The 144,179-nt window shown below is 40.8% G+C and overlaps 1 protein-coding gene across 5 annotated transcripts; it reads right to left on the reverse strand.

The window, feature by feature from the left end:
- Window positions 1-4,323: 4,323 nt before the first annotated feature.
- On the reverse strand, window positions 4,324-106,383 carry LOC126190709 (uncharacterized). 5 transcript variants are annotated; one of them, XM_049931178.1, is made up of 5 exons: window positions 106,242-106,383; window positions 59,581-59,799; window positions 59,006-59,332; window positions 5,528-5,633; window positions 4,344-5,417 (listed from the first exon to the last, which is right to left on the reverse strand). In XM_049931178.1, the coding sequence occupies exons 3-5, from the start codon at window positions 59,248-59,250 to the stop codon at window positions 5,205-5,207; spliced, it is 564 nt and encodes a 187-aa protein (XP_049787135.1). In that variant the 5' UTR covers window positions 59,251-59,332; window positions 59,581-59,799; window positions 106,242-106,383; the 3' UTR covers window positions 4,344-5,204. The 5 variants fall into 5 exon arrangements, 2 of the variants coding, with proteins under 2 accessions (XP_049787136.1, XP_049787135.1); XM_049931179.1 differs by lacking the exons at window positions 59,006-59,332; window positions 59,581-59,799; window positions 106,242-106,383 and adding an exon at window positions 53,325-54,767 and having other exon boundaries at window positions 4,324-5,417; XR_007538279.1 differs by lacking the exons at window positions 59,006-59,332; window positions 59,581-59,799 and having other exon boundaries at window positions 4,343-5,417; window positions 106,242-106,381.
- Between the last annotated feature and the right edge of the window lie 37,796 nt (window positions 106,384-144,179).

Below are 144,179 nucleotides of genomic sequence, written 5' to 3' on the forward strand. Positions count from 1 at the left end.
AACAGATGACGAAATAGAAGCAGGTGGAACTGCTTCAAACAGGAACAAGAAATAGACTATCATAGTGCTTTGTATAATGTTTCCCATTACCCATATCAGCCTGCATTAAGTGTGAAATGTGAAAGTTATATTTTGTCATGTCATACCATGGATTACAACAGTGATGCATGTATGCACAAACAGTCTGGAACAACTTCAAACCTCCTTACTGATTTCAGTGATGAGTCCAATGCTTTCTCACACTGACAAGGCAATATTCTGCAAACTACAGCAGGTTTACACAGTGGCAACAAATGTGAATTTACAGGTCCACCCATATCAGGTGCTAGATCCAGCCAGCTGAGCCACATAAGGAGGTTCTTGGTTTCTCATCCATGCTGTGTGTGGTCCCTGGGATTTCAGCTGCCTCCCCCCATATTACTTAAACTAAAACATCAACAACAAAAATTTTGTAGAGAATATACAAGGTGGTGCAAATAAAAGTGGTCTGTAGAACATAGATCCAGGGTACAAAGAAACACAACAGAGGAAAGGAAATACAGTACTGACCTGACTACAGTGGATGTTGAAAGTGACCACCATTAATCTCTTGGCACCTTTGAGCCCTGGTCAGCAAGTTGCTGAAAGTAGATTGAAGCTCTGCAATCTCATCTGAAATGTTCTGCTGCAGTTATTAAATACTATGAGGGTTTCTGTTATATATCTTACAGCTGAGGGCTCCCCACATAAAGTAATTGCACAGTTACAGATCAGGTGACCTATGTGGCCAGCTAGGGCTACAACCAGACTAACCTCTCCTAACAACTCTGTCAGGTGTGAAGATTCTGTAAATGTGGTCCAAGATTTGTGTGGCTGTATGAGTAGTTGCTACATCCTGTTGGAAGTAACTGTAGGTCTTTTCCTCCTCCATTAATGCTGCCACAAATGGTTTCAAAACGTTGGCAATGTAGCACATCAAAGTCAGCGTCTAATGAAAGAGGATGGGATTAATAATGCAGCATGTGGACACTGCACATCAAACCCCAATCTTCTGATCATGCAATGGTGTTTGTGGAAGTTGTACAGATTCATTGCTAACCAGAACCTGTGATTCGGTTAGTTAACACAACCACTCATGTGAAACCAGGCTTCTTCAGACATAAAGAACAAATCCATGTCCAAGCTATCTCAGTGAACAGCCACTCATAAAACTGGAGGTGCTGAGGAGCATCTGCTTGTCTTAATGGACAAACAAAGGACACTCAGTAGGGATGCACATGCAGGTCCTGGTGGAGTATTCATCTGCATGATCGACATGATATGCTGATCTCTTGCAAAGTGTCAGGTTGATTTGATAGGGCTCTGAAGCATTTTCTGGTGAACTGCAGATACATTCTGTGGTGTTCAGGTGCATTTCGGAATGTTTTTTGACTTGTTCGAAATGGATCCTGTCAAATGCCATTTTTGGACTAAGGGCTGAATGGCACTATTTGGTGGCAGTTTGATATCTTTCAGCTTCTCAGCAAACAACTGACCATACTGTTTGCACTACTCTGTTGTCACCCAACTTTCCACAACAAACACCTGCTGCTCCACTGTGAGCACCATCATCCCCTCTGCCTTTCTCCACTTGGACTGACACAGGCTGCACTATGCTCTGAACAAGTGTGGATCACCATACAAGTGTGGATCACATGGTGGGTGCACACATGTGTGCACATCACAGAGTGTGGTTATATTTGTACATTCATTTCCAACATTTCCAACTGTATCCACTTTTATTTGCCCCACCCTGCATATAATGAACCTTTCATCCCAAAATGCAGAGCCACAGCATCTTTGGTCATATTTCCAACTTTGTCACTTTATAGAGCAACAAATAAGAGCACACCCAATGATGGCAAATTCAACAATGCCAAAGAGGCATTCCACCACCAACTCATGAAGACACCAGAGAAACAGTTGTGACATCTGATTTATGATGATGTAAAGGGCAACAGAACACCATCTCAGCTTTAGAGACATCTCTGTATTTCAATCAATTTATTGCTCATGCCAGACATTACGCTTTGGATGCTATTGCTTATGAAACTACCACCACAAATACAGGTGGGAATGACCTTGCATGAAAACAAAATGACAGATATTTGGAAACCTGCATCAACTACAATTCACACATGTACTAGGCAACAGTGACCACTGCCAGTGCCTTCCTGGTACAATACACTGCCTGCAGCCACTACTAGCCAATGTGATCTGAATAGTTCTGTACACTCACAAGACTGATGTCACTAGCTCCCACCTTGAGACCACTGGTCTTTGGCCAGCTGTACCAACTGAGCCCATGGCAGACCATAACAGTGCTAATGTATCATAATTTTTACCTAACATTCCAAATGATATATTTTTCCACTTTCTTGATGTACAACGTGTGAAATAATACTGAATCACAGTAAAATTAGAATAGAGACTTCTGGATGACAAAAGAATGATACAGGCAGGCTGTTGTCACTGTGATTGTGTTGGTTCCATGATCACTTTGGCGACCAGGCACACAATTACTTCAAGCCATGCAACCACCCAAATACAATAAAGAATACAGATTGCAGCAAACACTGATGGTACCCACTGCTTAGACACATGGGGCAAACTAGTATTTCCCCATCTCTCAGAGACAGTGGTAAGCTCTATTTGTTAGATCACTCAACAAATCAGTACTTTCTGATTTAAATTGGCTTGGATGTGAGCTGCATCCCCAGGGAGAATTCTTCAATGGATTTTACAACACCATCCATCCAACTGTGAGCCACAAACAATACCCTTATCAAACTCCACAGCACCATAACATGAACCATAGACCCTGGCCTCCATAAACTTTTGTGGTAGCTCTTCAGTATGGATTTTCATGAGCCAATCCTGAGTGTGGATTTTCTCCACTGCTCTCATATCTTCCCAGATTTGACCGAGGAATACTTATACAGACCAATAGTGGAGAATCAGTACTTCAGGTCACCAGTAGCTTGCCACTTTATACACATCTGCCTTCAGAGGACACAACTCTATGTGCATCTTCAGGTATGATCCACATGAATGGGACAGGAACCATCATAATGTCAACAGTGAATACATATGTACAGTCGAGACAGAATGCAGTACTTGTTCCACCAAAGACATAAGTCAGTACAATGAATTTTTCTCACAATTTGCATGCATCCTCCATGCCTCTAGGTTTGCATGTGACAATTGAACAGATGGGTATTCAGTGCAAAACTATGTATAAAAGCTATTACAATTATGTTGAACCAGCTACAATTAAATCACAACCTGTGACCGATGGCTTCCTAACCATCATGGCTCCTAGGATACAACAGTCACCTCTAAGCACAATATAGAGCCTGAAATCACCACACACACTATCCTCTCACCTCTCAGGTAAGAATTCCCCCACTGCAACTTGATGGCCTGAGCACATACCTACAATCTCACTATGACCAACCCCACCAATCTCCGAGGATCATAACATCACATTTTTTTCTTTCCCTCTCACTGAGAAATGGTCCAACAGTGCCACACATAGCAGCCAGCTAAAGCACACTTGGTCACACACAGCTGCTTGAAGATGACTTCAGCAGTTGCAACCTCCAATAACCTCCACCCCCAGTGCTCCACACTCTCAGGGAATGGGGGAAGGGGAGAGGGGGTGTGGCTGCGGAACCTCACCATCGATAAAGCAAATATAAGATTATAAGATTCTTTGATCAGTGGTTCAGCTCCTGCAGGGTGCATATCTTTAATGTTACCAGTCTGCTGCATGCTACTGTATCATGTCCATTTATCTTGCTGTCTCTCCATATTAAGCAATAAAGTGTGAGTGAATTCCATTTATCTGTTCTCTGACTTTCAGTAAGAGCATTCCAACAGAGTATTTGCTGCATCTATATTAAATATTCTAAAATCTCTATGTAAGAGATTTGTCAGGCTTTGTATAGTTTTCATGTATTATGTGATAAATACAGTCCACTGTGTATTTTAACTCAGAAAGCTTTGAAAATTGCATGTCAAAAGCCAAGCAAGAAAGTTTGCTCTGTATTACTTACAATGATGGTGCCCTTCATCCATCATTAAAGAAATAACTTAAATTTAACGAATATTATATTCTGTAAGGTTTCAATCAATTATGAATTAACAGTTAATGTTACTAGTATCTGTAGCTTAATAGTAAACCAAATGCAGAAATAGTATCTTTGAAATAATAACATTAGAAAAAAGAAATTGGGAAATAACAAGTTGTGAAATGTAGACAAAAAAGTGTATCATCCTATTTAACATTTGCAATGAACTCAAAGTCAGGCCAATTAAAATTATTTACTAAAGAATTATCCAGCTGAACATTTTGATTACTATCGGTGGGGTATAGTTTGAATAAAATTTTCATACAACAAATTAACTATTGACTAACTTTTACTTCAAGTCTTTGCTACATCTACTTTACAGGCACTGTAATTTCTGAGTATAAATTTTTTGTTGTTGTGGTGAATGACAGTGCAGCTATTAGTGTTCTTACATGGCTATATTATATATCACTGCAGGTAAATTAAATGGAGATTATACAGTATCTTTAAAGATAACAGAATAACAGTTGATATGTAATAACATTTCTGAAAAAAAATGTGTAGTAAATAAATATAAAAAAGCATTTTCAAAGGCAAAATTTGAAGTTTTCAGAACATTAAAATTTACAAAAAAGACCTTTAACTTTATTCTTTAAAGTTTAAATGTAAAATGAAAACTGTAGTGGATGTAAGACTGTGCTGTCTAATCAAACTTTCAAATGAAGAAACTTTATTTGCTGGATATTAACCATCATAAGTACTCTTGGTCACTTGAACACAAAAATAATAGGTTGATAACATTTTTATAGAGACAATGAAGATAAACAGTACGGAATAGAAATGAATACAAATTCTCTCATCATTTAGTTTTGCCACTCTTGCATTGGCTGCGCTTTGCATAATTGGTCAACCTTATAAGCAGTAATGAACTCTCTGACTTGCATTCAGTGTAACTCAAAAGAAACCCTTAATGACAATACATCTACATGCAATATACACTGTAAGAAAAACAATAAATTGTTAGTTGAAAAACTAAGTTTACTTTTCCATGTCAAATAAATTATGGTGAAACAACACATGTAAATGCTGTCATATAAATATATCCTCAAGATATTATTTGTTTATTGTCTCTTTAATATTGCTGTACTCTCCAGTCCCTGGATTGTAGGAAGCATACAGATCATATTTTTCTGTGCGATTCCTATAAAAATCTCCCAGATTATCATCAAAAAACTTGTTGATACCCCTCCGTTTAGGTGAATTCCCATCTGTCAGCTCTGACAAGTAAATGCGATTCTTATGAGGTTGTTCCGGAATGGGAGTGATCTATGTACAAAAGAAAAAACAAAAATATTATAATTTTGTTATATATTTCATTATGTAAATATTTTTGTTGCATGTCTTTAACAATTATCATCTAAAACATTTATACTCACAGGCTTTGTCCATGTCTGCTGATGAGGTCGATAGTCATACATTGTTGTAGTACGATAATCAGTTAAACCATAACCTTCCTTATCAACATGTTCAGACACCTTCTTCCTACAACACACACAAGGAACTAGTGACAAAATAATAAATAAGATATGTAACCTCAAACATCATAAAATAAGTGATCACACGCTATACTTAGTACAAGATGAAACTAGTCAGTTTATGTTGTTACTCACTTTTAAAAAAACTAGGATTAAAAATAGGAATGTGTAAAGATGATAGATAATCTTTCATTTTGTTACTGAAAGAAGGCTTTCTTCTAGATTATTGAGAGAAAAGAGACACGATATTTGCGTGTCCCTTTTGCATTGGCAGCTGATCAGAGGAGGCATGGGAGGGTAAGCTTCCACACATTTCTGTGATAAAAGTAGCAGCAGTAATTGTTTTTACAATAAACTTATACACATATTTGTCAGTGAGAGTGAAAGACATTAGCTTCTGTTATTTCTTGTAAATCACCAGCACCAGAGAGCAAGTCAAAGTGTGAAAGCTGAACCCTAACCTAATGCAGCCAGAGGCGTGAAGCATGCGGCGAGGTGACCAGATATGTGCGTGCCTGCCTGCAAATTCTCAGTTGCTGTGGTAACCTGACATCACTAATAGGGACAGAAGAAGTGGTACAGGCTTCCATAGGCATGATGTGGTGTGCTTCACTGTCACAGGAGGCCAGCAGCTGTGGTATTGCCCTCTATGTTTCTTTTATATTAGTTGTCCTGTGTGTAGTGAATATGGATGAAGACCAACCTTGTACAAGGACTGATGTAATGTTTTCAAGCAAGGACATCATTACTTCCTTGCAGGAACTTTCTTTTTCAAGGAGATGCGAAACTGAATGGGTTCGGTTGATTTGGGGGAGGAGACCAAATTGCGTGATCATCAGTCTCATCTGATTAGGGAAGGATGGGGAAGGAAGTTGGCAATGCCCTTTCAAAGGAACCATCCCAGCATTTGCCTGAAGCGATTTAGGGAAATTGTGGAAAACCTAAATCAGCATGGCTGGATGGGGGATTGAACTGTCGTCCTCCCAAATGCGAGTCCAGTGTGCTAACGATTGCCCCATCTTGCTCGGTGAAACTGAATGACATGAAATTTTGAAGAAAGGACATCAAACACTGGCACTATGCCTTCTTCAGAATGATAAGTTCAAATCACATGCATTTCAAAGTTCATGGTATGAGCAGCACAAGTAGTTGTGTGCTAACCCTACAAAAGGAAAATTATTCAGCTGGCCATGTTTGCTCTTAAGCACAAGAAAACCTGTGTGGTCTGCTGAGGGTTTTGATGATCTGAAGAATGTGTTTAGAGGTTTATCACAGCATACTTCTTCTAAAGATCATCTAAGTAATTTTATTTCATATAAATAATTATGAAAACAAGTGTTTAGTATTTCAGAGCTACTTAATGAGCATCACAAACTGATGAAAATCAGACATAACAATGAAGGAAAACCTAACAGACACATCATGAAAATTCTAACTGATGTCACAAGTCTTTTGCATCAGCAGGAGCTAGCTTTCAGAGGTAGCAGTGAGACAGAAGATTCCCTGAACCCCGAAACTTTCAGAGGCATTTCAGGGATTTTCAAAAACTATACAGAATGAATTAGTTGAATGTAGAAATTAGAAGATTTGTGAATAACTGCTACTCACCATATAGCAGAGATGCTGAGTCAAAGGCAGGCACAACAAGAAGACTGTCAGAAAATCCATGGGTGTGTCCACGCAAAAGCACACTTTCTGGCTGCTGAGGTGTGATCATAACAACCAGAGACTCAATCATATGTGTATGTGAGTTGTGTTTGCAGGAGCATGTGTATGTCATATCTCTGACAAAGGTCTGGTTGGCCAAAAGCTTATTTTCTTCTTGTGCCTACCTGTGACTCAGCATGCCCACTATATAGTGAGTAGCAATTACCCTTATCATAATATTGTTACATTCTATCCTGGGTTTTCCATTGTTGAGATTTGTGAATATAAACATTTCAGTTTGAATAGAATCTCATTTTATGCCTGCATTTTGAATGAAACAACAGACATTTCAGACAAATCACAATGCTATAGTGTTGTGAGACTAGTGGACATCAATGGTAGCTTTGAAGAACATTTCTTGATTTTCATAATGTTAGCCAAGCTAGAACTTCTAATGCTTTATTCACTGTGTTAAGTGGCATGTTTCGAATTATGACATGAGGAACAAACTTATGGGTCAAATCTATCACAGTGCTTGTATTCTGGCAGGAGTATGAAATGGGCTGCAAGCTAAGGTCCATGAAATAACTCTCCAAGCTAATTTTACTCACTGTTTTGCACATCACCTAAAATTAATATTGCAGCAGAGGTGTTCTTATATAGAACCATTAAGAATTTTTTTCCCCACTTTTCAGGATATTCCTACTTCCTTCCACCAGTCTTCCAAATGGACAGCAATTATCGACAGTATTGTTGGTAAGCACAATCATTCAAACAGTGAAACAAGATGAATTTGTAATGGTAGAATATTGTCTGCCGTTAATGAATCTGTTCAGTGCTAATTGAGGCCTTAAATGAACTGATTGACAGTTGAAACTCCAGGGCAATGACTGCATCAGCAGCTTGTGGTTTTAAAAGTAGCCTCCTAGACTTTGACTTTGTTTTTCTTCTGTCTGTTTTTCAAAACATATTTTTAAAGGCTTAGCTGCAGTTTAACATTCTTCAGAAAAAACAATGACACATAATGTTGCAACAATGCTGTCTCAAGAATGTAATAGGTTATAAGAAAAACTTAAGAAATGAAGATAAATTGATCAACTTTTTAAATTCCACAAAACACTTGACAAATTCTCAAGCTGAAGCTTCCATGAATAAAGCTGAAATAATGAATGAATACATTGGCAAACCACTTGTGGGTTTTACATGGCATTGAACTGTAATAACATACTTTTAGGATCGAAAGGACATTTATTACGTCACTTAATAGAGTGAATACAGAAAGATGGCTGTTGAACATAGCAATAGAACAAACAGACAAGAAGACAAAACCAAAGAGCACAGTCAAAGAACTGTCACTTTGTGTCAGAGACACAACAGAGGCCCCACCCCAACCCCCTGGCATTTGTGGAACATGGCAGGGCGGAGCTAGCACATGTCCATAAAACAAATCTTCGTGCCAGTGCAGTGGGTGGAGGTGGTGTCTGGCACACGAAGTGTGTGGCTCGGGCTCGTCATTGTCAGGGTCCCACGTGCAGCTGGTGGTGATTCAAAAGGGGCCACAGTGGCGGTTGCAGTGGGTGAGGCGTCAGCGAAGTTCGGCAGGGAGTGGCGAGAAGTGACTTCAGGAGGGACCACACAGGCTTTAAATGTTGTATCAAATCTGTACTCAGGTGGCCATTGAGTAGAATCATGAATGTATTGACCCTGTGATGTAATACGCTGTGTGGGCTAGAGTACAGAGGTTGAAGAGCTGCACACACAGAGTCATCTCGTAACATGATGAAACTGTATGATTTCAAGTCCTTACGAACAAACACCTGTGGCATGGTGTGAGTGCGAGGTAGGAGCGGGTGAAGGCAGGCCACATGAGCACACACTCATTCAATGTGGGCCGGTAGGTCAGTAAGGTCCGTCAGAGAAGTGTCCTCAATGAATTTGGCAGGCAGGAAGAGCGGTTCACCATACAGGACCTCAACCAACGAAACATTGACGTCGTCCTTGTGCGCGGAGCAGATTCCCAGCAATACCTATGGCAGAGTCTCAGACCAAAGCCTGCCGTGGCACATGAATGCAGCTTTTAGCATTCTGTGCCATCGCTCCACTAGCCCATTGGCCTGTGGACGATATGCAGTAGTGTGAAGTTTCACCACCCCATACAACTCACACAGGCGAGCAAAAAACAACAACTCGAATTGGCAGCCCTGCTCCATGGTAAGTGACAGGGGGCAACCAAATCTAGCCACCCACACCAAAATGAATGCACGAGTGATTGTCTCAGTTGTAATGGCCACCAGGGGTACCGCCTCAACCCAGTGGGTGATGGGTGACGTGGTCGAATATGGAAAGGATGTATTTGTATCTATCGGAGAGGGGAAGAGGACCAACCATGTCAATGTGCACATGGCACAGGCAGCCCCTGGGGACGTCAAACTGTCCTAAAGGTGGTTGCGCATGTCTGCTCACCTTGCTCCATTGACAAGGAATGCATGCGCATAACCATGAGCGGCAATCGTGCGTGCGGCACGAAACGTTCGGTTACGAGTCATGTCATTGCCCACGTTCTGGGGGTAGGCAAGATTATGTAACACGTCGAAAATCCCATGCCGAAAGGGCGAAGGCACCAAGGGGTGGGGTGAAGCAGTAGAAACGTCACAGATGACGGGAGTTGATGACCTGTGCAGGGAAATAGGTTTGATGATGAGCGAAGATCGGTCATCCGAGAGAAGACGTTGTGTGTCTGCATCTTCAGCCTGAAGCCAGGCCAGTTCCTCTAAGTTCAATGAGGTGGAGATCATGAAAATGTGGGACAGGTAGTCAGCAACTACATTTTCCACACTGTGGATGTAAGAAGCATCTGAAGAATGTTGGCAAATAAAGTCCATGTGTCGGAAGCGGCACAGTGGGATATCTTTTGCTGGGTTGTGGATCGTGTCAACAAGAGGTTTATGGTCTGAATAGATGGTGAAAGTGTGTCCTTTGACATCACTCCTGAAATGTTTGACTGCCTCATAAGATGCAAGGAGCTTGCAGTTGAAGACCGACTATTTACATTGACTCCTTGTTAGCATTTTTGAGAAGAAACGGAGCGGCTGCATTGAGTTGGCAGTGTGCTGTTGGAGGACAGCAACTACCACCGACTCACTAGTGTTGGTAGTGACAGGAATCCGTGCCTCGGGGTCATGGTGCATGAAAGTGATAGCCTTGCTATGGCCAATTTCAAATTGCCGCAAGTGTCCAGCATGGGCCTAGTCCAGTCCAGTTTATGCTTTCCTGGAGAGGGCATCGGTTAGAGCCAACTGGATGGAGGCAGCCCAAGGTATATGTCGCCGATAAAAGTTCACCATCCCTAGGAAACAGTGCAGTTGTGCATAATCCTCAGGGAGAGGCAGGGTGAGGATGTTTGCAATTCATGAATCAATAGGGCGGAGGCCATCGGCTGAGACCATAAAGCCAAGGAAAGTTACAGATGTGGAATAGAGCTGCAATTTTTCATGGTTGATTATCATGCTGTTGGTCACAAGAGCTGCACGAACTGGGTCAAAGTGAAATTGATGTTCCTCTGCAGACGAAGGAAAGATAAGTATGTCATCCAAAGAGACAAAAGTGAAAGGAAGTGGTAGCAAAATCGAATCAATGAAACGTTGCCATGTCTGCACAGCATTTTTTAAACCATAGGGCATGAAGCAGTATTAGAAAAGGCTGAAAGGTGTAATGCTTCCGTTTCTGGAATGTTTGGCAGGTGCATTGTAATTTGGTGATTTGCTTTCGAACAGTCCAAGACAGAAAAGAACTTTGAGCCATGCAGTAACTGCATGAAATCCTGGATATGAGGAATCAGATAGTTGTCTATAGTAGTTCTAGCATTAAGGGACCTGTAATTGCCGCACATGCAGAACAAACCATCTTTCTTAGGCACCAGGTGGATGGCAGAGGACCAGCTGCTGTCCAATGGTCAGAGGATACCCAAAGCCAGTAAATCCTGAACTATCTCTTTTGCTCACAACAATTTCAAAGCATTAAGACATCCAGATTTGTGACATACAGGACCGCTGTCTGTGGTGCGGATTCAGTAGCAGGTGCTGTTGCTGATTGCCAAGACCCACAAAGGGAGGCATGCATGGTGGGGCAAGAGGGGGTGCATGAGCGGCGGCAGTTGACTGACCTTGGTGTGCCACGATGGCGTGTACAAAGTGCCGGCAGAAGGCGATGGCTGAGCATGTGATGGCGATGGCTGAGCACGTGATGGCGATGGCTGAGCACGTGACGTGGTAGCCATGGAAAGTGAGCGATCCTGTGAAGTGGTAATATGAGCATCTGAGCCGGGCTGGAATGACATGGGTGGTGCCTTGGAGGGAGACGGCGACAGTGGGCATGGCGCGATAGCTACGTGAGGCGAAGGATCCCGTGAAGGACAGGAACATCCTGCAGGTCAAAATGCATCCATGTGTAACCGGCAGCAGGAAAGGTTCAGCTCAACACAGGAGCGAAGTAGACCAAAGACACAGTAGGAGAGGGAGGCTGCATTGACAGGAGCGACTCTGCAGAGAGGCAGCATAAGGTAACTCGTGTATAAGCCAATTCAGCAGAGGTGGTAGCAATGTGGGAGCGTAACTCCACATTACGAGTGCACAGTCCATTGATCTGCTTGTGGAAGTCCAAAAAATCGGAGACGACTGTAATGTCTTCAAGCAGAGAAGCACATGTGGGAAGCATGGCCAAGGATGCGGAGAGTGGAAACGTGCTGCACTCGTTTGAGCATGGAACAGTAGAACCATACACGTGACAGAGTATAGAAGCCTGTAGGTCTGGTGAAAGCTTGTAATGGTGTAGAAAGTCCAACCTGATCACAGGTTTGACCATGTCGGTGACGTGGAAGGTCCAAGTAATGTCACGCACGGGCACAGATGAGGTGACCTATTTGATGGAGCCAAGGACCGCAATGTGAGAGTGATTCTCGGTGATCCGTGCGAAGTTAGCAGGAGAAAGCATGTTGCCCGCATGCTTGACTGGAATAACGCTGACAATGCTGACGACAAGTCCGTGACATAGAGGAGTTGTGCCACTAGTGCGAGCGGTGCAGTGTTGGAAGGTAGGCACTGTGAATCATCATGGCGGGACGTGGTAACTACACGTGCCTGCTAAAGTTACTTGGGTACACACAAGGCTCATGGCAGTTGTGAGTGGTGTCCCCGTATGTTGCATGTCATCGCCAAAGTGGGTAAGCTTGGAGGTGAGGTGTTGCAGGGCAGGCAGGGCACGCAGCTGGCTGCATCATAGCTCAAGAACACTCAGGCTGCTGCTCGGGTGAGGTCAGTTGCTGTCAGGGGTGCAGGTAGTACCTCCTGTACGCTGCCAGGAGGCAGCTCCTGGTAGGTTGTTGAGCTACTGCGGCGTGCATGCTGGCCTCTACTGGTGGCACGTGGGACCAGCGAAGCAGGGCTGCCAACTGAAGGTGGAGGCGATGTCGTCTGTGACAGGTGGTGTCAGTGACGAATGATTGCGTAGGCCCGATTGGCCATGCGCAGGCGGACCTTCAGAGGGTCAGTGACATGCGTAAGCAGGTGAAGCTGTAGGTCCGATGGTAGTTTGTCCATCCACAGAGTCCACAGCATGGTGTCAGGTAGTGCTTGGTAATCAATCAATGTATGAAGGTGCCGCCAGAGCTGCGAAGTTGTATGGTCGTTGAGGTGTTCGTCATGGATGATGTGGTGGATGGCCTTGGACAGAGGGTGAGAAAGGCATTTGATAAGCAAAGATTTCACCATCACATACTTAAGCGAAAGGACAGCATGAGTAGCAGGTCACTGATTAGGTCAGGATGGTCGTGGAGGTGGCGCACCAGGCAGACGAAAAGTACGTCGTCGTCCGAGATCCTGTGGATATCCAGTAGATGGTCCACCCGGGTGAACGAAGTCTTAGGGTTACCCTTTTGCAACGCAGACAGCTTAGTAAATCTGGTGGGTAACACATTTTGATGTAGCACCGGCAGGCAAAGATCTGTGTCGGCGGTTGAGAGAGCCCCTGATGCCAGGAGTGCAGTATCAGTTGGCAATGTGTTGCCCGAGGTCTGTGTGGGGGGGGGGGCAGCCGCAAGCAGCACATGAAGAGGAGTGGGCCGGTGGAACCGATGGCACACATGTGTCCCAACAGCATGCCCAGAGGCAGGTGCGGTGTGGATATAAAGCACAAAATGACACTGGTAGGTTCATTGTTCTCAAGACAATGTGGGCAAATGCATAATGTTGGAGTCGGGCTGACCACTGTGGGGTTTACATAATGTTGAACCATAATAACACACTTTTAGGATCAAAACAACATTTATTTCATCACTTAACAGAGCAAATACAGAAAGATGGCTGTCGAATATAGTGCTAGAACAAACAGATAAGAAGACAAAACCAAAGAGCATAATCAAAGAACTGTCACTTTGCATCAGAGACACCACGCAATGATATCAAAATACAAACAGATATATTTCGAGGTATTGGATAATATTGTAACACAACTGAAACAAGATTTTCACATTGTGATTAACTACTCTTTCTTGAAATAAGCAATACTACTCAGCTTATCAATTATTCAAAGTACTCATCTATGTCATAGAAACTTATTTTGAAGTTCAGTATTAAATTTTACTTCATCTGTTATTTCCTTCATTTACACTGGCAGAGCACTGTAAAGTTTCATTCCAAAATAACTTACATGGTTATGGGTTTGTGTTGTCCATACTCTTTCTACGTGTAAATTTCTACAATTGCAAGTATTGTAATTGTGGCAGTCCTCATTGGCACGTAAATTGTTCAGGTGTGCTCTTGCACATAGAATGTTGTTAAATATATGCACAAACAGTGGGGGCCTACAATACATTCTTGGAAAATTGTGTGTTATAATTCGAATAGCTCTTTTATGTAATTTGAAGGTATCTATTAAGTGTGATTTAGTTTTACACCAAAATTCTATACCATAAGACACAATAGACTGAAAGTAAGCAAAATACACTAATCTAGCACACTCCATGCTGCATACTCTAGATACTGTCCTCAATGCAAAACATGGCAAATAAATAATTGCTATGGTCTTTCTACCTTACATTTTGATCAGTGTGCATGCCAGATACTTTGTGGACTGCACAGTATTTATCTCTTTGTCACTCAGTTTTAACTGTAGATCATTTCCTTGGGTTGCTTTGCCATATGGTATATAATTTGTTTTACTGAAGTTAAGTGTTAACTCATTTGCATTAAACCACTGTTGTATGTATTTCAGGACTATGACAGTTGTGATGGACAGTGATTTTTTATCATTACGTATAATTATGCTTGTGTCATCTGTGGACAACATAATATTGGTAACAATATTTGGATCCTATATGTCATTTAAATAAGGTAAGAATAATAAGAGACCAAGGACACTTCCCTGTGCGACACCTATTTCCACTTTCTCTGCATCTGAAACCCACTTGATTTTCTCATTATTATGATCTGAGATGATTTCTACAACCTGGGTTCTGTCTTGAAGGAAAGATTCAAACCAATTCCACACAACTCTTCTTACTCCTATTGCCTCCACCTATTTTACCGTAATTTGGAGATTTACTGTGCTGAAGGCTTTTGATAGATCTAAGTTAATTCCCAGTAAACATTTTTTATTGTCAAAATTCCTGACAATCTCTTCAGTATATGCACGGATGGCTGATTCTGTGCTGTGGCCTGAACGGAAGCCATGTTGATTGCAGTTCAGAAGTTTGTATGCATCTAAGTAATTTATGAGTCTGATTTTCATTAATATCTCTAAAATTTTGGAAAATGGTTGGAGAAGGGAAACTGGTCTATAATGTTCTATCTTGTGTGGGCCTCCTTTCTTAAAAAGAGGCCTATCCTTTGATATTTTCAACCTCTGCAGTAACACCCTTTCGCTGACTGACAACTTGGAATACATACTAGGGGCTTTATAATTTGTTGGGCAACTTTTTTAATTAGTGACATAGACACTTTGTCACACCTGTAGACATGTGTGGTTTTAGACTCATTATCACCTTTAATATTTCATTTTCATTTTTGGGAGTTAACATAATACTACTGTGTACATTTCCATGTACATGGTATGGATTCATTTTTACAAATGTATGGTGCATCCTTCAGTTGCTCACAGATGAGTGATGAACTGGAGACTGTATTTTATTCCCAGCATAAACATTTCACTCTATCAGTATGGGAGACACTATGAAAAGAATGTTTGAGAATGAAACAGACCAAATTCTTCCAGAAGCTTTCAAACAATTTTGTCTAACAATCACAATTCCTGCAACAAGTTTTTCAGTCGAAAGGAGTTTTTCTTGTCCTAAACATGTAAAAACATATTTGAAGAACAGTATGATGCAGGATTGCTTATCAGCTCTTGCTTGTACCTCAGTTGAAAAACCAGTGCAGCAAATACTTGGAAGCCAAGACACATGATATGATAAGTCATCAAAACGTTTGGGAGGAAAAAGGGTTATTGAGGTAACTTGTTTTATCAGTAACAATGCCCAGATGTCTAATCTACAAGCTCATTTGTAAATCAAAATGAATTATTAAACAATGGAAAATCCAGGATGGAATGTAACAATATTATGAGAAGGAAAGTTGCCACTCACCATATAGCGGAGGTGCTGAGTCTCAAGATAGGCACAACAAAAAGACTCTTACAATAAATGCTTCCGGCCATTAAAGCCTTCATCAACACACACACACATACACACACACACACACACACACACACACACACACACACACACACACACACACACACACACACTGTCTGCAGTCTCAAGCAACTGAAACCACACTGAGAGCAGCGCACCAGTGCATGACAGGAGTGGCAACTGGAAGTGGCTAAAGAGGAGGCTGGGGTGCAGAAGGGGAGAGATAGTGTGGTAGAGGTGGTGGACAGTGCAGTGCTGCAGGTTAGAGGGAGGGCAGAGGAGATGTGGGGAGGGGGTGGGGGGAAATAGCAGGAAAGGAGAAAAGTAAATAGACTGGATGTGATGGTGAAATGACGGCTATGTAGTGCTGGAATGGGAACAGGGAAGGGGCTGAATGGGTGAGGACATTGACTAATGAAGGTTGCAGCCAGGAGGGTCATGGGAATGTAGGATGTATTGCAGGGAAACATCCCACCTGTGCAATTCAGAAAAGTTGGTGTTGGTGGGAAGGATCCATAAGGCACAGGGTGTGGAGCAGTCATTGAAATGAATGATATCTTGTTTGGCAGCATGTTCAGGAACAGGATGGTCCACTTGTTTCTTGGCCACAGTTTGTTGGTTGCCATTTATGCAGACAGACAGCTTGTTGGTTGTCATGCCCACATAGAATGCAGCACAGTGGTTCAGCTTAGCTTGTAGATCACATGAATGGTTTCACAGGTAGCCCTGCCCTTGATGGGATAGGTGATGTTGGTGACTAGACTGGAGTAGGTGATGGTGGGAGGATGTGTGGGACAGGTCTTGCATCTAGGTCTATTGCTGGGGTATGAGCCATGAGGTAAGGGATTCAGAGCAGGGGTTGTGTAAGGATGGACAAGCATATTGCATAGGTTCAGTGGACATTGGAATACCACAGGGTAGGGGTGGGAAGGATAATGGGCAGGACATTCCCCATTTCAGGGCATAACTGACCATTAAAATTGCTACACCACAAAGATGACATGCTACATACGCGAAATTTAAGCAACAGGAAGAAGATGCTGTGATATGCAAATGATTAGCTTTCCAGACCATTCACACAAGGTTGGCGCCAGTGGCGACACCTACAACATGCTGACAAGAGGAAAGTTTCCAACCGATTTCTTATACACAAACAGCAGTTAACAGGCATTGCCTGGTGAAACATTGTTGTGATGCCTCATGTAAGGAGGAGAAATGCATACCATCACATTTCCAACTTTGATAAAGGTCGAATTGTAGCCTGTCGTGATTGCAGTTTATCGTATCACAGCATTGCTGCTCGTGTTGGTCGAGATCCAATGACTGTTAGCAGAATATTGAATCAGTGGGTTCAGGAGAGTAATATGGAACACCGTGCTGGATGCCAATGGCCTCGTATCACTAGCAGTCGAGATGGCAGGCATCTTATCTGCATGGCTGTAACGGATCATGCAACCACGTCTCGATCCCTGAGTCAACAGATGGGGACGTTTGCAAGACAACAACCATCTGCACGAACAGTTCGACGGTGTTTGCAGCAGCATGGACTATCAGCTCGAAGACCATGGCTCCGGTTACCCTTGACACTGCATCACAGACGGGAGTGCCTGCAATGGTGTACTCAACGATGAACCTGGGTGCATGAATGGAAAAATGTCAGTTTTTCGGATGAATCCAGGTTCTGTTCACAGCATCATGATGGTCGCATCCGTGTTTGGTGACATCGTGGTGAACGCACATTGGAAGCATGTATTTGTCATCGCCATACTGGCTTATCACCTCGCATGATGGTATGGGATGATATTGGTTACACGTTTCGGTCACCTCTTGTTTGCATTGATGGCACTTTGAACAGTGGACATTACATTTCAGATGTGTTACAACCCGTGGCTCTACCTTTCAGTCGATCCCTACGAAACCCTACATTTCAGCAGGATAATGCACGATCGCATGTTGCAGGTCCTGTACGGGCCTTTCTGGATACAGAAATTGTTCGACTTCTGCCCTGGCCAGCACATTCTCCAGATCTCTCACCAATTGAAAACGTCTGGTCAATGGCGGCCGAGCAACTGGCTCGTCACAATACGCCAGTCACTACTCTTGATGAACTGTGGTATCATGTTGGAGCTGCATGGGCAGCTGTACCTGTACACGCCATCCAAGCTCTGTTTGACTCAATGCCCAGGGGTATCAAGGCCATTATTATGGCCAGAGGTGGTTGTTCTGGGTACTGATTTCTCAGGATCTATGCACCCAAGTTGCGTGAAAATGTAATCACATGTCAGTTTTGGTATAATATATTTGTCCAATGACTACCCATTTATCATCTGCATTTCTTCTTGGTGTAGCAATTTTAATGGTCAGTAGTGTAATTGAAACCCTGGTGGAGAGTGTAATTGGTTGCTCCAGCCCTGGGTTGTACTGAGTTACAAGAGGAATGCTTCTCCGTGGCCAGATGGTGGGACTATGGGAGGTGGTGGGAGACTGGAAAGATAAGGAACGGGAGGTATGTTTTTGTGCAAGGCTGGGAGGATAGTTACAATCAGTGAAGGCTTCAGTGAGAGTCTCAGTATATTTCAAGAGGGACTGCTCATCACTGCAGAAGTGATGGCCATGAGTGGCTGGGCTATACAGAAGGGACTTCTTGATATGGAATGGGGGGCAGCTGTCAAAATGGAGGTATTGCTGGTGGTTAGTAGGTTGATATGGAAAGAGGTACTGATGTAGCCATCTTTGAGGTGGAGGTCAACATCTAGGAGGTGGTTTGTTGGGTTGAGTGGGACCAGTTGAAGCAAATGGGGGAGAAGTTATTGAGGTTCTGAAAGAATGTGGATAGGGTGTCCTCACACTCAATCCAGATTGCAAAGATGTTATCAATGAATCTGAACCAGGGGGGTTTAGGATTCTGGCTTTAGGAAAGATTCCTGTAGATGGCCCATGAATAGATTGGCATAGAAATGTGTGATGCGGGTACCCATAGCCATACCCTGGATTTGTTTGTAGGTAATGCCTTCAAAGGAGAAGTATTTGTGAGTGAGGATACAGTAGGTCATGGTGACTAGGAAGGAGGTTGTTGCTTTGGAATCGGTCAGGTTTTGGGAAAGGTAGTGTTCAATAGCAGTAAGGTCATGGGCATTAGAAATGTTGGTGTAAAGTGACGTGGCATCAATAGTGACAAGCAGGGAAGCATGTGGTAAAGGGACAGTAATTACAGAGAGTCAATGAAGGAAATGGGGAAATGGTTGGTATCTTTTATATAGGAGGGTAGATTCTGGGTAATATGTTGAAGGGGTTGGTCTACGAGAGCAGAGATTCTCTCAGTGGGGGCACAGTAACTGGCCACAATAGGGTGTCCTGGGTAGTTAGGTTAATGGACTTTAGGAAGCATGTAGAAGGTAAGAGTGCTGGGAGTGATAGGGATTAGTAGAAAGGTGGCCTCTGGGGAGAGGTTCTGGGATACGCCTAAAGATTTGAGTAGCAACTGGAGATCCTGCTGGATTTCTGGAATGGGGTCACTGTGTCAAGGTTTGTAGGTGGAAGTATCTGACAGCCTGAGGAGTCCTTCTGCCAGGTAATCCTTGTGGGTCAAAGCACCAGTGGTGGAGCCTTTGTCTGCAGGTAGGATTATAAGGTTGGGATCAATTTTTAGATGGTGTACTGTGGTTCTTACTGCAGATGTAAGGTTAGTTTGCATGTTGAGGGATTTGGGGAATGATGGTGAGGCAAGGTTCAAGATTAAGAAATTCTATAAAGATAACAATGGTTGATTTGTGGGCGGGGGGATCACAGTTTCATGGAGGAGTGAACTGACTTAGGTAGGGTTCAATATTGGTCTTTGGTTGAGTCTGATTGGTAGGGTTGGTGCTAAAAAAGAGTTTTTGTACTGTAGAGACCGGGAGAATGAGAGAAAGTCATTAACAAGACCTGCATATTTGAATTTGGAAGTGGGGAAAAAGGTAAGGCCATCAGAAAGGACTTATGTTTCTGTGGGGCTAAGGCTTCCGTTCCATACCCAGAAGTGCCTTCTGTAGAGCCTGGGCAGCCACGGTCACCACATCTGCAGTGACTAGCTGTTCCTCTTGAAATATACTGAATTTCTTATTGAAGCCTTCACAGATCGTAACTATCCTCCCAGCCTCGTACAAAAACTAATCTTCCATGCCTTATCTTCCTGGTCTGCCACCACCTCCTGAAGTCCCACCGTCTGGCCACAGAGGAGCATTCCCCTCATAACTCAGTAACATCCAGGACTGGAGTAACAGAATTACATTCTCTGACAGGGTTTTGACTACCGTATTTACTCGAATCTAAGGTGCAGTTTTTTTCCGGTTTTTGTAATCCAAAAAACTGCTTGCGGCTTAGAATTGAGTGCAAAGTAAGTGGAAGTTCTGAAAAATGTTGGTAGGTGCCGCCACAACTAACTTCTGTCGTCGAATATATGTAGCGCTACAAAGGCATGCTTTGCAGGCACAAAGATAAATACTGGCGCCAAAACCTCTGCGTCAGTAACTAAATTTGAAAAAAAAATGGTTGAAGACTTTGGTATTTTTCATCTTCGCATATAGCAGCAATTCAATGTACTACGAAAATCCGACTGGCAAGACTGTTTGGGATGTTTTCAATATGGCCAATTCTACGTTCTGAATTTTTTCCTACCTGTGAGAGGAGATGGTTACTAATAGGAACTTTTATGAATTGTGAATCACATGCCGTATTCTCTTCACCATAAGAATAATATGAATATGAACATTTTGCCATGTTTTGTGTCTGCTGCTCTCTCATTTAAATCCTGTCTGCCTAATAAACTATGAAACTAGTGTGACAACAGCAAACGCGGAAGAATATACATATCATGTCATGTTTATATTCATATTATTCTTATGCCTATTGGTGATACAGTCAGAAATGAAGCACAGCAATAGACTAGATTTTTAAATCTAAGATGACTCTAATTTCTGTGCAGAATGTAATGTACAAAAGAAGCGTATGCAAAGATTTTCAAACGGAGAAAAATTTTAGCTAAACTCTCGTTCAGAACATCTTCTATCATTCGCAGTCTATTATTTGGTTCTTGTTGATCATTATCAAAGAAAGCAGCAGTGTAAGTAACAACAAATAGCAGTCTCTTGCCATTGTTTCGCTAATGAGACAATTCCTCTCTGTTTTTTATTGTGAGCGGCGGTAGTGTGCACAAAAGCAAGCCATGCTGCGAGCGGCAACAGGTCGTAAACACACATTATCAGAATGCGACAAACAATGCACGACACAGTACAATAATGCATTTTCAGCTTAGAGTGACGTAAACATCTATAACAAAGAGAACAGCATTAATCAGATCAAAGAAAAATAAGCAATCAATTCAAACCAGACGAAGCACGTGAAAAAGGAAGGGTACCCGTATAAACACGGACGGAGCACCTGACGCAGAGCAATGGCTACCTGGTAAAGCTTAACTGCTAAGCTTACGACTTGAACCAAACTACTGTAGCTGTATAGTCATTCATTTGACCTAAATTGTATCTCGTATTACAATGAACCAACTTTGTTTCGATCTGGAGATGTGCCCTAAAACTTTTCTCTCCCCTCGAATTTCGAGTCTCAAATTTCAGGTGCGGCTTAGATTCGGGAAATTTTTTTTTTCCTCAATTTCGAGTCTCATTTTTCAGGTGCAGCTTAGATTCGAGTGCGGCTTAGATTCGAGTAAATACGGTACCTTCCGTTGGCCTTGAAATGATAAATGATCTGCCCACCATCCTTCCCACCACTCCCACAGTGGTATTTCACCATCCACCAAACCTACACAATATACTTGTCCATCCTTACACAACCCCTGCTCCCAACTCCTTATCTCATGGCCCATACCCCTGTAATAGTCCTAGATGCAAGACCTGTCCCATATATCTTCCGACCAGCACCTACTCCAGTCCGGTCGCGAACATCACCTATCCCATCAAAGGCAAGGCTATCTGTGAAACTAGTCATGTGATCTACAAGCTAAGATGCAACCACTCTCCTGCCTTCTATGAGGGCATGACAACCAACAAGCTGTCTGTCCACATGTATAGCCACCAAGAAACTGTGGGCAAGAAACAAGTGCACCACCCTGTTGCTGAACATGCTATCAGAAATGACATCCTTCATTTCAATGACTGCTCCAGAGTCTGTACCATATGCATCCTTCCCACCAACACCAGCTTTTCTGAATTGCACAGGTGGGAACTCTGGATGCAATACATCCTACGTTCCCATAACACTCCTGGCCTCGAGCTTCGTTAGTCACTGTCCTCATCCATCAAGCTTTCTCCCTGTTCCTTTTCCAGCACTACACAGCCATCATTCGACCATCACACCCAGTCTTTTTACTTACTTCCTTTTCCACTATTCCCCCCCCCCCCCTGCTCCTCTCCCCATCTCATCCATGCACAACGTCTAACCTGCAGCACTTCACTGTCCACCACCTCTGCCATACTACACCTCCCCCCCTCCCTGCCTCAGCCTCCTCTTTACCCCACACCCAAACTCTATCCCATCATGCATGGGTGCTGCTGCTTGCAGTTTGGTTTCAGTTGCTTGAGACTGCAGTCGTGTGTGTAAGTTGCAATTGTGTGTGTGTGTGTGTGTGTGTGTGTGTGTGTGTGTGTGTGTATTGTTGATGAAGGCTTGTGTTTGTGTGTGTGTGTGTGTGTGTGTGTGTGTGTGTGTGTGTGTGTATGTGTGTGTGTGTGTGTGTGTGTGTATTGTTAATGAAGGCTTAAAGGCTGAAAGCTTTAATTGTGAGAGTCTTTTGGTTGTGCCTATCTGTGACTCAGTGTCTCCGTTATATGCTGAGTAGCAACTCTTTCCTTCTCATAATGTTGTCATTATTGTTATTATTGTTAGCAGTAGTAATAGTAGTGGTAGTCATTATCATCATCATCTCACTATTAGTAGTAGTAGTAGTAGTAGTAGTAGTAGTAGTAGTAGTGGTCATTAGGAATGCTGCGTGGGTGTACATTAAAAGCAAGGGAGAGGATATTTTCCAGTACATTTCCTGGTATCCCCAGAATTTAGGCCCATAATACACCATTACCATGTTGACACACTTGCTACCAGCACTGTTCAGTTACTTACTACTGTAAGTAACTGAATTTCATGTCACTCTGAAATATACTGGGTAATCAAAAAGTCAGTATAAATTTGAAAACTGAATAAATAACGGAATAATGTAGATAGATAGGTACAAATTGACATACATGCTTGGAATGACATGGGGTTTTATTAGAACCAAAAAAATACAAAAGTTCAAAAAATGTTCGACAGATGGCACTTCATCTGATCAGAATAGCAATAATTAGCATAACAAAGTAAGACAAAGCAATGATCATGTTCTTTACAGGAAAAGCTCAATATGTCAACCATCATTTCTCAACAATAGCTGTAGTCAAGGAATAATGTTATGAACAGCACCGTAAAGCATGTCCGGAGTTATGGTGAGGCATTGGTGTCAGATGTTGTCTTTCAGCATCCCTATAGATGTCGGTCGATCATGATACACTTGCGACTTCAGGTAACCCCAAAGCCAATAATCACACGGACTGAGGTCTGGGGACGTGGGAGGTCAAGCATGACGAAAGTGGTGGCTGAGCACATGATCATCACCAAACGACACACGCAAGAGATCTTTCATGCATCTAGCAATATGGGGTGGTTCTAATAAAACCCCATGTCATTCCAAGCATGTGTGTCAATTTTTACCTCTCTATCTACATTATTCCATGGTTTATTAAGTTTTCAAATTTATACTGACTTTTTGATCACCCAGTATTACTGAACTCACTTTGGGAGAGAGAGGAATTGCATCAGAAGAGCAACAGTTGTCTCACAAACCCAAGATTCCTGAGCAGTGATTCCCAAGGTGAAATAAGCTATATGTCATTCATGTAGATCAGTCCATAGCCAAATGTGTAGTGCTCAGTGTATCAAAGGTATTTCCTGTAAAGTTGCTTGTGCCCTTTGGGTAATTATAAATGACAAATATGTAAAGGATCTCAGCTGACTGTGCCTATATATCGGTTTGGTGAACCATGATTTGAGAGTTCAGAGATAAGTTAAGGTCATTGGGTTTGCTTCAGTCACTGCCAAGAAGTGTGGCACAATGCAATATTGCATAACTTAGAGAGTGTGTGATAATATTGGCCTGCTTTATCTATCCGTTTGTTGTCCTTGGTGTTGACATACTAGCTGAAAAATGAGTTGTGAAGTGCAACTAATGTATGCTGTAAATGATGTATCCGACAGATGCACATTTGCGTTTCACAGTTGTTTACTTTCACTGTTCACAACCCCCCCTCCCCACCCCCCCCCTCCCCACCCCCACCACCAATATTAAGCAGCCACATGGCCAGTGCACTATTGTTTTAACTTACCATAAGCCTCATTAATAGTTTCCAGGCAAATCTCCACATACTGCTACAATAGTTTACTGTTGAACATCTACGAGCAGTAAAACTTAACAAAAAGATCACAGTTCTTGAAGAATAATCATGTATGTAAGGAGTAGACACTGTTATTGCTTTAACACATGGCCTAATTGTTTAACACACACCACAGTTAAGTTGAAGCATTGTTCTCGTTCTAACCAACACAGGTTCCTCGTCTGAAACTCGGCAATGGACTGACTGTTTCGCGACCAAAAATCAGGCCCTTATATATCATCACAGTAATAGGTGCTGAAACTACACATTGTTCAAAGTTAAATTTATAGAAATTACAATTAAAACTTAACTTATTAAATTAACTGACTACATCGAAAAATTCTGTTTTCTAACAGTTTCCTCTACTACAAAACTTAGGCTGAATTATTTGTTTAAATCATAAAACTAACATATATTATTATGCAAACAATACTTTTGACAAAACTGTTAATTACATTGGAATTAATTAAGGGCTGGTTCTGCTAATGTGTTTCCAATGAGAACCAAATAGATACTTTTAAGATTACTAGTATTTCGTCTTCCAAATGTTTATAATTATTGCAGAATTTGTATTTGTTTATATGCAAACAATAGGATTTAAGTTACAAAACAATTACTTATTTCACCCTATAATGAAAGATACTAACTAGGAATAGTCCAAATAAATTAGAAAATAAATTACATACATAAAACTAATCACAAAATTAGATCTGGTGTTATATTCTTTAAAACCGAGGGCCAACCTTTCTCTTTAATGAAATTTCAAATTATGCTTATGTATGTTTTGATGGTACTTAGTTAAAAGCGGATAAATGAATTCTAAGGTGGCAGATGGCAAAACAAAAGTGGAAGTAAAAACATCCCCACTTGCTTCATCACAAGTATGGCTCTTAACTTAACCATCTGTTCATCTGGATCAGAAAAAAAGATAAAAACTTTTGAAAAGAGGAAAGAACTTTATCTAAATGTGTTCTGCTTGCCAGTGTTTGGATGAGTGGATAGCTTTTGAGGCAAGCTATTAGTTAGTGGACAACTTCTTGTATACCCAATTTGTAAAGTTTACTCAAGCCATTGGGGTAAGTACTCACACCCAGACTGATTGAGGAATGTATGTTGTTCATTATACATGAAATTTCATCAAATTCAGAAAATGCATTAAGTAGCAGACCATATACAATGTGTTAAAATTTCGTTTTTGTAATTGAAGGAGATCAGTAATATCTGTAATATTGCCCCCCTTTATGTAGAGAAAGCTTAAGCCTTTCAAACATGTATGTAACGTACATGCCATGCAAATCACCATGAAGTGCATGGCAGCAGCACTGTATCACATGTTAAAGTTGTTTCCCATTCCAAACAGTTTTGGAGTGTGCTCGCTGCAATTACATAGTCTAATTTTGTCTCCATGTTCTCTACAGAAGTAATATGGAGGGGGCTGAAGTACATTTCTAGATTCTTCAATAGTTCTCAAAATTTAGTAAGTAGGCTTTCACAGGATAAAAGCCATTTATCTCTAAGATCCTTCCAGTGAAGATGTATTAGTATTTCTGTGACATTCTCCTCTGGGTCAAGTGACCTACAACCATTCATGCTGACCTCCTTCGAATATGCTCAAATCCTCTGTTAGACCTGTTTGGTATTGGTTCCTCACACTTGAGCAATATTCTAAGATGGGATGAACAAATGACTTGTAAGCAGTTTCCTTTGTAGCCTGAAAACATTTTCCCAGTATCCTGCCAATAAACCAAAGTTTATTCATGCTTCATTTGCAACTGAGCCACTTAGCTGCACGTTACACAGTTCATTTTGCAAGGTAACAGCCACTGTGATTATTTTATTTCATACCTCAACAAATTTTTACACCCAGTTATTTATATCAATTGGCTGCGGCTTATTGAAATTATAGTAATAGGCTAGCCTATGGACTAGGGTATGTTGCAGGCCATTAAACAAAAACACAGAAAATGCTGCTTTGCACCTTACTTGAAGAGGATGAAAATGAAATCACAATCCTGAAAAAAATTAAGAAAATTACAATAAAAGATGTGATTTACTGGTTGACTGAAGCATGAGATAACACCACTAAAGGTGTATTACAAAAATCAAGGAAAAATATCTGGCCTAAATTGTAAATTGTTGAAATAATTCTTACACCAGTCAGGAAAAGCTCTGGCTGTGTTGAGGAGTGGACTACTGTTGACAACAATGGCCACCAGGAGTTCAGAGAAAAAGACATCGTAGCAATGGTGCAGGGCTCATCACCTCAGACTGATTCAGAGGAAAGCGAGGAGGAGGTGAATGCTCAGACTGAAACCATATCACACAAAGACATGACAAATGCTCTTGACCTTGCCTTACACTTCATCTCATCAGACAGCACACTTCATCAGCACCAAATGATATTATGTTCATGCAGCAATTGCAGAACACTGTGTCCTCATATCGATTAAGTGCTCTTTGTCAAGAAAAAATGACTGACTTTACTTCCTAAGTGTGTGTAAATTGGTTATTTTTTGTGTTTAGCTGTGATTAAAACTGATTCTACAGAACTGCATAAATGGAGTCAGCATATGCTGTCTGTACTGTACTGTCAGTAACCAGCTTTCATTCCAGTATGGTTTCAGGTGTTTTCATCAAACTTAGGCTCTAGGTAAGTTTTGATTTAACTTCTTTGTATAATAATAAAGGAACATTTTTTCACAAACATCTTTTTAATTTCTTCTGTTTTTAAGTTAAAAATTGACATTTTTCTGAATTCTATTCAGAATAGGCAGCTTTTTGGAATAGTGGGGTTCTACTGTCATCTAATTTGAGTGAACTAACATAATAATCTGAAACAACTTTCATCCCCTTACCTAATGTGGTTGGTCGGTTGATTTGGAGGAGGGGACCAAACAATGAGGTAATTGGTCCCATCAGATTAGGGAAAGACAGGAAGAAAGTCAGCCATGCTCTTTCAAAGGAAACATCCTGACATTTGCCTTAAGTAATTTAGGTAAATCACAGAAAACCTAAATCAGGATAAGTGGATGCAGGTTTGAACCGTCATCCTCCTGAATGCAAGTCCAGTGCATTAACTAGTGTGCCACCTCATTCGGTCCCTTAATTTGATTTAACTGCAATAAAGATTTTGTTCTCTTTGCTCTTTATAATGTGAAAAATATATGCTGGGTCATTCAAAATACACTCCTGGAAATTGAAATAAGAACACTGTGAATTCATTGTCCCAGGAAGGGGAAACTTTATTGACACATTCCTGTGGTCAGATACATCACATGATCACACTGACAGAACCACAGGCACATAGACACAGGCAACAGAGCATGCACAATGTCGGCACTAGTACAATGTATATCCACCTTTTGCAGCAATGCAGGCTGCTATTCTCCCATGGAGACGATCGTAGAGATGCTGGATGTAGTCCTGTGGAACGGCTTGCCATGCCATTTCCACCTGGCGCCTCAGTTGGACCAGCGTTCGTGCTGGACGTGCAGACCGCGTGAGACGATGCTTCATCCAGTCCCAAACATGCTCAATGGGGGACAGATCCGGAGATCTTGCTGGCCAGGGTAGTTGACTTACATCTTCTAGAGCACGTTGGGTGGCACGGGATACATGCGGACGTGCATTGTCCTGTTGGAACAGCAAGTTCCCTTGCCGGTCTAGGAATGGTAGAACGATGGGTTCGATGACGGTTTGGATGTACCGTGCACTATTCAGTGTCCCCTCGACGATCACCAGTGGTGTACGGCCAGTGTAGGAGATTGCTCCCCACACCATGATGCCGGGTGTTGGCCCTGTGTGCCTCGGTCGTATGCAGTCCTGATTGTGGCGCTCACCTGCACGGCGCCAAACACGCATACGACCATCATTGGCACCAAGGCAGAAGCGACTCTCATCGCTGAAGACGACACATCTCCATTCGTCCCTCCATTCACGCCTGTCGTGACACCACTGGAGGCGGGCTGCACGATGTTGGGGCGTGAGCGGAAGACGGCCTAATGGTGTGCGGGACCGTAGCCCAGCTTCATGGAGACGGTTGCGAATGGTCCTCGCCGATACCCCAGGAGCAACAGTGTCCCTAATTTGCTGGGAAGTGGCGCTGCGGTCCCCTACAGCACTGCGTAGGATCCTACGGTCTTGGCGTGCATCCGTGCATCGCTGCGGTCCGGTCCCAGGTCGACGGGCACGTGCACCTTCCGCCGACCACTGGCGACAACATCGATGTACTGTGGAGACCTCACGCCCCACGTGTTGAGCAATTCGGCGGTACGTCCACCCGGCCTCCCGCATGCCCACTATACGCCTTCGCTCAAAGTCCGTCAATTGCACATACGGTTCACGTCCACGCTGTCGCGGCATGCTACCAGTGTTAAAGACTGCGATGGAGCTCCGTACGCCACGGCAAACTGGCTGACACTGACGGCGGCGGTGCACAAATGCTGCGCAGCTAGCGCCATTCGACGGCCAACACCGCGGTTCCTGGTGTGTCCGCTGTGCCGTGCGTGTGATCATTGCTTGTACAGCCCTCTCGCAGTGTCCGGAGCAAGTATGGTGGGTCTGACACACCGGTGTCAATGTGTTCTTTTTTCCATTTCCAGGAGTGTATAATGCAAGAAACTTGACTTTTGAATTCAGTGAAGTGATGAGAGATTTCTTTCTTTTGAAAAAATAAGAATTGTAGTTTCTCTAATTTTTTATGCTATGAAGCTTCTGACATTCAGGGACAAATATTTAATATTTAAATACAATGGTGGAAAAAAATTGCAACAGTAAAAAGGAGTTTGATGACATAAACAAAAGTTGGAAGGTGTATTTCAACATCTGAAAGATGATGTCTAATAAAATTTCATGCCAGTTGCTCAAGAGTGATGTCATTAGTGCCACTATGAGGATGCAAATGAGGTTTGCTTTAAATACGTGCTTTAATGGTCATGTGTATTAGTTACCTTTGAGACTGGACATGTAGAGTTAATGTTAGTCAAGACCTTTTAGGATGACAAAGACACAATTATAAGCACCTCATTGAGTATGAATGAGGTCATGTAATGTGCTACAAGAAGCTGGATATTTCTTCTGCAATGCTCCCAAAAGACTTGGCAGGAACACAGCCACCGTACATGATTGCTGACACCAGTGGTCATGAGAATATACAGTTGCAAGAAGACTGGGCTCCGGATGGCCACAGGGCACTACCGAGAGGGAAGACCAACATGTCAGCGTATAGCTCTGGGGCACCATACTGTATCTGCAGCAGTAATTGGAGCAGCAGTTGGCACCTCAGTGACACTAGGAACTGTTACAAAATGGTTACTTAAAGGACAGCTTTGAGCCAATGCCCTGTAGCATGCATCCCACTGACCCCAAACCACCGCCTTTGAGATTTCAGTGTGTCAAGCGAGAGCTCATTGGGGGGCAGGACAGAGGTCTGTTGGGTTTTCTGATGAAAGCTGGCTCTACCTTGGTGCCAGTAATGACCGTGTTTTTTAGAAGCAGGCTAGCTGAAGGCCTGCACCCAACCTGTCTGCATACTAGAAACTCTGGAGTTCTGGTCTGTGGTGTGATTTCCTATGGCAACAGGAGCACTCTCATGGTTATCCCATGCACCCTGACTGCAAAACTGTACTTCAATCTAGTGATTCAACCTGTTGTGCTGCCATTCATGAACAGCCTTCCAGAGGGTGTTGCCCAACAGGAAAAAATTTGCCCACATATTGCTGTTGTAGCCCAACTTGTTCTACAACATGTTGCCTGGGCCTGCTGAATCACTAGATTTGTCTCCTGTTGAGCACATATGGTATAACATCCAACAACGTCTCTAGCATCATCCACAAACAGCACTAACCATCCCTGTACTGACTGACCAAGTGCAACAAGCATGGAACTCCATCCTACAAACTGACATCTGGTACCTGTACAACACAATGCATTCACATTTGCATGCTTGCATTCAAAATTCTGGTGGTTAACCAGTTATTAATGTACCAGAATTTCACATTTGCAATGGGTTATCTCACACTTACACTAACCTGTGATTTTGCAATGTTAACCTCTTAAATATGTTACCTAGACAATGTATTCCCAAAATTTCAATAATCTACAGTAATTATTTTTTGGTGTTGCAATTTCTTTCCCCAGCTTATATTATTCTTTGTGGTATATGATTTTGTATTTCAGTATGGTTTGAACAGTTAATATTTCTTTGTACTATAAGTTTATGGCAATGTTAAGTAACCAAAATATTTTTGAATCTTGTGTGTGAACTACTTTGCAAAAATTTTGTTGCTATTTGTCCACACATTGTAGTATGTAATCAGCTTTTGGAAATATCAGTCTATATAACCAAATGTAAGGGTGATGAAACAAAGGAGGTGGATTCTCTTCAGCTGTTATGTTATTCTTCACCCCTCCCCCACTCCGCCCCCCCCCACCCCCACTACCACCACCATTTTTTTTTTTTTAATAATCATGAATATGATCATTTATATGGCATTGGCACAGTACCACAAATCTTGAATATTAGGTCAGGGCTTAACCAATTAAACTTTATTATTCATTACATTCATTTGGCTAATTACAGCCCACCATTGTTTGTATTCAAACATATACCTGATTGCTAACTTTCTGACAATACACATGAACATTTCGTGTATGGTGTTGTAGCATCTATACAGTTAATGTTGAAAATATGTTAGCAACTTCTGATTTAATTTAATTTCAGAGTAATTATTATTCATAATTAAAATTTTGTTAATGATCTAGAATACCATATCTTGACAAACTAAATAGCATAATTCAATAGCAATTATGTTGTATCTAAAAGTTCACATACAGAAGAATCTCTCTCCACTGATTAGCTAATTAGAAATGTAATTGTATCAGCGCACACTCCGCTGCAGAGTGAAAATCTCATTCTGGAAACATCCCCCAGGCTGTGGCTAAGCCATGTCTCCGCTATATCCTTTCTTTCAGGAGTGCTAGTTCTGCAAGGTTCGCAGGAGAGCTTCTGTAAAGTTTGGAAGGTAGGAGACGAGATACTGGCAGAAGTAAAGCTGTGAGTACCGGGCGTGAGTCGTGCTTCGGTAGCTCAGTTGGTAGAGCACTTGCCCGCGAAAGGCAAAGGTCCCGAGTTCGAGTCTCGGTCGGGCACACAGTTTTAATCTGCCAGGAAGTTTCATATCAGCGCACACTCCGCTGCAGAGTGAAAATCTCATTCTGGAAACATCCCCCAGGCTGTGGCTAAGCCATGTCTCCGCTATATCCTTTCTTTCAGGAGTGCTAGTTCTGCAAGGTTCGCAGGAGAGCTTCTGTAAAGTTTGGAAGGTAGGAGACGAGATACTGGCAGAAGTAAAGCTGTGAGTACCGGGCGTGAGTCGTGCTTCGGTAGCTCAGTTGGTAGAGCACTTGCCCGCGAAAGGCAAAGGTCCCGAGTTCGAGTCTCGGTCGGGCACACAGTTTTAATCTGCCAGGAAGTTTCATATCAGCGCACACTCCGCTGCAGAGTGAAAATCTCATTCTAGAAATGTAATTGTTTAATTGTAATTTGTAAAAAGATACAAGTAACTGTAATTATTATAATCTTGTAAAAGAGAGTCTGCTGGAACCCATTTTAGTGTCTTCAGAAGGCTACAAAAAATGCGAGATCTATATCTGCTGATAAGGGGAACTGTACCACAGATGAGATAGCACAAATTACAACTCATACATGCTTAGTTTTATCTAAATTTCACATCCAGGATATCATTCTGTAATTCAGTGACTGTTTTTAATGACTGACTGGGAATTTACATTTGATTTCAGAACTATGTTAATCTTCAACAATGCATTCTGTACACTTTGACAGTAGTATTGTACTGTGAACTGTGTTATTTCTATGTTACACTCACTGTGCACATCAATTTTCATATTGATATGACAGTTATACTTCAAGGATAGTGTAATTAAGGAATGTGTTAATGAATTACTAGCCACTTGCCACATAAAACTTGCCTTTCTGTCACTTCAGTGTTAGGTTACTGCATGTGAACAATCACATAGGATACTAGCTGAACATAGTATGTGCATGCATTACAGTCAATGAAACTCAAACATTATTAGTTACATAACACAACATTGACATAGACGCTCCCAGTGCTTAGTGCAGGTACTCGGGGTAATGGAACACATCCACATGCTGACGTTGACAGAGGACAAATGTAAACATAAGTAGAATGCACACCCCTCATTCCGTCAACCATCATCAGTTGAAGGGTTGTGTGAGTAGAATCTACACCAAGGAAGAGAAGGTAGAAATGCTACTCATCTATGGGAAATGTAAGTTAGCAGAACAGTAATCATCAAGAATTGCATGGGAATGATTTCCAGAATTATGTACAGTTCTGTCAGTGGGCACAGCAGCAAATACTCGCCAACTCGAACTACTTCTCCGATGTTCTATTTACCGATGAATGTTCCTTCTCAAACAAGGGACAGGTAAATACAAGGAACATGCATTATTGGTCCAGTGACAACCCACAATGGCTTAGACAGGTGGAACATCAGTGTCAATTGAGAGATAACGTCTGGTGTGGGATGCTTGGTCCTACCATTATTGGCTCTTATTTCATCAATAGCCTTATTTCATCAATGGTAGCCTAAACAGCACAGTGTACGCCAACTTTCTCAGATGAATTCTTCCTCCTCTTCTGGATGAAGTGCTGCTAAGGACCAGAATGCTCATATGGTATCAACATGATGGATGGCCAGCACATAATGTATTGCATGCATGTTGTGTTCTGAACCAAAAGTATCCTGCCAGATTGGTCGAGGAGGAACTGTTACTTGGCCTGATAGGTCTCCTGATTGAAATCCACTGGACTTTTTGCTTTGGGATGCATTAAAGACATTGTCTATTGCGATATTCCAACAGCTCCAGAGGACATGCAGGAACGTATCATGCTTGCTTGCAATTCTCTTCAGCGGGCAACACTGGAAGCAGTACATAATTCTTTCATTCAATGAGTGCACCAGTGTATTGGTGTTCAGGGTCACTACTTTGAGAACCTTTGAATGTTCTACTGCTGGGCAATGGTACAGGAGAGTCAAAGTCAATTTTGTGTTGTGTTTTTACTTGGTTTTCATTTGTTTTCTGACAGTTCCAGCAAGTGGATGAGTTTGTGATCCTGGGCTCAATGTTGTGTTATGTAATTAATAACATGGTATTTCAGTGAATGGTACACTGTGATACATTTTTGAATAGGTCTTTAGGAGAGGCAATGAATTACCAAATAGAAAATACAGGGTGCCACTTAAAAAAATAATGCCACTGTTCATATCCTTGTAAAAAACAAATCTACAATCAAGAAAATCATACTGATTGGTGTCCTCTTGACAGCTAACCTTCTGCTGCCTCAAACATGCAATATTTTAAAGATAAGTGTGAGAGAGGCCTATTTACTGCACAACACATGTCTGTGTGTGCAGGATTGACATTTATCGTGGGAGGACAGGAGCTGCGTCAGGTGAGTAGCACTGACAAGTGTGTGCTGCAAGAAGCACCACAGACAATGTAAGAGAGGACACAGAGTAATTAAATATTACTCTTTGCTGTGTTTGTCAGTGAGATTGATTGTGGGGAGGGGGGGGGGGGGAGGGGGACAACGAACATTTGACTATAGACTTTTAACTTACTTCATATTGTAGCTCTGAACAAAGCAAGATGCAGGGGACATATATAAATTATTTGGTTGTTAAAACCAGGCAATTGTGATTATGTTTAATTGTATCTAATGGGTGTCATCGTAGTTGACTTACAAGGATTTGTATGTTTATGTGAAACTTGTGGAGATGAAAATATACCTGAACTGGACTGAAAGTATGAGGTTACCAATATTTACTATTAAAAACAGTCATGATCACGATTTATTTATCAAGGTGATTGGTTTCATTCATTACTGTGGTCATCTTCAGACCATTGAGTAGGAACCTCTTTCTGTTGGAGAATTCTCCAATGGAAAGAGGTTCCTACTCAGTGGTGTGAAGATGACCACAGTAGTGGTCAAAACTGGTCACCTTGATAAATAAATCTGATCAAGACTGTTTTTAATAGTAAACATTCTCCAACAGAAAGAGGTTCCTACTCAATGGTCTGAAGATGACCACAGTAGTGGTCAAAACCGGTCACCTTGATAAATAAATCGTGATCAAGACTGTTTTTAATAGTAAATATTTATAACACATTGATCACTGCCACTCCCATAATGTATTCAAAAGTAATGAGGTTACCAAGTTATTTCTAGTGAGAGAGAGTATTTGATAGTTCCTCTAACCAGCATTATTTCTACCGAGAAGAAGTTGTGGAGATCGACACAGCTGCATATCCAGAGAAGAGGATCAGCTAAAAGTTTCAAGTAAGTCAACTGTAGAAAGAGAAGTGTGAAGTTTACAATCCAGCTTTGCACTGCTTCCCTTGTTGCCGAAACTGTTAGAATAGAAACATAGGTCCCTAAATATTTAGTTATGGAGTTACGGCTAATAAGAGATTTTGCCTGAAATTTAGCAACTTTGCTAATATGAAGCCATCACAAAACTGTACGAGGTTATATTAAAGCATGATTTCCATTTATTTTGTTAGATTAGATTAGATTAGATTAATACTAGTTCCATGGATCATGAATACGATATTTCGTAATGATGTGGAACGAGTCCAATTTTCCAATACAAGACATAATTAAGTTAATTTAACAACATACTTAAGTTAATATAACAACTTTTTCATTTTTTGTTTTTTTATTTTTATTTTTTTATTTTTTATTTTTTTATTAATAATTTTTTTTTTTGTTTTGTTTTTAATTTATATCTAAAAATTCCTCTATGGAGTAGAAGGAGTTGTCATTCAGAAATTCTTTTAATTTCTTCTTAAATACTTGTTGGTTATCTGTCAGACTTTTGATACTATTTGGTAAGTGACCAAAGACTTTTGTGCCAGTATAATTCACCCCTTTATGTGCCAAAGTTAGATTTAATCTTGAATAGTGAAGATCATCCTTTCTCCTAGTATTGTAGTTATGCACACTGCTATTACTTTTGAATTGTGTTTGGTTGTTAACAACAAATTTCATAAGAGAGTATATATACTGAGAAGCTACTGTGAATATCCCTAGATCCTTAAATAAATGTCTGCAGGATGATCTTGGGTGGACTCCAGCTATTATTCTGATTACACGCTTTTGTGCAATAAATACTTTATTCCTCAGTGATGAATTACCCCAAAATATGATGCCATATGAAAGCAACGAGTGAAAATAGGCATAGTAAGCTAATTTACTAAGATGTTTATCACCAAAATTTGCAATGACCCTTATTGCATAAGTAGCTGAACTCAAACGTTTCAGCAGATCATCAATGTGTTTCTTCCAATTTAATCTCTCATCAATGGACACACCTAAAAATTTGGAATATTCTACCTTAGCTATATGCTTCTGATTAAGGTCTATATTTATTAATGGTGTCATACCATTCACTGTACGGAACTGTATGTACTGTGTCTTATCAAAATTCAGTGAGAGTCCGTTTACAAGGAACCACTTAGTAATTTTCTGAAAGACAGTATTGACAATTTCATCAGTTAAGTCTTCTTTGTCAGGTGTGCTTACTATACTTGTATCATCAGCAAAGAGAACTAACTTTGCCTCTTCATGAATATAGAATGGCAAGTCATTAATATATATTAAGAACAGCAAAGGACCCAAGACTGACCCTTGTGGAACCCCATTCTTGATAGTTCCCCAGTTTGAGGAATGTGCTGATCTTTGCATATTATGAGAACTACTTATTTCAACTTTCTGCACTCTTCCAGTTAGGTACGAATTAAACCATTTGTGCACTGTCCCACTCATGCCGCAGTACTTGAGCTTGTCTAGCAGAATTTCATGATTTACACAATCAAAAGCCTTCGAGAGATCACAAAAAATCCCAATGGGTGGTGTTCGGTTATTCAGATCATTCAAAATTTGATTGGTGAAAGCATATATGGCATTTTCTGTTGAAAGACCTTTCTGGAAACCAAACTGACATTTTGTTAGTACTTGTTTGTTACAGATATGTGAAGCTACTCTTGAATACATTAATTTCTCAAAAATTTTGGATAAAGCTGTTAGAAGGGAGATTGGATGGTAATTGTTGACATCAGATCTATCCCCCTTTTTATGCAAAGGTATAACAATAGCATATTTCAGTCTATCAGGGAAAATGCCCTGTTCCAGAGAGCTATTACACAGGTGGCTGAGAATCTTACTTATCTTTTGAGAACAAGCTTTTAGTATTTTGCTGGAAATGCCTTCAATTCCATGTGAGTTTTTGCTTTTAAGCAAGTTTATTATTTTCCTAATTTCAGAGGGAGAAGTGGGTTGTTTTTGGTCTGGTGGATCTAATAAAACATGTCCCAGCCATGTATCTGCAGTAGTTTTCCATAAAATCCAGAGAAGCAAAGATTATTATACAAATAATTTTTTACTTTCCATTAAGAATGTAGAAACGTTTATGTAATTGTTGGTTACCATCAGTGAGTTGTTTCAGTCGTTTCATAACCTTTAAATGAGTTAGTTTTCTGTATTGTTAGGTGAAAGAACATAATAACGACAATGTTTAAACACATTGTCATTATTATGTTCTTTCACCTAAATACACTTTTATTATTATGTTCTTTCACCTAACAATACCACATAGTAACTGTTGTAGTTTGTAGATTATTTATGAAACAGGGATGCCTTTCAAATTTACGACAGATTAATATGCCGATATGGTGTTTATTTATGGCAAATGTGATGTTAATGCAACGGCTGCAGTTAACAAATATTGTGTATGTCTGGAATTTAAAAAACAAACTGGGCCAAGTAGTTAATAAATTAAAAATTTTATTAAATTACTTCTTTGCTTCTCTGAATGTTCTGGCAAACTACTGCAGATACATGTCTGGGACATGGTTTATTAGATTCACCACATCAATAACAACAAAATAAATGGAAATTGTGCTCTACTTTAACCTTGTACAGTTTTGCTATGGCTTCATATTAGTGAAGTTGCTAAATTTCAGGCAAAATCTTTTATTAGTCGCAGTGACTGCATCGTTGGGCAAGTGCCAATGTAAAAAATACTGTGCCATGACACAAGCTGTTATTCAAAATTGTGATTCCCTACTCCATTGCCACCTACATTGGCAAGGCTCAAAAGAACTATGTTCTGCAAGGACCTGCCCTCACCTTTACAGGAAGGAATGAATGATAGATATAAAAAATTGCAAATATGATTGTTGAGGAGTGAGCTGCCATCACATCAATCACAGGCTGCATGCTGCCAATGGGCTGTTGTTTGTATATGCCTGTTCTAAAGGAAATAAATCTACATCAGAATAAATGATCTAAAAACCAAAAATTATGTCTGCACAACTTCAAAGTAAATAAAAAGTTCATATTCAAGTGGAAATAGAAGTAAAGGAATCAGGAATTACACATAGCACACATGAAAAATACACAATAATAGGGGCATGTTATTCATTAATCCTGGTATCTGTAGTTTCAAGATGTTTCCTATTCTGCTATGTTAATACTGTTTTGAACAGAATGACATTCTCCTTGCCATCCAGTATAGATTTCAAAAACATCAATCATATGAAACACGATTTGTGCTCTTCTCATAGGCATGCTGAAAACCATGGTTTAAGGCAGTCGTGGATGCAGTATTCCTTGTCTTCCAAAAGGTGTTTCACTCGATACCACATCAAAGTTTACTAACAAAAGTATGACGATAACAGGTATTGGAGAGTGACTTGCAGAACTAAAACTAACTTCAGACATACTCTAGCACAGTGTGTCGGGACCCTTGCTGTTCGTGTAATATATGAATGACTTAGCAGATAGTTTTAAAAGTAACCTCATATCTTTTATAGAGGATGTAGTTAGCTATAATGAAGTACTATCTGAAAACAGCTGAGGAAATAACCAGTCCAGTCTTGATACAATTTCAGTGTTCTGCAAAGATTTCAGAAAATCCTTTGAAAGGGCATGGCTGACTTCCTTCCCCATCCATCCCTAATCTGATGGGACTGAGACCTCGCTGATTGGTCCCCTTCCCTGAATCAACAAACCAATAATAACATTCCTTTTAACATTAGTAGGATTTCTCAGTACGATTAATTAATGGTGTACTTCTGGATGTTCTGCTGAATTTTATTTTCATTCCATGTACAACATTTTGACAATCAACCCAGCTATCTTGCTCAGATGCTGCAAGTTTTGCTGTTATGTGTACTTACTGTGTGGACTTCAGCAAGACTGTGAACTATTGATGGTCTCACCCCATGATATATAGCAGAGTTTGATTCCCAATACCCACTACACCCTTGATTCACTTTTGTTTTTCAGAGCTCACTTCATATTCCTTGAAAGGCAAATCCTCTCAGGTTTTTCTAACTCTGGTGGATGTGACATCCAGGCAGATTTTAAAAAATTGAGTGCTGGACCCCAACCGTTATTTTAATTGAAACCTCCTTCTCTGTGTAGTAGGTCTTTTGAAATCTTTATTCCAATACACACTTTGATTATGCTGCCCCAGAAACTTGGCATTTCCACCTTGATTCTAATCTCATCAGACTGCATTTTTTGATTACATTTGATTTAGTGCTTGGTAACAGCTGACTGACTTGGTGAAATGCCATTCAGAGTTCTTGTATACAATTTGTGGTTCACTCACATTGCATGAGGTAAGCACTGCCCAAGAAAGATTAAATGGTTCAAGAAAATCTTTACTTAATTTGAAGGATGTAGGAAAAGGTGAATTGATACATACTGTAAAGAAGACATGCTAAGTTGCAGGCAGGTACAATTAAAAGACACTTACATAAAACTTTTGGCCACAGCCTTCATCAGCAAAAGAGAAACACACACCATTCATAAACACAAGCAAGCACACCTCTTGCACACATGACTACCATCTACAGTATCTTGAGCCAGAATGCAACTATCATGTGGGAAGCAAGCAGCAATCTGGAAGGGACAGGGAAAATGAAGAGGTCATAGTGTATGGGTGAGGAGAGACGCAAACACTGTCTGATGTGCAGGGACTAGAATGCCAACAGGTACTCCACAACCTCCTAACACTGTGCTTGTTGGCATTCTAGTCCCTTTGCACTCTGCCAGACAGTGTTCAGCTCTCTCTCCACCCATACTATACTATCCCTTTCCCTTCGTCTCAGCTGTTTCACTAAAAGAATTCATATGATTCTGTGTATGATGCATTATATTTCAGGCTAAAACGTATAAAAAGGAATTTAATGTGTTACAAATGATATGTACTAACAGTTAAAATTACTCTTCTTTTAAGAATAATTGAAATTATAAAATTTCTGGAATACTTAAAATTCATATTATTAATTGCACAATCAAACACTAATTATTAAATTTGTTTCTGGGTTTATTTATGAAATAATGATATAATTTGGTAAAGATTCTTCTCCTGTTGAGAAAGCCTGTAAACTCTTTTGCTTTGTAAACTCTTTGGAAATTGTGATTACTGCAGAGTGCAGAATGTGAGTAGTAGTGGGCGTGTCTCAGCCGGATGTAGATGTTATTATAAGTTTGTCACCAACAACATAATTGTTGTTTTTTTTATGTGGAAATTATAAAGTCAGTGTGATTTAGAAGAATGGGATAAAATAAAAAGATATTCATAGCAACAGACAAATCTTCATCAGTTATTTTGTCTGCAGAAACCCGTTAAATCAAAATTTCAGCAGCAAGGAGACTTGGAGCCTACAACAACAAGATAATGAATATAAGTAAAAAAAATTCTTCTTTTGTTATCTTACTCCTCTCAAAGTTTTCAAAATTTGTGCAAAGAATGGGAACTTTAATGGTGAAGTGTGAGACAGTAAGATTACAAGTTAGCAGTCATGTGCATGAGGACAGCTTGCTTATGTGTCTGAATAGTGTTAAGCCATTAAAAATTCGTGGGTAAAGTGCAAAAGTGAATTCTTAAAGTATAGTGAACGTATTCCTAGTTTACAATGTGTAATCAGCAGTCTAAGAGTAGAAACCGATAGCCTGAAGTCTGAAAATATGGAGCTGAAGTTGAAGCAAAACATGGATCCACAAAAGAACAAAAACTTTCGCCAGAACATGGATACATTGTTGCAAAATGACGCTGATAAATCATCAAAATGGAAGGTAGTACACAACAAGCGTCAAACACTCGGCGCTAAAACGTCGTCTACAGCAAATGTTTCGAGGTTCGAGAATGTAAACAATTTTTATGTACTTTGTTCTAGTAATAGTCTCACAAAGAGTGAAAACAATCATAAGAAGAGTGTACTGGTAAACTATCAGAAAAAAGTTAGGTTTGATCTTCTAAAGCCACAACGTTCAGTTAATAGCAGTGAAAGTGGCAGTGGTGTGATCCAGTATGCTGTGAGTAAAACATCAACAAATCGTCTTCACATTTTTGCTGATGGTCATGGTGGAGGCATGGCTGATATAGTGAAAAGCAGTTTTAATGGTGTCGATGTTTGTGGAATTGTGAAACCAGGTGCTAAACTTCAAGAAGTTGTAGCGGGGTGTGTTTGTTGTGAACATTCCAAAGAGACATGACTAAATCCCACACTCCTGTGTAAATGAGGCTATCTCACAAATGAACTCTAAGTTAGCAATGTTGTGTAAGCATTTTAACAATACTTGTGTAGATATAACCAGTTTTGGACGAGAATTACACTACTGGCTATCAAAATTGCTACACCACGAAGATGACGTGCTACAGATGTGAAATTTAACCGACAGGAAGAAGATGCTGTGATATCCAAATGATTAGCTTTCCAGAGCATTCACACAAGATTGGCGCCAGTGGCGACACCTACAACGTGCTGACAAGAGGAAAGTTTCCAGCCGATTTCTCATACACAAACAGCAGTTAACTGGCGCTACCTGTTGAAACATTGTTGTGATGCCTCATGTAAAGAGGAGAAATGCGTACCATCACATTTCCAACTTTGATAAAAGTCAAATTGTAGCCTATCGTGATTGCAGTTTATCGTATCGCGACATTTCCGCTCGCGTTGGTCGAGATCCAATGACTGTTAGCAAAATATGGAATCGGTGGGTTCAGGAGGGTGATACAGAATGCCATGCTGGGTCCCAACAGCCTCATGTCACTAGCAGTTGAGATGACAGGCATCTAAATGCATGCCTGTAATGGATCGTGCAGCCACATCTCGATCCCTGAGTCAATAGGTGGGGACGTTTGCAAGACAACAACCATTTGCGCAAACAGTTCAATGATGTTTGCAGCAGCATGGACTATCAGCTTGGAGACCATGGGTGCAGTTACCCTTGATGCTGCATCACAGACAGGAGTGCCTATGATGGTGTACTCAACAACGAACCTGGGTGCATTAATGGCAAAATGTCATTTTTTCGGATGAATTCAGGTTCTGTTCACAGCATCATGATGGTCGCATCCGTGTTTGGTGACATCATGGTGAACACACATTGGAAGCATGTATTCGTCATCGCCATACTGGCGTATCATCTTGCATGATGGTATGGGGTGCCATTGGTTACACATCTCGGTCACCTCTTGTTCGCACTGATGGCACTTTGAACAGTGGACGTTACATTTCAGATGTGTTACGACCCGTGGGTCTACCCTTCATTTGATCCCTGTGAAACCCTAAAATGCATGACCACATGTTGCAGGTCCTGTGCGGGCCTTTCTGGATACAGAAAATGTTCGACTTCTGCCCTGGCCAGCACATTCTCCAGATCTCTCACCAATTGAAAACGTCTGGTCAATGGCAGCCGAGCAACTGGCTTGTCACAATACGCCAGTCACTACTCTTGATGGACTGTGGTATTGTGTTGAAGCTGCATGGGCAGCTGTACCTGTACACACCATCCAAGCTCTGTTTGACTCAATGCCCAGGCATATCAAGACCATTATTACGGCCAGAGGTGGTTTTTCTGGGTACTGATTTCTCAGGATCTATGCACCCAAATTGCGTGAAAATGTAATCACATGTCAGTTCTAGTATAATATATTTGTCCAATGAATACCCGTTTATCATCTGCATTTCTTGGTGGTGTAGCAATTGTAATGGCCAGTAGTGTATTTACAAGACATGGTATGCACGTGGAGATGCCATCAAAACATTCAAAATAAAATAAATAAATAAATAAAAAAATTATAAGTGTAATTGAAGGGGTAGATAATCGCAAATCATGTAGACCATTGTTTCAAAAAAGAATGATCCTGCCACTTCCTTGCATATATATTCTTGAAAATATAATGTATTTAAATCTAAACTTACATACAAAAAGACCAACTCATCACTCAAAATCACACAATACACAGCTATGATACAAGACAAAAATTGGATGTACATGTTCAAAGTGCCAACACAAAGTTATTTCAAAATGGCCTTATCTGTCCTAGTATCAAACTATACAGTGCCTTACCGGATACCATTAAACACATACAAAACATTGGTCACTTCAAATCTAAATTGAAGTCGTACTTGGTTGATCACTGCTTTTACACAGTAAATGAATACCTACAAAACTAAATTTTTTTCTATGTAAACCCAATGTAGACTCATTCAAAATAACATTTGTATTTTATCTCACTGTGTATAGCGTAACAACATTTATTTAAGTATTCATCATTAAGTGATATATTAATGTGTGTTATTATGTACATAGGTATATTATATGTAAAACTGTTAATATTAACATAAAAAGCCAAATATCTCTTGCACATTGTGCAGCTGTAGATGAAAATGGATCAATCAATCAATCAATCAAATCTGTACAGATCAGAAAAAAAAAAGAATTTGGTATCCTTTTAAAAACAAAAATATTGGAAGAAGTCCACAAATGTACCCCAAAGTTGGAACCAATTGCACTTAAATGGCTCCAGCCACCAAGTCAGACTCAGTTTCAAACTCAAATATTTCAGGAAATTGTTAGTAGTAATGAACGTACACCTTCTGTAGCTTCAGATAAGTTTTTAGGTAAAAGTTTACATCTGCATATAATTCCAAAGCAATGACAATTTTTCACCAAAATGTGGGAGGACTTGGTAATAAACCACAAGGAATTAAAAGATACTGATGTATTATGTTTTAGTGAACATCATGTGAAAGATATTGAAAGGTTGCAGCTTAGTGGTTACTGTCAGGCAGCGCATTACTCTAGAACCAACATGGAAAAAGGTGGATTGATATTTTATCTAAAAAACAACATATCTTACGATGCATTAGATTTAAAGAGCCATTGTATAGAGCCACAAATTGAAGTATGTGGCATTGAGATTACTGTAAATGACTTCACGGTTCTAGTGTTATTACTGTGTTGATCTCCCTCAGGGAATTAGAATGTATTTCTTAGCACTTAGATTCTTTATTATCCAAACTGTACTCAAAGTCAAAGAACTTGATAATTACTGGTGACTTAATGTTGATTTCCTAAATAAGAGCAATCGTAAAGCTGATTTAGTACATTTAATGGAGTTTTATAATCTGATGGCAATAGTAGATTTCCCAACTACAGTTACTGTTAACAGTGAAAGTCTGATAGAAAACATATTTATAGATACGTCTAAATGCAATGAGATCACTGTACATCCAATCCTTGGCCTTCCTGATCATGGTGGTCAATTGCTTAGGCTCAATTACATTAGTGTGTGCTACAGTCCTGAGCATTTTTGGAAATCTATTAGGATAATAAATGAAGAGGACCTTAAAAAATTCAATGACAGCCAAAAGAGATGGATTGGAGCCCAGTTTATAGGGAAACAGATGTAAACAGAAAGTACAATTCATTTTTAAATGAATTCATGTCTTTATTTGAGTCCATCTTTCCTACAAAAAAAAGTAGTTAGAAATAGTTATATAGGCAATGCCAAGAAGTCTTGGATCACTACAGAGATAATAACATCTTGTAGAACAAAGAGGATGTTATACAGTTCTCTCAGGACTTGTAATGATCCAAAGAAATGACAAAACTACAAACTTTACTGTAGCATTCTCAAGAAGGTTATAAATAAATTTAAAAGTATGTGCATAAAATCAGAAATTGAAAGCTCAGAAAATAAAATTAAAACCATATGGAATGTAATAAAGAGGGAACTGGCAGGAAAACAGGGAACATGTCTCAGGTAGAGATTAAAACTTGAGTTGGTTGAAGAAATATTTAACAACCATTTTTTGAGAGCAGCAGAGAAGACAGGCTGTAATGGTTCTATGGAAGAATCATTGTCCCTCCTACAGCTATTAGCAACAGAATCCCATAGTTATCTTTACCTCCAGTTACTGTAAGCAATGTCATAAGAGTAACTAGATCATTAAAAAATAAAAATTCTGCTGGTGTGGACAATATTTCTAGTAAAATACTGAAACACTGTTATAAATTTGTTAGTCCTGTCTTATGCAGCATATACAATACATCCCTACAAGAAGGTATTGTTCCTGACAGACTAAAATTGGTTGTAGTGATTCCTCTCTTCAACAAATCGAAAATTCTTGAAAAACTCATGCACAGGAGGATTGTAGATCATCTCAACTTCCACAGTATCTTCAGCAAAAATCAGTTTGGTTTTCATGCTGGTCTTTGTACTGAACAGGCAATATTCTCTTTCAGCAACCAAGTTTTGGAAGCCATTAACAAAAAAATGTCTCCAGTGGGTATTTTTTATGATCTTACGAAAGCCTTTGACTGTGTAAACCACCAAATTCTTTTGAAAAAGGCAGAATACTATGGTTTAAGTGGTACTGTTGGCTTGTGGCTACAATCATATCTAAAGGATTGGAAGCAGACTGTAATTCTAAAAGGCTCTTCTGGAGAACCTGCCTCGTCTGAGTGGGGCGCGATAACGTGTGGTGTGCCTCAAGGCTCCGTTTTGAGCCCACTGCTATTCCTCATCTTCATTAATGACCTTCCTCTTCATTCTGAGACAAACAGCAAATTTACCCTGTTCACTGATGATACAACAATTCTAACTGATGATTTGATAGATCACAATCTTGAATAAACTACAAATACTGTTTTTAATGACATCTTAAATTGGTTCTCCTCAAATGGCCTCTCACTCTATGCAAATAAAACTCATTATGTGATGTTCCATACACCACAAAGTAATCTCAATGAAATTAATATAAAATGTAGAGATCAACCAATGCAGAAAGTTGAAGATACACAATTCCTGGGGGCTTATATAGACAGCAAATGTAATTGGTCAGTTCACATTATTCATCTACGTAAAAGGGGTGCGTAGTAGACTAGCCTCCTCGTGGTGCACCCCGGGCAACGTGATTATATCACGGCTAAATAGTCTACAAACTTGGCTACCAGACTATCCTTTGGGATCTCCTGGTAATTCAAACATGCAACGAAGCGACCAAATGAACGATTCCTTTAGGAACCATCCGACTAGAAGATTGGGACCATCAGTCCGGATCTGCCAGCTAAATATTGAGGGAATTAGCCGATCCAAATCCGAATATCTTTCAAAGTTTCTATTGGACAATAGCATCGATGTGGTACTCCTTCAGGAAACACATACCGACTCGCAGGAAGACTTACAAAGAAGAGGACGTATTCAAGGCTTCCAACAGATAGGCGCAACATATCATCACGCCTATGGCACCGCCACATATGCTCGATCCGATATTGAACATGCACACCTGCTGTCCACAAGCACAGAAAACAACATCCATGTTGTTGATATAAAAGTAGACAACATAAGACTTATAAATGTCTACAAGCCACCAAACCAAATCTGGCCAAGTATTGTACTACCTGCACATGAACACCCAACGATATATGCCGGTGATTTTTAATAGCCATCATGAAATGTGGCGATACACCCAAAATAATGAACACGGAGAAGCGCTGGTGGAATGGGCCGACGAGAACAATCTACATCTTATATTCGATGCCAAGGAGAGGGGCACATTCCACTCGGCTGCCTGGCGCAGGGACTACAATCCGGACCTCTGCTTTGTAACTACCGATAACGAGGGAAAACCAGTGCCTATACATAGAAGGGTTGCCACAGACTTCCCACACAGCCAGCATAGGCCTGTTATTTTAGACATCAGTGTCACTATACCCCTGATACAGTCCTTCCCTCGACCTAGATGGAATTTCCAAAAAGCCGACTGGGAGAAGTATTCAGCGGATCTTGATAAATGCATCCGGTTTATACAATCACTACCTAAATGCTACGATCATTTCAGCAAAGCTACAATTACCACAGCTAAAAAACACATTCCTATAGGGTTTCGAAAAGAATACATCCCAGGATGGGATGCAAAATAACCATCCTGGGATTTTACTAGTAGTGGTGACCAAGAAATAGCTGATGACCTCCTCCACAATCTAGATTCTGCAAGAAGACAATGATGGACTGAAGCAACTGAAAGAATGAATTTGACTCAATCAAGCAGGAAGGCATGGAGTTTGTTACGTAAACTCGGAGGTACGACAAGACCAGCCCAGAAAAATCCAACCATAACACCAGAGAAAATTGCAAATAACATTGTCGAAATGTCAAGAGCTCCGAGAGACAAACCAGATACCAGGATGATTAAGCGCGAACTCAGAACACTAAAAAAGAATACTCCAAATATATCAGAGCTTTCCAGACCATTCACTGAGGATGATGTCATTACTGCCCTCAAGGATATGAAACCGGGCAAAGTCCCAGGTTTTGACAACATGCATCCAGAATTTCTAACCTATGCTGGAAAGAACGTAGCCAAATGGCTGGCAAATTTCTTTTCGAACATTTTGACTACAAACCATCTCCATAGAGAATTAAAAAAGGCAAGAATAATAGCTTTGCTGAAACCAGGGAAACCAGCAGACCAACCGCTGAGCTACAGACCAATAGCACTTCTTAGCTGTACATACAAACTTCTCGAACGACTTGTCCATAATTGAATTAGCGGCATCATTATGGAGAACTTACCTATAGAACAGGCAGGCTTCAGACCTGGCCGTAGTTGCTGTGACCAAGTTCTGGCATTAACATCCTACATAGAGGCTGGCTTTCAACAGAAATTGAAAACAAGTGCTGTATTTCTAGACTTAACATCTGCATATGATACTGTTTGGAGAGATGGAATAATTTACAAACTATTAAGAGTGATTCCTTGCAGATTTTAACATCCTTAATACATAATATGCTGAGTAACAGAACCTTCCAGGTCACCCTAAATGGAAAGACAAGCAAAACAAAACTTATTAACAACGGGCTTCTGCAAGGATCCGTGTTGGCCCCTCTTCTGTTTAACCTCTATATAGCAGATCTCCCAAACACAAAGTCAAGAAAATTTTTCTATGCGGATGACATAGCACTGGCTACCAGAGACAAGTATCTCTTCAATACAGAGGAAGTCCTTAATAATGACGTCGAAATACTATACAATTATTTCAAGAAATGGAGACTCAAGTCAAACCCTAACAAAACTGAAGTATCTATATTCCATCTTAATAACAAAATGACAAATGAAATTATTAACATAAAACTCGGAAACACCAACCTTAAACATAATAAGTTTCCAAAGTACTTAAGTATAACATTGGATCGCACTCTTTCTTACCGAAAACGTCTGGAGAACACCACTGCAAAATTGGAACACGGAATAACATCATTCAAAAACTTAGCGGTACTACTTGGGGAGCTAACACAAAAACATTACGCACCTCATCTATCACCTTAGTGTTCTCTGTAGCTGAGTACTGCGCTCCAGCCTGGATTAATAGCTGTCACACCAAACTTATTGACAGGCAATTAAATAACACAATGAGGTTGATTTCTGGAACCGTTAAATCAACGCCCACGTACTGGCTACCGGTGCTATGTAATATCCTGCCCCTGGACCTGCATAGAAAAGTGGCCCTACTGCACGAATTCAGAAAGATTGAGACAAAACCAGAACTACCAATTAAAGAAGAATTCTCACAACTGTGACACACTCGATTGAAATCAAGAAAGCCACCCATACACACAGCTGAGCAGCTTCAAAATAATAACTATGACCACATGAAACAATGGAGACTAGATTGGAACCAAAAGACAAATGACCAACGACAGACCTGGTTTGAGAGCTATAACTGCAACATCTCTGGAATGGAACTAACACGGAAAACATGGTCCGCATTAAATCGAATACGTACTGGACATGGCAGGTGTGCGGATTCACTCCACAAATGGGGAAGAGCGATGTCACCAGAATGCGACTGCGGTGCCACTAGACAGACGATCCAACACATCCATGGTGAATGCTCCTTGCGAGCATATGCAGGGAACTGGTCCGACTTCCTGGAGGCATCCCCATCGGCGCTAGAATGGATCTCAAACCTCAATATAACCTTTTAACTGACCAATATAAACATAAATTATATTCATGATTGTAATAAGATTTTAGTGTCTAACACTTGATGTATTAATGTTGCATGTATAGCCATACGCTAAATAAAAAATAAATAAAATCTATGTAAAATACTTAGCTCAGCAACATTTGCACTACTGGTAATTTCTTCAGTGGCTGAAGTTGACAGCATTAAGGCTGCCTACTTTGGCTACTTCCACTCCTTGATTTCATATGCTATCATATTCTGGGGTAACCAACCACTTGCAAAAAAAGTTTTCACTGTCCAAAAAAAAGCAATCAGAATAATGTGTGGGGTCCATCAAAGACACTCATGCAGGCACTTGTTTCAAAAGATAGGTATCCTAACAACTGTCTCACAGTATATTTTTTCCTTGCTGACCTTTTTGTGCAAAAATTACTCTACCTACCAAGACAACAGAAATTCGATGGCTATAACACCAGAAACAAAAACAATCTACATGGCGAAATGAAACATCTCACTCTGGTACAAGAGTTTACTACTCCAGCATTAAGCTGTTAAATACTCTCCTACTACATATCAAATGCCAAAATTTAAATAAGCTCTCAAAGATTACCTGACAGAGAAATCTTTTTATACTGTGGATGAATATTTGAAAGAAAATGTACACAATCACTAAACTTATTGTGTCCAGAACTAGTTCAATTGATTTTATTGAGCATTATCACACTTTTTGTAACAGCAGATTGCCTGTACCTGTATTTACTCTTGTAGGCCTAATATCTGATTTAACTTTGTGCTCTTATTTATAGCCGGCCGGAGTGGCTGAGCAGTTCTAGGCACTGCAGTCTGGAACCACGAGACCGCTACGGTCGCAGGTTCGAATCCTGCCTCAGGCATGGATGTGTGTGATGTCATTAGGTTTAAGTACAGTAGAGCATCGATTATCCGAACGTCGGTCAACCGAACAACTGCTTAACCGAACTGTGTACTCGCTCACACCTGTTACTCTCCCACCCTACCGTCCATCATCCCCCTCACTCCCAAACCAATTTTCCCAGAGTAGTCGCCGCACTGGGCCACCGCTGGCAGAACATTGCTTCTAATGGAGCCTTCACAAGGCGCTGCTGACTGGCCAAGCCGCCAGTCACTGTGTTTCAACAATCAGCACACTTCTGTCGGCTTGGCACTGGTAGTAGAAGTAGCGACAGTATCAAAGCTGTTCACAGCAACAGCTGCGCCAGCTTAGAGTTGAGGCATGCTGCTCCGCGCAATTTGAAGGATTGCGTACCCCCAAGAAGAGCTTCTCACGGTGCAAACAGTCACCTTCTGTTCTCTGATACGACCACTTGTGTGCTGCTGCGTGAAGAAGTGTACTAGACGATACAAAATGCTTGAACACAAACGTGTTGTCCTTTCTATGAGGGACAAGTACAAGATTATTAAAAGGTTAGAAGAAGGTGAATCTGCAACCACTTTATCCAATGAGTACAAGGTGGGGAAGTCGACAAGTACGGATATAAAAAAACAAAAGACGAGCATAGCAAATTTTATAGCTATGCTTGATTCTACTGATGGATCAACAAGCCATAAAACTATGAAGCTCGCCGCTAACACAGATCTAGATGATGCTGTTTACAAGTGGTTTACACAAAAGAGATCGGAAGGAGAACCTATCTCAGGTCCCATTCTGTGTGAGAAGGCAATGCAGTTCAACGAAAAAATTGGAGGGTCTTTGAACTTCAAAGTGAGCATGGGCTGGTTGAAATGCCTCAAGTCAAGACATGGCATTCGTGAGCTTACGATACAGGGAGAAAACTGTGTATACTGTGTGTATTGTTCATGCAAAATGTGTATGTAATATGTATATATTTTTGTTTAATAAACTGTGCAACACAATATATATTCCTACTGAAGTTGCCTTTGTATGTTACTTTGTAATACTAAAAGAGATGACTGTTTTTATGAATAAATTTACTGTACAGTACTTCTTTTTGGAAAATAAACATGTACAGTTCGATTATCCAAACAAACCAGTTTTCCGAACACCTATGTCCCCCAATTACTTTGGATAATCGACGCTCTACTGTAGTTCTAAGTTCTAGGGTACTGATGACCTCAGAAGTTAAGTCCCATAGCGCTCAGAGCCATTCGAACCATTTGTTCTTATTTTTAACCTTTATTTGAAACTCCTTTTTCTGTTAAATGGTTGTTATGTTATCTAGCTGACATTGTATCTATTACTGTATTTATAGTATGTCTTACTTAAACTATGTACAATTTGGAATTGAATTGTCCTTGTATTTATTGTAAGTTTAAATTGAAACCTGTACAATTTGACACGTTCCATATCTTTGTGATTGACTCACTAACTGGATCTACGGAACATGAAATAAATAAATAAATAAATAAATAAATGTGTGTTCTCTTTTCCTGATGAAGGCTGTGGCTGAAAGATTTATGTGTCTTTTAATTGTGCCTGTCTGCAACTTAATGTGTCTTCTTTCCGGTAAGTAGCAATCTCTATGTTGTTGATACTCCTACCTGGGGTGTTTAAATTGTTTGATTTTACTTAATTTGATTCAAGCTGATCTTCTACAAGTTGAAAATGCATTGTGTATCTTCCAGTGCACTCTGACATAATGTGTTGAATGTGTTTTAAACAGAAACACTGGCCATAAAATTTGTTACACAGCTTCATTTATTCAGTTGTTGAATAACTTCTACCCAATGTTATCAAAAATGCATAGTCCATAATAGTGTCATACAGAAATTCCATATACAGAGTACTTGACAATCACATCAGTTCCTTAATACATCCAAACTGAGAATGACTTTCAGTCTCATAGTGTCCAAGATCACAGATCAATTGTTATATCAGCTTACCTATTAAAATATGACATTATGCAGGTGATTAACAGAAAACAATGATAGTGCTAAAAATTAACTGCATGTTAACAATTTCTTGGATAAATAATACATTTTTGTAGTGCGTTTTATTTATGGAAATCTATTTTTACAGTTTCTGCTGTTAATAGTACAGTTAATATGAGTAAGAAGTCATTTAGAAAACCTGATTGACAAATATACATTTTGAAGTTAGTTTTTTTAGAATGTGATTTTTAAGTCTTGTTCATTAATTTAGTGATGCAAAAACTTGAACATAATTTGACTGTCAACAAGTATATGAACCAGTCGTATTTTAAAAAGCTTAAACATAATTTGGCTGTTAGCAAGTATACCAACCAACTTTTTTTTAAAGTTGTAAATTATGATGCAATTTGAATGTTACATGTTTCAATAAAACCTCACTAGAATGGAATGTATTCCAGATTCTCTGTCACCAAACCTTCCTGTTGGGATATAAAAGCTTAACAACATAATTACCTTCTGTTACATGGTAACTTTTCAAATTATGAATTTTATCAATTTATGTTCTGCTTCTAATAAGGTAGTGATTTAAATAGTCAGTTATGAGTCCACATCAGACTAGATTGAAAGGTATTGTGATTTAAATTGCTTCACAGTTTATCCTATATCTAATGTAAGGTGTTACACTACCCATTCATATTCCACTAAGGATGGAATTCTAACAATTTTGTGTATATTTAGATCATTTAACAACTTTTTTTTTTTTTTACTATGTAAACTTGGTAAATTTCCACCATAATTCTGTGTACCTAAGAATGTGTGAATATAGGTACATATAATGAACAAATAACAACTGTATAGTGAAAATATCAAAGTGTGAAATGGAATATACCAAAGCAGTTGAGTAGTTAAACTAGTATTAAAAATTTTAGTCTGTGTACAATGTAAACTGTGAAGTTAACATCGCTTTTCCAATAAATTTGTAAGTATAAAAGAAGTTTGAAGTGTTCACATTTCTTCCAGACCCATCGAAATGGCATTTTTGATCAATTGTGGTGCTTTGTTTCCTTTGATTAATAAGATATTTCCTCTTCAGATTGACTCTCCAACAACAGTGGAATCCTTTACAACTACAGAACGATATTGTTCTACCTACAAACATGACATTTTATCTTTCTAGTCCTTAATGAGAGAAAGGTGAGCAACATACCCATGAAGAATAACAAAAAAATAAATTCTGAAATGAAAACCCTCACATGGAAAATACAATTCTGTATTTGGGATAACACAATTCCCTTAAATTAAAATAATAGATATTGCATAAAATTACTGCATGGAAAGAAATGTTTAAAATATTTTTAAATCTAAGCAAAGACTAGAAGTATCAGAAGTGAGCTTTCTCAAAATTCAGTAGACTTTCAAGAAAGCCATCTTATATGCTATTATCCTGTGAGTGGCAACTTATTTTAAATATAACAGCAAAATTGAAACTTAGAGAAAGCATGTAACTTATGTACTAGTAAACATATGAAGTATTATTAAGAAAATGAAAATTGTCCAATTAATACACATATAAAGGTTATTTGTGCATTTCAAACAATATACTCCCTTTGTCAGTAAAGTTCCAGGACAGGTTTAAAAAAAAAATAGAAAATTGCACTTACGAAATAATTATTCTAGCTTCCATCGAAGTAGTCCCCTTGGCTACCTATATACAGCTGCTAAGGTCTGTAGAGTTCTCAGAAGCAATCAGAGAAATCTTCAACTGTGATGTTTGTATGGTCGTTTGTCACAGACTGTTGGATGTCCTGCAATATCTTGATGAAGCTTTCCTTTCAGTCACCTTCTTACTCAAGGAAATAAAAAAAACAAATGCAAGGTGAGAGATCAGGCGAATATGACAGGTTTGGGACAGCAATAACAGAATGCTGAGCTAGGTACTCAGTAACAGATAAAGCAGTATAGGGTCATGCACTGTTATGCACTAAGAATCAATCCTGAGAATATCATGTATCAGGGCAGTGACATCGAATTGCTTGTCGCAAATAGTTCAAGACTTGGATGTAAAGAGTTTGGTTCACTGTTTGATCTGAAGGAATATGCTCATGGTGAACTAATCCTTTCTATCAAAGTATGTGGTCAACATTGTCTCTGTTCTCTAAGGCTGTTACCTGATTTTTTTTAGGACTCCATCATTCAGCACTCTGTCATAATGGTAGCAGCAACTTTCATCCCCAGCAATAATCTTTGACAGAAATCTGGAATCACATCTAGCTCTATCCAGTAGTTCAGCAGAAATTCCTCATTCAGTCCATCTCTTAGTGGGTGAGATACAAGTTTTACATTTAGTTTCCATTTCCCTAAATCTTCAAGTAAAATCTCATGACACACATCATGATTCAAATTAAGTTATTCTGATACTGCATGCAGTTACATGATGGTCTTCTTGCAGTAACAGCCTTACATGTTCCATGTTTGCATCCATATGTATTGCAGATGGGCAACCAGCTTTGGGATTGTCTTGCAGTGAATCTCAGCCATCACAAAACCTTTTGTGCCTCACTTGAATATACTTACTTCATCACTAGGGTTCCCCAACTGTAACACAGAACTTACTGTTCACTCTTAGCTTAAAATCTGCTTCCATAGTCTGCCACTGTAGCTCAGTGGACAGCGCGCCGGCTTGTTGTGCCTGGGGTCCCGGGTTCGATTCTTGGCTGGGTTGGAGATTTTCTCTACTCAGGGACTGGGTGTGTCATCTTCATCATCATTGTTTCATCCTCATCAATGCACAAGTTGCTGAAGTAGTGTCACATCAAAAGACTTGCACCAGGTGATCAGGTCTAACTGCCGGGAGGCCCTCGCCACACGACATTTCATTCCAGCTCCCATTTTGTCACCATTACAAATGCACAGAGAACCCAAATAGTGTGTTGATAAGCACAGCCCTGCCACCTAGTGAGCTTGTAGGGTAACCTGGCCAGGGTCATTTCAAAGATGCACACATATCAGGTAACATAAAAATAACAATTGTCCCTTTTTAGTGTTGAAAACTTAGAAAAAAAATATTTTCTGACAAGGGAGTATATCAAATGTTTTGCTGCAGTTTCTGTGAACACCACATGTTATGTTCTCAAGATCAGGTGCTGCAGTTTCTAGAAATAACCCCTGTCCTCCAGAAATTGGTCTAATGTTTGTTTTCCAGATAAATTAACAATAATATTAAATAATTAAGACATTTTCTTTTTGCCTATAATTAGGTTATTCCTGTAGACTAAAATTTGATGTATTTTGTGTGGGAAATAACCTCATTGTTGGCAGCCCTCACTCACTCACTCACTCCCTCCCTCCCTCCCTCCTCCCCTCCCCCAAACACACACACAATTTTATTTAAATTAGTAAACAAGTGTGATTTTGATGTAGGATTTATTACTCCTTTATGTGAAAAATTGAATAAGTTATTCTTAATGACATAGAAAGTAAATATGTTCTGAGTGAACACACAAGGAAATATGCACATAATGTTGCTAGATGCAGTATATGATGAGAGTAAGATATACTAACCCTGTCCCGCCAATGAAAAATTTCCATTTCCTTAGAAATAAACTATGAGTCATTTACAAGTAGGATAACCCAAGGATTCCCTAGTCTGTGTTATGTATTTGTATTCTATATTTAACACAATGGTTCAGCTGGTAGCTTTTCTTACAGAATAAAGTTTAATAAATTTGGAGAACACATCTACTATGACTAAAATGAAGTTGTATCCAACTCTTGAACTTGGGAGCAGGCCATAGAGATTGACAGTGATGAGGCTCTCTTAGGTTTGTCTCAAAATATTTTGTGTCTATTCTTGTGACAGTTTCATTATTTACTTTGACTCTCTGACGTTTATGACAATTTGAAGTGTAGTTCCTTACCTGCTTTACCATACTGTGAAAATAAACATTGTCCTGTAACTTTTGTTTACCAAAATGATCAAACGTTCGTGGGTGTAATTTACCAGTTTTTCTATGAACTGCTCTGGCCAACATAGCTTCCAACATAGCTAGACGAGCTCTTCACCTTTGTGAACTTATAAACTTAACAACTTTATCTTCTGCTGGCTTACCTAAAAGACTGTATACTAACCTCAGTTCATTATTGTTTTGATTCCTCCTGATGACATTAGATATTTCTCTAGTTGTTTTCTTCCGTGAAAGAGCATCAGCTGCTTTGTTTTCAGAACCTTTTATTTATTTTATTTCATAACCAAGTTGTTGGAGAAAGATGCCCACATCATTAACCATCTATGATATAATCTTCATTCTTGCAGATAACTTAATGGTCAGAGTATACTATCGCCATATGTCCCATTAAGTAAATTTTGAACTTATTAAACGTCCAGTGTACAGCAAATAATTCTTTTTCCATAACTGTGCATCTCATCAGATGTTTCAGTGCAATTCTACTGGCAAAAGTGATGGTATGATGTACTGTTTCTCTATTCTCTACACTTATTTGAAATAGATGGGCTCTCAACCGATAATCATTGGAGTCAAAACACAAAAAAGGGTAAAGCAAAGTTACCGTATTTACTCGAATCTAAGCCGCACTTTTTTTCCAGTTTTCGTAATCCAAAAAACCGCCTGCGGCTTAGAATCGAGTGCAAAGCAAGCGGAAGTTATGAAAAATGTTGGTACGTGCTGCCACAACTAACTTCTGCCGTCGAATATATGTAGCGCTACGCAGGCATGCGTTGTAGGCACAAAGATAAATACTGGCGCCAAAACCTCTGCGTAAGTAAATAAATTTTTAAAAAAAGTGGAAGACGAGCTTATTTTCTCCGCCGCGAGTTTCGACCACTGCATTTTCATACATTATCCAACGAAGTAAATACAAATTCCGTATTGTTCATTTTCGAATGTAGCACAATTTCAGTGTATTACGAAAATCTGACTGGCAAGACTGTTTGGGATGTTTGTCAATATGGCCAACTCTATGTTCTGAATTTTTTCCTATCTGTGAGAAGAGATGGTTGCTAATAGGAACCTGATGAAATATGAATCACATACAGTATTCTCTTCACCATAAGAATAATACGAATATAAAAATTTTGCCATGTATTCTTTCGTGTTTGCTGCTATCTCATTTAAATCCTGTCTGCCTAATAAACTACGAAACTAGAGTGAGACAACAGCAAACGCGGAAGAATATACGTATCGTGTCATTTTTATATTCCTATTATTCTTACAGTCAGAAAGGAAGCACGGCAAGTGACTAGATTTTTAAATCTAAGATGACTCTAATTTCTGTGCAGAATTTGATGTAATAAAGAAGCGGCCGCAAAGATTTTCAAACGGAGAAAAATTTTCGCCTAACTCTCGTTCAGAACATGTTCTATCATATGCAGTCTATTATTTGATTCTTGTTGATCATTATCAAAGAAAGCAGCAGTGTAAGTAACAACAAATAGCAGTCTCTTGCCATTGTTTCGCTAATGAGACGATTCCTCTCTTTTTTTTAAATTGTACGCGGCGGTAGCGCGTACAAAAGCAAGCCATGCCGCGTGCCGCGACAGGCCGTAAATACGCACTATCAGAATGCGACAAACAATGCATGACACAGTGCAGTAATGCATTTTCAGCTTAAGAGTGACGCAAACACCTATAACAAAGAAAACAGCATTTATCAGATCAAAGCAAAATAAGCAATCGATTCAAACCAGACTAAGCACGTGAAAAAGGAAGGGTACCCGTATAAATACGGACGGAGCGCCTGACGCATAGCAATGGCTACGTGGTAAAGCTTAACTGCTAAGCTGACGACACGAACCAAACTACTGTAGCTGTATCGTCATTCATTCGACCTAAATTGTGTCTCATATTACAATGGACCAACTTCGTTTCGATTTGGAGGTGCGGCCTAAAACTTTTCTCTCCCCTTGAATTTCGAGTCTCAAATTTCAGGTGTGGCTTAGATTCGGGAAATTTTTTTTCCTTTATTTCGAGTCTCATTTTTCAGGTGCGGCTTAGATTCGAGTGCGGCTTAGATTCGAGTAAATACGGTAGGACTAGATGAGCTGTTTTATTTTGTTTAAAATTTCTTGATAATTCTGGTCCCATTTACTGATGGCATTCTTTCTCAAAATTTTACTTAAACTGAAATGTGGATCATTCATACATTGTGCCTGAGTCTATCAGGTGCCTTCTTTCCCAGGCTTCAACTTTGATGGTGACAGGGCTTCCTACTAAATCACAGGGAATTTTATCCACAGGCTCTTGTGATAAGTCTCCTTCTATATCATTCAATTCCATATCTTTACTATTATTGGCATCAGTTACTCTTTCAGTTAATTTAATGCTCACTTTGGAATTGTGATCTCCTACGTCTGCACATTTACTGAATTTTGTCTAAGTTCCCTATTTCTCTCTTTAAAGTATTTATAAAACATGTTATCCTATTTCCTCCACCACTCTGGATACATTTGTTTACATATTGCTGCCAGTTTTTCTCAAAAGGAAACTCAGTCAAATTTTGTGAAGAAACTTTTTTGTTTTTCCCATAGAAATATCTGGTTCCACACACTGTGAATTATTCAGTATTTAAATGATCTTCAACCTCATTACTTTCTGACATATGAGCAGAATTATGCGCTTCCAACACAACACACTTTAGATAGCCAGCTTCTCCTTCACAAGCTCCCATAGCATCTAACAGCTTCACAATAACTAAAACTTCACTTTTATGCCAGATATCAGTCAGTTCACTATATAATCTGATCTCTTTTGAAGCACTGAGGTGCAGATTGAAGGGTATCAATTTCTCAGTTGATATTTTTTGCACTTTGGTTTAACACTTATAATTGTAATTAGAGTCTTCTGTATACTATTTGTGATACCTACATTTAATTAACACACTTTGATGCCCTTTAGTTTTTCAAAGCTTGCTTTTACATTCCACACATTGTCTCAAGATTTTCCAGGTCTTGTGTATTTAAAAGCTACTGAGATTTTAATAAATTGAGTGATGGACAGCAGGCATTATTGGAATTGAAACTTCTGTTTCTGTTTATTAGGTTTTTATTTTCATAGAATACTTATTTATGCTATCCCAGAAACTTGGTGTTTGCTCCATGATACTGGTCTCATCATACTTCATTTCATGATTATGTTCGAGACAGTGCTCAGCAATAGCTGATTTGCTAGATTGTTTTAGTCAGGTGGTCGCTGATGTTCTTTGCATCTCATGTCAACTATTCTGAAAGTCTGTCCCGTGTAGGACATGCCACATTCACATGGAATGTATACACATGTGTCTTTTGCAGAAATGAATTGTCTTAAACATTACAAAGAATATGTTTTACCTTAGTTGAAGGGGCCAAAATACATTGAATTTTATGTTTCTGTAGGATTCTACTGATCTTTCCAGGTACTGGGCCATCATAAGGTAAACTAACAATTTTTTGCTTCTCTTTTTTGGTCTCAGTCTCATCCTCTTTCTCAGGAATTCTCGATTTTGACACTGTTGCCCCTTCAATTTGATGATCTGAGAACTGATTTCTTCATGACACAATTCATAGAAGATGCAATTCCTTGGAAAAGCTCTCATAAATGTTTTGTTGATGCTATTGAAGCTTCAATGCAAACTCATGCATAGAAATTCTCCAGTACTGATGAAATCTGAAAATGTCCTGAAACATTGAACATTCAAAGTTATCAATACTGTAAGAAAACTAGGAAAATATCAGCTCCTTCAAATAACTCAAGAATTTTTGACAGCTATTTTTTTCAGAACAGCTGTATAACAATCTGAATTTTGTAGACTCTTTTATTTATTGTTGCTTTGAATCATTTATAATTTAATGCCTTATCACACCCATAAATTTGTTAGGTATATCGTAATGGTATTAGAATTGATTAAGCTATAAAACAAACTTACTCTGATAGAGGATATGACAAGAAGTTCAGAATACTTTCTCTGGGACTCCGTTTAGGAGTGCACATAGTATCAAGAATCTGTTTCAGCATATCATGTGTTTCACTTGTTGCTGTCTGTGCAGGTGATGTTCCAAAATTTTTGTATGCAGATAGAAAGTAATTTCTGCACTTAGGGTTAAATGGATTGTTATCCTTTGGATCAGATTCATCCAAAATCTGCCTACATATAAAATAAAACAATAAAGGTAAATGTTACTTGGTTTCATGATCCACTTGCACAAAATATGATAACCAAGAAGTAAATAGTAATACTAATTATGAGATCTAATAGAAAGGAAAATAAGTTAATAGTTCATGATCCAAATTACTGAAAAGGAAGAACATGTTGTTCGTCAATATGTAAGAACACAATAATCATTACAAAACAAATACAACAATGGCTCCTAATCAAGTGTCAGCTCTGAGTAACTTGTCAGAACTTTCCACCTTCATACATACTCGTTCATTAATAGAGAATTATGTACAGTTATTATAGCACAAAACAGGAAGAGTATGCAGAACTTCAAACTATATATATACGAGGGTTATTTTTTAAGTAAGGGCCGTTCGCGCGTATAGTCCCGTAGTTCGCGCGGACGCCGCAACAAGCCACCGCAACACTTGCCGGCATCCTTCCCGTTCACACTGATGCAAGTTGCAGCTCTGTAGCTGACGTGTACACATCGCTGTGCTACTTTATAATGTTTACAATTATTGAATCGCCCGCCGCATGTGAGATACGGTCAGTGATACGTTTTTTGACTGCGAGAAGCCTATCAGCTGCAGAAATTCATCGTCAGTTAACAGAAGTTTATGGCTTGAATGCAATGAGTGAAGGTAAAGTGCGTCAATGGGTCAGAGAGTTTAAAAATGGCCATCAAAACGTCCATGACGAAGAACGCTCAGGCCGGCCCTCTGTGATCACTGGTGATTTGGTGGCTGCAGTCGAAACAAAGATTCGTGAGGACAGAAGATTCACAATTTCCACTCTATCTTTGGAATTTCCAGAAGTTTCAAGATCGGTTTTGTACAAAATTGTGTCTGAAAACCTAAACTTTAAGAAACTGTGTTCTCGGTGGGTACCCAGACTCCTCACAGAGGACCACAAAGGGAAGAGATTTGCCACTTCATTGGACTTTTTGATTCATTACGAGGAAGAAGGGGATGACATATTGAGTCAAATTGTCACTAGAGATGAAACATGGGTATCCTATATCACTCCCGAAAGCAAGCAACAATCGATGGAATGGCGACACACAACCTCACCTGTCAAGGTCAAAGCCAAACAGACGCTGTCAAAGCGCAAGATTATGGCAACTGTGTTCTGGGACCGGCGCGGTGTTTTGCTACTGGACTTTATGCCACGAGGAATGACAATCAACTCAGATGCCTACTGTGCAACTCTAAAGAAGCTCCACAGAGCAATTCAAAACAAAAGGCGTGGCATGCTGACAAAAGGAGTTTTGCTCCTGCACGATAACGCTAGGCCTCACACCTCTCAAAAGACTTGGGATTTGATTGATTCTTTTGGCTGGGAAGTTTTGGACCATGCACCATACAGCCCCGACCTTTCTCCTAGCGATTTTCACCTTTTCCGGTACCTGAAACACCATCTTGGCGGGCACCGCTTCAATGACGACAATGAAGTGAAAGCGGCCGTGAACTCTTGGCTGTCGGAGCAGGCGGCCAAAATTTTTGAAGAGGGAATTAAAAACGTAGTTGTACGGTATGACAATTGCTTAAATAAACAAGGCAACTATGTAGAAAAATAGGTAAAAGTGTGTAGAATCAGAAAATAAAAGTTTTTTTACAAAAGTATTTGTACCTTTTTTTAAAAAATAAAAATGGCCCTTACTTAAAAAACAACCCTCGTAAATAGCCTGTGCCATCAAATATTCTGTGCGCCCTTATTTTAAGAGAGGAAAAAAAAAGAAAGAAATATTGGTTTGAATTTGTATTTGTGTGTGTACACCATCCATTGCATATATCACTGTTTAAGTGCAGCTGTGAATGGCCAATTACACAAAAATCTAGTGGTTGCAGGACAGATGTTAGATGTCCAGGAATAATGACCAAGTCAGTTTTCCATTTTTGTAACTTGTACGCCACTTCCTCAGTTGTATGTCTGCAGGAACTAAAAAAAATGGCTCTGAGCACTATGGGACTTAACATCTGTGGTCATCAGTCCCCTAGAACTTAGAACTACTTAAACCTAACTAACCTAAGGACATCACACACATCCATGCCCAAGGCAGGATTCGAACCTGCGACCGTAGCAGTCACGTGGTTCCGGACTGAGCGCCTAGAACCGCTAGACCACCGCGGCCGGCATCTGCAGGAACTGTCAAGGACTGACATGTTATGTAAATTTGGTAATGGACTGGGGCAACATTTTCCTTTTAAATATCACACAAAGTGGTTGCTTTCATCCAGCACTAGATACACACATTACTGTACACTTTTTCCTCTCATTGCCACCAGTTCATATCATGACGGTGGATTCATCTGTGTTAGCAATTTGTGATAATATACAGGAATGTCCGCAGTGCAAATATATCACATAGTAATGAAAATTCACAACATTTTTATCCATAACCAGCTGGAAGCCGCTAAACAGTGCTAGATTTCCTCCTGAGACCTAATCCATTTCAACTGAAAAATCTTGATAGCCAGCCATGACTATCTTTGAAATCGGTGATGCCTAGTCCTTTGGCTGAAACCAGTGTGAGTTGGCGTGTTTCACTAGTCGACACAGATTCATGTTGTCACTTCTCATCTAAATAACCACAGAGCCTTTTGTCTGAGGTCTGGATACTTCACTTTTTTCCCACAAAATGCCCAGTGATTACTGTTCATTTCTTGAAGCCATATTTTATTTTTTTGACCACCACAAATAAAACCCTTACTCACATTATAATTTCTCCCCACTGCACAGTTTCCAGTGCTCTCTGCTTCATCATTAATTTAGTCATTTTTAGCTTTTATTTCCTAGTGTATGAGCAATAACAAGAACTTGTACCCATAATTAACAAGTTAGCATGTCATTCATACTTCACTTCTAACATGCTACTGATGCATTACAGACTGAGTCTGCAACAATACTATAGTAAAACATGATCTATTGTTGGAGACGGAGTACTACCAGCCTTATTGCAATTAATCCACATACACACCAGCTTTTTGTCCTTAAATTCAGAAAAAAAGTGTGAATTATTCACATATATATGGTACGTATCTTGTTGATTTTGTTTCACTGTGATGTTCTTTGAGTCTTACATAAGAACATGCCCTGGTGAGTTTTTCAACTAAGCAATGAATCAAAATTGTGTTATCACATTATCACACACATTGTCAAACTTGCACAAAATTTGGTACATATCTGCCAAAACGTCTGTCGCAAAACTGTTCCAATTCATATTCAGCCTTACACAAATGAACAACAGTTATAAACATTTTACCTTTTATCATCATAATCATCATCTTCCTTCAAAGTATTAGTTCTCTTTACTTGTTACTGTGTTGTCATGAAGTTCTCCAACCATATTCTCATTTGTTAACATAGCAGTCTTACCCACTGTAATGGTAGTGTAGCATGGACTCTGGGATCATGCTTGAGCTGTTCCTTATAGAAGTTTCCTCTATTTGTTTTGGTAGTTTTGAATATAATGTGTGATTAACCCATTTTAAGTTCCTCCAATACATATTCATTCCTTTTCTGATCCCATTTGGTGTAAGCAGCTGTCCATCTCAAGAATTAGTCTTTAGTTTAGTCTTTGTCTTTTTGTATCACTTGTCTTTATTGTCCAGGCTTCACTGCCCTACCACAGCACAGATCTTGCTGTGGTCTTTTAAAGGAATGCTCTGGTGTGCTTCTCAACTAGCATAGGTTTCATTACATTGTTTTGTACACCTGGTGGCTTTTCAGCTAGGGTTCTTTCTTCACACAAGGTTAGTTTATAAACATGTGAATGTATTCATTCTTCATAGAATTTTATTTTCCAAACAAATATTATTTTGTAGTGGGCATTTTCTGCAGAAGGCCATGGCCATGATCTGTAAATTTTGTACAGAATGCTGTAGACCATCCTCTGAAGATGCTTCAAAAGCTAACTCATACTTCTTACATATTATTTTCATAATTACATTTAAATAACTACAGTGAAGAAGTTAATATTCACAAAATCTTAAGTTTATCAGCAAGCATTTGAAAAATTCATTTTATTGTATATTGAATTTTATATATAAATTTGTGAAATTTTATAATAAGCATTGACATAAGAAATATGCAAAGTATGAATAAACTCATTAAGGTTTTTTTTTGCTTTCATTTACAAACATTCCACTGTTGAAGTATTATCCATAAAGATGTCTTTCAAATCATACTAAAGCTTATAACCAGAGACCACAAGTTAGGATCATAAATCATTAAAAGCCCTTATAAATAGTTAAAATAGGCAATAAAAGGCAATATAAAGAGCTTTACATTATACCTATTTATTTACAAGATTGCACTATTAACAATCATACAGTCAGCACATTTATGTTCAAATTGTGTTGTATTATATTTTTTATAGTAACTTTTAAGTCTTAAACAAAATACTTATTGTACTTGACTGAAAATGAAAATTTTTCTGAAAGCCTATGCATTCGAAGGTGTATCAGCTTACTGGTTGTACATGTGAGCCAAATGCTCTTAAATTTCTGGAGTCATGTTGAGTCTCCAGTTAGATAATACAGTCTTCATCTGAGAAAATGACCTCTAAATTTTTCCAGCGGCAACTGGAGCAACAGTAAAACTATGAACTATTGTGGGGTCCATCAAATACTGCAATAGAATTGTCACATTAAGAATTTTTGAAATGTTTCTAAGTTTGTCAAGAACAGGATTTTCCAAAAACAATGTTTTACAGTTTTTCCTAGGGAACCCCATTTCCCTGACACACTCTCAAGTCTTTGCACTGCATCATCCACAATTTTCACTGACATTGTCAAAGGCCGCCCTACTTCTTGAAGATGGCAGATCACTCGTGGCAGGCTTACTGTCAAAAGTATGATCATATGCGGTATCCAATGAGATTTGTGACTAGTTTGATGACTTTTTCCTAGGGAGAACACAGCATGTTATCTTGGATGAAGAGTCACTGTCAGATGTGGAAGTAACTTTGGGTGTGCCCCAGGGAAGTGTGTTGAGACCTTTGCTGTTCATGCTGTATATCAGTGACAATGCAGACAATAGTAAAATCATGCTTTTTGGAGATGATGCAGTTATCTATAGTGAAGTACTGTCTGAAAGAAGCTGCAGCAATATTCAGTCAGATCTTGATAAGATTTCAGAGTGTTGTAGAGATTGGCAGGTTGCTTTAAATGTTCAGAAATGTTAAATTTTGCATAGTAACCTATGACTATAATATCAATGAGTCACTGTTGAAATTGGACAACTCATGTAAATACCTAGGCATAAAATTTTGTAGGGACATGAGATGGAGTGATTACAAAGGTTCAGACATGGGTAAAGCAGTGGGTAAACTTCAATTTATTGGTAGAACACTGGGGAAGTGCAATCAGTCTACAAAGGAGATTGCTTTCAAATCACTTGTGTGACCCACCCTAGAATATTGCTCAAGTGTATGGGACCTGTATCCAGATAGAACTAACAGGGGATGTTGAATTTATACAGAGAAGGGCAGCACAAATGGTCACAGGGTCGTTTAATCCATGAGAGAGTGTCACAGAGATACTGAAGGAAATGAACTGGAAGACTCTTGAAGATAAACATAAACTACGCCAAGAAATTCAATTAACGAAGATACAAGAACAGACATTAAATTATTTCTCTAGGAATACTAAGACCCCCTACATATTGGTCACATAGAGATCATGAGTATAAGATTAGAATAATTACTGCTTGCACAGAGGCACTGAAACAAACATTATTCTCACATCCAATAAAACAGGAAGAGGCCAAAATAATTTGCACCATGGGATGTATCCTCTGCCACGCACCCCACAGTGGTTTGCAGAGTCAGATGTAGATGTAGCTGTAGAAACCAATTTCTGCCACAATGATAGTCAAGTCATTTCTAACTTCCAAAAGTTCAAGTTTATTTGCTGCTACAATTGAAACTGTTTCATCCTCCAGAGTGATCACCACCTTCATTATACTAGGAAAATTTTACAACATTTTTGCCCATTTACCAGGGTGTGGGCAATGTATGGCTATTAACTTTGAGCATGCTCACTAACATCAAGAGGGGGTGGCCAAACATTGTTGTTCATTAGTCCAACAACACAACATTATAATGTTAATACCAAAGCCTTATATTAGCAGTGAGACATTAGTGAATAATTTAATAAAACAAGTACTGAGGCTGGGTCTGTTGGTCAAAACCCCAAAGGATAATAACATTGCTCAAAATATATTGATTTTAAGTTTTATGTAAATCCATTTTAATTATTTTTTAGAGAAACACAGTGTTTGTGAATGGTGACCATAAACAGATAACTCATTGAATAGCTGAACATTGTCTATCACCAGTGTAAATTTTGGTATTACTTTGTGCAGATGTAACATTATATCCAGCAGCATGCACTAAATCAAAACGTAAAAGTCCTGTTTCATAAAAATAAAATTTGCAGTATATGCACCACCCATAGCATTACCAGCTCCAGACAAAAAATATCTCCACCAACATTCCAGATGCAAGGCAAAAGACGAAAGACCACAAGCTCTGCCCTGCGTGTATATTTAAAGATTCACTCACATGACCACCCCTCAATTCAGTGCAGATATATGTTTCATATATTTATTTATTAGCCATTCAACATGTTTACCAAACAATTGGCTTTGTCAAAATACATTTTACATATTTCATATAAGTATAGTTATTACTAATTTTTACATTATACATTGTGCATACATATACATACGTACATCTTCTTAGTAGTTAGTGATTTGCACATTTTACTCACATCATCATTTTACATATACATAAATACATATAAATACATAAACTTCTTACTAATCAGACAATTTCAGCAAAAATCATTATACAGAATTAATTATATGGTTTTACACATTTAGTTAATGATAGTTATATTATTTTATTGTTTATACATTCCTTTCAAATTACTTCCGAGATATTCTTCAATTGAGTAATATGCTTTATTTTTGAGCCATGTGTCTAATACCTCCTTAAATTTAAAGTGGGTGTGGGTTTTGACAGATTGTGGCAGTCTATTATATAACTTTAGACTTAGGTGTTTGTGACTGTTGTGTGTCAGTGACAGCCTAGAAAATGGTATATCAAGCATGCAGTTGTTTTGAGTGCTGTGCAAATGTAAATTTTTTCTCTGTGTGAATTGTTGTATATTTTCTTTTACGTATATTAAGCAGTTATACATATAGAGACTTGGGAGTGTCATTATGTTTAATATGCTGAAGTGCTCCTTACAGCTTTCTCTTGGACCCAATCCTTGTAAACATGTAATTGCTTTTTACTGTCAGATACTTTCATCCTGACCACCATTCATAATTTTCAAAACAATTTCCAACAATTACTTATGATGAAACATATGAGAATCTTTGCAGTCTTTCAAAATCTCTTAACAAACTCATTCATACAATTTTTTTAACAATTTTAGACAAATCACCACATTTGGTACTCTAGTCAAAACACTAACTTGATGTATTTTATAAGTCACAACTACAATTCAATACACATTGAATGTTATTAGAATATTAAGGAAAGAAACTCATGCTGATAAGATCATTTGTGTCTCTGTGGAGGACTTCATAGTGATGACACTATTTAAACAAATAAACTAAATCATTTATAATAGTTTTTAGAGTTGTTTAATTAGAAAATTAATGTGTTCATTATGTTGCAGGCATTATCTGCTTTCATCTGGTGTATCATGAGTGTGACTTTCATGATTGAGTCAGTTATTACAATTTACTATAAACAATAATGGTAATAATGTCAATATCTTTTTAACTATTAAAGCCCACAGTCGAGCTGTCAGATTTAGTTCATCCTGCGGCGGTCAAACTAGCTGTTTGTAACGTCACATACACTGCCTTCATATATGTCTGACATGCTGAGTCATAGACGAAGTAGCACATACCACACCATTCACATAATGTCAAGTAATACCAATTTTTTTTTATATATTAACTGTGCTAAAACTCATTTGATAATTTAGCAAGTGGTGAATTAATCAGCATGAGCATTATCTCTGACATACATATACACATATTAACTTTAACAGAATTGATGTATCTGTATCTAAACACGTTGTTAATAATTTGATAATCAAGTCTTTGAAAGGACTGGCGACCAAAATGATTTTACATGAAATAAGACCAATATAAGTCTTTCTGCATGTAGCACTCAGGATTAGAATACGCTATCACTTTCACCTTTTTGTACACATACATACACACAGTTGTTCCTCTATTTGTGCCAGGTTGTTGTAGCTGGTTTCTTGTGTCCAAGGCAGTCTTGGTACAGTTGTACACTTTCCACACTCATCATTTTCAACCAACAGTGCTGTGCCATCCATCACCAGTGAAGCCATACCCTATCAAAATGTTCAAATAAAAGCCCCAATGAGTAAGTGTTCATTACTTTTTACCCATGTCTCCCCAGTGAACAGGCTACAGAAGCCCTTTCCTGGTTCACCATGTTTCCACTGTGTTTAGATCTCTACTGAGACTTATCAAGACAACAATACAAATGCTTAAATATGTATTAATACACATGAATATTTCCATATATTAACTGATAACAAACAAATCATTTTAAATTTTTAGATAATTTTTTTGCATCCCACAAGTTACTCATGATACTAATTGACAAAATAAATAGTTAATTCTGGCTTTCACATCTGCACAAATAGCCACAAAACTAGATTAACCTAATCCCAAACCACTGATTCCCATGATTCTAAATCTGAACATTATATTTACGTACTGACACAAGAGAGAACAATCAAACAATGTACTGTGTGCATCCCAGTGTTCAGTCTTACCCCAATGCACCAGACTTAACCCCTATTAGTTATTTCCCATGACACAGTTGTTTTATCTAATGTTTCCCACGTTTATGCATATATCCTCATAACTCTTCCTTTACCTCTGATAATCATATCATTGTAAAGATTTAAATTTCCTTATGTGTTCACTCATGTACCAATAACAAATCACTTATTTTTTTAATATACTGTAAACACATGCATATCTTGTCACGAACAGCAAAATACACTCCTGGAAATGGAAAAAAGAACACATTGACACCGGTGTGTCAGACCCACCATACTTGCTCCGGACACTGCGAGAGGGCTGTACAAGCAATGATCACACGCACGGCACAGCGGACACACCAGGAACCGTGGTGTTGGCCGTCGAATGGAGCTAGCTGCGCAGCATTTGTGCACCGCCGCCGTCAGTGTCAGCCAGTTTGCCGTGGCATACGGAGCTCCACCGCAGTCTTTAACACTGGTAGCATGCCGCGACAGCGTGGACATGAACCGTATGTGCAGTTGACGGACTTTGAGCGAGGGCGTATAGTGGGCATGCGGGAGGCCGGGTGGACGTACCGCTGAATTGCTCAACACGTGGGGCGTGAGGTCTCCACAGTACATCGATGTTGTCGCCAGTGGTCGGCGGAAGGTGCACGTGCCCGTCGACCTGGGACCGGACCGCAGCGACGCACGGATGCACGCCAAGACCGTAGGATCCTACGCAGTGCCGTAGGGGACCGCACCGCCACTTCCCAGCAAATTAGGGACACTGTTGCTCCTGGGGTATCGGCGAGGACCATTCGCAACCGTCTCCATGAAGCTGGGCTACGGTCCCACACACCGTTAGGCCGTCTTCCGCTCATGCCCCAACATCGTGCAGCCCGCCTCCAGTGGTGTCGCGACAGGCGTGAATGGAGGGACGAATGGAGACGTGTCGTCTTCAGCAATGAGAGTCGCTTCTGCCTTGGTGCCAATGATGGTCGTATGCGTGTTTGGCACCGTGCAGGTGAGTGCCACAATCAGGACTGCATACGACCGAGGCACACAGGGCCAACACCCGGCATCATGGTGTGGGGAGCGATCTCCTACACTGGCCGTACACCACTGGTGATCGTCGAGGAGACACTGAATAGTGCACGGTACATCCAAACCGTCATCGAACCCATCGTTCTACCATTCCTAGACCGGCAAGGGAACTTGCTGTTCCAACAGGACAATGCACGTCCGCATGTATCCCGTGCCACCCAACGTGCTCTAGAAGGTGTAAGTCAACTACCCTGGCCAGCAAGATCTCCGGATCTGTCCCCCATTGAGCATGTTTGGGACTGGATGAAGCGTCGTCTCACGCGGTCTGCACGTCCAGCACGAACGCTGGTCCAACTGAGGCGCCAGGTGGAAATGGCATGGCAAGCCGTTCCACAGGACTACATCCAGCATCTCTACGATCGTCTCCATGGGAGAATAGCAGCCTGCATTGCTGCGAAAGGTGGATATACACTGTACTAGTGCCGACATTGTGCATGCTCTGTTGCCTGTGTCTATGTGCCTGTGGTTCTGTCAGTGTGATCATGTGATGTATCTGACCCCAGGAATGTGTCAATAAAGTTTCCCCTTCCTGGGACAATGAATTCATGGTGTTCTTATTTCAATTTCCAGGAGTGTAGATTGCTACCTACTGTAAATAAGACAAGTCAAGTAGCAGACAGGCACAATTAAAAGAGACACACACAAAGATTTTGGCCATATGCTTCATAAGTAGAGAAGTATGAGGGGATGGGGGGATGGGGGGTGGGGGGGTGGGGGGGAGGGAGACGAATGCTGTCTGGTGCAGTGTGGACGGACTAGCCTGCCAACTGGTGCAGTGTCAGGAGGTTGTGGGGCAGGAAGGTGGGGAAGAAAAGGAGCAAAAATGGAAACGAGCAGGGAAAGATGGGTGGATGCGTTGGCACACATCTGCAAATGAAAAGGGTGGGATCGCATTCGGGAGGACGACGGTTCAATCCCGTCTCCAGCCATCCTGATTTAGGTTTTCCGTGATTTCCCTAAATCGTTTCAGGCAAATGCCGGGATGGTTCCTTTGAAAGGGCACGGCCGATTTCCTTCCCCATCCTTCTCTAACCCGAGCTTGTGCTCCGTCTCTAATGACCTCGTTGTCGACGGGACGTAAAAAAAAAAAAAAAAAAAAAAAAAAAAAAAAAAAAAAAAAAAAAAAAGGTGGGAGATGAGAATGGGAAGGAGATGACAGGACAGAGTGGGTGGAAACTGTTGGGTAGAGGATGTGGGGACAGTATGTTACCATAGGTTGAGGCTAGGATAATTATGGGAGCGGAGAATGTGTGGTAAGGATAACTCCCATTGGCACAGTTCAAAAATGCTGGTGGTGCACGAAAAAATCCAGATTGCTTGAGTAGTGAAGCAGCCATTGAAATCAAGTGTGTTATGTTCCACTGCATGTTGTGCCATATGGTGGTCTACTTTGCTCTTGGCTGTAGTTTGGCAGTGGCGATTCATCCTATTGGACAGATGGTTGGTAGTTATACCAATATAAAAAACTGTGGCAAGATTGCAGCAGAGCTGGTAAATGACATGGCTGCATTCACAGGTGGCCCAGCTCCTGTTGGGTAGGATAAACCTGTGGCAGGACTGAAATTAGAAGTGCTGGGTGGGTGGACTGGGTATGTTTTGCACCCTTGGCTTCCATAGGGTGGTGATCCTTGTGGCAAGAGTTGGGACTGGGAGTGGCATGGAGATGGACTAGGATGTTATGGAGGTTGGGTGAGTGAAGGAACACCACTTTAGGAAGGGTGAGAAGCATGTTGGGTAGGATGTCCTTCATTTCAGGGCATGATGATAGGTAATCAAAGCCCTGGCAAAGGATGTGGTACAGTTGTTCCAGTCCAGGGTGGTACTGGGTGATAAGGAGGACACTCCTTTGTGGTTGGTTCTTGTGGGAGGCTTGGGGGTGTGAGAGAAAATGACACAGGAGATCTTTTTGTGGACTAGGTCTGGGGGATGGCAGCTGTCTGTGAAGGTCTTGGTGAAACCCTCAGCATACTGAGCAAACGAGTTTTTCATCACTGCAGATACACTGTCCCCAGGTGGCCAGGTTATATGGGAGGGACTTTTTTGTGTGAAAAGGATGACAGCTGTCAAAAGGCAGGTACTGTTGGTGGTTGGTGGGTTTAATGTGGAAAGAGATGCAGATGACGCCATCAGAGAGGAGGAGGTCAACATCTAGGAAGCTGGCATACTGGATTTGAGAAACAGGATGTGGGACTGAGTTTTAGCCAGGAAAAGGGATTCTTTACCAAACTGGTGAAGAAAGATGGAAATGACACAGAAATATGTGAAATAAGTGTTGATGGTTGTGAGTGAAACTGGATACACGTAAAGACGAACAGAAACACGCACAGATATGTAAAAATATGCAAAAATATGTGAAACCATGTTAAAATACAGACAAATATGTTAAAAACATACAGAAATGTGGATGAAAATGGTGTGTGTGTGTGTGTGTGTGTGTGTGTGTGTGTGTGTGTGTGTGCATGTGCGTGTGCGTGTGTGTGTTTTGCAATAAGTGAAGAGAGAGGGAGGAAGGATGGGTTAGGTCAAGGATCAAAAGTTCATATGGCATGGGCATGTGTGGAAAAAAAAGCACTAAAGTATGTAAGGATGACGGCTGAAGTGGGATCAATAGGAATAAATATAAATGTAAATTACTTAACTATACAACTTGGTAATAGATATAAAATTTATATACACTTGAGCATACTGTATTCTCCCTATTCACTTTTCAGTATCCCTCCTCAGCTCAATTATACTTTGCAGACCTAAGAGCTTCTTTGACATTAGGTACACCAGTCTGTGGCATTGAGATGTGGCCACTCTGTTACTTCAAATGGCCCATGATAAAGTTCAAATAATTTTTTAGTTTCCCCATCAATTTCACTGCATTTTTCTTTACTTCTAAGACTATTTCCCCACTTAAGTTTAACTGTTCTTTATTTTCCATCACGTCTTTTCTTTCTTTCAGAATCTTTCTTTAGCAAATGTTATTAATGAGTGCATACCTCTCCTGCCTGGTTAAAAGGTTAGCTGAAGGAAACTCAATATTTTCTGCTATTAAGTTATCAGGTTTTCTTCCTATCATCACATTAACTAGTCACTAGTGGCACTACTTTTAACTTATTTACAAGATTTTCAAATACAGTCACATGTCCCACCCAAGAAATGTGTTTTTCCCTGCAGTAGGTGCTGCACAACCTACACAGTTCTTGCATGTGCACCTCAGCAGGATTGCTTGCCAGGTGGTACACTTATATCCTTGTGTGTCTAATGCCTGCCCTTTCTACAAATTTGTTCCACAGTTAGGAAGTAAATTGTGCTTCATTGTCTGATGTGATCGTTTCAGGCAATTTGACATTCACTATGTAGTCCTTTTCTACACTCATGCTCATAAATTAAGGATAATTGCAGAATGAGGTGCCACACAAAGTGGCACTACACAAAACTGGTGCTAATAGTATAGGCGCATAGGTAACACACACGACACAGATCTGTAAGTCCACGGTACTGGTGATAAGTTGAGAAAACCATCCCGAAAAACACTTGCTACAAAATGCCACTGTTTCCTGTGCATATACCCAACATCAATATGGGATATGATCACCACGCACACATACACAAGCCGCACAATGGGTCGACATACTCTGGATCAGGTGGTTGAGCAGCTGCTGTGGTATAGCCTCCCATTCTTGCACCAGTGCCTGTCGGAGCTCCTGAAGTGTCATAGGGGTTTGAAGATGTGCAGCGATACACCGACCGAGAGCATCCCACACGTGCTCAATGGGGTTTAGGTCTGGACAACAAGCAGGCCACTCCATTCGCCTGATATCTTCTGTTTCAAGGTACTCCTCAACGATGGCAGCTCGGTGGGGCTGTGCGTTATGATCCATCAGGAGGAAGGTGGGACCCACTGCACCACTGAAAAGGCAGACATACTGGTGCAAAATGATGTCCTGATACACCTGATCTGTTACAGTTCCTTTGTCAAAGACATGCAGGGGTGTACGTGCACCAATCATAATCCCACCCAACACCAACAAACCACGGCCGCCATACAGGTCCCTTTCAAGGACATTAATGGGCTGGTATCTGGATCCTTGTTCATGCCAGATGAAAACTCAGCAAGAATCACTGTTCAGACTACACTTGGACTCGTCTGTGAACATAACCTGGAACCACTATTCCAATGACCATGTACTGTGTTCTTGACACCAGGCTTTACGGGCTGTCTTGTGACCAAGGGTCAGTGGAATGCACCTTGCAGGTCTCTGGGTGAGTAAACCATGTCTGTTCAGTCATCTGTAGACTGTGTGTCTGGAGACAATTGTTCCAGTGGCTGCGGTAAGGTCCTGAGCAAGGCTACCTGCAGTACTCTGTGGCTATCTGTGGGCACTGATGGTGAGATACTGGTCTTCTTGTGGTATTGTACACTCTGAACGTCCTGTACTGTAGCACCTGGACACATTTCCTGTCTCCTGGTCTCATTGCCATAATCTTGAGATCATACTTTGAGCACACGGAGGGCCCGTGCTATGACCTGCTGTGTTTGATCAGCCTCCAGTCAACCTAATATTCTACCCCTCATAACGTCATCAATATGTGTTCTTCGAGCCATTTTCAACACACAGTCACCATTAGCACGTCTGAAAACATCTGCACACTTACTCACTGCACCATACTCTGACATGCACAACACACCTTTGCATATGTGGACTGCTGCCAGCGCCACTGTGCGATGACCGTGGGGCAAATGCACCGCATTGTCATACACAGAGGTGATTTAAACCTGCAAACAGCCCACCAGAGTGTTGTTTCACCATGTATCAGCATTATCCTTAATTTATGAGCATGAGTGTAGTTTATTAACTGCACTCTTCCTTGTGGCTCTTTTTAGAGGGTACAATTTGACATGTTTAGAGGATACACCTGCTGCTAATAACATATACATCAGTCCAATATGACCTGCTGGCAGGGGCCAAACTAATCGATGGCCAGTAACCCACCTGCTCTACTGCTGATGGTGTTCTGGATTTCTCTCAGCATAGCTACTGTGCCAAACTTCACTCTCTGATGCTGGTCACAAGCAGCCGAATGTTTCTTTATTCTTCTAGCAATGTTATTAAAGATGACATGTTCCTGCATTATTTCTAAACACTTCTGTTCTCCACAGTCCCCATGGCCTTGATGAATATAATTAATTAATGTTTTCAGCTGATCATCTGGGAAACATTGCTTTCATTCTTCCCTTTTCAAAAATGTTTTGTCTAAATCATATACCCCTATAAATCTTATAACACTGTTTAATATTTTCATCTCCTGTACACCGAAAATTAATGTTAACAAATTTCAATGTTGAATCCCTGTTTTGGAGCCTGCACATATATTTGTATATTGCTTTCATCTACTTCTCTTCCCCAACACCTTTTATATACATTATTTGGAACTCTTTCTTAGACTTCATTTCCTCCTCACACTCTTCCTCTGTGATTGGTAGATGGGATAAGGTATCTGTCACATTGTTGTCCATCTCTTTTATACAGGATGAGTCACTAACTATTGCCACTAAGAGTAACTACGAAAGTATGATAGGGGCTGAAAAGTTTGTGGGACAAAAGTTGTATGGGACAGGGGGCCATAATATGACATTGGTTTTTTGTTGCTAGGTAGGGTCACATCAGATATATGAAGGTCAACTTTGTTGTTTTAAATGGGATGCTATAGTTTGGTGCTTATTTTCTGATAGTGGTTATCGAGATGAATCCAATAATGTGTAACAGTAAGGTCTTTGTAGGTCAACAAAGGTCACAAAGGTGGCATGAATGTCCATTTACAGAAGATGTTTGAGGTGATGACCATTGGTATCAATGCAGTGCTGCAATCTTCTTATCATGGATTGAGTGGTATTCCTTATCACATCAGCACTTATCGAAGCACGAGCTCTGACAATTCTCTCTCCCACACCTTCACATATAGTTAGAACATCTTTATAAATGTCTTTTATGAATCCCCACAAGTAAAAATCCAGAGGTGTCAAGTCTGGTGAATGAGCCAGCCGTGACCCATCTGTTCCGTGTTCAATCCAACGATTTGGGAATTGTCTCTGAAACTCATTTCTAGCCATCAGCGAAAAATGTGCCGGACACTCATCGTGTTGATACCACATTCTGTTCCTTGTTCCTAAAGATATTTCTTCCAATAACAGACATAATGTTTCTTTCAGGAATGTGGCGTACTTCTTATCACTAATATTTCCTTCAATGAAGTAAGGGCCTATAATTCTGTCCTCCAGAATCCCACACCATACATTCACTGACCACGGTTTTTGGTGTGCAACATGCTGTAGCCAATGTGGACTTTAAGTTACCCAATAACGCGTAATGTGCAAATTATTATTTCAATTATTTGTGAATGTAGCCTCATCAGTAAATGAAATCAAATTAATAAATGTGTCATCCCTCTGAAACTGAAGTTGAGCCAACTGGTATAATTCAATATGATGCATACAATCTGTACCAGTTAATTCTTGGTGGAGACTGATATGGTAAGGATGATATTTATGGCGATGCAAAACACGAACAGCACTACTCTGGCTCATGCCACATTCCCTTGCAATTTGATACAAACTAACACAAGGACCTCAAACAACAGTGGCAAGAGTACCAATTTCCATTTCCTCGTTAGTAACTTTCCTTTGCCGGATATGTTTCTGATGCGTTAAAGATCCAGTTGTTCTCAGGAAATACATAAAAATACATGAGAGTGATGCAGTGAGAGTAATCAAAAATAGACCTGCCATGTCTTATCTCGTCAATCACCCATTACATCCTAAAGTCCCACACATTCTCCACCAGGTTTTTGACTACCTCTTGCTGTGCCCTGAAATCAGGAATGTCCTACCCACTATTCTCCCCACCCCTCCCACAGTGGTACTCCACTGCCCACCGACCCTACATAACATCCTCATCCATCCTCACACAACCCCTGCACCCAACCCATTGCCTGGTGGCTCATATCCCTGTAATAGACCTAGATGCAAGACCTGCCCCATACATCCTCCCATCACCAGGTACTCCAGTCTGGTCACGAGCATAACCTACCCCATCAAAGGCTACCTGTGAAACCTGTCATGTTATCCACAAACTAAGCTGCAACCATTGTGCTGTACTCTATGTGGGCATGACAACCAATAAACTATCTATCCCCATAAGTGGCCACTGACAAACTGTGGCCAAGAAACAGCTGGGCCACACCATTGCTGAACATGCTACCCAACACAATACTCTTCATTTCAATGACTGCTTCACAGCATGTGCCATCTGGACCCTTCCCACCAACACCAGCTTTTCTGAATTGCGCAGATGGGAACTCTCCCTGGAATATATCATACATTCCCATAACCCTCCTAGCCTCAGACTTTGTTAGTCATTGTTCTTACCATCTAGCTCCTTCCATGTTCCTATTCCAGCACTACACTGCCCTCTATTCTGCCAGCACACCCACAGTATTTTTACTTCTCTCCTTTTCCACTATCCTCTCCACCCTTCACCCCCCACCCAGCTTCCAACCTCCCAACTGCACCTAGCTGCCCTACCCACTCTCCACATCATCTGCTTATGCCCTCACAAGCAGCATTTTACCACCCCACATCCCTGATGCAGCTATCCCTCCCCCTCCCCACCTCAGCATCCTGCTTAACCCCTCCACCTGATTGCTTCTCTTATCGTGCACTGCTGCTCACAATCTCACCTCATCAGCCAAAGACTGTGATTATGAATGTGTCAGCTGCATTTGCATGTGTGTGTGTGTGTGTGTGTGTGTGTGTGTGAGTGAGTGAGTATGTTGTCTGTTTCCCACAAAGGCCTTGTTGACTGATAGTTCACTTTTTGATAGCCTTTTCATTGTGCCTTTCTGTGACTCAGCATTTCCACTATATCCTTTTCATAATACTGAAACATTCCATCCTGGATGTTCCACTGTTTGATTTTGCGTGGCAGCATTTCTTCCATCCCGTAAACCAGTGCTGTTTCTCTCTGATACAATTTTCTAATGCATTATTATGCTCAGTGTGCATCCACCTTTCTCTTTTTTCCTATGTTTCTTTTGTCACCTTCCAAACTTCACAGTATGCTCTACTTATCAGGTACACTGTAAGAACAATCTCAGCTGCACACAACTGATGGCTACACAACCACACTGATTATTGGAGCAACATCTCATGTCCCTCAATATTGCTGCCGTTATCATTAATCCTATACCTTCAAATTGATCACTCTTCCTGCATCACTCTCACATATTTTCCCATGTTATATCCAATACCTTCCTGTGCCACATAAACATCACATCCTATCAACAGCCCCCCCTTCTAACATCATCTAATCTAGTCACAACTGCCATCCCCCTTCTCAAACTTCACCGGCTGCACACACACTACAATATTTTTATTTATTTTTTTTGTTTGATCTCATTGTGCCTTCAGACCAATTTCAGTTGGTTTTTGCCTTTCACTATCTGGCCAACTTCCACAGATTTCATCTTGTTTCTCTTTGATTCATCTGTTTCATCATTTTAGTGATTTTTTGCACCTATTTCAGTGTATTTTTGCGAACTGTTTCGGGTGTGTTTCTACATTATTTGCGTATTTTATGTATTTTTTTTGTCTTCCACCATGGATCCTTGCTCCTTCCATCTGCGTCAATGCAGAAAACTTTCCTTATCCCTAGACAGAAACCAGTCCCACAAAGTATCCCTGCATTGTTGCTTGGCTCATGGAATTCCCTCAAGTAGCCTTACCACCAAATTACGTATCTCTGGCTGCCACCCTTTCTTCCACAATAACCTCCATCTGTTCATATTCCACCAGCCCTTAACCCTAACCAACATAGTCGTGCAAAATCATATCAGTCAGGCCCAAACCTCCTTGCAATACCTCCTTTCCATTCATAATATTCTCCTGTTATGCAACTCCAAATTCCTGGATCCCACATCGCACCCTACTAATCAGACTCAACCAAAGACCAATGTTGAACCCTGGCTGACTCAATTCACTCCTCCATCCAACCATAATCCGTGCCCATTGCCCCCAAATCACCCCGTTAACTTTCCAGAATTTCTTAACCTCTATAACATTCCGCTTGGATCGTTACATTTAACTTAACTTTCTATTGCCTGGAGATCATTTGATGAAAGAAGATAACAGTTTCCAACTTCACAAAATTTATTGACAACATACTTGTCATGTTAACAAAACACTGACTGACATACTTCACAGATCTCTTTGACCGGCTGACAAAACAACTCAACAACTGACTAACTTGCAGCATCACTGCTTTTCTTTATATAGAATTTTAACAATAAATTTCAAAATAACTCATTATTAATTTAGTACAATTTTGATGTTACAATTAAAATTCACAAAACGTAAAGAAACTGATATTACAGCCGAATAAAGTATAAAATACAATATTAATTGACATAATTTTTATAGTATCATCACTGGTTTTAAATATGAAAATTGATCTGAACTTTAATTACAATAATGTCTCTTGTATTATTTTAGTTATGTAATTAATTACAGTTTGGATTCAGTTTTTTGCAGTATATTCCACTATACAGTATATTTGATCCCCTGATCTCATTTAACTCTTTATCTTATAAAACATGAACTCACAGACTGTTCATCATCACACCATCTTGTAATAACCAACTTTTCACAAAATGTCTTTTGTCACAGTGCAACTTGCCCATTTAGTAACACGTGTACATCTTTAACATTGTCCATTTGTATATCTCATTAGCAGATTCATAAAATCATGATCATGCCTGTAATTGTCAAAGAACCACCCACAAAATCAAATACATGCTCTACAGAGTATAACTACAACTGGTCAATTACTACTGTAGGAAAGGCAAATTTAGTATACAGTTTACATTTTCAAATTATTCCTCAAATAATATCACTCAATAGTCATATTACATACAGGAAACTTACACTACAGAGAATTGATAGTATTTTCAGTAAGAGATAACTTCATTACAGGTTTATAGATGAGTAAAAGTGTAGCATCCGAAAAACAAAAAGAAGAAAATAGAATGCTTCATGGCTCGGAGACCTAGTGCTCGCCACACACTTGACACAAAGAAATGGTGTCGTCTTGAAAGCTTTTTCATGATCTCATTTTTCTTAGTGTTTGACACTTGCTTATAGGGTTTCAGTTCAGTTACATTACGTAGACCAAATAACCTTCCAGACTTTGGATACACTAACCTGTATGCATTTGGGTGTGGCATAGACTGAATTTTGATTGGACCAATATAGATGTCAAAGAATTTTTTAAGTTCATTACTTGTAGCTTTGGATTTTTCTTGTATTTTCATCAGGACCAGATCATTGATTTTAAAATTTGTAGGTTTCAACTTCTTATCATGTTTGTTTTTCCTCAATTTCTCTTGTTGTTCCATTACTTTCTTGACTATTTCTTCTCTTTCCTGTGGACTCATAGCCTTACATGCTGAGAATTTAATTAATTCATTGATCAGATTCGGTGGTTTTTTGTGGTACACTATTTCATATGGGCAGAACCCAGTAGACGAATCTCATAAACTGTTTAGCACATCTTCAAAGCTGTCTACATACTCTATCCAACTTACATGATTTTTGTTGCATTAAGTTCTAAATAATCTCCCCATTTCTCTCATGTAACATTCAGCTGTATCGCTTGACGTGTGATATGCAGATATCAGAATATGGTTTATGTTCTCATCCTCAACAAATGTTTTCCAAAGTTTGGAAGTAAATTATGCTGCATTGTCAGAAAGTATGCTCTTCGGTTTTCCTACCTTTGTGAAATAGTCTCTTCTAATTTTCAAAACAATGTTCTTACTTGTGGCTTTCTTCAACGGATATAGTTTAATGAATTTTGAAAAAAGATCCACCATGACAAATATGTAACAAAATCCTCCTTTAGCCTTAAGAAATGATCCATAAAGATCAACTGCTACAAGTTGTAGTTGTTCTTTTGGCAAGATTTTTGCATACATCCTTTGTAGGTTTGATTTCTAACCTTTACCCTCTGGCACCTGTCACATGTAGATAATTGCTTCCTCACTCTCCCGGCAATGTTGTAAAAGTACACAGTTTCTTGGATCTTTTGGATCCATTTCAGTGTCCCACAATGTCCAAAAGTCTCATGTACATACTTTATCAATGCTTCAAAACATTGCTCTGGCCAACACAATCTCCAAGCATCACTGTCTGTACTGTACCTTCTGAAAAGTATACCCTTGTGCACTTTATAATACTGCTCTACTTTCTCATATCCTCTCTTATCCAGACAACTTTTAACTTACTTCCAGTTGGAATCATGGCTCTGATATCTAGGGATGTCATTACAAATTTTCCTAATTTCATTCTCATCTTTTGCCCCCTTTAGCTACATAATCCGAAATTCCGTTTCACACTCTTCACTGTTATTTTCACCTTCTCCTCCCATTGGCAATCTTGATAGAACATCAGCAATTAGATTTTCTTCACCTTTTATATACTTCACTGTATAGTTGAACTGCTAGAGGAATAGTGCCCACCTGGTTATCCTGCTCTGATGCAAAGTACACTCTTGTATATAGATCAAAGCCTTATGGTCTGTGTATACTACTACTTGATGTCCTAACAAGTAATTCTTGAACTTGGTGAAAGCCCAATAAACTACTAACAATTCTTTTTCAGTGACAGTATATGACTTCTCATGTTTTTGTAAAGTTCTACTGGCAAAGGCTATTGATCTGTGCTCCAATACACCATCTACAATCTTTTCTTGGAACAAATGAGCTCCCAGTCCATAGTCACTGATGTTAGTCATAATGCAAAATGGCTCCATAAGATTAGGTCTGTATAACATTTTACTATTGCACATCTGTCCTGTCAGTCATTGTCCCATACCCAAATGGTGTCCTTCTTCAACAAGTTGTTCAAACATGGTGCTTTTAAAGCTTGATTACTGACAAACTTCTGGTAGTAACCACAAATTACGTAGAATGATTTAAGTTGTTTCTTAGTCTTGGACACAGGAAATTTTGCAATGGCTTCAAGGTTTTCTTCATCAGGCAAGATTCCTTCTTCTGATATGGTATGGCCTAAAAATTTGAGAAGTTTAACAACAAATTTGCACTTCTCTAGTTTCAATGACATGCCGCCCTGTCTCAGTCTGTAACACACTTCACCCGACAAAGGTATATGTTCTTCCCAACTCTCTTCTGTTACAAGTATGTCATCAACATAAAGGAATAGTTTGCTTAACAGTTCTTTTCCTAGAACAAAATCCAGTGCTCGGATAAATTCTGCAACTGATACATCAAGGCCAAATGGTACAACACAATAGCAATAACATCTTCCTCCATACAAAAATGCAGTATATTTTATGGACTGAATCTTTGATGGTACCTGATGGAAACCTGCTGGTAAGTCTAAACTAAACATGTAATTCATATGTTCAAACTTATGTAATAACTCATCTATGTTCTCTGGGTTTCCCTCTCAAGGTATTTGTTTAAATGTCTTGAATCGAGCACAAGTCTTACTCCACCATCACGTTTGGAAACTACCAGCAACGGGTTATTGAATGCACTATTGCACCTTTCAATTACTTCCCATTCTTCCATCTTTTGTAGTTCTTTCTCCACAACTTTTCCTTTTGAGATGGGTACTCCATATGGTTTGATGAAAAATGGTTCATGAGGTTTTACATTAAGTCTACATTCATAGTTTGTAATGGTTTGAGAATTTCGGGGTAAATTCTAGAGACAGTCATACTTCCACCATCTCAAACACACATTATTTCAAAGACGAGTGTGTGAAAGTGGAACTATGTCTACTGCGCCATGATTATGTGTGTGCAGGACTGGCATGTATCGTACAGTTGATCAGCACGGGCAGGTAGTCACAGCGCTCGCCTCAGAAGTTACACGCCCAGAACAAGGAGCAAACGTGACGTTCCATGATGGTGCTACATCAGTCGTTATTAAGAACAGTTAATTGTTGTTAAGGAGAAGAAAAGACACTTACTTATTCACTTTCTTTCATGAGGTCCAGATGGTGGATTTGCTAGAGCTTTCTAGATTGTATTTGTTATAAAGTATGTAAGAGTATCAGTGAGACCAGTAATTGTTGGGCTTACAAAAAATGAATCATTTATATGGTGTCTTGTTTGTGGAAGTGAAAATAAGTGAGGTTGGTTTAAAAGTATCCTGAGTGTACGAAGTTATTTTAAGAATATCAAAAATTCCTCCAAAAAAGCACATTATCTTCGGAGAAGAATTTGGGCAGACAATCGCAGCTGGCTATCCTGAAAAGAAGGTCACTGAAAAAGCTCCACATAACCTCAATAATAAACTGTGAGTGTGAGTCTGGCACACCAGCACCACACTGCTCCCTGTAGTTGCCGGAAACTGCCAGAATATGGTGACTGTGACAGAACTCGAAAAGGAGGAATTTTTTTAAGAGTAAATTGAGACAAGAAGAAGTTGAGAGTTGCCATAGCAAACCTTAATATCAAGACAGAGAAATTGGTTCATAGGATTCAATTAAGAAGATTTGGGTGTTGGAAGAAAGCAGTCCTCACACACGCAGTAACCAGCCGACGTCGACGCAGTAACGAGCTGACATCGACGCACTAACCAGCCGATGTCGATGCAGTAACCAGCTGCCACTGATGCCAATGCAGTAACCTGCCACTGTTGCTGGTTGCCATTTGAGTTGCTGATTTTGCCTGCCAACTCGGATGCTGCGACGAATGTTCAATGCTACTGGCGCCCATGCTATTCACTGATGCCAAATTCTAAAGTGGAAAATTTATGAGTAGATTTAAAGAATGAATTAAGTAATTCTTTAACTGTACAAATAAATCAAATGTTTACAGACTTTAACCAAAAGCAGGATGATCAATTTCAGCAGTTGACCCAGAAATTGGAATTTGATATTGAAGGCATGTATAATTTAATGAAAAATTAGGATCATTTCAAAATGTATGTAATGTTACATTCGATGCAGTGAAACAAAGACTACACACCTTAAAAGATAGCATCGAAAGACAGGATAAACTGATCCCTATTGCCCAATTGCAAATTGCAGGAGTCAAGTTATGTGCTGCTCAGGCTGGCACAGGATATCTATCTTTCCAGAGCTCCCTTATTACTCAGTCCTGTAATATTCAGATGAAATAAGCTAATCTTACTTTTCTGTTCATTCTCAAGCATTTTGTTGGGCTCTCCTCTTATTTTGATTTCTTTCATAACAGGGTGTGTTAATCCTGATCCTACTGTATTAACACCTGGTCTCAAAGACATGAATTTCACAAGGTGAGTGCTCACATTGCTTTTTTCTGTTCAACTTTGCAAATACAGGGCCGTGCATTCAGCACATTGCTACCCATCTTCAGTAGAAATCTTTGTGCTTTCTAGAGCAGATGACAGGAGGCTGGGGGCCTGGTGCATTTCATTGTGTACTGTTTTCAGGTTATGCTCTAAAGCAATTTATTTATTTGTTGATTCCAAAGGAAGCACGTTTAAATATAAGATGATTCCAGACAAAGATAAGTCTTATGGAAAGCTGCTTTTAAAGATAATTTGAATAAAAATTTTAGGCGTGATGCCCTGAGCATCAAGTATTAAATTAAAAAATCTCTGGTAATGTGACAGTAATGGATATAATTCCGAAAGTTTCAAAGTAGGAAAAGAGAGCATAATAAACCAGAAATTTATGAAAAATATATATGAAAACTGTGAATGAACGTTCATGCTATTGCTAATTGATAGTGCTCTTTTGTTCCCATGCGTCTGCAACTGCACATGAGGGGAGAGGCATCAGGTGGACATTAGAGATCAGAAATGGAGTGCATATGATTTTAATGTTACACGTATACTTCACAAATCAAGGTGCCGCCATTACATCAGTGCTAATGGGCTTCCTTCATTCCCACTGTAGATCCACGAGTATGAGAAATTGGAAAACTGTGGTGCCGCGTTCACTTCATACTTGTCAGCTTGTTCTCTCTTACGCAACTTGTAGGAGTGTAGGGTTAGTCGTGACTTATGAGCTACCTTTAACACAGGACACCACAAATTCGCCGAAGTTGCACAGATTTCAATATAATACCAACTGAAATCACATGGGCTGGTTACGGCATTAGAGCTGTGACAAGAGATAAATACAAGGAAAATGAAACCCAAGTGTTGGATCCAAAAAGGGCTTTTGGCACGGGGATAAGTCACAGGCCACATACATATTTATAAAAGCAATAACACTCAGAGATGAAATTCTGTCTGCAAATGTCAACCTAACCAACAGCTGGAATGTAAATATGACCTGCAAACATGCCACTCTTAAGCCAGGTTCACACATGCATCTAATGTGGCGCCACAGCTTGTGGCTTTCTGTAGTGGCATCATGAGCTACCGCTCACACAGGACACCACAAATTTTACGACTTGCACAGCTTTCAGTATGGCATCAATTGAAATCATAAGAGCAGATATGAATGTTATAGTGCAGGTTATGGCCTCTTCAAGTTATGATAAGAGTTAAACACAAGAAAGATGAAATCCAAATGTTGGATCTGAAAATAGATTTTGCACAGGGATAAATCAAGGGCCACAAACACCTTTATAATAGAAATAACATTAGGAGACGAAAATACTGTCTGCAGTGACAAACTAACCAACAGCTGGCATATAAATATCATCTACAGATACGCCAGCCTTCCAGAATTTTAGAATCTTGTTGTATTTGTTGATATATGCATTTCGAATAATTAATTTTTAGTTTAACAGCTGCCACATCACACTCTGGAGCTATTTCTTGCATCTAATCCACAACTTATAAAATGCTTGGTCTCACAAATCACAAAGGATATATGACTCACTTTTTTGATTACACATATTAATTTTCTCTGGCGCAGAGTACCCTATCTATGTGACTTTTTCTTCTTTGGATTGTTTTGTTCTAGTGTTCACTTTTGGTGTGTAACTTGTTCTACTGCCATGTTTGTTATGTATCAGTGATTAATAAATGCCTATTCGATACACAGTTTGTGTTATCTCCAACCGACCCCACGTAATAACCACAATGGTAACTCCGACACCATCATCGTCTCATTGCGAGTTATTTTGTGCTTGTTTTCATCATTTACAAACTTCTTGTGCCAGCCCATATTGTTTGCACCACAATGGATCTACCAGTGTCTTTCAGTGCAAGTGTAATGGGCCTCATTAACTAAGCTTCCAACCATGAGTGGACAAGTGTACCTACTTCAAAGCTGGTTAAAAGTGAACAATTATTTAGCCTGGCCATGCCGGTGGCCAACTAACCTTACCCAGCACAACATGGTCACCGCATAGTGTGGCAGCACAACAACAGCCACAACACGGACAGTGCTCACCGCCTAACGACAACATGGACAACTTTCCAGTTAAAGACATTGCGGTTTATGCTTCATCTATGTCGTTACCTTTGGGGTAGTTTAATGTGCCAACGAAGTTCCACAACTGTGAATCAAACATTTCTATGCATGGGGTAGCACATTCTAATACGTCCTTGTTCGCCATCTCGGCGACGCCAGTCACCTTGACTGCGCCAGCTTCCATGACTATCGCACCATGGTTGCACCAAAACCACCTTCAGCTCACTTTCATAATGGCGTCGGCTGTTCCACCCATGCCGGTTACCGGTTCAGCCCCCTGTGGCTTCACCGCTACCGCCTCTCATCCGCTTTTGCAATGGCACTGGCCGTTACACTCGCACCATGTTCTTCGTCAGGCTTGCACATTGGACACACCATGCTGGCTTATATGCCTGCTTCCTCTGCACTGTAGGCTGCACGCAGCCACTGCCCCATGCAGACCTCGGGCAATGCACTGTCCACTGCTGCCACACTTCCGGTGTCAGACACGGCCTTCTCTTCACACCGATCTCCGCCTGCTGGTGCTGCCTCAACATGTGTTACCTGGCAGGTTTCCCAAGCTACCTGCTTTGCAAAAAGATAACCCAAAGACTTGGTTCACCTTAGTGGATCGCCTACTGGATATACACGGCATTTTGGATGTCACCACCCATTTTGTCTGGCTGGTGAGCCACCTCCATGCTCATATGGACCTCATCAGCAACTTACTTCTCTCACCGCCTGCCTCGCACAAATATTCAATGGCGAAAGCACTGCTTAACCATTGCCTTTCTCACCCTCTGGTGGAGGCTATCCACCACATTATTCATGATGAGAACCTCAATGACCACACCCCTTCGCAGCTTTGGCAGCAATTACATGCACTAATCAATGATCAAGCATTACCTGACATTGTGGATGGTCAAGATGCCTTTGGATCAGCATCTTTCTCTACTGTCTCACGTTGCCAACCCACTAGAGATCCATTTATACACAGCGGTTCAGGCTTATGCTATCATTTGTCACCAACACCGCCTGTCACAAACGACTTCTCCATCACCATCAGTTGGCATGCCTGCACCTCCCGATCCATTCCCTGCTGGCAGAGGCCAGCGTGCTCACCTCAGCAACCTCAGCTGTCAGTGAGGAGCTGCCACCTAGCAGCCTACATGAGGTACTGCCAGCGGGCTCTGGACAGCTGCCAACTTCATCCGAGCAGCAACCCAATCAGCTACTGACCCCGACGCAGACAGCTGTGGCCACCTCCTGCACGGTACTGCCCTGCCAATCGGCCTACCTGCTGTGCTGGTTCCATGATATTTACAGGGATGCTGCCTGCAACTGCGACGTGCTTGCACCTACCCAAACAAGACCAGTGGCCATGTTCAGGTGCCCTGTCCCTCCTTGTCCCTTCACGGTGCCTATCATCTGATGCCTCTATGCCACAGACATGTCAATGGGCATCCGCTTCCTTGTCGACATTGGCACCAATGATAGTGTAATCCTGGTCAAACACACTGTCAATCCTCTGTCACCTTCTACCTTTGCCTTGATCGCCACCAATTGTTCTCTTATTGTAGTGCATGGCTCCATCCAGATGTCACTTCACCTGGCACCAGTACACACCTACCATTGGACCTTCCACATTCCCGATGTGGATGAATCTGTGGTTGTGTTGGATTTTCTACACCATTACGAACTTTCACCACATCTGCAAGCAGCTGCCCTCTGCCCCACATCTGACTCTGCTGTTCCATGCTCACGTGTTCAGCATGACTTTTCTCTGTGCCTCCTTGGCAACGCTTTCCACATGTGTGTCCCTGGTCGAGCATATTATTACATGGCTCTCTGGCCTGTCAGTGTGCGCTCACAAACTGATGAACTCTGCACCCACAACAATGCCTTATGCACCTGAATCGCCTCTACCTCTGCTGAATTGTCACATGCACAATGTACTATACATCGCCTATCTGCAGACCCACAACGAGGTGATCTATCACACACCTCTACAGCTTCTTACCAATCTGCTCCTGTGTCGAGCATTCCACCGCCTGCTGGTATTTTCCCACCACCATGGATGAACCTACAAGATGCGTCTGCATGCTCCCCCCCTGCATTGCGTGTTCCATCACTGATTTTAGCTAATGCCCCAGTTCACCAAGGTCAGTGAACCGATGTTGCCTGAGGGTAGCTTCTTGACTCCTATTGCCAACCCTCCTACGTGAGTGTCAGCCATCAGTAATGGCACTTGTCATTGGATTCGCACCACCAACGGCCCACCTGTTCGTTATAGGGTCATGCACCTTAATGCTTCCAAACTTCTGCATGCATGGAGATCGTTCAGGATCTGTTAGCTTCAGGCATCCTCCGCCCCTCTGATAGCAACTGGTCTTTACCTATTCATCTTGTTCCCAAAAAGGACGGCACCTAACGCATCTGCAGGGACTACAGGTCCCTTAATGCTCGCACCATTATTGATAACTACCCCATTGCACATATCCAGGATTTCACACAATTTCTCCATGGTTCTGACTTTTTCTCCATTTTAGATTGTTCCAAGGCATATCATCAGATCCCGATGCATCCACCAGATATTTTGAAGACAGCCATCATCACACCCGTCGGCCTATTTCAATACTGTCTTACATGCCTTATGGATTGAAAAATGCTGCGCAGACATGGCTGTGGTTCATTGATCCCTTTTTGCTCCCTCTGCCATTTGTTTATGCTTACTTAGATGATATACTGACTTTTTTCCTCCTCCACTAAGGAGCATCAAGTTCCCCTTGATGCAGTCCGTTTGGCTCTTGCTGTCAACAGCGTGGTGATCAACCATGATAAATCAGTTACCTTTCTAGGTCATACTGTCTCTGCTAACGACCTCCGACAGATGAATTCTCGTGTCAAAACCATACTTGATCTTCCTCTCCCTGAGGATTATGGTCAGCTCTGTCATTTTCTGGGTATGGCAAACTTTTACTCCCACCATATTCCTCAAGCTGCCTCTGTCCAAATGGCCCTCACCGCTAATCTCTCCGGCAAACACACCACTGGGAAATGGAAGTTAGACTGGACCAAACCCATGCTTGATGCTTTTGGTAACCTGCCCTAGCCAAAGCCATCACACTCACTCACCCTGACCCTGTGGCCTGTGTATCAATCACGACTGATGCCAGCAACTCAGCTGTGGGCTTTTTGTACAACAGCACACCGTCAACTCCACCAACCCCCTCCGCTTCTTTTCCAAGAAACTCACTAAGAGCCAGTGCAAGTGGTCAGCTTTTGACCGTGAGCCCCTTGGTGTGTACGAGGCAATTAAACAAATCCATAGTAACCTTGAGGGGCGACCCTTCACCATCTTTACAGACTACAAGCCACTCATGGACGCTATTCGTAATCTGGCTACGGACCTTCCTCTGAGGTGTTTCCGCTATATGGACTACATCTGTCAGCACTCTTCCAATGTGTGCTACATCCGTGGCATGGAGAATGTTGTGGTGGACTACCTTTCCCACATCTGCATGCTAGCCGCACTGCTGAATCTGGAGGAGCTCACCTGACTACAAGCCAATGATGATGATATACAGTGAATAATAACAGACAACGAATCATTGCTCTCTGTCCAGCCCCATATACTATCTGGGTTGACAATCCCTGTTATTTGTGACGCCTCTATGGGCACTGTCCACCCCCTGGTCCCTACCGCCTTGTGTCATAGGGTCTTTATTGCCTTGCACACCTTAGCCCACCCTGGGACGCGAGCCATGATGCAGCTGGTTACAGAGTGCTTCATCTGGCCTGGTGTGAACCATGACTGTCACACTTTGAGCCATGCCTGTGTTCTGTGCCAGGGCAGCAAGGTCGGCAGGCATGCTCAAGCCCCATTGGGCAAGTTTGACATTCCAAAAGGGCGTTTTCAGCACGCTCATATTGATGTTGTTGGTCCCCTCCTCCCTTCCAAAGGTTACAGATACATCTTATCGATCACTGACCATATGACCTGCTTGGTCGAGGCGGTCCACTTATTGACATCATGTCCGAGACTGTCGCCCGTTCTTTCGTCTCAGCGTGAGTTGCTTGCTTCGGCTGTCCCCTGTCTCTAACAACCAACCAGCGGTGCCAGTTTGAGTCCACCCTCTTTGCATGATTCTGTGAACTCTGCAGCATAGCCAAATTTCACACCACAGCTTACCACCCACAGGTGAACGGCCTGGTCAAACGGTGGCACCGCATAGTCAAGGCCGCGCTAATGTGCCACAGTGGCCTATGGTCAGTGGCCTTCCCATGGGTCCTGCTGGGTATTCGCTCAGCCCCTAAAGAAGATTTGAACACCTCGCTTGCTGGGATTCTATACGGCAAACCCCTCCTTCTTCCTGCCACGTTCGTCGAGGATTCACCATCAGCCGCAACTGAGGATCTTCCCGCCTTGGTTGAGCAGGTTCTCTGAATGGATATTAAATATTAAAGTAAATTTACAGCAGAAAAGTTTTACTAATATCTAAGTATGCATAAACAGAACAATATTCACTGTAACCAGTCATTCATTATGCTGGTATATAATGACTGTAATGCCCAACGGTTGCATCTGTCATTTGCGTAGGTCGGACATTTTGTGACATCAACTCCTTGTGAGAATAGCTATAATGATTGTACAAAACAAAGGAATATTAATTTACAGTTTAATGCTAAAAATTTCCTTCAAAATGGTTGCACATGTAGCGGGACTGATGCGAGTCTGCAGTTATATTTGCAAACTTTCGCCTTTCCGAATGAGTCAAATCCACTTGTACACAACAACAGACTGAGGTGACAAGTGGGCTGTGGAAGAGACTCATGAGTGAGGCCTACAGGCACATCCTGATGGCAAGTTCGGATATGATGTGACAGGAGGTCATTCCTGATCTGTAGTCAACATACTTTCACACATGCATCCAACCACGAATACCCTTACACGCACATTAGTGTTTCCACAGGCCTGAGTTGGAAAACAATTATGCATCTTTCAAGACAGCAACAAGTGAAATTATTCTTACAGGAGCTGCACACATTTTAGCTGAAGAGTTTGCAATTACATTGATGAAGGAAAAACAGACACACAGATGTTGGATATTGACATGAGCATCTCGTAGGAATTGTTTGGGAACATGAAATGTGCAAATCATGGAGTTATCTGATGAGGATGATGTTTCATTCAAAAATCATTTTTGAATGAGTAAAATCAATTTTTAAATCTTTATGATCCATATCTCTGGCCCTGTAAAAAACATCTGATGCATTATGTGAGATGCTGTGCCAGATCACATCAATTACAAGTAACACTGAAGCATCTAGCAACTTGCGTCACAGCAATATGCAACTGATTCCAAAGATCGCTATTTCTAAATTTTTCTGTTGTCTACAATACACTGAACATACATTGGAAAGCAAGGTTTTTCTCTCAAAAGTTCAGCTTTGTTTCTATTTTCAGATTTAGTCAAAATTGTGAAATGTCACATGTGCAGTAAATATATGTTTTGTTTACCAGTATGGAGCTTGATTTTGTGACCAGAGTTTTTACTTCTTTGCAGAACAAACATTACTCAGTGATATCACCAATACAAACATTGTTATGTTCACATACGGTTTTAATGAGAATCAAGAGTAGTTTTAAATCTCTAAGGTCACAAATAAATTTCCATTTCATGGTAATATTTATGCTCATAGACTAAAGCAAAAACTTATTATACTGAAATAAAAAATACCTTTACAGTATTGACTGTTCTGTGGTAATATGAATCTCAGGAAGTTGACACTTCCAGATTTAGTACATTATAATCTATTTCATCATTTCAAATGATGGTGTCTTTATTAAAAAGGAGTGATTATAAGGAGTTGCTAAATGCTAGGGTGATATTCCTATCACACTGTTGAAGAATGTTTTGCTGCTTTAGAAAATATTTACTTATTTAGTTGAAACCTATTATTTTAGCATGACACTAACTTTCCACATACATATACAAATGATTCTACATCTATACTGCCGAGAAAACCAGAGCAGAATGAGAGCAGGTTCACCCACTGGCGGTTGCTGAAGCTCATAGTTGATGGTAGGGGAAGCGACATTGGCCAAAAAAGTAGAATGCTTTCAACTTCCATAACTTCCACATAAGTTGAATGCCAGTGTGCAAGTTCTCAAATGTCGAGAAATAACAGTAGAAACAAGTTGTTGACCTAAGGTCAGGTTTCCACAGACATGAATGTCATACATATAAACCCCCGTCACCACTTGGGCAAGTCATGTTACATGTTTCCACAGACATGAATGTCATACACATAAACCCCCCGTCACCACTTGGGCAAGTCATGTTACATGTTTCCACACATAAAGCTGACTTGCCCGTGTGGTGATCAGGATTTTTTTTTTTTTTTTTTTTGGGGGGGGGGGGGGGTTGCATGTTTATGAAATTCATGCCTGTGCAATCCTACAACTTGTTTCTGCTGTTATTTCTTGAAGTTCCAGACTTTGTTGTGAAAAACTTAAAAGAAATTTATGATTCAGAGTATTTGCCATCGCTGGCCATTACTTTCTCCCATCTTTCGAGTAGCATACGAATCCCGTAGGGGATCCATGAATCAATCCAATTTTGCATTTTTTCATACAATCAGAAGTGCTAGTTAGCCAGGGCGTGTGCCATTGGAAAAAAAGATAATAGTCAGAGAGAGCAGCATCGGGTACATTACACATTACTTTTTGCAGGAACTGATGTAATCGTGATGTGGTGGCAGAAACGACACTACGGTATCAATATGTCGATCGCAATGCGCCGAAGTGATGTTTATTTACATGTTAGCGACATAAAAGCTCAGATGTAGTGAGAAATGTTTCAGCAATTTAAGCTGTCCTCTTAGGTCCCTGGCTAACCACACACGAAAGTCACCATGTATTCGGAAATAAACAGCCAAATATTTATTTCAGCCTTCTTTCCTCTCACTTTCAACTTGGTATGCCACGACCTCATCATTTAAGCTTTGTATCATGTTTTGTTTATGATAAGATCTCTTGAAGGCTTATATGGTTGATGTTTAATTAACTGATATTTAATGATAAGTGTTATATGTTATATGTTTGTGATATGATTTCAATGTGCTGTTGCTTTGAAAGGGCATACTGTGGCATGCACACACACACACACACACACACACACACACACACACACACACACTACAAAGGAAGTGGTGTCATTCACACACGCTCACAAAAGCTGATAGTTGAAAACCCGTTAGTAACGTCATGACTGGAGCAATGTCTGGGGGATACGGCGGTTGGGGTAATAACTCCCATTTCAATGTTTCCAGGTGTGTTTTGACAGGGTGTGCAACATGGGGTCAAGCATTGTGATGCTGTAAAACAGCTCTTCATGTCTATTGTTGTATTGTGACCATTTTCAGTTTTCAGCTCAAATACATTAATTACTTTCGATAACAATCTCCTGCGATTGTTTCCGCCAGTTTCAGCAGCTTCAAAAACCTTCTCTCTTACAATGCCATGCCGGTCTTCGAGGTCAAAATCACAGTTCATGGAATGTTGAAACCAAGTAACAGTTTGTAGTATCATCTGTTACATTGGTAGGTAGGTCATTCATACACTCCTGGAAATTGAAATAAGAACACCGTGAATTCATTGTCTCAGGAAGGGGAAACTTTATTGACACATTCCTGGGGTCAGATACATCACATGATCACACTGACATAACCACAGGCACATAGACACTGGCAACAGAGCATGCACAATGTCGGCACTAGTACAGTGTATATCCACCTTTCGCAGCAATGCAGGCTGCTATTCTCCCATGGAGACGATCGTAGAGATGCTGGATGTAGTCCTGTGGAACGGCTTGCCATGCCATTTCCATCTGGTGCCTCAGTTGGACTAGCGTTCGTGCTGGACGTGCAGACCGCGTGAGACGACGCTTCATCCAGTCCCAAACATGCTCAATGGGGGACAGATCCGGAGATCTTGCTGGCCAGGGTAGTTGACTTACACCTTCTAGAGCACGTTGGGTGGCACGAGATACATGTGGACGTGCATTGTCCTGTTGGAACAGCAAGTTCCCTTGCCGGTCTAGGAATGGTAGAACGATGGGTTCGATGACGGTTTGGATGTACCGTGCACTATTCAGTGTCCCCTTGACGATCACCAGTGGTGTATGGCCAGTGTAGGAGATCGCTCCCCACACCATGATGCCGGGTGTTGGCCCTGTGTGCCTCGGTCGTATGCAGTCCTGATTGTGGCGCTCACCTGCACGGCGCCAAACACGCATACGACCATCATTGGCACCAAGGCAAAAGCAACTCTCATCGCTGAAGACGACACGTCTCCATTCGTCCCTCCATTCACGCCTGTCGAGACACCACTGGAGGCAGGCTGCACGATGTTGGGGCGTGAGCGGAAGACGGCCTAACGGTGTGCGGGACCGTAGCCCAGCTTCATGGAGACAGTTGCGAATGGTCCTCGCCGATACTCCAGGAGCAACAGTGTCCCTAATTTGCTGGGAAGTGGCGGTGCGGTCCCCTATGGCACTGCGTAGGATCCTACGGTCTTGGCGTGCATCCGTGCGTCGCTGCGGTCCGGTCCCAGGTCGATGGGCACGTGCACCTTCCGCCGACCACTGGCGACAACATCGATGTACTGTGGAGACCTCACGCCCCACGTGTTGAGCAATTCGGCGGTACGTCCACCCGGCCTCCCGCATGCCCACTATACGCCCTCGCTCAAAGTCCGTCAACTGCACATACGGTTCACGTCCACGCTGTCGCGGCATGCTACCAGTGTTAAAGACTGCGATGGAGCTCCGTATGCCACGGCAAACTGGCTGACACTGACGGCGGCGGTGCACAAATGCTGCGCAGCTGGCGCCATTCGACGTCCAACACCGCGGTTCCTGGTGTGTCCGCTGTGCCGTGCGTGTGATCATTGCTTGTACAGCCCTCTCGCAGTGTCTGGAGCAAGTATGGAGGGTCTGACACACCGGTGTCAATGTGTTCTTTTTTCCATTTCCAGGAGTGTATACAGTATAATATGAACAAAGAGGACCCAAGATTGACCCTTGCGGAACACTAGAATATTGGTTATTGAAGTAAACAGTTTGAGATCTATTAGATAAGTATGACTGAGTAATTTTAACAGCGGAGACAGAGAAACCTACAGTTTTTAATTTCAGTAGCAGAGTGTTGTGGCACACAGTATCAAATGTTTCTGATAAATCAAAAAACTTTGTACTTACAATAAATTTTTCTTCTTTTGCTTCAAGAAAGTTACATATGTAGCTCATAACAGCATCACATGTTGATAGATTTTTCCTAAACCCAAACTGGCTATTTGAAAGTAATTGATGAAAATCTAGAAAATTGATTATTTGAATACTCATTAATTTCTCAATGACCTTGGATAAAAAAGGTACAAGAGAAACTGGCCTATAATTGCTAGGCAAATTATTGTCACCTTTTTTTGTGGACTGGGATTACTTAGCTACTTTTAATTTTTCAGGGAAACAACTTTCATCAAAGCAGTAGTTTATGATGTGACAGAGAACCTCTGCTATGTTATGACTACTAAGTTTCAATATTTTAGAGCTGATATTGTAAATATTCAGTGAATCACTTTTGCTAAGAGAAAGAATGACAGAGTGTACATCTTCACACATTTTCCATAGCATTTTGGTTTTTATAGGCAACATCCAAATAGTAGCTAGATTCATGTTTACTATCAGGTAGCTTAGTAACTACACTATCTACACTGTTTACAAAATAATTATTGAAACTATCAGCACTAATTTTGGTTCTAGATACAAATTCTTTGCTACCCAATGCTAGATTCTCGTCAATAATTTTCCACATTTCTTTTGGTTTATTAATAGCTTGTGCAACCAATTTGCAATTATATTCTAATTTAGCTTTCTTAATACCCATTCTGTACTGATATTTGCATTCTTTATATCTTAGTTTGGCATGCAGACAAGATGAATTCTTTGCTAGGTAGTAGAAATTTTTGGATTGATCTTTAAGTTTTCGTAGTTCCTGTGTGTACCACTTATTTTTATTGATAGTTGATACCCTGCTCATTTTAACACATTTGTTCTTTAGTGGCAGGCCAATGTTAACTGCCCACATGAGACATTTAATAAAAACAGATATATTACAGTCACTAATTGTACGTTGTGTCTTATAAATCACAGAAGGCTTGGTGGCATTAAAAATCATTGCATCCATGTTTACATGAATAATAATTCCATGATGATCAGAAAGAAGGGTGTCAATCACATTTGTATCGTATTTTGAAAAACTAAAAGTTGTAACAGTATTGTCTATAGAAGTACCCATGCTTACACTACCAGGTCTGGTGATTACATTCTTCAGCATGATATTCATCCCATAGCTTTTAACTAAGCTATTTATTTCCAAGTTGTCAGAAGTACTGGAGTTGAAATTAATATTAAAATCAGCTTTTAGAATTACATTAACTTTCATTAAAAACAATGTGTTTAATAAGATGTCAACCTTTCAAAAAATTCTCTCTTATTTTCCAATACTGGGTTTCTGTAAATACAGACAAATTGAGTAATATTATGATGGCATTATGTTTACAAATAACTAAGCTTTTTGTATGACACTTGCTACTTACCACCTGTGCCATTACTTGCGCTACTGTAAAAAAAAAAAAAAAAAATTCTCTACTGACATCAGTAACTGCAGGGATCTTGCTTCGTGCCACGGTGGCCTCCCTGCACATTTTCTGCAACAAGCTAAACCAAAAAAGCCTTTCCCTCTCTTTAGAATTAATTTAATACCTTCAGCTGCTGACGGGCTCCTTTTTCCCCCTAAGATAAGTCTTTCCGCTCCCGGGATTGGAATGACTCCTTACCCTCTCCCTTAAAACCCACATCCTTTCGTCTTTCCCTCTCCTTCCCTCTTTTCTGATGAAGCAACCGTTGGTTGCAAAAGCTTGGATTTTGTGTGTATGTTTGTGTTTGTTTATGTGTCTATCAACATGCCAGCACTTTCATTTGATAAGTTACATCATCTTTGTTTTTTTAGGTGGCGATCTACAAATTTCTAGTGCCGCGATCACAGGGCATAATTTATGATTATGATTGCCTGTCTTTCCCTACACAGATGGGTGTCACAGAGCATACTCACAATCTTAGGATAATCACCAATTTAATTTGCAGCTGACCAGATGTAGACCACTACATTCCACATCTTGTGAAGGAGCAGAGTGAGCCGAGAGTTCGTAAATGTTGTTCTGCACCAGTCTTACTCACAGCACCCATCCAAGTGCACAAGATCTCTCCAGATGGATGAACGTCGAGGAGGTTAGCATCCCTTATCTGTCTACAGTAGATATGAAAAAATTGTGGTGATATAACAGACGGTTATGAAGAAAAAATGTGTGGTTTATGCAAGATGGAGCACCAGGTAGACGTAGTTTGAAATATTTTATGTAAATCTACTGCTCTATCGATTCAGAAGTATTGCCTAGTGTCTGAGGTCAGTACCAAGAAGGTATTGGTAAGAGAGGACATAAACACGCTACACATTCTGCACTTAAAACACGCTTGGTGCGACTTCCAAGCTGTTGGTCATACATAATGCAATGCTGTTTGTACTCCAGTGTAAGAAATATATCCCAAGCACTTGACATACATTCTCCATGCAAGTTTCTCTATAATAAAATATGGTGACAAACTGTAAAGTGATGAAACACACCAAAGAAAACATCAATTCTTTGTAACACTAGCACTACATAGGTTTCCATAGGCGCATGACTTGCTCGCTCCTAAATGGCCCACTTTCATGCATTTAGGACAGACGAAAAGTATAATAACAGTCACTTTGTACCAATATGAAACTGAAGACTCAATTTATGTCTAAGATGTGACAGAGGAATGCTCTATATCACATACATCTTCTTTCATCTAGTGGAGGGTACTGAAATAGGTTTTCCATCAATGGACAAGTTTCATCACACATGAGTTGGAAGTCCTCTGATGACTGGGCTTTGGATAGGTTTGCTGTTAATGATCACAGGCAGATAGTGCTCTAAGTCACACACAGAACACGCAATTGTATACAAGTTGATCACAGACTATAACACACAACTGATGCACCCCGAGAGAACAACGAAAAAAATGGTTAAAGCATGATAAAAGATCTGCAGCGACATCTCCCTCTATCCCTCTCAACTGATCATTCCATCTACTTCTTATTGTCCTTAAACACAGATCCATGTAAGTTTAGAGGCAGATGGCTCACTTTTCCAGGAAAGCATCAAAGACAGCAGTCGGCTTGCATGTATCACTATTACTTCAATGGACATACAGTCAAATGTTTTCAAGTTCCCCTTTTCGTTAGCTGATGAAGCAAGGTGTGGCTGGCAGAGAGTACAGAGAAGCACATGTAAATACTGTTTGTTAGGGTTTAAAACACCTAAATAGTCCCGCACAGGGTCAAACATGCGATTCATTCTGTAGCTGTACACAACAGTTGCCCCAGTTGGTAATTCAATGCTCTTTAGTTAAGGACACTTTATAAAAATTTATAAGGTGACTGTCAATAACTTCAGGGTCACATTGGACTTGTGATCCGACATATATAAATTTATTACCCTGCATTTGGCGGTCATCCACAGCAAGCATTCTATTCCAACCGTATTATCGCTGTCGACAAAGAATAACTGCTTCCTTGGTTCCCGGTGCTTCCATGCCTACATTTTCTCACATTCCTCTAGTTGTTGCAAATACGTTCCCATGTGCAAGAATTGTCTTGCACTAAGCAGAAGACATGTAAGAACTCCCTCAATACCCCCAACATTTTGGGGTATTTTCCTCAATTTATATGTATTTTCCGTCATTTTTCATAGTTTTATTGATTTTATATCACTGCTGCCCATGCAATCATTAAATCACTTCTGGTGCCATACTTTAAAATTGCTTATAAATGTAGTACAGTTGCCAACACCTAGCGCAAATGCACTACTACTCTGGTCGGACGGTGTAGTATAGCATTGTACACGAACGCATCCAGTCACCTACAACCACATGTTCTACAGTTGCAGTGTGTTAGCTCTGTTTTCTGCATGTCTGTGGCAGTGCATGTGTCATGGACAGCTCCCATGATCTGGACCTCCCACTGGCGGATCCAACTTTGAACACAGAACACATCTCTGGATGTAATGCATGGTTTATCCACCATCGAGCGCTGTTCAAGATGTGACCTGTTGTGGATCTGTCTCTGGACATCACTGTGCATATAATGTGCAGCAGATCCACCTTCAAACCCTATGCCGGGTGTGATAGATTGTGGATCTGCATCCCAGTATCACTCCAGATATAACAGGTGGCAGTTCCACACTTAAACACTAACTTAGTTCTACTCTGGGTCATGGGACCCAACTACACTGCTCCTTCATGAGACATGGAATGTAGTGGTCTACTTCTGGTCAGCTGCAAATTAAATCAGTGATTATCCTAAGAATGCGAGAATTTTCTGTGACTCCCCTCTGCATAGGGAAAGATGAGCAATTGTAATTGTAAATTACGCCCTTTGATTGAGTTGCTAGAAATATGTAGATTGCTGTTAGGGAAGCATGCTGCTGTGTCACTGGTCAGCATTGAAAAACTGGTAGAATCGCTAAAATTAATCGCACTATCAATTGTGATCATTATTACAGTACATTGACAGTGTCTTTTCCATCCCATCCATCCTCCGGTATGCTGCTGATTACCACAAACTGATTCACTGATATAAGTTTTTTTAGATGGACAAAGAGTATTGGTGGAGGGGCAGCACCTTCTGGGCATGAAATATGGATCACGTACATGACTGAAATATGAGGATCATTCGAAATGGAACACCGTGACACTGTGAAAGATGAGATAAAATGCAGAGGTCGTCAATGAATTTTGGATAGCTGTTTGGAAATGCTCCATAATGCCAAAAAACTTTCCAGTTTCCTTTTGTTGAAATTGTCTTTTATTTCAGTCATGTAGTTTGTGTGTTGTGGGAGCAGCACCAACATGATTTACACCGTGTGATGTTCAGTTTTCTGTGAGAGCCAATGGATCACAACATGTTAATGTCAGTTTAGAACCTGACACATACCCTGAAGTCATGGTGGAAAGAACAAAATGTATGGCTGTGTACAAAGCTGTAGTAATACTGTGCTTGGACGTGTTGCAACAGAAAAAAAACAATGTATCAGGAACAAAACAGGGACCCTCTCTTGCGATTGGTAGTCTATGGGATATGGTCCTCCTACACTACATGTGATGAAACTTTACATGGCTCTGTGCAAGCAACTTCGATCACTGGCCACCTGCTCCAATGCATCGATACCTGTATGTTTAATAGGATCGCCACATATGCTCGATGCCAGCACACAGATATATACATACATACAGGGTGGTCCATTGATAGTGACCAGACCACATATCTCACGAAATAAGCATCAAACAAAAAAACTACAAAGAACGAAACTTATCTAGGTTGAAGGGGGAAACCAGATGGTGCTATGGTTGGCCCGCTAGATGGCGCTGCCATAAGTCAAATGGATATCAAGTGCGTTTTTTTTAAATAGGAACCCCCATTTTTTTATTACATATTTGTGTAGTACGTAAAAAAATATGAATGTTTTAGTTGGACCACTTTTTTCGCTTTGGAATAGATGGCGCTGTAATAGTCACAAACGTATAAGTACGTGGTATCACGTAACATTCCGCCAGTGATACATTACCCGTGTTAAAATGTACAGTTTACCAACTGCGCAAAAGGTCAATATCGTGTTGATGTATGGTTATTGTGATCAAAATGCCCAACGGGCGTGTGCTATGTATGCTGGTCGGTATCCTGGACGACATCATCCAAGTGTCGACACACTCAACAGCGAGTAGTTCGCCTTCCGTAATGTCCGCACATGCATTGACAACGCGCTGACGCATAACAGAATTGCGAATCTAATCTGGACTCTCTCACTTCACATTCCACCACGTTGGTCGTGCAGCTACCGAGGCAAATTAGTTAACATACACGTATAAAAGTTGTTTCAGGAGGAATGGTCGATAATCCGAGATACGAGAGGAACGATCATTTGAAGCAAAAAACTAAATATGGACAATGCCCTATACCAAATGATTTCTGAGATGGAACGTATTTAAAGTTACTTTTACAGGTTTTTCTTGAAAAACACGAAATCAGCGAACTATAGCGAAAACTTGTCGCAGTACAAAATTAAACTACATTAAATTTCCTTTAAAAAGGCCCTATTCATTTTTCCTCAAGGACTTACAGATTGCGTGAAGAGAGCGAGAGAATACAGAAAATCTTGCGCAACACGGATGCGTTCAGGTGTAGGTAAGGCAGTTTGCGGTGGTTTCCTGACTTGTTAAACCACGTGTGCTGTATAAAATTGTTCCATCTAGACTTCGTATACACTACTACAGTACATTGTAAACGACGAAAATGTACTGAACAATAAAGAAAATAAGTAACAAAGTAAATTAAATATGTTCGATCCCTGGAACCATTCAGAATAGTACATGTGTCCACATTTTGTGATCGTTCCTTTCATATCTTTGAACACAGACCATTCATCCTTGGGACAAGCTGTATATTATGTTTAATTTGGTATCTATTTATCTAACCTGAACAGATTCATGCCTTCAGGAGGCCTCTTACGTCAGACTAGAGTTTTATATGTAATTACAAAACTCATTAAAATCGCAGTTTCTTAAAAATCGTGATATTTTTTATATAATATCTCTTCTTCTTCTCTCTGCATGTAATAGACATTTGCCTGTTACGCCCTCTTCCTAAATATCTTCTGCCTACTGGGTAATAAGTATCACCAGTTTTGGTAAACTGCCGTCTTCAATTCTTGTGAGATAATCCTTCGCGTTCGTTCTGTATTCCTTAAACTGCTCATTCAAGTTTTTCACTCTCAGTACTTTGATGATGTCTATATTCGCTCACCTGTCAAACAGAAGGTATCTAGCTACTCACCTTAGCAATCAGATCTCTAGTGCTTCTTGTCTGACAGGAACGAGTGTTTCTGCTGTGTTGTCCAGGCGAGAGCTTCAAGGTCTAAGGAGCAGTAGTTATTATGGGCAGCAGTGGGTCAACAATAAGCTTGATCTTTTGGACTGCAACTCCTCCTGTACAGTAAATTCTGAGCTGAAGGATTTTTCGACAGCATCAGCTCAAGAAAGAATATTGGCTGTAGACAAAACTTTAATTTGAAAATTACTAGGGACATAACGCAAAATTATTACTCCTCTTTATATGTTCTTTCAAAATAGGACCAAATAATATAAAAATACAGGTTTAGTTACCTGAATTAAAAAAGTAATGTAACGTCCTTTTCCTTATTTTTGTATGCGAATGGTGAATGCTGAGTGATGAAAAAGAGCTGGTTCATTCCAGTGAGCGACCCATTCTGATGCAATCTCTGAAAAGAACAGTTTTGCCCGACCCTACTATGGACTGGGTCTTGGTTTAAGTGTATCGTTTTCAGTGCTTCTCAAAGCATCGCAGTGGATTCTGCCTTGCACTGGTATTTGCTGTTGTCTCTATCCTGCTACGCAATAGAACTTTCCTTCTTCCGAATGTAGCAGAGAGAACCAGTTTAGGAATTCTATAGTCTTTAAAAACCCAATCGCATCGTCAAATTCCCGACTGATCAGTTCATTGTTTCCGATAGTTGTACTGCGAGCATGCATGCATTTGGTACGGTAGGCATGGCGTGTGCGGTCTCTCTCTTGGCCTGTGCGGACGGGGTTACACTGTAGTCGCTGGATGGCGCGCGCCTCGCGACCGCTAGTTTGTGAAATCGACAGAATTTTTTTTTCACCAGTTATGTTTAGTGGAAACTTTATGGTGGAGGAGGGTGTTTGTGCTCTGAAAAGTCAGTGCATAAAGACCTCGAGTATATTTAATGCTACGATCTATTTTCGATGGAAGTTTCGATAAATGATTTGCATAACGTTTGTATATGTTTTATTATGAAACTGGAGGTGATCTACTTGACTTCTGTAAATTGTTAAACAATTAATTTCATAGGGTAATGCAAATGGATTATTTCACTCAATTTTTTGATTTCGAAATTGCGTCAGCTCCCCCTTTTCTCCAGCATTTGCCAATAGGAACACTGTATTCTGAGGGGAGGTGAAAAACCCCGTTTGCATGTTTCGAGACGTTGGTTCACACAGACAAACAGGGAATGGCCTCTTGAAAAAGACAAGAGACAAGAAGTGAGTTTGGAATTTCCCGATCAACAAAATGCCACCGCTTGATGCTTTGTTTGGGGGTCATGATATCAAATGAGGCCGACATGCGATCCGTGGTCGGTGGTATTTAGTTACGTGATCTGTAATTAGGACCTTGGGCTGTTTTGACCTTCGTGGCGGCGTCCTGACTATAGACACAAGCGCGAGCAACACCAAACGGTGGCTATTATACAGCACTTCATTCCATTCATGATTTGTAGACCACTTTTGCAGGGTTTAACTATCAGTGAAATTAGTAATTTGTCCTTCTGCAAAAATTAGTGGTGTGTTTCGAAATATGTCATGAACTGTTAGATATGCAATTGTTCTGATTTTCCAGTCCATGCTTAGACACCAGTGTGCTTCAAAAAGTGAGAAAGACAAAAAAAAAAAAGAGACTTAACATCCCTGACTCCATCGGCAGATATAAACTAAGCCCACTCAGCGTTTCCATGTGTGATCAGAACAAAAAAGAGTCGCATTTATTTAAATATTCCATACTGCCTTGTCACCCACAAATTATTTAAATAAACAGTAGTCAGTTTCGCGACAAATTCTTTAACTAAATAAATGAACTATATTCCAAACTCCGTCTAGGAATCCCATAAATTGTTTAAATAAACAATATTCCACACAGCCTGTCACCAGAAAATGAAATGATATTCCATACACTGAAATTGATTTTCCACCAAATTCTTTAAATAAATAAATTATATTCAATACACTTCCTTGTATCCCATAAATTATTTAAATAAGCCATATTCCACACATTGTCTAAGTTGTTTAAACAATATTCCATACATTGCAATCGATTTCCTTCCAAATGGCCAATCAATTTAGTCTTCTTCCCGCCAATTTCCAGCTGGGGGAGGGGTTCAAATGGTTCAAATGGCTCTGAGCACTATGGGACTTAACTTCTAAGGTCATCAGTCCCCTAGAACTTAGAACTACTTAAACCTAACTAACCTAAGGACATGACACACATCCATGCCCGAGGCAGGATTCGAACCTGCGACCGTAGCGGTCACGCGGTTCCAAACTGAAGCGCTTAGAACCGCACGGCCACACCGGCTGGCTGGGGGGAGGGGGACTGCTGGCTCGTTTCCCAGAGGTGAAGGGGTTAATTAATAGATCAATTGAAATGATTAGTCTATCAAAGTGATATAAAAAGTGTGCTTGTATCGGCGAGAGAAGTTCCAAGAGGGATGGGATATGAGGAGGTGAGGGAGGAGGAGGAGGAGAAGGGCTATGGGTTTCTTGGAAAACCACTTAACCAAACAATAAGTTAAGAACTTGTCAATCAAAAAGATGGATTATCCCCAGAGGGTACTAATCCACTTAGCAGAATGTCTGGTTAAGTACCTGTCAATCAAAAGAGAACAATAGTTTGTCCCTGAATGTATACTTGCCTAGGTAACCCACACTAACAAAATGTAGCAACACCCCTGTTGCCCTACTACTAATATTATGGTCCCCAGTTTAAAATTTTCATTATTGGTTTAAAACTGAGGGGCAGTCTTGCAAAAGTTACTCAAATTTAAGATTCTGCTTTTAGTTTTGGTCAAGGAAATAAGCTAGTGAACTTTACTTAACAGACATTGTTTTCGAGTAGCGAGTCGGAAGTCGATCAGAACATTGCTTAGTCATTCGATGCAAGAGTAACGAAGTAGTGTTATGCAGTTTCCTTCGTGAAACATTTTTACGAACACAGATTTGTCATCAGACAGGAAAACAAAAGAAGAGTCAGTACTTTAAAGAAACAAAAGTTGAGAAATAAGTGCGATATCGAATGGAGTGATGTTTGGTCGTGCCTTCCAAAAAGTAGAAACTAAAGAAGATATAAACCGTCATTCTACTGTGTGCCACTCATATTTCGGTGTTCCTCATGGAGGCGAAAATAACTTTAAAAAAACATGCAAACATGGAACACACAGAACTTCTATTCAACAGTCAGCCACAAGAACGCAGATGGAAGTAAGTTCTTTTTTGCCTAACCGGGAAGTGTAAAGCAAGGAAAAGTAATGGCTGCAGATGCACCCTTTGTGTTTGACTGTCAGTTAAACACAGCCATAGTTATGCTTTCATGGACTACTGCAGTGGTTTGTTCCCGTAATTGTTTCCATATTCAAAAATATCTGAGAAATACTCATATGGACGCGACACAGACTATAAATATGTATGGAATGAGCAACTGGATGCGCAGAATGAGAATTCTGTTCAGAACATTTGGTGCAACTCAGGTCACCTGATTCTGGAGCATCGCATTTTAACCACTTCCGTGGAGAGGTCTCCAATGGTGCAACCGACATCTTGCAATAACCTATATGGTGGTGTAGGTAAAGAACCCAGGTGTCACACCCTGAAGCCATTCACCCTCCTGGACCCGCGATTACGAATAAAAGCTGAAAAAATAATTTAGCGTGTTCCAATAGAGCATTAAATTAACTCTATGCTATCGACTGCCACCGTAGTGTAATGGATCGAGTAACAGATGAGAAAACTCAAGGTGGTGGGTTCAGTTCATGTCTTTTTTTCGTCATTTTTCTTTTGTTTTCTGTCGTTCCTCAGTTGCATCAAAATCCGTGGAGGTATGTTCCGTCAATGCAATTAATTGAACGCAGTGTATTTATTACCATACAGATCTCGCTCCTTTTATTTGTGAAGTTTCTTTTTATACATACAACAAATGTATTATGTGGTAGTTACAACATGTTACTATCTTACATTTTGTCGTGTATCTCCCTTGGTTTGGGGTTAGATAAACTTTTGTAGTACAAATTACGTGATGTGAAATTATCATTAAGTGTTACTTACGATTCCCAGCGCTGGGAGACCTTATTGTTTATTCTAGAAATATGTTCATAGTGTCCATACTCCACTTGGCCGATTTCAGGCGTTCTTTCACCCACATTTGGATCAACACACACACACACACACACACACAGCAAACGAAATATCAAACCACACACACAGCACAAACAAAAGACGAATGATAAACACACAGAGTTGGCAACACTACACACCGAAAAAGTCACATGTGGGACACAAAACGTAAAATGCAAGTGATGTATGCGATGTGTTAAATCAAGTGTGGGTGAAAGAACACCGGAAATCGGCCAACTGGAGCATGGAGACTAACGAACACATTTCTAGGACCAAACATAAGGACTACCAGCACTGGAAATCGTAACACTGAACGATAATTTCACATCACGAAATTTGTGCTACAGAATGGATCCAGCCTAAAAACCAAGGGAGAAACACGACAAAATGTAAAATCGTAAAATATTGTAACTACCACGTAATACATTTATTATATATATGTATATATAAGAATAAACATGTATTACAGGCCACTGAAGATGCTTCACAAATAAAAGAAGCGAAACCTTTACAGTAATAATCAAACTGCATTCGATTAGTTACATAGACGGTAAATACCTCAACGAATTTTCTTTTTTTTTTATTTTATTTTTCTTCAGTTATTTGCTTCAAATGCAATGTTCTTAAGTTTTGTTATCCTTTGCCAAGTCATTTTATCTTTCTTATTTATTCTCATTTCTCCATTGGGCTTAAAATCGTTGGTGAATTTCGACCCAATCATAACTTAGTTCTTTTTTTTTTTTGCGTTTTCCTGTTGCATTTATTTTGTAAGTGTGCGGCATTTAAAAGTCTGACCCAGCAAATGTCATGACGAAAGAAAGGAGGAATTTGATGAATTACGAGGAGAACTTTAATGAACGCCTTACGCTATGCATTGTCTGTTTACAACGATAGATCTCTCCTTTTTGAAAACCCCTCCGACTTTGTAAATGCAAACGCAATAGTGACGGGCGAGCGAATCGCACAGGAAACAATTCGACTGATGATGGACAGTGTTACTATTCAGGAAGATGACCTCATTTTAATCAGAGAGAATTGTGGAAATTATGTGTCATAGAGTGGTAATAAAATACTTTAGATGTCGAATATACATTTATTTAAACATATAAGAAACCAAATTCAACATGGCTCTACAAACGAAGCGCGCCAAATAAGCACAGATAAAGATAAATCAAAGATGATCGAGTCCAAATCAAATATATGGTGCTTTACGCCAGAGGAGCCACAGAGCCCCTCCCCCTCCGCTCCTCCGGCAATGCAGTGTTCATGGCCGAAGGAAGCTATCTAAATTGAACCCGAATCTTCGTGCCAGTGTGGCGGTTGACGGTGGAAAGTGGCATCCACCGTGAGAAGAGGGGGGGGCCTCGGAAACCGCGCCGACAGGGTCACGTGCGTCAGACTGCTGCGTAGGTGGCGGAACGTCGCTCGAGGTCACGTCAGCAGTGTCAGCAGGCATGGCGGTGATGATGGCAGGTAGATCGGAAGCGTCGCAATGCGTTTTGGAGAGGGACCACGCAGGTTTTAAGCGGTTAACAGAAACCGTATGAGGTCGTCCATTGAGATGTACTACAAATGTATTCACTCTGTGACATAAGACGCAGTGCGGGCCCAAGTAATGTGATTGCAAGGCCACACGCACAGAGTCATGGTGCAGCATCACAAATTCACATGATGGCAAGTCTTTGTGAACAAACATTGGTGGCGTGGTATGAGGGCGAGGTGGGGGGGTGGTTGTAGGCGAGCAACATGCGCCCGCACCCATTCTACAAGGGCCAGAAGGTCGATGGCGCCGGCCAGCTATGCGTCCTCCACGAATTCTGCTGGCAGGAGGAGGGAATAAGACCCAAGGATGTGCCTCTGACCATAGCCCACCGTGGCACATGAGTGCAGCTTTTAGAGTTCAGTGCCATCGCTCATCCAGGCCGTTTGCTTGTGGGTGATAGACCATAGTGTGGAATTTTGCTACATCGCACAGCTTGCACAGTTGAGCAAAAAGCGTGTACTCAAATTGTCATCCCTGATCAGTAAGGAGTGAAAGTGGGCAGCCAAATCTCATTTTCCACATGGAAAAGAAAGCGTGAGCTATGGCCTCTGCTGTTATGTCAATAAGAGGGACCACCTCAACCCAACAGGTTATAGGGTCGATCACAGATAACATGTATTTGTAACCCTCAGAAGGGGGGAGAAGACCAGCCATGTCAATATGGAGATGCCGAAGGTGATCCCATGGGACGTTGAACTGGCCTAAAGGTGGCTGCATGTGTCTGCCTACTTGTGGGTCCAGGTGCAGCAATCATGTTGCACGCCAGGCCAGACGAAATGTTCATTGACTAGCCTCATCGTATCCACATTCCAGGGTGGGCCAAGTTGTGTAAAGCAATGAAGATCCTAACTGAAGAGCAAATGTCACCAAGGGGCAGGGGGAGCCTGTAGAAACGTCGCAAAAGACCAGGGCTGTCAACCCGTGAAGAACAAGATGTTGGATAGTGAGTGAAAACTTGTCATCCGAAACTAATCTCTGTGTATTGATGTCTTCAGTCTGGAGTCAGGTGAGGTCATCTAAGTTCAAGGGTGCGGTAAGCACCGAGATGCGAGATAGATACTCAGCTACAACATTTTCTGCACTGCAGATGTAACAAGCATTTGAGGAATGTTGGCTAATATAGTCCATGTGCCAGAAGCATCGGGGCAGAAGGTCCTTCGCCAGGTTGTGTATCACGTTGTAGCATTACATGGGTAATCGTCCGAGTAGCCCACAAAATCTTTCAGCAATAATCTTATTGGGATGTCCATTAAAGTCAGATATACTTTGTCAGGTAAGGGTAGGAGAGTCAAAACAGGTAGTAACGCGTGATGTCATCTAAAGTTGAGATTTTTTTGTAGTGCTATCTTTGCTGAGCGATTTACACTGTATAAGAATCAATAGGTAATGAGCTTTTTTTGACATAGCAGATCACAATGCTTCGTTATGAATGATTTTTTTTTTCTTTGAAGAAGACGACTTCTGAGTCGCACAAGTGCGCAGACAAGTTGTAATCGAGTGTGGGTCCTCTTTAAGTTTAAAGAATTGACCTAAAACTGATAATCCATAATCCAGAGTTGGTATGGAAAACATTCTAGAGAGCCATGGCCAAACTTTGTTATAAACAGATCGCGCACAGACTTTGAAATAAGGGCGCGAAGTTTGATAAGCGGAAGGCAATCACGCGTTATAGTCGCGTGAAGGATTAACTGATACTCCCCGTAATTTCTTGACATTAACTTGGTAATAACTATTAAACAATTATTGGAGGTTATAGTAATCGTTCTTGGTGTTTACAGTAAATGGGGTTTGATTTACTACTTGGATACGACATATATTTACTGTCGGAATACCACATACGAGGGTTGTTTTTTAAGTAAGGGCCGTTCGCGCGACAGTCCCGTAGTTCGCGCGGACGCCGCAACAAGCCACCGCGCCACTTGCCGGCATCCTTCCCGTTCACACTGATGCAAGTTGCAGCTCTGTAGCTGACGTGTACGCATCGCTGCGCTACTTTATAATGTTTACGATTATTGAATCGCCCACCGCGTGTGAGATACGGTCAGTGATACGTTTTTTGACTGCGAGAAGCCTATCAGCTGCAGAAATTCATCGTCAGTTAACAGAAGTTTATGGCTTGAATGCAATGAGTGAAGGTAAAGTACGTCAATGGGTTAGAGAGTTTAAAAATGGCCGTCAATACGTCCATGACGAAGAACGCTCAGGCCGGCCCTCTGTGATCACTAATGGCTGCAGTCGAAACAAAGATTCACAATTTCCACCCTTTCTTTGGATTTTCCACAAGTTTCAAGATCGGTTTTGTACAAAATTGTGTCTGAAAACCTAAACTTTAAGAAACTGTGTTCTCGGTGGGTACCCAGACTCCTCACAGAGGACCACAAAGGGAAGAGATTTGCCACTTCATTGGACTTTTTGATTCGTTACGAGGAAGAAGGGGATGACATGTTGAGTCAAATTGTCACTGGAGATGAAACATGGTTACCCCATATCACTCCCGAAAGCAAGCAACAATCGATGGAATGGCGACACACAACCTCACCCATCAAGGTCAAAGCCAAACAGACGCTGTCAAAGTGCAAGATTATGGCAACTGTGTTCTGGGACCGGCGCGGTGTTTTGCTACTGGACTTTATGCCACGAGGAACGACAATCAACTCAGATGCTTACTGTGCAGCTCCGCAGAGCAATTCTAAACAAAAGGCGCGGCATGCTGACAAAATGAGTTTTGCTCCTGCACGATAACGCTAGGCCTCACACCTCTCAAAAGACTTGGGATTTGATTGATTCTTTTGGCTGGGAAATTTTGGACCATGCACCATACAGCCCCGAACTTGCTCCTAGCGATTTTCACCTTTTCCGGTGCCTGAAACACCAGTTTGGCGCGCAGCGCTTCAATGACGACGATGAAGTGAAAGCGGCTGTGAACTCTTGGCTATCGGAGCAGGCGGCCGAATTCTTTGAAGAGAGAATTAAAAACTTTGTTGTACGGTATGACAAGTGCTTAAATAAACAAGGCAACTACGTAGAAAAATAGGTAAAAGTGTGCAGAATCAGAAAATAAAAGTTTTTTTACAAAAGTATTTGTATCTTTTTTTAAAAATAAAAACGGCCCTTACTTAAAAAACAACCCTCGTACATTAATCACGGAATAGTCGATTGATTGATACACTGATTAGCAACCAATAAACAGATTGTAATTGAATTACCGGAACGATCACTTCAATCACTGGTGACCACTACACGCACACCAGAAAACTAACGACTCTCGTTGTGAATGACATTTGGAACGGATGATTTTTGTTTCAGCTCCTCGAGATCAATAAACTTCATCCGAGGTTGAAACTTAATAAACCGTGCCGTGTTCCTTCAATTTAGTAGATCGACAAAAATTATAGTCTACACTACAATTTTCACCTTTTGAAAAAGAGAGCGCTTACCTTTTTAGAGAAATGTTTCAGCTTTAGTCATCATTCTTCCCAAAATGGAGGTAAGGTTGACACTCACACATAGCACTACATCACTGTGATCAACCACATATGTGCCACCCTTCTCTCTCCCTTTTGTCGAAAACCCTGAGATATAGCCTCGGTACGACGAAGGAAGAAGGAAGAGGGTTTGGACAGCCAAGGAGAAAAGAAGAAAATGACGACAATGGAGCAAGAGAGAGAAAGAAGGGAGGGGAGGTCACAGCGGCCACGAGAGATTTGTGGTCCATGTAGATAGTGAAAGGGCGCCCCTCAACGTCGCTCCAGAAGTGTTTGATTGCCTCATAAACCGCGAGAAGCTCGCAGTCGAAAGCAACCACCTACATTGACTCCAGGTTAGTTTTTTTTTTGAAGACACGGAGCGGATGGGTGGACTTGGCGGTGTGCTGTCGTAAAACAGCGCCAACAGCTGACTCGCTTGCGTCAGTTGTAATAGAAACACGGGCCACAGGATCGGGGTGGGCGAGAGTGACGGCTTTTGCGAAGGTAGTTTTCACATTATCAAATGCATCGAGCATGCGTTTAGTCCAGTCCAACTTCCGTTTCCGCATCGTATTTTTACTGGAGAGGGCATCGGTAAGAGCCGATTGGACGGAGGTAGCCTGAGGGATATGGCGTCGATTAAAGTTTACCATACCCAGAAAACGACAGAGTTGAGCATAATCTTCAGGAAGAGGCAGTGCAAGAATGGTTTCGACACGAGAATCCGTTGGGCGGAGGCCGTCGGCCGAAACAGTACGGCCTAGGAAAGTAACTGATGTGGAACAGAGATGAGATTTATTGTGGCTGATCACCATACTGTTGGCTGCGAGAGCCAAACGAACTGCATCGAGGTGAGACTGCTGCTCCTCAGCAGACGAGGAAAAAGTGAGGATGTCATCCACATAAGCAAAAGCGAAAGGCAGAGGTAGCAAAAAATCAATGAACTGTTTCCACGTCTGTGCAGCATTTTTCAAGCTGTAAGACACGTAACAGTATTCAAATAGGACGAAGGGTGTGATGATGGCCGTCTTCGGAATTTCCGAGGGGTGCATGGGAATTTGGCGATACGCCTTGGAAGAATCTCACACAGAGAAGAACTTCGAGCATTGCAGCAATTGCGTGCAATCCTGGATATGAGGAATGGGATAGTTATCGATAATTGTTCGAGCATTAAGGGACCTGCTGTCCCCGCACATGCATAAGGAGCCGCCGTCCTTCTTAGGAACAAGGTGGACAGGTGAAGACCAGTTGCTGTCCGATGGTTGGAGCACACCGGAAGTCAATAAATCCTGAATGATACCTTTTGCGCACAGAAGTCTGGAAGCTTTAAGATGCCTAGCTTTATAACGTACAGGCTGTGGTGCGGATTCTATGGTAAGTGCCATTGCTGATGGCCGATTTTCTTGAAAGAAAGCAGGCAGGTGGGGAGGGGGTTCAGAGAGGGGCAGGTGCGACGATGGTTCATTAACCTAGCCAGCCCAGAATGGAGTAGGTGGAACATCGGCAGCAGACAATGGCAGAGGGTGTGGCGTGGCAGTCACACGATGCGAGGGATCCTGCAAAGCAAGAACATGAGCTTCCTGTAGATTCACCTGCGATGGCGTGGACACACAGCAGGCAGAGGGAAGGTCGACACAGGAGCGATGTAGTGCGAAGGTGCAGTAGATGTGAGTGACGGGTCCGTGTGTTGTGGCTCTGCGAACCGGCTGCGCATCATACTCTGTGCTAGTGATATTCAGCAGAGGCGCGGACAATGCAGGTGATTAACACCTCATTATGTGAGTGGAGCTTGTCAATTTGTGTACATATGTCTGAGAAAATAAGAGAATCACGCAGTAATACACTCGAGCAGAGATGCACATGTTGAAAGCATAGCCAAGTAGACGGAGAGCAGAGTCATGCTGAACTCGTTCAAGCACGGAACAGTAGAACCATGTGCGTGGCAGAGTGTGGCAGTCTGCAGATCTGGCGAAAGTTCATAATGGTGTAGTAAGTCCAACCTGATCACAGGTTCCTCCACGTTGGCGATGTGGAAAGTCCAAGGGAAGGTGGCGACTGGTGATAGTGGAAGTGACATCTTGATGGAGCCAAGGACCACGATAGGAGAGTGATTTGCAGTGATTGAAGTGAGGTTAGCAGGAGGAAGCCTGTTGCCTGTGTGCTTGGCCAGGACAATGCTTACTTTATGTCGACGAGAAAGCGAGTGCCCAATTACAAGTCTGTGACACAGAGGCGTCGCGCCACTGGAGCAAGTGGTGCGGCGCCAGATGGTAGGCGCTGTGGACGATCGTAGTAGGACGTGGCACCTAAACATGCCCACCTGAATCATTTGGGTACGCACAAGGCGTGCAGAAGTTGCAGGTGGCGATCCTGTAAGTGGCATGGTACCAGCACAGTGGATAAGCTTTGAGGTGAGGCGGTGTGGAGTGGGAGGGGGTATGCAGCTGACTGCGTCGTTGCCTGAAACTGCTCGGGTGGGTCAGCTGCTGTCGGGAGACTGCAAGCAGTATCTCCTGTTGGCCACTAGGTGGCAGCTCCTGACAGGCTGCTGAGGTGCTGAGGCGAGCGCATTGGCCTCTGCTGGCAGAGCGTGAAACCAAAGGTGCACGTGTGCCAACTGATGGCGATAGGGATGTCGTCCGTGACAGGTGATGCCAGTGACAAATGATAGCATAGGCCCGATTGGCCATGCGTAGGTGAACCTTGAGAGGGTCCATGACGTGAGATAGCAGGTGAAGTTGTAGATCTGGTGGAAGTTTGACCATCCACAAAGTCCAAAGCATGGCATCTGGTGGAGCTTGATTATCAATTAATGGTGCCAAAGCTGCGAAGGTGTGCGGTCATCTAGGTCCTCGTAATGGATGATGTGGTGGATAGCCTCCACTATTGGTTGAGAAAGGCGTTCAATGAGCAAAATTTTCACTGTTAAATACTTGGGTCATGTGGGTGGTGAGAGGGGCAGGTCATTGATAAGGTCTGGATGATCATGGAGGTGGCTCACCAGGCAGACGAAACAAGCATCACCGTTCGAAATCCCGTGGATACCCAGTAGGTGATCCACCAATGTGAACCAAGTCTTAGGATTGTCCTTTTGGAAAGCAGGCAGCTTGGGAAACCTGCCGGGTAACACATTTTGATGCATCACTGGGAGGCGAAGCTCTGTGTCGAGAGGGGTAGGAAGCCGTGGAGACCGGTAGTGCAGTAGCGGCGGACGGTAAATCGCCCGAGGACTGCTTGGAGGGGCGACCGCAAGCAACACATGATGTGAAGTGACCCGGTGCAACCGATGGCATGATGTGTCCCAGTTGCAGGACCGATTGCTGATCCGGTAACTGGCGTGGGAGGAATGGACGGTGGCGTTACGAAAGCAGCTGGAAGGTGATCGAGGTGTGACCATTTAGCGATGATCGCAGAAACCGGCGCAGCTGAGACGACCAGCGCCACCGAGATGGTGGGGGGGGGAGGGGGGTGTTATGACGTCAGGCGTTTTAGAATGTGTGATCCCGTGCACTTGAATGTTCGAATTACAGTTCTCGAACTTTGTGGGCACATCAAACCAAACTGAAGGAGACTGCGTAGCTGAGTGGTGAACCACAACGTCCTTCACTCAATTATCGTTCACAATGTCACTAAATGGCGTGCACTGCCCATGTAGCAGCCGTTGCTGCGTAGTTGCACTCAACAGTGGCCACGGTGGGCTGGTAATTGTTAAGTGACCGCCGGCATGTCTGGGCATAGGTTATTGTTCACTTTTAACCAAAGCCTCATTAGGTACACTTGTAAGTACGCAAGCACAGTTAATAGGATGCGAGGCACTAGCACAGAAAGACACTGGTAGGTCCATTGTTCCGAAGACAATGTGGGCCGGCATACAAAGTCCGTTAATGATGAAAAGAAGCACAAAATATTTTGCAAACACAAGACGATGGTGTCGAGATCACCACTGTGGATATTGCGTGTCGTAGGTCGGTAATAACACACTTTAGATGTTGTAATACACGTTCATTTAAACACACAAGAAAGAGAATACAACATGGCTGTACAAATGTAGCGCACAGAGTGAGCACAGACAAAGATAAATAAAAGATTATCGAGTACAAACATATGGCGCTTTACGCAGTCTGATCAAGGGAGTTTGAATGATGAGGTAAGCCTTTCCATACTACTATCTGTTAATTTACGGATTTCCTCGTCTTCTATTAATATAACTGCAAATGCACCATTGATTTTGAGCGCAATGGAGAAATGAGAACAAATAAGAAAGTTAATACAATAGGTGAAATGACTTGGCAAAGAATTAAAAAATTTGAAAACATTGCATTCAAGCAGACAACTGAAGAAAAAAAATTTGAGAAAACCCGCCATCTTCAGTTTTTTCATCTGTTACGCTATCCATTACGATATGACAGCAATCGACAGTGTAGAGTAAAGTTAATGCTCTAGTGGAACATGTTAAATGTTTTTCGGCTTTTACTTGTAAACGAGAGGCTTCAGGGTGCGATACCTGGGTCCTTTACCTACACCACAGTATGGGTGGTTGTAGGAAGTCGATTGCACCACTGGGGACCTATACTTGTTAGCGTATTTTGAGCGTTATTACTTCGCTGCTGCCGCCGGCCACGGTGGCCGAGCGGTTCTGGGCGCTCAGTCCGGAACTGTGAGACTGCAACAGTCGCAGATTCGAATCCCGCCTCGGGCATGGATGTGTCTAATGTCCTTAGGTTAGCTAGGTTTAAGTAGTTCTAAGTTCTAGGGGACTGATGACCATAGATGTTAAGTTCCATAGTGCTCAGAGCCATTTGAACCATTTTTAACTTCGCTGCTACATATAGATCGCCTCCACAAACACAGAGAAACTTTGTATTCACATTTTACAAATATCCTAGTAATGTGATACAAGAAGTGAAGTTGGCTTGAAGATCTGAAGAACAATGGTATTGGGCTTTTTTGCCATAGTATCATAGCTCCAATTCCACTTTATTTACTATTTTCCATTTGGAACTATGACATTGTTTTGGCAAACACTATAAGCGAATTGCACCACCTGCTTGTCAATTATTATTTTCCATTTTTCTGTCTGTGACCTTCTGCTTTTTATAGATAAGTAAAATGTCTATAACATTTTTTCGATATCTCATCGTAAAAGTGAAACCATACATCAGGCACAAAAAAAAAAATTACAAGTCAATGCTTGAATTTCGGAGTAATAAAAGAAGTGAGAGCCAACAATATTTTTTTTACGTTTTCTATTAGACCTATTGTTACTGACGAATTTGTTCTAATTAATTATGTTACAATTGACACTGAATAGTAAACTGTTTATGAAGAAATACTCAGATACACATGAGTTTGAGAACCTGCAGAAATTGAAGGAAATTAATTAGATTGTCATGTATAAATTTTATATGCATATGAACATAGTACTGACATGTGTACACTGACTTCCAGTTTACTCAAATACACTTGCAAATATATCTAGCACTTGCCTGTTAAGCACGTGGCTATAAAATTGCAGAAATTATCTCTGTAGTACAAGACTTCATAATACACTGTCCAAGTATTTTTGAACATATAAAGTGTATCACATCAGTATGACATTTACAGCTATACATTTGTTGTACATACCTATGAAAGGTAACTGGTCCTCTTTTCACATACTTCTCTTTACATACATAACAAGGACAATACCGGTAAAACCCAAACATGCAGAAACATGTATAAAACAAGGCAAATACGTGTAATATTTAAATTTCTTTACTGTCACAATTTGTAGCCAAGCAGCATCATCTTGTGACTAGCCCAGTTTGCAGTAGGCTATGCACTCTCCGTAGATATGTATACTCTATAGGATTCACAAAGGCAACAAAAATGATTTCGTTACTACTAGGTTCGTATTTAAAAGAGCAAACAATTAAGCAATTGAGCATTCCTTTTTTTATTCTGTTTCTTCAGATGTGTGGTTATCACGTGTGGGTGATCAGTAACAACACACACTAAGTATCGTATAAACATTTATTAGACACTGAGACAGGAAGAACAAACATGGCAGAACACAAATTGTGCGCCGAGAGAAGACAAAGAATAAAAGCAGTTCAAAGAGATACGAGTCAAAGATAGAGCCCTCTGTACCAGAGACACCACAGAGCTCCCACCCCCCGGTAGTGCGAAGCATGGTGGAGGGGTGCTTCACCACTCGAATTCATAATCTTCTTGCCAGCGTGGTGGTTGTAGACGGCAGCCAGCATGAGAAGTATGCGCTTTGGAAACTGTGCTGCAAGAGTCCTATGCGTCCAACATTTGTGCAGTTGGTGAGACTCACTCGAAGGCAGGTCGGCAGCGTCAGGAGGCAGGGCAGCAGTGTCGGGAGGCAGGTCGGCAGCGTCAGGAGGAAGGTCAGTGAGTGGCCACGCCAGTTTCAGGCGATTAACAGACACAATCTGTGGTCGGCCGTGTAGGTGGATTACAAACATGTACGTACACCAGTGTAACACGTGGTGATGGACTGAATAAGGAGGCTGCAAGGCCGCTCGCACGATGTTATTGTGCAACATCACAAATTCACACAAAGCAAGGTCATTGTGGACAAACACAGGCAGGGTTGAGTTAGGGCATGGAACGGGGGTGCAGAGGCGTGCGACGTGCGCACGAACCCATACAACCATAGCAGGAAGATCCACGGTATCGGCTGGCGGTGAATCCTCTATGAATTCTGTGGGAGGGGGTAGGGATTCGCCACATAGAATACCAGCGAGCGATGCGCATTTCTTCTTTATGGGCCAAGTGACTGCCCAGCAGGACACAAGGGAGGGGCTCGGGTGATAAGCTGTCATTGCACATAAGTGCGGCCTCGAGTGTGCGGTGCCACCATTCTACCAGGCCATTCGCCTGCAGTTGATAAGCCGTGATGTAGAATTTGGCAACACCCCAGAGACAGGGGACAGCAGAAACGAGCAACCCACGCCAAGACGAAAGAACGAATGGTGGTCTCGGCTGTGATGTCAATAAGAGGGACCGCCTCGACCCAGCAGGTCACGCAGTTGATAATCGATTACATGTATCTCTAACCCTCGGAGGGGGACGGGGCCAACGACATCGATGTGGACATGCCAAAGGCGTTCCTTTGGAATCTCAAACTTGCCCAATGGAGGCTGAGTATGCTTGCTGACCTTGCTGTGCTGACACAGGACACACGTGTGTGTCCAAGTGCGGTAGTTGTGCTTCACGCTGCCCCAGACAAAGCTCTCGGTAACCAGCCAAGTCAATGCTCGCGCTCCAGGGTGGGTCAAACCGTGCAAAGCAGTAAAGACCCTGAGACGAAGGGCGGTAGGAACCATGGGGCGGGGAGTACCCGAGAGGTAGCAGCTTCTGACTAGCAGCTGAAGCGCCAAGGCGAGTACGCTGACGTCTGCCGGCTAGGTGCAGAACTGAAGGTGCTGACTTCATTCAAGACAGGTGGTGTCAGTGACGAATGGTACTGTAAGTCTGATCTGCCATGCATAATCAAACCTCTAGTGGCTCTGCAACATGTGACAGCAGATGAAATTGCTGATCCGAAGGCATCTTGACCATCCACAATGTCCAAAGCGCGGCGTCAGGCAATGCTTGATCATCAATTAATGGTTCAAATGGCTCTGAGCACTATGGGACTTAACATCTGAGGTCATCAGTCCCCTAGAATTAGAACTATTAGAACCTAATCAACCTAAGGACATCACACACAACCATGCCTAAGGAAGGATTCGAACCTGCGAGTGTAGTGGTCGTGCGGTTCCAGAATGAAGCACCTAGAACCATTCGGCCACACTGCCTGGCATCAATTAATGCACATAGGCGCAGCCAAAGCTGCGAAGGGGTGTGGTCATCAAGGTGCTCGTCATGAATAATGTGGTGGATAGCCTCTGCTGGAGGGTGGGAAATGTGCTCGATAAGCAGGGAAGCAAGTCGCTGATGAGGTTCATATGAGAATGGAGGTGGTTCACCAGGCAGACAAAACAGGTGTCGTCGTTCTAAATGCTGTGGATGTCCAGTAGATAATCTACTAAGGCGGTCTAGGTCTTTGGGTTATCTTTTTGCAAAGCAGGTAGCTTGAGAAACTTGTTGGGTAACACATGTTGAGGCAGCACCGTACAAGCAGATCAGGATGTCTCCGGCACCGGGTGTGCAGTAGCAGTGACTGACGCGTCATCTGAGGTCTGCGTGTGGAGGAGGCTGCATGCAGTGCACGGTGTGGAGGGTGCAGGTGCAAAAGTCGGCATGGTGTGTGCAAACTGCATGCCTGACAAAGAGCACGGCGCGGCTGTAATGGCCGGTGCTATTGCAACAGTGGGTGAAAGGTGGTCACAGTGCAGCCACGGAGGGAGGGGGGGCTGACCCAGAAACCGGAGCAGGCAGAACGGCCGGTGCCGTTACGAAAACGGGCGAAAGGTGGTCGTGGTGCCACCATGGTCCAGCGGTTGCAGAAACTAGTGTGGTTGATGCGACCAGCGCCGCCAAGATGGCGTGCGGGCGGGGAGTTGCAACGCTAAGCATATAAGAATTTTGCTATCCTGTGCATAGAAATGTTCGAATCACTGTTCTGGAACTTCATCTGCATGTCAAACCAGCCCAAAGGTAACTGCGTAGATGAGTGGTAAACCACAAAGTCTTTCACTGGATGATCGTTCACGTTGTCGTTAAGGCAGCGTGCACTGTCCATGTTGTGCCTGTTGTTGTGCTGTCACACTAGACGGTGGCCATGTTGAGCTCGTTGAGGTTAGCTGGCCACCGGCGTGCCGGGCATAAATAATTGTTCAATTTTAACCAAATGCACATTAGGTACACTTGACCATTCATGGTCGAAAGTACAATTAATAGGGTGCATGGCACAAGAACAGAAAGACACTGGTAGATCCATTGTGGTGAGAACAATGTGGGCTGGCACACAAAGTTCGTTAATGACGAAAAAAAGCACAAAATAACTCGCGATCACACGACGACGATGTCGGGGTCACCACTGTGGTTATCACGTATGGGTGGTCGGCAATAACAAGCACTATCGTATATACATTTATTAGACACTGAGACAGAAAGAACAAACATGGCAGAACACAAGTCGCGTGTCGAGTGTAGTAATTTTCCTCGTGAAGAAACTGTAGTAGTGATAATGAAATATCTGACTCAGTTGTGGCAGGAATCAAAGTGAGTTCAACAAAGCATCGTTATGCCAAAGAATATCAACAGCTTTTCTGTTGACAAGTTAATTTTGGAAAGAATGAAAGTGAGTACGTCGGGCTACACTAAGCTTCATTAATTAAAACGTCAAGGCTGGTAATCGATAGTCACTTCGTTGTTACAGAGTCGACCGCCATATCTTGTCTAGTTTTAATCCTCCTTCTTTTTTATTAAAATTATTTTCGTGCTTGTAGATCTCTATAGCTTCTTTATACATGTGGGTATAATAATGAGAGGTCCTAGCTATCACGTTCGTCTTACTAAATTTTATTTCATTATCACTGTCTTTGAAAACGTGTTCCGCTACAGCTGATTTGTCAATTTGTCCCAATCTACAGTTTCTTTTGTCCTCCGTTAGTCGGGTATGAACACTCCTTTTAGTTGTTCCAATATAAACCATGCCACAGCTACATGGAATTTTATACACACCTGGGGTAGCTAAGGGGTGTCGTGCGTCTGTCACCGATCTTAAACTTTCACTAATTATCTTGGTAGGTCGAAAGATTGTCTCCACTTGAAACTTGGCTAAAACTTTCCCAGTACGGTCCGTGATGTTATGAATAAAAGGAAGAAAAACTTTTCCAGCCGACGGTTGTTGTTGTCGTGTATTTTCGGACACTTTTCTTCTAGGGTGGAGTGCTCGATCTACACTCCTGGAAATTGAAATAAGAACACCGTGAATTCATTGTCCCAGGAAGGGGAAACTTTATTGACACATTCCTGGGGTCAGATACATCACATGATCACACTGACAGAACCACAGGCACATAGACACAGGCAACAGAGCATGCACAATGTCGGCACTAGTACAGTGTATATCCACCTTTCGCAGCAATGCAGGCTGCTATTCTCCCATGGAGACGATCGTAGAGATGCTGGATGTAATCCTGTGGAACGGCTTGCCATGCCATTTCCACCTGGCGCCTCAGTTGGACCAGCGTTCGTGCTGGACGTGCAGATCGCGTGAGACGACGCTTCATCCAGTCCCAAACATGCTCAATGGGGGACAGATCCGGAGATCTTGCTGGCCAGGGTAGTTGACTTACACCTTCTAGAGCACGTTGGGTGGCACGGGATACATGTGGACGTGCATTGTCCTGTTGGAACAACAAGTTCCCTTGCCGGTCTAGGAATGGTAGAACGATGGGTTCGAAGGCGGTTTGGATGTACCGTGCACTATTCAGTGTCCCCTCGACGATCACCAGTGGTATACGGCCAGTGTAGGAGATCGCTCCCCACACCATGATGCCGGGTGTTGGCCCTGTGTGCCTCGGTCGTATGCAGTCCTGATTGTGGCGCTCACCTGCACGGCGCCAAACACGCATACGACCATCATTGGCACCAAGGCAGAAGCGACTCTCATCGCTGAAGACGACACGTCTCCATTCGTCCCTCCATTCACGCCTGTCGCGACACCACTGGAGGCGGGCTGCACGATGTTGGGGCGTGAGCGGAAGACGGCCTAACGGTGTGCGGGACCGTAGCCCAGCTTCATGGAGACGGTTGCGAATGGTCCTCGCCGATACCCCAGGAGCAACAGTGTCCCTAATTTGCTGGGAAGTGGCGGTGCGGTCCCCTACGGCACTGTGTAGGATCCTACGGTCTTGGCGTGCATTCGTGCGTCGCTGCGGTCCGGTCCCAGGTCGACGGGCACGTGCACCTTCCGCCGACCACTGGCGACAACATTGATGTACTGTGGAGACCTCACGCCCCACGTGTTGAGCAATTCGGCGGTACGTCCACCCGGCCTCCCGCATGCCCACTATACGCCCTCGCTCAAAGTCCGTCAACTGCACATACGGTTCACGTCCACGCTGTCGCGGCATGCTACCAGTGTTAAAGACTGCGATGGAGCTCCGTACGCCACGGCAAACTGGCTGACACTGACGGCGGCGGTGCACAAATGCTGCGCAGCTAGCGCCATTCGACGGCCAACACCGCGGTTCCTGGTGTGTCCGCTGTGCCGTGCGTGTGATCATTGCTTGTACAGCCCTCTCGCAGTGTCCGGAGCAAGTATGGTGGGTCTGACACACCGGTGTCAATGTGTTCTTTTTTCCATTTCCAGGAGTGTATTTCGTTGTCAGTGTACCCATTTCTCTTGAAAGCCGTTCGCAAATGGCTTAATTCATCTTGCAAATAAATTGGCTCACAGTTGTTATTAGCCCTGTCCAATAAAGTTTTTATGACTCCTCTCTTCTGCCTAGGATGATGATTCGAATCCTTATGTAGGCAACGATCGGTGTGTGTGTCTTTCCTATATACCTTGTGCCCTAAAATCCCATGTGCCCGTTTAATAACCAATACATCCAAAAGATTTAGTTGTCCATTACTCTCTTTCTCCGTGGTGAATTGTATCTTTGGACTGAAACTGTTTATGCGCACCAAAAATCACTCAGTTCCTCTTCAGCATGATTCCGTATCACAAAGGTGTCATCCACGTATCGATACCATTTCAAAGGGCTTTTTTTGGCCGACTGCAGCACTTGTTGTTCAAAAAATTCCATAAATAGATTAGCATTAGCAGGGCTCAGAGGGCTACCCATGGCCACCCGATCAATTTGTTCATAAAACTCGTTGTTATATTGAAAATAAGTTGAGGATAGACAATGTCGAAACGAAGCTGTTATATCAGTACGAAACTTATCAGCTATGTAAGAAAGAGCTTCGTGAACAGGGACCATCGTGAACAGGGATACTACATCGAAACTGACATGGATGTCACTTGGACTAACTGTGATCTCCCTCAGTTTTTCGATAAAATGCATGAAATCTTTAATATGAGTGTCAGTTTTACTTATATAGGGTTGCAACAAAGAAGCAAGATATCTAGCCAGCTCTTGAGACGGAGCCCCAATGGCGCTTACTATCGGTCTCAATGGGACATTGGGCTTGTGTATCTTAGGTAACCCATACAGTCTAGGAGGGTAAGCTTCCGTTTTGCAAATGTATTTTTTATCTTCTGTAGGAATGGAAGAGCTTTTTATTAATCGCTGGGTAGCACTTAACACTTTCGTTGTAGGGTCCTTTTTCAGTTTTTTATAGGTGGTAGGATCCAAGAGGTCACTGATCTTTCTATGATAATCCTCACTCTTCAGCACGACAGTAGCATTACCCTTATCAGCAGTAAGTACAATAATACTCCTGTCCTCATTGATCTCCCGTAACGCCTTCCTTTTTCCTAGGAATAAATTACTGCTGGGTGGCTTGGCTTTACGTAATATCCTGGCTGTTTCCATTTCATCGGCAGAATGCGGTAATAATAGACGAATCCCTGCTTCTATATTGGCAACAATATCTTCCGTGGGAATCTGTGATGGAATGATAGAAAAATTTCCTCCTTTCGAGAGAACAGAGACTTGCTCCTTGGATAGTTCTTTCCCGGACAAGTTGATAACTGTATGAGAATTGTCTGTAGTCAATGTTTCCCGTTTTTGTAAATGCTCAAACTTCTTCTTCTGCCTATTAGAAGACACTTCTGCGCTAAGTTCCATAGATCTAAATGTTAATCTATCCACCTTATTCCAATCACCCAACCGCATAGTATTGCTAATACGTAAATGAAGATGTAACAGTTGACTACTAGTCACCCCAAGTCCTCGACGTGTTTGATGGATCCGCTCCCGCAGCATCGCCAGTTCCATGCGTAAATAAATACGGTTCGCTTGCGCTGTGTGGAACATTCTTCTCGCCTTCAAAAACTTCGGAACTGTCCCAATGTCACGACAATGTAGCAAAAAAGTGAGTGAACAAAGTTGTTGAGCTTTCTTCTTACTTAGGCTCTCCAGTCATCGTACCATAATCGACATATCCTCCCCGTAGAGGCGTCTAATCATAACATGTAAGCTTTCACGGCCGGCGTCTTCATTAATCAAAACTTAACGTCAGGAAGGAGAAGCAGTTTTATATATGGACAACGGCAATTCAGCCCAGAAGTTTTAATTAATGAAGACGCCGGCCGTGAAAGCTTACATGTTATGAAACTCCAAGCTTGCTTGGAGTTGCATGTAACTGGTATCTCTTGAATAATGCCGCAAAGAAAGCACCAAATATACTTCGAAGTGATGTAGAAGCCATTGTTTTTCAAATATATAATAAAGTCATCAGTATACTAAAAGAGTCAGAGAACTAAAAGAATCTTTTGCTTGGATGGTGATTCAATGGCAGGAGATTTTAAAACATGCACCAAAAAGCTGGCTATCTCTCACTCCGGTGACAGAGTGCACAATGAAAAACTTTGAACTAATCAGACCGCACTTCCTCTCGCAGGGGTACACACCAAAGCCATGTTGGCACATCCGGGCTTTATATTGAACATTGGGGGTTACTTTGCATCTGTAAATGCAAAACTTCAGTCTGATGATGTACTTATAACAGACTTATTTGACCTTATAAACCACTGTAGATTCTCTCTGAAACAAAGAAAGTAAGACCAGTTTTATGGCTGTGTGGCACCTTCAGTCGTCTTGAAGTCAGAAAATGATGCTCACGTAAAACATTCAAAATAGAAGCAGCCGACTACATGTGTCACGGTGTAGACTATATTGACAATCGATTTGACTTTGAGGAGAGCGTGTACAAAGCTTTCAGACCAATTTCATCAAAAGGGAAACAGCTCTCAGTTTCAGAATTCATGGAAATGAATCCAAATATGAACTTCGTGTAGACGAGAATTTGATGTTTGAAGAATGTCTGCAATTAAACACCTTACTCAACGAAGAAGAGGAGAACTTTTTTAAACTTAAATCTGATAATTGGATGAAATATTTTTGTCGTTATAAAGCCTGTGAAAACCTGTTCAAAATTGTCTGTTTCGTGTTTTCTATAACTTATCCCTATGTTGCTCCATAAAGAATTTTCAGCCTCATGAAGAACACTTGGAGAGCTGAGAGAAACAGTTTGTCAGTGGCTACATCAAAAGCTGCATTGCTGGCACGTCCACGAATAATTCATTTTTATGTGCCAGCAATTTCGTCGTATCCTTGATGAGGAAGAACGGAAGTTCCCACTAAGGAGGTTTAAAAGCGAGCACAAAGATCAATAAGGTGAACTGCAGTGCTTTCTTATACAATTTTAAACATAGCTGTGTGCAGCAACCATGAAAATATTTTTTTATAGTAAAGACAGCCCACTGTTGCAATGGATTTTATAGTCGAATTAACCATGGTTGCGACTCCTAAACTAAGGCAGTCTTCATCAGAATTACCTAAATAAGGGGGATACAAAGTTAGTCATGAATAAGAAAAATACAAGACAGTAATAATTAATATTCGTATATAAAGACGTACTTACATACGTAAGAAGTTGAGCATAACAATTCTCGTCATAGAATTTTAACGCCAAAAAGGCCACGTCACATAATAAAACATCCTACGTAAAAGTTTTTACCGTCATTTCTAGTTAAAAATTAAAGATTGCCGCTAAGGGCTGCTTGTGTATACTGAAACAGGTGTCATCAGACTGGGTGGCCCGTGCGCCGGCTATACTACGATGTGGACATGAGGTGTCACGCCATCTAGTGATGGAAGTTGGTAACATCTGCTTTACGTGATAGGAAGGTTACAGCAGTTTGTACAGCAGATGTGTCTACAACTTTTAAACATTTTATAGTATGAAGACATATTATAATTTAAAAGCAGTAACAAATCATGAAACAAAAATTCAGTAATTTTTTACAGTAAAATACAGTAAGTGATTAAACTGGAATAAGAGTATGGGGTGGAAAACAACATTTCAGAAAAAAACACGAGGAAAAATTGACATAGGTGAAAAATATAACGCTGAAGAGCGGCATAATAAGCTGCTGCCAGCCCCCCCCCCCCCCTTTTAGGGGGAATCGAAACTCAATAAAGGAAAAAAAAACAAAAAAAAGTGAAAAATATCTTTTAAGGATCCTTCAGTAAAGGTTTGAAGCCACTGAAAAAATTCTTGTTACGTAATTGTAACACTTCATTAAGAATAAGGTTATCATTGAGATAGAAGTGTTTGAATATTTCCATTTCCTCAAAGACATCAAGTCTACGACCTTTTTTCTCTGTGTTGTAACGGAACATATTAAAGGCTTTACTTTACCGAAGTATGCGATACCCTCCAAATTCAACCAGTTTAACGAGTATTTATGATTATAGAAAAGTTATTGTGTATGTTAACAATGATTGCATAACATGTCTGCATAAACAGTCTACCCATTAAATTATACTGAGTAACTGACCCACACAAAAGTTTATATCACTTGATCACTGATACAGCAAATGTCATCATGTAAAAACACTAAGTTCATCTTAAATAATTAATATGAAGTACGAAAAATAGTGGCCAACTTAGGTATTTTGGATCTCCTTAAATAAAAATCACCCAGTGAAACCTTTTTGTTCACTAGGAGCGTTTTCACTCAGTATTCACGTAAGCAATCCTATTTTAGACGAAAACCAATGTAATTCTTAATAATTCATGTTATTTACTTATTTATGCAAATTAGAGAAGTCAATTGACAAACTTCTAAAAACCGGCCTTTTTGTAACAAAGAATTATCCTGTCAAGTCAACATATCTGTCTGTCATTTTAATAACATGTTAAATTATGTCACTCGATGCAAATTAATAACTTTTCTGCACAAATTATGATAACAGATGTACATGTGACTTATAAACTATATCTCCTTTTAGTAGTTATTTGACAATGTTATAAATACAAGCAGCAAGAAGGGTCGAGAGGCAGTCGGAATGTCGCTTTGGTAAAGTGTGTTTGTGTGTTATTGTTTGAGGTGGATAAACAATGCAAAGAACATGTAAAGGAAGTACTACTTTGTGTTGTGTCATGGTATTTGGTGGACAGTGGAATTAAGATGGCCACCAGAGTAATAAATATTTGAAGTTTACATATTTGTTGGTTTCGCTCGTTCTTTATCAACAAAAGCACATAAAAAATACGGGACCTCATATTTTTAACCCTAGACAACCAGATTTAGAGCCAGCATCAACATCGAGACACAGCAGCGATCCAGCAAGCAGCAGTGATTACTACAATGCATTTTAATGGCGCCAACCTAACATCAAGTGCTAACAAGCTCTGTAAATGGGAGTGAAATAGTGCGATTATAGCAATTAGCAATATCTATGACTAGGCGACCATTACAGTGTGCAGAATATTAATATCATTAATTTCCTTAGGGTTGTGGCCTGTGATCAGCAAATGATCAGCGAAAGAAGAATTGTGAATGTTAGTGCCTTTTTTCCCCAATAGATGCTCTTTATATCTGACTGAAAAAGCTCACACTGTTTGTCCTATATAATATGAAGGACATGTGTCGCAAATGATTTTCTAGACTCCTCAACGTAACAAAGGGGAACATACTGATTTTAAATTGTGAAGGAGATTGGTTTTCACGTTATTATTGGTGGAGAATGTAACATTGCAGTTATATCTGTTTTTAAGGAGGCGCTGGATTCTGTAAGAGATAGGCCCTAAAAACGGAATGGAAAAATATTTCTTTTGTTGCTGTTCGGTATTGGAGGAACCGAGAGTAGTAACTCTGTTGTTAGTTTTCTGCTTGAAGATATCATCTACTATAGTGGGTTCGTATCCATTACTAACTGCGATAGTTTCAACCAAATTTATCTCAGCATTGAGGTTTTCATCAGATGAGGGCGTAGAAACAGCCCTGTGTATGGAGGAATGAAAAAAGACATTTTTGTGAGACTGTGGGTGTGTAGAACTAGCTGGTACGATTTGAGCTATGCAAGTTTCTTTTCGGTAAATGTTGAAAGAAATTTTATTGTCGATTAAAGTTAAAGTTAAATCCAGATATCAATTGACGGTGTTCATTTTCTAGTTCAACTGTAAAACTGATTTTCTCGTGAAGTTCATTGAAGATCTTAACTATATTGTCTATACCGTTAATAGGTCCTTTGTAAAGAATTAAAATGTCATCAATGTATCAGGAATATGAAAGGCTGCCTAAGGTTGCAGCTGAGAAATTATTGAAAAATTTTTCTTCTAAGGAGTTAATGAAGATGCCTGCAAGGATACCAGCTAGTGGGTAACCCATAGCTAGACCATCAGGTTGCTCATACAGTTGTCCGTTAAATTCAAAATAATTATATTTCACGACAATTTGAACGAGACTCATGAAATCGGTAACTTGCTCATCAGAGATTTCTTTTTTGAACAAACGTAAATTATTTTCTACGATATTCAGCGTTTCCCTCACTGGTACATTCGTATAAAGGTTTTTAATGTCAAGTGAAAATATTTTTCTACCTAGATCACAATGTAAGTCTTTAAGTTTTTGAACAAAAATTTGACTGTTAGGGACCGAATAATTGTTCTGAAAAACGTATGAATTTTGTAATTTATCGTGTAAAAATTTTGCAAGGTCGTGGTAGGCACTGTTCATACTGTTTGAAATAGGCCGGATTGGGTGGTTTTCTTTGTGAATTTTAAATTGTGACCGTAATTTAGGAGGTTAGGGATTCATGTTAATCAATTGCTTTTTGTGATAGGGTTTAAGTAGAAATTTTGCATTATTAACAGCCAACTTAATTTCTTTTTGCAAAGACGGAGTCGGATCCTCGTTTAGTTCGGGAGTATTTTTTTCCTCGAAAAATTGTGAGGTTTTAGTTATATATTCAATTTTACTGGTAACAATAAGCGAACTACCTTTGTCAGATTTTGTCACGAAAGCATCATTTTCTTTAAGCTTCTTATTAATAGCTGCAACTAATTTCCTCTCATTGCTTACAGTATTTTGTACAGTGGATAAATTTTTATTAATGATGTTACATACATCATAGGCTATTCTGTTTTGTCGTGAATTTTCGACTTTAGTATAATCAAGACCAGTTTTAAGCTCTACAATCAGATTTTCTACGACTTTTCTGTCTGCCACACTAGGCGAAATATTGCATTTAAAGCCTTTTTCTAATAAGGATATTTCGTCTTTAGTAAAACTGACGTCAGTTTTATTAACAATCCTACTATAAAATTTATGGTCACTTTTTTTGAAACTTGTTATCAGATGCCTTCTTTTGAGGTAATAAACAAAATAGTTTTTTAAAGCTTCTTTTCGCGTCTATTGAGGATAGCCTGTTTACAGTTATCTAGGTTTTCATTAATATGTCTCCAGAAATCATCAATTTGAAAATTATATTGCATGTGAAACATTTTTGTAAGCTCAAACTACAGATAACATGCTTCTTCATTTAAAGCATCTTTTTCAGTATAAAGAGAACTAATTTTGTCGAAAATGATTTTTTGCAGTAATGGCTTAAACATTTTAGGTTCTTTTTTTACAACGATTGAAATTCAAATAAGATTTTACATTTACATTTTTTCACAGCGTTTGTTAAATCCTATAGCCATACCTGTGTTCAGGATATTCTTTTTTATATCCTTAAATTTAGAAACAGCTTTTGATACCTGGGCAGGCAAAAATCTTACGACTTTAAACATAGCTGTGTGCAGCAAGCATGAAAATATTTTTTTTATAGTAAAGACAGCCCACTGGTTGCAATGGATTTTATAGTCGAATTGACCACGGTTTCGACTCCTAAACTAAGGGAGTCTTCATCAGAATTTATATTACCTAAATAAGAGTGATACGAAGTTAGTCATGAAAAAGAAAGATACAAGACAGTAATAATTAATATTCGTATATAAAGATGTACTTACATACGTAAGAAGTTGAGCATAACAGCTCTCGTCATACAATTTTAACGCCAAAAAGGCCACGTCACATAATAAAATATCCTACATAAAAGTTTTTACTGTCATTCCTAGTTAAAAATTAAAGATTGCCGCTGAGGGCTGCTTGTGTATACTGAAACATGTGCCATCAGACTGGGTGGCACGTGCGGCGGCTTTCTTATACCGTATCTTGAATTTTAGGTCTATGTTTGTTTTGTCTAGGTTCCGTGAAAAATCCAGATTTCGTTCAGAAAGAACAGGGCAGTCCTACTTGCACAGATTACAACAACATATCAAAACGATCACAGTTTGTATTTCTCTAATTGCAGCACTGCACCACTAGTCGGTCTCTCCATAGCGTTGTTACTTCTCATGACTCTAACCTTTGTCAGGTTGACTGTGGCTCAACCTAATCACCAACAAGATTAAAAAAAGAAAACTCAACTCATGACATACCAACATCTCATTGCACATGAGAGTCACTACATTTTTCCACAAAACAATAGCCCAACACATCCCAATTAGGACTCATATTTTCTGAAAGAGGCGACACACCTGCGACGATTCGAAACTAGTTTGCAGACAATCCTAAATAGTCGCACCCAACAGCCTTTGTTTATCGTTGTCAAATTTCCTTGCATCTGGACATCAAAGAAAGAGAAGGAGACAATATCGTCAAATAGCGATGTGTGTTCACTAAAGAGAACGCCAAAATGACACTTCACTTAACATAGCACTGAAGGGTGAAAGTGAAGTTAAGAGATATAGCCCGTAGTACAAGTAGTCGAAATGTAGTACCAGAATTAAGGAACTAAAAACGAAAAAGGTTTTTTAATGGAAAGAGGAAAATTCATTACATTCATTTCTTCACAAAGATTGTATAGTCATTCACAAGGAATTGAAATAATACGAAAAGTGTCACCCAAACTTTTCAGAACAATAAATTTTATTTGGTAGAGAATATATACATGTACATACACGTCAAAGAATATTTACAACGCAATATTTAAAGTCTTCTTAATTTATCCGCCGTGTTCTGAATTTTTCATTGCAAGTGAAAGATTATCTCACATAAATTGTTTCGTCATTTTAAGTAATGATGATGGCATGACACAAATGACTGGAAATCTCCACCAAAACGGAAGATTCTTTGTTGATTTTCAAGGATAAAGAAGCCATTGGAGAACACAGAATAATGGCTTGTTTCTGAACTTATTGGTCTGAAAAAACATCACGAAACCCTTACAAGGCTGCACAAAACAAATCGAACAATAAAACTTTGGTGGATACCAAATACCTACTATTTCAAAGCCTAGGGTATATAAACTAATGAAAGACAGTGGTACAACGTAAGTCTTAACACTTATTACATTCCCTAAAGTCGCGTTTAGACTGAGTTTAAAAACATGTTTCTGTTCACAACATTATTCCATTGTTGTTCACCTTGCCATTTACACTAGCGATAAACATTTATACATGTGTACTGGCATCATCTGCTATGATGAGATGGCAGCAAATATTGCACATTGTGTTTTCGCATCCATGGCAACGCTATGACAGGTAAAGAGGATGACTGAATGATATGTGTTGCTGCAATAATTATAATCAACGAAATAAGCAGAAAAAGAAAAATATTTAGTAGCTAGTCGTTGGTGGATTGAGAGCATTTGGCAGCTTACAACAAACTTTGAACATATTTTCAAACCTTTAAGAAACTTTTTCTCACTGATATCCCAAATAAAATGACGAAAGGAAAAAGTTAATTTGGTTACTACTTTTTCGCTGTACATCCAGAAAAACGCCAGCTTCACTCTCGATGTTTAAATTCATTATTTCTATATACCGACTCTATTCGCAACACAGTTTGCAGTCAGTATCCACAAAGAGCACTGATTGTACCTGCAAAATTACATCACTGTGCTACACATAGTTCAGTATTTATACAGAATTGTAGACATGCGTGAAAAACTTGATTTTGTTTAAAATGTAGGGGCAAATTACCCAGACTGTGCTCATCTGCTGTTTTATAATGAAAGCACTTAGCGATGCACAACAAAATTTAAGCATTTCAAATCTTTTGTAGCTTAATCTTGCTTGGCGTCAAATACTTAACACATTAATTTACATGTAAAGTAATAAGACGTTTGAAGGTTCGATTGTTTAAAGAATCGGCTGTTCACTGGTACTGTAGAAGACATGACAGGCGTGGCATCTGTGTGAAATGACTTTGAATAGCAGTTCCAGTGTCGGTTTACTTCACTAGCACGTCACCATCCGACTTTGAAATTCTAATAACTGTTATAGAGTGAGATATTTCAAAGAAAGGCAAAAATTTCAGGAAACCAATTTCTTTCAAGCAAAGCTGTTACTCTTTGGTTTTTGACAACAGGAGATTCCTATCAAAGCCTTGCACATTTAACATAAATTTGAAAGCCTACCATATCTCAAACAGTTCCTGCACTTTTTGAAGTGACGATGGATAAACAAACACTAGCACTGCATAGTGACATTTGGTGGTAACAGACCAGAAACAATGTTCCCTTGATCTGTACCGACACAGATGTTGCACGCGGGTTTTGTGTTTATTTATTTATTTGTGTGTTCACAACGTGTTGCGAAGATCGGTAGTACAGTACTAGCCACGAACAATCTTTCCAATATTGTTACAGAACATATTTCAAACGCAATGTAACCTTAACGGTCACACAATGCGCCACGTGAAAACACGTACACTTATCAGTAGGTACTTTACCGTCCTAGATGATCTGGGAGTAACCAAATTATTCAACAAATATTCATAGATACTCACCAGTTACTGACTAAGACCTTTCGATTGTACTGGTTAACTAATCTGTCGTCCATTTATACTTTTTATAGAAACAAATAATTATATTTTAACAAGGAAAACTCCACTATGGAATTTTATCTTCAGAGATAGCATTTGAACAGTTACAGAGATTGTACCTGCATCTCGCAGTTGCCAGAGAACTGATTTCTGATAGACTAAGGTTCATTATGTAAAATGTACGGCAGAAAATCTAGTATCGTTAAGCATCTGGAGATATAATAAACTGACACAGTCATGAGATGGCTGTAGAGGTTTACGCTGTATGTTCCTTTGAAGCTGATGCCGCCATATAAGATACCCCAAACATTAGCAGACTACCGTACTGTTTATAGTTACTTCATGTTCTTAATTTCTGTCTTGTGCCTCGCAAAAGCTGTTTTAAATACCCTATAGTAAATGTTACAATGCTTTCATTAACAACACAGTGCGAGGAAGGTATTTTCAGACGTATTTCTGGGATTACATACGTATTTGATCCAGTAATACGACACATTTGGCGTCGTTAATTCATCTTTATTTTTGTTATTAGTTTCGAATAACCAAGGAGATAGGTATGTGATGAGAAAGGGCTACTTTCATAATGCCGCATTTTCCTAAATACAGACTGACAAAACTTATGTTCAGTCTATGTTCTTTTCCCAAAAATCCTGTGAACACATTTTACTATGTTTGGTCATTTTCCAATCTTTGCTTCTAACAGCGCTCCCCAAAAGAGCTTTTGAGTTGGACAGAAATAAAACCATTACAGTAAAAGTAATCAGTACAACCAAAATTCATGAATAAAAGAAAAAAATCGCTTGAACAAGTCCACATACAAATAAAATGTGATTTCTTTCCATTTTATACTATAATGAGAACGGTTAGTACACCAGTAGAAAGACGCAAGCTCGCATTTTCGATCAAAATACTTCCACCAGAAGCTAATGTTGGGGCGCCTAACATGACGGACGTGGGCAACAAGATTGTGCCGTCATGACAACTCCCCTTATTATACTTTCATGATGAAGCAGCTGCCAGCAGGCTCATGCGCATATACAGAGTGGAAGTGCTGAAGCAGTGGCTTCTCTCGCCTTTGGCAACGTCGTGTCTGTGGACACAAACGAATGTGTAACAGAGCACAAGAATTATCTCTGCTGTAAACACCAGACGAATGCACACGAATGGCATTTGATCATCCACAGATCGAATTTGTAGGTTGTCGGGTTTTAGGTGAACAAAATAATTGCTATGTCGAAAGTGAGTTAATGTGCCATATCTCTTTGCCTATTTTATACACTCTTAGGTATCTATCTTAGATGTTCTATTTAATGTGCGTTTGTAAAGTGCTGGGAACGCATTAAATAAAGTAAAATATATGTTACTAATAGTGTTTCTCCACCATCATTATTTTATTGTGCAAACATATAATCGAACAAGTTTCCATACAACTTAGAAGAAAATGGAACTCTAAATCTGAAAAATATATTTTTCTTGGATCCTATGAAGTTTCCAATGGTTGCAGCTGCATAAATTCTGAAAACAAAGAGTAATAACTAGCAGTGATGTAATATTTTTAGAATCTGGTGAAAACGAAACAATTTGTGAAAAAGTATGGTGTAGGCGAGATATTAATCATAAAGCAGATGTCTAAGAACATACAAAAGCACCAACAAAGTTAGAAACCAAAGGACCTGAAGAAGTTGTTCAGAAACAATCAGATACGTCTATTGAAGATCAGATAGGTAATGAGATCTAGAAAATTGCAACAGCAGAAGACTTAAATTTATGTCGTTCGTCATGTACAATCAAACCAAAGCTGCATCCAGACTATGAGCTGCTCAGGCATTCAACAATGAACTTCTTACAGTTACAAGGAGCCTTGGTCACCTCTAATGCAGAAATTGGAAACAGACAGTACCTGTGACTGCAAAGGGGTTGAGACCATTCATTTCAGAGTCATTTCTTCAACCTACCACATCCATGCCATCCTTATCTCGCTAATCATCTGTCATTAATCATTGCAAGTTCTAGATCTTCATGTCATATTGATCAGTGCCTGGATAGTTAATGTCATTCCTGGCATGCAAAATTGAAGTAAATTACAACTGGGAAACACTTCATAGTTGGTACCTGTGTGGGAACACCCCACAGTGACATAAAAATATGACAGATAAACAGTCTAGAAATGCATTTCTGTGAAACACACGGCGAGGAGTCTGTGAAGTGTAGATATGCTTGAAATGCTGTATTCTTATAGTTCCCATATAGTCCAGTAGAATTAGCATTCAAATCGGAAATATTGCTACAAAAGGTTTTATTGTTTTAATGGCTTCGTTTGTGTCCCAGTATGACTATCCTATGTTATCCCCCTCGGCGGCGTTGTGGAAAAATGGTGGGGGGTAAAAATGTACCAGAAAAAGGGATATTTTTTCGGTTTTGTGATTATATCTCGTAAATGACTCACAATTTCGGAAACATAGTACAATTAAAAATTGTAGGGCATGAAATTCTGCATTGAATGATGCCACCCGCATATTTTTTGGACCACCCATTTCCATACTAGTACTCTTCAAAATTGGACCAATTTTACATGATCATGAACAATTTTCGTTTTAACCTCTGTTGTTTGGTAATATCGTTGAAACTAACCCACCTATAATGTCGTCCATAAAAAAGTTATGGTGAGATAAATTCAGCATTAGATGAAACCAAAACTGAATTTATTGGACCACCCATTTGTGTACAGCTCCTCATTAAAGTTGGACCACTTCTCATGCTCAATGAAGACAATTTCAAATGTAGTTCTTCAGTAATTCTTATGTACACTCTTTCAAATACATCTAAAGTACTTCACATTTACAAGTCTACGTTTCTAGATTAGTTTTGTGCTGGTAATTCAAAAATAATATTTTCATGGGTAAAGCTTGAGTAGATTTTTTTTTGCAAAGGCAGGTGTAAATTCGGTGACAAGAAATGTAAGGTCAATTTCGGGAATTCCTATTAAACGACAAAGCCTTTTTACACCTTGTTATTCTGTTATTTTTGAGTTCTCTGTATAAAACTGATCTAGAGACCTAGATTTGTAAATGTGAAATACCTTACATGTATAGCAATGAAAGTACAAACTTAGTTGTACAGAAATGGGTCTCATCAAATGCACAAATTATTCCTATATATCGTTTGTTCAAATGGCTCTGAGCACTACGGGACTTAACATTTATGGTCATGAGTCCCCTAGAACTTAGAACTACTTAAACCTAACTAACCTAAGGACATCACACACAACCATGCTCGAGGCAGGATTCGAACCTGTGACCCTAGCTGTCACTCGGTTCCAGACTGAAGTGTCTAGAACCGCTCGGCCACCGCGGCCGGCATATCGTTTGTATGAACCACTTTATTGATAGATGGATTAGTTTCAACGATATTACCAAAAAACAGAGGTTAAAGCGAAAATTTTTCATGAATATGTAGAATTGGTCCAATTTTGAAGAGCACTAGTATGGAAACTGGTGGTCCAAAAAATATGTGGATGGTCTCATTCAATGCAGAATTTCATGCCCTACAATTTTTATTGCACTATATTTCCGATATTGTGAGTCATTTACGAGACATAATCACAAAACAAAACAAAAAACCCTTTTTTGGGTACATTTTTGCCCCCCAGCACTATTCCACAACTCCGTTGAGGGGGGGAAACCTAGGATATTCATATTGGGCCACAAATGAAGCCATTAAAACAATAAAGCCTTTTATAGCAATTATTTCCGATTTGCCTAATTTTTAGGTTTAACCCTACTGGACTAATACATGGAGCAACGTGAAAGGAATAGAACGGTTAGGCGATCTAAATCAGTGACTGGTTGCTGAGTGCCTGGTAATGCTGCTCCACAGATGGCTCAACTCTGAAATGAGAAACTGAAGTAGTAGTGTGTGAGAGTGGAGGAGAGAAACAGGGCTCGCCTCTCATGTGTGCATGTATGCGGCACATGCAGACACTAAGAATGCAGGGGTACTGCGAAGTGCCCCCAACTGTAGCTAGGTAGAAATGTCAGAAATTTTTAACGAAATGAAATATTTGGAAATGGAATATTTCAGTACATATGTAAGTACTAGAGTAATGGGATTTTCAGTGCAATTTTGATATCAGATTGTTATTGACATTAATTAAATTGACCAATTAATTCCCCGACCATGTCCGACCATACACACGGATGATGTCATGTGTTTTTCTCAGCCTGCATGTGAATACGAGAAACCCTCTCTACCATGATCACCTACCCAATTGGTGAGAATTTCGAATTTTGGCGGGAATTTCGATTTTGGTGGGAATTTAATTGAACCAGGGCTGTTCAGATGCAGGAGAGGAAGTTTAGGATAGTGTACTTTATTTATTTTGGTTGGGAAACTAATGGAAAGATCGGCCCAAATTACGTAATTAATCATAATGATTGGGCCTAATTACACAATTATTGTATAGTGCTACACAAGGAATGCCTAAAATCGCAATACAGCTCAAAAATTGGCGATGTCATGCAACTGGTGTTATCCCACTGGAAAAAAAAATTCGCAGTACCACTCGAAACTAGTGACAGACACACTCAAACTCTACTCTCCACCTACAAGCTGGGAAGTGGGAGGGGGGGGAGAAGGCCTGAATGTAAGGTACTATCTTTATTCTTTTTGATGGGAAATATGGTCAACTGATGAGATGCTGGTGTTGGACAAGAGGAGTTTAATAAGTGTATTACCTGTAAGCATACAACTGAGGACAGTATCTATCGTTGTTTGAAGTCAGATGCGTTACATATGCACGCTCAAAAATCACCCTTCAGCCCTCGTAATCAAAACCAACACACGTTACCACAACTGATGGAAAAAATGCATCAGTGTTCTAATTACAATTCGAAATTGTCGGGAAAAAACCAGCACTCGTAATGAACGTGTCATAATGAAACACATTTATTGGGGAAAATCATGGTCCCAAACGAAACTGGTGGGGGATGGAGTTGAATGTGCATTCCCCTTCATAGACGCTCACAAACTGCCGAAATTCGAGGCCCTCTTACCTCCTCCCATCCCTCCCCTCCCTCCCTTCCTCCATCCATTCATCCACCTGCTGGTGGGGACACATGCTTTTCAAATGGACAGCTGCTCTGCCAAGTGCATCACGGCTTTTCTGTGGCCTACCATCCATCTGGAAGCATGAACTGGCTGTAGCCACTGACCTTGAGGCGACGATCCTTTGTCAACACATATGCATGTATAGTCAACTAAACTGTAGGAGATAAAACGGCAGCCATCCCAAGAGAAAGTTGTTCGTCTAAAATATGGCGACACAGGCCCACCACCACACGCTGCCCCCACAGTCGTAGGGCGCATCTGTGGCGGCGACCTCACTCAGACTAGGCATGCTCCCAATGCCTCCAATAGCCCCGTCATCCTGCGATGGAAAACACTTCTTTTTAACGTCAACACAACTCTTTCTTGCAATCTGTTAAACGTATTTCTCAGAACGACTGAAACCCTTCTGGAACAACAAAGAATTTTGGGAGAACACTCCTGGTGGCTTTTTCAAAAGCAGGCTGCTTGGAAAACAGGAAACTTTCCACCTAAAGCGACCACAGACTCCAGAGTAGACTCACACCGCAGTGTCTTCAGTACAATGTGTCCCCATGAGCATGTTATCGACGCCGACAAAAGCTACACATACAACAGAGCGAGACGTCGGCATCCCTCAGAACAAAACCATGATAAATGAGGTCTATAGTAGCTGTATGTCTAAAAAGACAGCCGTGACCTCCTAGGGAAATCACATACCATGCCATTCTGTGCACTGGACTGTAACATTTGTATTTAACATCAATGCATCTCCCATAATCAAGCAGTTATTACAAAATGGAAAATACAATTGCGACGATGATAAATGTTTCTTTTCCATGAAAACAGGAGCATTCCATTTTCTTTTAGTTTTATGAGTGAAATCGGTATAGCTTTTACATTCAATCGCAAGATACAATTCGCATCTCATTATTTGGCAACATCCAACGATGTGCACCGCCGCTGATTACAGATGATCAGCAGAGACATGTCCATCCTGTGTATAATCGGGGAAAAAACTTCCTCTGTTTTGATGCGAAAATTATCGATCACCTCAGAATGTCCCCATTATTTCAAAACCGCCGTCGGAGCAAGGGAAAAACGAGAATTTAAATAATTTCTTTTTGCATGACGGACAAATTACACTACTATCCGCACCAAATAGGGTTGACAGAAGAGATAGAGAAGAGCTAACTGAGAGCAGCGCGCTTCGTTACAGGATCATTTAGTAATCGTGAAAGCATTACGGAGATGATAGATAAGCTCCAGTGGAAGACTCTGCAGGAGAGACGCTCAGTAGCTCGGTACGGGCTTTTGTTGAAGTTTCGAGAACATACCTTCACCGAAGAGTCAAGCAGTATATTGCTGCCTCCTACGTATATCTCACGAAGAGACCATGAGGATAAAATCAGAGAGACTAGAGCCCACACAGAAGCATAGCGACAATCCTTCTTTCCATAAACAATACGAGACTGGAATAGAAGGGAGAACCGATAGAGGTACTCAAGGTACCCTCCGCCACGCACCGTCGAGCGGCTTGCGGAATATGGATGTAGATGTAGATGTAGACTGAGAGTGTCTCTCACGTTCAAATCAGTGTCCGTAAATGAACAGTTGCGCATGTGTGTATTACAAACTTTTCAAATACGTGAAATAACATTAGAGAATACAATCTTTCACGAAAAAATACAATCATTTCACGTTCGACAACAACAAGCTATAATTCTAAAGAACCTAGCTGTATTGTACACTATGGCAGGTCTTGTTTTACCATTGCGATGCTATATCACACTAGCTTTTACGAAACAACGAGAATTTAAACAATTTCTTTGAGCTTGATGACAAATTACACGACTGAGAGTGACTCTCGCGTTCAAATCAGTGTACGTAAATAAACTGTCATGCATGAGTGTATTACAAACATTTCAAACACGTGAAATAACGTTAGAGAATACAATTTTTCACGCCATCGGCTAACATGTTGGAAAAAACACAATCATTTCACGTTCGACAACAAGCTATAATTCTAGAGGACCTAGCTGTTTTGTACACTATGGCAGGTATCGTAAATCGTGAGAGCCTGCATCGCCCCTATGTGTGGTAGACTGAAATTTCATTAAAACACATTGGCGCAACGAAAAAATAGAAATGCCTCTCAAGAACCATTCCCTGGTACCCTAGCCATCACCTCCACCCACCGGGCGGCACGCCATTGCTATCAAGTTATAGGCTAAATAATTAAATTGATCATGAGAGTCACTTTGCATGGCGAGTAATTGTTTTTCGGCAGTCGGATTACACTCGCCAGGTAGGTCAAAGGGAATCCGTGGAGCGAAGACGATGTTCTTTCCGAGAAACGCTATTGAGAACCGACATTTGAAGCTGACCACATAGGGATTCTACAGCCCACAACATACATTTCGCTTAATGACTGCGCTATTAGGAACATGTTCATAGCGACTGTGTTACCGTCACCCCGCATAAAAAGCGGTCTTGAGTCTACAGGCACCCACGGCTGATAGCGTTACGCTTCCTGGTAGAAATTCTATCTGACTTGAAATAAAGTCTATCCTTTCAACCACACACTTCCATTGGATCCTGTCGAGACGTCTTTTAATGATTACAGACACTGATGAATCATACTCATGCCACTCTCCTATCTCGAATCGAGTCGCCTTTTTCGAACCTGTTGACAAGGATCCCATACGGCAAAAACTCTAACACTGTTTTTTAGACAGGCCCTCTGTACCTTGTAACTGCTCCTCAGTCTCTGCCCTGCCCTCCCTGCAGCTTCATCCATGTAATCACCCCAATTTAAGTCTGACTGGAACGTAAGTCGGAGAGCGCTATATCTAAGGCCTTCTGCAGCTCGTGGAGAAACAGGACGAGCTGAGTTAATGCGACAGAAGTCCGTTTTGGGGTGACTGCAGTATACAACTACAAAATGGATCGCGTGTTTCATCCTCTGCAGGACTGTTTAGATGTTTTAAACCCTAAAAAATTGTATTTACTTGCGGTGTGTAGTAACAAAAACCTTACAGTTGCTGCATGGATTTTTTTTTTCTTTTTAACATAGTTCTTCTGTTTGTCTATTGAGGTAATAGTGATACATGGAAATTGACTTCCAACTTTTATGTTTTCCTGCAAAACAATGCCATCTGCCTCTTAAATGACATGGATCTGCGTTTAGGGATGATGCAAAGTGGATGAAGTGATCGGTTGAGGGGGGTTGTAGGAGGTATGATTGAGTAGTAGACTGATGATGAAAACTAGGGAGACAGAGATGTTGCTGCATGCCATTTATGAAGCATTTATCCATAACTGCGATGATAACTGCGATCTATTTGTATACAATTGTTTGTTCTGTGTGTTTGACTTAGAGCACTACCTACCTGTGATTGTTAACAGCAGATGTCTCCATACTGCAGTCATCAGAGGGCTTCCAACTCATTGTGATGATGAAACATATCCACCAATGGAAAGCCTGTTTTGGATCCCTCGTCTAAATAAAGATGTATGCTATGCACTCTATTTCTCTATCACGTCTTGGACATAAATCGAGCCTCATATGGGTACGTAGAGGCTGTTACTACACTTTTCATGTTCGTCCTAGCGAAAATGTATTCGAGTGAATCATTGGGGTGGGGGTAGGACTTTTTAGTAGGTTGGTGTACAAGATGCTCAAATATTGTTGTAGAAAATCAAACAGCACATGGGCATGTCAGAAATATGAGAATATACATATGGAAAACTGTGGAAAAAGCATGTGTATTGACATAAACTCGGTAAAATTCGAGGAAAATCTGGTATAATCACGAAAAATTGATGTCAGATATGTAAAATTTGAGGGAAATAGCATGAAATATGCAAAATCATCAGAATCTACCAAAATTTCGGAAATTGAGAATAGATACATAAAATTAGGGACAAATACCGTGAAAACAGTACTGGGCAAAGTCTATAAAATTCCATGTTCTGGAGGAGGAGAGTAGACTGATGTTGCATATACACACCTTATTAGGGGAGAGAGGAGGCATTCCAGAGACAAGGCGAAAAGGCACTATTATCCTGTACATGAGCAGTACAACCTAACACCAGGCCATAACTTGTGTGTGCAAGAGGAAGATTAGCAGGAGCAGTGGTAATCTGCGGTAAGACTGTCAGATCTCCTCTGGCGACTGATCGTGGTGCTTATTTCTTTTTATGCATTTTAGGCTGTCAACGACCGTTTTATAGGGCTACTGTGAGCGCATCGTAATGTCAGAACCGTAATCGAGCTTGAACTTCGTAAACGAAAGGCGTCTTACACCTCTGGAAACATACATAGTGTTCATGTTACAAAGATAGATGTTTTCTTTGTTGTGCAAGGTGGTAGCTTTATACTTTACACTTTGTCACCATAGTTTATCGTAGAGAAACTTGCAGTGAGGAAGTATGTCATGCAATGGGAATATATTCTTTTATATTGGAATATTAACAGCCTTGTATTCCATATGACTAATATGTAGGAAGCCGCGCCACTCTAGAATACAGCATGTTTTAAGTGCAGAAGCATGTACCCTTAGGAATGCATGTGTTTATGTACCACGATCATTTCTCTCTTACCAGTACCTTCTTGGTACTGACCCCAGACACTAGAACAATACTTCTGAATTGATAATGCAATTGATTTGCGTAAAATGCTTCAAACAACGTCCGGTTGGAGCTCCATCATGCATAAGCCACATGTTTCTTCTTCATAACCATCTGTTGTGTCATTGCAACACTCCCCGATAAGGGGTGTTAACCTCCTCGACATGTGCCCATCTGGAGAGGTGTTGTAGACTTGGATCGGCACTGTGAGTTAGATTAGTGCAGAACAGTCTACACTGAACAGCAGTTATGGACTCGGCTCGCTGAGTTTCTTCTCGAGTCGTGGAATGTAACGTATATAGTGGCCTCCTACTTCTGATCAGCTGCAAATTAAATCAGTGACAGTGTTGCAGGGAGCTTAATAGTAAATAACGCACTATGATTGAAGTACTAGGAATATGTAGATCAGTATAGGACGCTGTCAGAATACTTTGGTGCGACACTATCAGAATACTTTGGTGCATATATGTTCGAGAAGAAACAATGAATGGACGTACTGCACAGTCATCTATCTCCATTCGCAATCTTATATATGGTACTCTCAAAGCAGTGGAGGGGTTTAGAGATGATACACAAACTGGGAAGCACGCTGCCACCTATTTGGATGGTGTTGAAATTACAGAAAAACTTGTAAAATTGTTAAAATTGATCCCACTATCAACTGTGGTGCTTATAACAGTAAATCGACAGCATATTTTCCATCCCATCTGTCTGCTGGTACTGTATTGGTTACCATATGCTGATTGAGTGGCAGCAGTTGTTTGAGATGGAGAGAGAGTTTTAGTGGGAGCAACAGTATGGGGGCTACAGGGGTGAGAGGACATTTTGTTAGTGCAGGTTGCCTTCATCAGGGCAGGTATGCACTCAGGGGGCAAACCTATTGTTCTCCTTTGATTGACAGGTCCTTAACCTATTGTTCTGTTAAGTGGTTTTCCATGTCACCGCACATAACATATTGTTCCCACACCCCCCACCCACTCCCCTGCCCTCTCAGGAAACCACCCCGCACTGCTACAGATACACTTTTAGCTCTGAGTTATTGGAATACCCCCTGTCACTACTATCAGTTTGACTGACTACTTAATTAAGTTGATCAATTAATTAACCTCTCATCCTCTGGCAACCCCCCACAATCTCCTCCCTCCCGGAAAAGTGTGGGAAAAAGACTAAGTTGATCGGTCATTTGGAGGGAAATCGATTGCTCTGTACAGAATATTGTTTAAACAATTTAGACAATGTATGAAATATATGGAAAGGGTATATTGTTTATTTATTAAAAAATTCAGTTTATGGGGGTTGGATTTCTCTTGCTCATCATTCTCTGCTGTTTGGAAACATCTAGGTCTTACAAGAAGCAATTGCATGGAGCAAACATGTTGCATAACAAAAAGTTCGGCACTGTACTCTGG

This window comes from Schistocerca cancellata, chromosome 6 (assembly GCF_023864275.1).
Source record: "Schistocerca cancellata isolate TAMUIC-IGC-003103 chromosome 6, iqSchCanc2.1, whole genome shotgun sequence".
In the NCBI taxonomy this organism is placed as follows: Eukaryota; Metazoa; Arthropoda; class Insecta; order Orthoptera; family Acrididae; genus Schistocerca; species Schistocerca cancellata.

What these genes read in the sequence shown, in the direction of transcription:
- LOC126190709 (XM_049931178.1), bottom strand. Translation starts at nt 59,250, where the DNA reads ATGAGAGCTTTTCCAAGGAATTGCATCTTCTATGAATTGTGTCATGAA. An exon ending in TTTTGGCCCCTTCAACTAAG is followed by an intron (nt 5,634 to 59,005) that starts GTAAAACATATT and finishes TGTGTGTTGTAG; the next exon opens with GAAGAAGGTGTCTGAACATG. An exon ending in AGCAGACATGGACAAAGCCT is followed by an intron (nt 5,418 to 5,527) that starts GTGAGTATAAAT and finishes TTTTGTACATAG; the next exon opens with ATCACTCCCATTCCGGAACA.